Consider the following 144,179-nt stretch of genomic DNA (forward strand, 5'->3'; position numbering starts at 1 on the left):
TCTGCTGCCTTGGAACTATTCGCACAACAGACCGCTACTGACAAGAATATTTCATTATTGGTGCTGTCAATTTCAATAAATCTATTGGATAATTAAAAAGAAATTGCCACGGTCTCTTCGTTGTTTAAATGTTTTTACTGTTTTTGTTTTGTTGTATATATTTATATGTTATTAAAGTTTTATATTCCTACTACTTTGTTGGAGTGCTATATATTTTTAATGTGACACATAATTGTAAAAACTTTGATGTACAAAGAGTCATTCCTGGAATCTTCCGCTTCAGGCTTGGTCCCCTCCCCAATCACAATACAGGATGGTTTTCAGATAGTAGGAACACGTGTGGTGTGACGGATCTCATCGAGTGTGGGCCTTGATCTACTATAACTCCTTTGAAGAGGGGTGATTCTTTACAGCTGGGGCCATAAACTACATCTGCAGGGCTAGCTGATAGCCTGGACAATCGGACACAGAGAAAGAGGAGTGTCAGAGGGTGCGGTAGTGAATAGGGCGAAAGGGAGGTGTCGGGCGGGCACAGAGTGTGATTCTCAGGGAAGAGCAGCGCAGATGGAGGGAGGTTTATTGCCCATGCATAAGACAGAGAGCGGTGGTGACCAGTGCCTGGGGGAGATGCTTACGAGGGTGAGGAGCCATGCTACGAATCGACAGCGTGCAGAGAGTGGGTCTGGTCAAGACATCTAAAATGGCTGCCGTGCACGACAAAAGTGTGGCATTTCAAAAAAGGCAAGATGGCGCAGACAATGTTTTTCAACACTTCCTCATTTCCTTCGAATCGAACGTTAACAGACGTTGGGGCATATTACCAAAGTTAAGCGATATTTATCGCTAACGATGCTTACCAACCAATTTTTTACCACTAAGCATCGTCAGAAATTATCGAAGATAAACCTTACTATTATCAAGGTTTATCGCAAATGCGATAATAAACGGCCGCAATGCATGAATATCGCTAAAAACTCAGCGATATTCATGCATTACCAAGCTAATACTCTTAGCCATGTTATCCACCTCCCATTGGATAACATGGCTAAGAACTGCTCAGGGCAGGTGTTACTTTTTGGAGATATTCGCGCTTAGCGCGAATATCTCCAAAAGTTGGTAATAGGAGATAGATATCTTGCATGTTGTAATGCAAGTTATTGTGGTATATGGAACTCATACCATAATCTCTCAGGAAAGCAGAAACTGATCCTTTTGGGACCGCCTAAAAAGGCCTAGGGGGTGAGGAGTACTCTACTTTGCCCCCTTTTCACGTTCCGAACTATTTTATTTTACTCTCTTCTGTAATTACACAAAATAGCAGCGATAAGATGCATCGGAGACACACAGTGAGAGAAAGGAGGCCGGAGATGAAGAAGACATGTCAAATACACATTGGAGATAATATAGTGGCAGAAGGGAAGTAAATATGAGTAAACTTACCATGTAACATAAAAATGTTGCACTCTATACTATAAGTCTCATTTTATACTACAATCACTTCGCTACAACCTCATAAATTAAAAATAAAAATGAATAATGTCTCAAACAATTTTTGATTTCTAAATATAAATTTATTCTTCAGAATTTTCTAAATTTGAAAGAACTAGTAACATGTCCTCATCAGCAATGTCCTCATTAAAAGTCTCCAATGATGATTCTTGTAACTCTATGGTCTCCAAACACTCGATAAATTCGCCATCAAGAGATTGATCAAAAAAATCATTCAAGTCATCTCCTCCTTCTGACAATATTTCATTATTGGTGCTGTCAATTTCAATCAATGTAGTGGAATCATTCAAGTCATCTCCTCGTGACAATATTTCATTATTGATGCTCTCAATTTCAATCAATGTAGTGGAATCATTCAAGTCATCTCCTCCTTGTGACAATATTTCATTATTGGTGCTGTCCATTTCAATCAATCTAATGGAATCATACAAGCCATCTCCTCCTTGTGACAATATTTCATTATTGGTGCTCTCAATTTCAATCAATGTAGTGGAATCATTCAAGTCATCTCCTTGTGACAATATTTCATTCTTGGTGCTGTCCATTTCAATCAATCTAATGGAATCATACAAGTCATGTCCTCCTTGTGACAATATTTCATTATTGGTGCTCTCAATTTCAATCAATGTGTTGGACAATTCAAAAGAAATTGCCACGGTCTCTTCATTGTGAGCCATTTTATTTTGAAATTGCTTGCTGTAAATTGCAGAAAAAAATAATCACTTTCATTTATCGTCTTTAGTAATACATAATATAAAACTAACTTTATCAAGTATTTAGTATAACAGAAGGACTGCAAATAAATAACAGAAAACATTTTTCAAATTATCTTCAAGTGTACAACATAGTTCCCCATACAAATTAACAACTCACCTTTTTAAAAGTAGCAGAAGTGTTAGTACTGTGTAAATCAAACACCAGAAATTCACCACCAAAAATTCCTCACAAATGTACCTCAGACAGTAGTATCACAAAATGGCTGTGGTTTCCTCTCATTTGACATATATACATAACCAATTAACTTTCATCACACACAAATACAAAACCAAAGTAACATTTTAATTGGTTCTAAATTTCAACACTTTCAAATGTGTTTTCCCCATGCAATTTTCCATAGGACATTTACATACGTCTACAGCCTGAATGGCTGAACGGAATTACACCAAACTTGGCAAAATGGTACATCAAACCTAAGAGGTCAGGAAGGATCTACTATGCCCCCTTATGGTCATTTCCCCCTTCGCTTTGGCCTCCTCTTGTCTCTCAATCCTACCGAGGGACAAGATGGCGGCCGCTACGGACTGTTTGGAATGTTGACAGACGCCGGAGAACCAATCAGCTTCGCAAAGCTCCGTAACGCGAAAAGTACGCGAAGCGGAGCGCTGTTACAGATATATATCTTTTTTTCAACGTTAATTTCTCAAAATCCACTGGAGCACATATATTGAGACCTAGCAAAGGCACATCGGGCTACCAGTCCCTAATATTTTGCCACGTTTCGTGCAAATCCATTCAGCCGTTCGATTATTATTATTTTGTTGTTTTTTTGCCCCGCGGGGCCCTTTTAAAACCTCCACATCAAACCTAGGGGGTCAGCGAGGATCTACTATGCCCCCTTATAGTTATTTCCCCCTTTGTTTTGACCTCCTCTTGTCTCTCGATCCTACCGAGAGACAAGATGGCGGCCGCTACGGACTGTTTGGAATGTTGACAGACGCCGGAGAACCAATCAGCTTCGCTTCACAAAGCTCCGTTGCGCGAAAAGTCCGCGAACCAGAGCGCTGCCCGGTCCGCTGTTACAGATATATATCTTTTTTTAAACGTTAATTTCTCAAAATCCACTGGAGCACATATATTGAGACCTACAAAAGGCACATCGGGCTACCAGTCCCTACAATTTTGCCAAGTTTCGTGCAAATCCATTCAGCCGTTCGGGCTAAAAGTGAGGCCAACCGCCCTATGGAAAACTCAATGTTAAAAACACGTTTTGGGACCCCCCTTTTTTCTCGGCCCCCCCTTGACGAACCCCCCCCCAAATTTTCAAGGGCTGCTCAGAAACAAAATGTGCTATTTTCCTGAAAATTTCAGCCAATTCCGTCCACAAACGCCAAAGTTATTAGACATAGAATTTTCAAAAAACCCATAGAGAAAAAATCCTAACTATATATACCTACTGGCGACCGCCAGTAGGTAATATATATATATATATATATATATATATATTCACTGAAAAAACCATAGGTTATAGACCATATATAGTTAGGAATTAGCATTTACAAAACCTTGAAAATTCACTGAAAAAACCATAGGTTATACACCATATATAGTTAGGAATTAGCATTTAAAAAACCTTATTTTACTCACACAAAACCATTGAAATTCCATATATAGTTAGTTGCACTAACTATATATCGCGCACCCGCAATCCACTGCTGATCATGTCACATATTACATCATTCATGACATGGTCAGTGACATCACTGATGACATCACTGATGACATCTCAAATGACATCACTGATGAGATCACTGATGACATCTCATTTGACATCAATGACCACATCACTGATGATATCATTCATGTGACAATACAATGCATCTCCTCACGTTTTAATATAACCTCTGTTTTACCCAGTGTTAAATACAGAGTATAATTTTTGAAACCATTGACACACCAATACTAGTTACTACATACGTACTCACTGATTCCTACGTCTACACACACATTCACTCATTCACCCATACAATCATTCATACATACAATCACTCATCTTTACAACACTATCATATGCACTCATACACCTATACAGACACTTACACTCTGCCACTCATCCATGGAGTTACTCACACACCTAGTCAGTCCTGTAAAGAATCAATCACACTTCCATTTTCTTGTCTATACAGTTAAACATAGAGCACCTTACATTTTCAAACATATACTAACACATACTTACTTTCTTATACAATCATTGATACAAGTACACATTGATCTGCACAGAGTCACACACCTCCCAGCCAGCCACACACACACTCAGTCTCCTATACAAATACTTGGACAATCAATCAATAACCCATATAGTTAATCATATAGCTACTGATCAACACATGCAGCAGTTTACAGAACAACAGACATAATGATGCACAAATTAAGACAGTTTAGTCACTAACCCATGCACTCAGTGAGACACATTTAATCACTCACTCATACATTCAGTCATGCACCTACTAAATCCTTCGTCCAGACACTTATACATCTACTCATTCTTCAATATGTAAAACATATTTAAACTTTACAGAAACACACAGTCACTGGATGATGTCATCAGTGATCTCATCAGTGATGTCATTTGAGATGTCATCAGTGATGTCATCAGTGATGTCACTGACCATGTCATGAATGATGTAATATGTGACATGATCAGCAGTGGATTGCGGGTGCGCGATATATAGTTAGTTCAACTAACTATATATGGAATTTCAATGGTTTTGTGTGAGTAAAATAAGGTTTTTTAAATGCTAATTCCTAACTATATATGGTGTATAACCTATGGTTTTTTCAGTGAATTTTCAAGGTTTTGTAAATGCTAATTCCTAACTATATATGGTCTATAACCTATGGTTTTTTCAGTGAATTTCAATGGTTTTTTAATAGCAAATATCATAAGCTGTCGAATGTCAAGTACGTGGTAAGTAAAAACATTTTCGTGTTTATGCACACTGATCTGCTTTGAATGCTGCCCCCCACCCCTCATTTCTATTAGGAGTACTCTCTCTTTGCAGATAGTGAAGGGTAGTTAACGCAGCCCTTTGCCCCCTTTGTAATCCGTCGTGCCTGCTTCTCTCTCCATTTGATTGATTGTTCTCTTTGGTTCATTCTCTATTTACAAACAAGCACAGAGTCGCAATACTCTGTTTAGTCTTTGCAGATAGCGAAAAATCGTGTAAAAAAACAAAAGGAATCGAGCAAAATCAGTAGGCCACTAATGGGATCTCTTTTTGACCTCGCTAAAATAGAAACATTAGGAACAACCTGTTGAAAATAGCAATGCGTATGTATATAAGCGGCGTTCATTTGTGTTCACAGTATCCTGTTAACAGAAACTTTACCATGAAACAACCTGGAAAGAAAAAAATAGGAAAACGAAAATCAGTAGGCCACTGATGAACATGAACTTTTATTAAACAACGAACAAAGAAACGATAACATAACGTAATGATAAAACCTATTAATGTCCTAGAAACAAGAAAACGTTAAAATATGCCAGTGGTGAGAGACCAGAAAAACAGTAAGAGAAACCAAATCACCCCTCGCTGTCCCACCGCCTGCCACGCCCAAAAAATCGATAGACTAGGGAAAATGCAAGTCAGTAGAACATCCACCCCCACTCTGGAAACTTCCAAGGTGGGGCAGGGTTCCGGCTACGCCCAGCCGGGAGCAGCCCATATAAGGCAGGTCCTGCTGCCACGCCTCGGCCAGGAGATCCTAACGTAGGGTGTAGCCGGAGGAGAGGCCGAGGCCAGCGGGACCCGGCCAGGGGATTGCCTTTACAACGCTGAACAGTTGCAGGGGGGGGAATGTCTCCTCGACCCTCCCCTCTCTCTCCCAGTCCGGCCGCGGTGGCCCTTGAGAGTTGCAGGTAGTCCCGCCACATGCTCTTCCTGTCCGACCACCAACGGTCGGGGGGCCGAGGCCGACGGGATCCGGCTGCAGCCGATAAACCAAGAAACCCGTTCATGGGGCCAGAGCCAGGGGCGTCCGGCCGACATCCACCGGAAGCCCGGCCCGAAGGCGGACGGGACACTTCTTTCTTTTATAATGGCTGCGACAACACTGGAGGGGGATGTCTTGCACATGCCTCCGACCCCCCCCCCCCTCGTCCTCATCGCCTGGTCCGGCCATAACAAATCTCAAGCGAGACGCCGTGGGGTGCACTGGGAGGGAGAGACGGTGCGAACAGGCCTCTCCCGCCTCCCCAGGTGGAGGCTTCCCAGCTGCACCCTCAGCGCTCCAGGCGCCCGGAAAAGGGTTCTTCCACTGTGGCCATGCTGCAACGTCTCGCCCGGCAGGGTGGAGCCCGTCCGCTCATGTGACCCCGCGATCGCCGGTAGCTGCCGAACTCTCAAAATGGCGGTCGACCTGGCAAGAGCGGGCCCAGCATAAAGAAATGGCCCGGTCACTGGTTGACTCCACCACCGTAGTCCTCCACGACCTTGAAGATTCTAGAGGAGCCGCGGGAGTCTCCGACCCCCGATGGGGAATGACTGCCATGATCGCCCGTGGAGTGACGAAACTGTATCCGCGCGACGTCGGCGCTCCCATGCTGGCGCCAGCCTCACTTTGAATTACTAGAATCCTGCAGACCTCACTTCCGGTGAAAGCACAGTGTGACCCGGTAGGAAAAATTATTGCACCCCCTCCCCTTTTTGACTGATAGTTCAAACCACCGATCCTTTCCTTTGCCCTTTTAACGGAACTTTGGACTGCCTCCCCCTCTTTTACATTTTCTAGAGAAAACAAAACATTAACCACTACATTAGCATAGCAGTTGACACCAGAACTGTTTTCAAATTGAAAACCAACAACATCTTCAACAGAATCCTTTTTGTTTCTGCTGTGACCCTGCTACAGCACAGGCATTGTCCCCAGCAGTAATTCTGCAATGCCGGTAAGAATAGCTGTGGTGCCTACTGGACTCACTCACCCCCGCGGCGCCCCACGCCATTTTTTGCTGGGCGGCAACTTACAAGACATCACTTTCGTGCCATCTAGATTTCAGCGCGTTCTGCTGCCTTGGAACTATTCGCACAACAGACCGCTACTGACAAGAATATTTCATTATTGGTGCTGTCAATTTCAATAAATCTATTGGATAATTCAAAAGAAATTGCCACGGTCTCTTCGTTGTTTAAATGTTTTTACTGTTTTTGTTTTCTTGTATATATTTATATGTTATTAAAGTTTTATATTCCTACTACTTTGTTGGAGTGCTATATATTTTTAATGTGACACATAATTGTAAAAACTTTGATGTACAAAGAGTCATTCCTGGAATCTTCCGCTTCAGGCTCGGTCCCCTCCCCAATCACAATACAGGATGGTTTTCAGATAGTAGGAACACGTGTGGTGTGACGGATCTCATCTGGTGTGGGCCTTGATCTACTATAACTCCTTTGAAGAGGGGTGATACTTTACAGCTGGGGCCATAAACTACATCTGCAGGGCTAGCTGATAGCCTGGACAATCGGACACAGAGAAAGAGGAGTGTCAGAGGGTGCGGTAGTGAATAGGGCGAAAGGGAGGTGTCGGGCGGGCACTGAGTGTGATTCTCAGGGAAGAGCAGCGCAGATGGGGGGAGGTTTATTGCCCATGCATAAGACAGAGAGCGGTGGTGACCAGTGCCTGGGGAAGATGCTTGCGTGGGTGAGGAGCCATGCTACGAATCGACAGCGTGCAGAGAGTGGGTCTGGTCAAGACATCTAAAATGGCTGCCGTGCACGACAAAAGTGTGGCATTTCAAAAAAGGCAAGATGGCGCAGACAATGTTTTTCAACACTTCCTCATTTCCTTCGAATCGAACGTTAACAGACGTTGGGGCATATTACCAAAGTTAAGCGATATTTATCGCTAACGATGCTTACCAACCAATTTTTTACCACTAAGCATCGTCAGAAATTATCGAAGATAAACCTTGCTATTATCAAGGTTTATCGCAAATGCGATAATAAATGGCCGCAATGCATGAATATCGCTAAAAACTCAGCGATATTCATGCATTACCAAGCTAATGCTCTTAGCCATGTTATCCACCTCCCATTGGATAACATGGCTAAGAACTGCTCAGGGCAGGTGTTACTTTTTGGAGATATTCGCGCTTAGCGCGAATATCTCCAAAAGTTGGTAATAGGAGATAGATATCTTGCATGTTGTAATGCAAGTTATTGTGGTATATGGAACTCATACCATAATCTCTCAGGAAAGCAGAAACTGATCCTTTTGGGACCGCCTAAAAAGGCCTAGGGGGTGAGGAGTACTCTACTTTGCCCCCTTTTCACGTTCCGAACTATTTTATTTTACTCTCTTCTGTAATTACACAAAATAGCAGCGATAAGATGCATCGGAGACACACAGTGAGAGAAAGGAGGCCGGAGATGAAGAAGAGATGTCAAATACACATTGGAGATAATATAGTGGCAGAAGGGAAGTAATTATGAGTAAACTTACCATGTAACATAAAAATGTTGCACTCTATACTATAAGTCTCATTTTATACTACAATCACTTCGCTACAACCTCATAAATTAAAAATAAAAATGAATAATGTCTCAAACAATTTTTGATTTCTAAATATAAATTTATTCTTCAGAATTTTCTAAATTTGAAAGAACTAGTAACATGTCCTCATCAGCAATGTCCTCATTAAAAGTCTCCAATGATGATTCTTGTAACTCTATGGTCTCCAAACACTCGATAAATTCGCCATCAAGAGATTGATCAAAAAAATCATTCAAGTCATCTCCTCCTTGTGACAATATTTCATTATTGGTGCTGTCAATTTCAATCAATGTAGTGGAATCATTCAAGTCATCTCCTCGTGACAATATTTCATTATTGGTGCTCTCAATTTCAATCAATGTAGTGGAATCATTCAAGTCATCTCCTCCTTGTGACAATATTTCATTATTGGTGCTGTCCATTTCAATCAATCTAATGGAATCATACAAGTCATCTCCTCCTTGTGACAATATTTCATTATTGGTGCTCTCAATTTCAATCAATGTAGTGGAATCATTCAAGTCATCTCCTTGTGACAATATTTCATTCTTGGTGCTGTCCATTTCAATCAATCTAATGGAATCATACAAGTCATGTCCTCCTTGTGACAATATTTCATTATTGGTGCTCTCAATTTCAATCAATGTAGTGGACAATTCAAAAGAAATTGCCACGGTCTCTTCATTGTGAGCCATTTTATTTTGAAATTGCTTGCTGTAAATTGCAGAAAAAAATAATCACTTTCATTTATCGTTTTTAGTAATACATAATATAAAACTAACTTTATCAAGTATTTAGTATAACAGGACTGCAAATAAATAACAGAAAACATTTTTCAAATTATCTTCAAGTGTACAACATAGTTCCCCTTACAAATTAACAACTCACCTTTTTAAAAGTAGCAGAAGTGTTAGTACTGTGTAAATCAAACACCAGAAATTCACCACCAAAAATTCCTCACAAATGTACCTCAGACAGTAGTATCACAAAATGGCTGTGGTTTCCTCTCATTTGACATATATACATAACCAATTAACTTTCATCACACACAAATACAAAACAAAAGTAACATTTTAATTGGTTCTAAATTTCAACACTTTCAAATGTGTTTTCCCCATGCAATTTTCCATAGGACATTTACATACGTCTACAGCCTGAATGGCTGAACGGAATTACACCAAACTTGGCAAAATGGTACATCAAACCTAAGAGGTCAGGAAGGATCTACTATGCCCCCTTATGGTCATTTCCCCCTTCGCTTTGGCCTCCTCTTGTCTCTCAATCCTACCGAGAGACAAGATGGCGGCCGCTACGGACTGTTTGGAATGTTGACAGACGCCGGAGAACCAATCAGCTTCGCAAAGCTCCGTAACGTGAAAAGTACGCGAAGCGGAGCGCTGTTACAGATATATATCTTTTTTTTAACGTTAATTTCTCAAAATCCACTGGAGCACATATATTGAGACCTAGCAAAGGCACATCGGGCTACCAGTCCCTAATATTTTGCCAAGTTTCGTGCAAATCCATTCAGCCGTTCGATTATTATTATTTTGTTTTTTTTTTGCCCCGCGGGGCCCTTTTAAAACCTCCACATCAAACGTAGGGGGTCAGCGAGGATCTACTATTCCCCCTTATGGTCATTTGCCCCTTCGCTTTGGCCTCCTCTTGTCTCTCGATCCTACCGAGAGACAAGATGGCGGCCGCTACGGACTGTTTGGAATGTTGACAGACGCCGGAGAACCAATCAGCTTCGCTTCACAAAGCTCCGTTGCGCGAAAAGTACGCGTCCTGGAGCGCTGCCCGGTCCGCTGTTACAGATATATATCTTTTTTTAAATGTTAATTTCTCAAAATCCACTGTAGCACATATATTGAGACCTACAAAAGGCAGATCGGGCTACCAGTCCCTACAATTTTGCCAAGTTTCGTGCAAATCCATTCAGCCGTTCGGGCTAAAAGTGAGGCCAACCGCCCTATGGAAAACTCAATGTTAAAAACACGTTTTGGGACCCCCCTTTTTTCTCAGCCCCCCCTTGACGAACCCCCCCCAAATTTTCAAGGGCTGCTCAGAAACAAAATGTGCCATTTTCCTGAAAATTTCAGCCAATTCCGTCCACAAACGCCAAAGTTATTAGACATAGAATTTTCAAAAAACCCATAGAGAAAAAATCCTAACTATATATACCTACTGGCGACCGCCAGTAGGTAATATATATATATATATATTCACTGAAAAAACCATAGGTTATAGACCATATATAGTTAGGAATTAGCATTTAAAAAACCTTATTTTACTCACACAAAACCATTGAAATTCCATATATAGTTAGTTGCACTAACTATATATTGCGCACCCGCAATCCACTGCTGATGATGTCACATATTACATCATTCATGACATGGTCAGTGACATCACTGATGACATCACTGATGACATCTCAAATGACATCACTGATGACATCACTGATGACAACATCCAGTGACTATGTTTCTGTAAAGTTAAAATATGTCTTACATATTGAAGAATGAGTGGATGTATAAGTGTCTGGACGAAGGATTTAGTAGGTGCATGACTGAATGTATGAGTGAGTGATTAAATGTGTCTCACTGAGTGCATGGGTTAGTGACTAAACTGTCTTAATTTGTGCATCATTATGTCTGTTGTTCTGTAAACTGCTGCATGTGTTGATCAGTAGCTATATGAGTAACTATATGGGTTATTGATTGATTGCCCAAGTATTTGCATGGGAGACTGAGTGTGTGTGTGGCTGGATGGGAGGTGTGTGACTCTGTACAGATCAATGTGTACTTGTATCAATGATTGTATAAGAGAGTAAGTATGTGTTAGTATATGGTTGAAAACGTAAGGTGCTCTATGTTTAACTGTATAGAGTAGAAAATGGAAGTGTGATTGATTCTTTACAGGACTGACTAGGTGTGTGAGTAACTCCATGGATGAGTGGCAGAGTGTGAGTGTCTGTATAGGTGTATGAGTGCATATGATTGTGTTGTAAACATGAGTGATTGTATGTATGAATGATTGTATGGGTGAATGAGTGAATGTGTGTGTAGACGTAGGAATCAGTGAGTACGTATGTAGTAACTAGTATTGGTGTGTCAATGGTTTCAAAAATTATACTCTGTTTTTAACACTGGGTGAAACAGAGGTTATATTAAAATGTGAGGAGATGCATTGTATTGTCACATGAATGATATCATCAGTGATGTGGTCATTGATGTCAAATGAGATGTCATCAGTGATGTCATCAGTGATGTCATTTGAGATGTCATCAGTGATGTCATCAGTGATGTCACTGACCATGTCATGAATGATGTAATATGTGACATCATCAGCAGTGGATTGCGGGTGCGCAATATATAGTTAGTGCAACTAACTATATATGGAATTTCAATGGTTTTGTGTGAGTAAAATAAGGTTTTTTAAATGCTAATTCCTAACTATATATGGTCTATAACCTATGGTTTTTTCAGTGAATTTTCAAGGTTTTGTAAATGCTAATTCCTAACTATATATGGTCTATAACCTATGGTTTTTTCAGTGAATTTCAATGGTTTTTTAATAGCAAATATCATAAGCTGTCGAATGTCAAGTACGTGGTAAGAATTTTTTTTTTCGTGTTTATGCACACTGATCTGCTTTGATTGCTGCCCCCCACCCCTCATTTCTATTAGGAGTACTCTCTCTTTGCAGATAGTGAAGGGTAGTTAATGCAGCCCTTTCCCCCTTTGTAATCCGTCGTGCCTGCTTCTCTCTCCATTTGATTGATTGTTCTCTTTGGTTCATTCTCTATTTACAAACAAGCACAGAGTCGCAATACTCTGTTTAGTCTTTGCAGATAGCGAAAAATCGTGTAAAAAAACAAAAGGAATCGAGCAAAATCAGTAGGCCACTAATGGGATCTCTTTTGACCTCGCTAAAATAGAAACATTAGGAACAACCTGTTGAAAATAGCAATGCGTATGTATATAAGCGGCGTTCATTTGTGTTCACAGTACCCCTTGTTGATTGTTTCAATCGAGCATTGAATTGTTCGAAGTTAATTCTCTTAACGATCTTCTCTACCTGCAAACGAGGAAGAATAGGAATATTCTATCTCCCTTTGCAGATAGTGAAGGGTAGGTAACGCAAGCCTTTAACACGTCGTACCTATTTCATTCCTCATTGATTGATTGATTGTCCGAACATTGACTGTTTGGGAATTAGTTCTTTTTGGAGGTATTCCCTGTTTGCAAATAAACGTAGGAAAATCTTTGCAAGTAGTGAAAGGGTACGTAATGCGGACCGTTCTCCCCCGTTGTAATCTGTCATGCCTATCTACTCCCCACTGATTGATGCACCTTTTTCACCCGGACCATTTACTAGAGATACGTCATCTGGCCCGACCAGAGAGCACCCCTAGTGAAAAGGACATATGCAATAATAACGAAGTGATCACTGTATCCTGTTAACAGAAACTTTACCATGAAACAACCTGGAAAGAAAAAAATAGGAAAACGAAAATCAGTAGGCCACTGATGAACATGAACTTTTATTAAACAACGAACAAAGAAACGATAACATAACGTAATGATAAAACCTATTAATGTCCTAGAAACAAGAAAACGTTAAAATATGCCAGTGGTGAGAGACCAGAAAAACAGTAAGAGAAACCAAATCACCCCTCGCTGTCCCACCGCCTGCCACGCCAAAAAAATCGATAGACTAGGGAAAATGCAAGTCAGTAGAACATCCACCCCCACTCTGGAAACTTCCAAGGTGGGGCAGGGTTCCGGCTACGCCCAGCCGGGAGCAGCCCATATAAGGCAGGTTCTGCTGCCACGCCTCGGCCAGGAGATCCTAACGTAGGGTGTAGCCGGAGGAGAGGCCGAGACCAGCGGGACCCGGCCAGGGGATTGCCTTTACAACGCTGAACAGTTGCAGGGGGGGGGAATGTCTCCTCGACCCTCCCCTCTCTCTCCCAGTCCGGCCGCGGTGGCCCTTGAGAGTTGCAGGTAGTCCCGCCACATGCTCTTCCGGTCCGACCACCAACGGTCGGGGGGCCGAGGCCGACGGGATCCGGCTGCAGCCGATAAACCAAGAAACCCGTTCATGGGGCCAGAGCCAGGGGCGTCCGGCCGACATCCACCGGAAGCCCGGCCCGAAGACGGACGGGACACTTCTTTCTTTTATAATGGCTGCGACAACACTGGAGGGGGATGTCTTGCACATGCCTCCGACCCCCCCTCGTCCTCATCGCCTGGTCCGGCCATAACAAATCTCAAGCGAGACGCCGTGGGGTGCACTGGGAGGGAGAGACGGTGCGAACAGGCCTCTCCCGCCTCCCCAGGTGGAGGCTTCCCAGCTGCACCCTCAGCGCTCCAGGCGGTGGCATCCTAACAACTACAGTGCTGCACAGTTTCGGAACGACCTAGATAACGGTTCTTCCACTGTGGCCATGCTGCAACGTCTCGCCCGGCAGGGTGGAGCCCGTCCGCTCATGTGACCCCGCGATCGCCGGTAGCTGCCGAACTCTCAAAATGGCGGTCGACCTGGCAAGAGCGGGCCCAACATAAAGAAATGGCCCGGTCACTGGTTGACTCCACCACCGTAGTCCTCCACGACCTTGAAGATTCTAGAGGAGCCGCGGGAGTCTCCGACCCCCGATGGGGAATGACTGCCATGATCGCCCGTGGAGTGACGAAACTGTATCCGCGGGACGTCGGCGCTCCCATGCTGGCGCCAGCCTCACTTTGAATTACTACAATCCTGCAGACCTCACTTCCGGTGAAAGCACAGTGTGACCCGGTAGGAAAAATTATTGCACCCCCTCCCCTTTTTGACTGATAGTTCAAACCACCGATCCTTTCCTTTGCCCTTTTAACGGAACTTTGGACTGCCTCCCCCTCTTTTACATTTTCTAGAGAAAACAAAACATTAACCACTACATTAGCATAGCAGTTGACACCAGAACTGTTTTCAAATTGAAAACCAACAACATCTTCAACAGAATCCTTTTTGTTTCTGCTGTGACCCTGCTACAGCACAGGCATTGTCCCCAGCAGTAATTCTGCAATGCCGGTAAGAATAGCTGTGGTGCCTACTGGACTCACTCACCCCCGCGGCGCCCCACGCCGTTTTTTGCTGGGCGGCAACTTACTAGACATCACTTTCGTGCCATCTAGATTTCAGCGCGTTCTGCTGCCTTGGAACTATTCGCACAACAGACCGCTACTGACAAGAATATTTCATTATTGGTGCTGTCAATTTCAATAAATCTATTGGATAATTAAAAAGAAATTGCCACGGTCTCTTCGTTGTTTAAATGTTTTTACTGTTTTTGTTTTGTTGTATATATTTATATGTTATTAAAGTTTTATATTCCTACTACTTTGTTGGAGTGCTATATATTTTTAATGTGACACATAATTGTAAAAACTTTGATGTACAAAGAGTCATTCCTGGAATCTTCCGCTTCAGGCTCGGTCCTCTCCCCAATCACAATACAGGATGGTTTTCAGATAGTAGGAACGCGTGTGCTGTGACGGATCACATCGGGTGTGGGCCTTGATCTACTATAACTCCTTTGAAGAGGGGTGATTCTTTACAGCTGGGGCCATAAACTACATCTGCAGGGCTAGCTGATAGCCTAGGACCGGCCTGGACATTCGGACACAGAGGAAGAGGAGTGTCAGAGGGTGCGGTAGTGAATAGGGCGAAAGGGAGGTGTCGGGCGGGCACAGAGTGTGATTCTCAGGGAAGAGCAGCGCAGATGGGGGAAGGTTTATTGCCCATGCATAAGACAGAGAGCGGTGGTGACCAGTGCCTGGGGGAGATGCTTACGAGGGTGAGGAGCCATGCTACGAATCGACAGCGTGCAGAGAGTGGGTCTGGTCAAGACATCTAAAATGGCTGCCGTGCACGACAAAAGTGTGGCATTTCAAAAAAGGCAAGATGGCGCAGACAATGTTTTTCAACACTTCCTCATTTCCTTCGAATCGAACGTTAACAGACGTTGGGGCATATTACCAAAGTTAAGCGATATTTATCGCTAACGATGCTTACCAACCAATTTTTTACCACTAAGCATCGTCAGAAATTATCGAAGATAAACCTTACTATTATCAAGGTTTATCGCAAATGCGATAATAAACGGCCGCAATGCATGAATATCGCTAAAAACTCAGCGATATTCATGCATTACCGAGCTAATACTCTTAGCCATGTTATCCACCTCCCATTGGATAACATGGCTAAGAACTGCTCAGGGCAGGTGTTACTTTTTGGAGATATTCGCGCTTAGCGCGAATATCTCCAAAAGTTGGTAATAGGAGATAGATATCTTGCATGTTGTAATGCAAGTTATTGTGGTATATGGAACTCATACCATAATCTCTCAGGAAAGCAGAAACTGATCCTTTTCGGACCGCCTAAAAAGGCCTAGGGGGTGAGGAGTACTCTACTTTGCCCCCTTTTCACGTTCCGAACTATTTTATTTTACTCTCTTCTGTAATTACACAAAATACCAGCGATAAGATGCATCGGAGACACACAGTGAGAGAAAGGAGGCCGGAGATGAAGAAGACATGTCAAATACACATTGGAGATAATATAGTGGCAGAAGGGAAGTAAATATGAGTAAACTTACCATGTAACATAAAAATGTTGCACTCTATACTATAAGTCTCATTTTATACTACAATCACTTCGCTACAACCTCATAAATTAAAAATAAAAATAAATAATGTCTCAAACAATTTTTGATTTCTAAATATAAATTTATTCTTCAGAATTTTCTAAATTTGAAACAACTAGTAACATGTCCTCATCAGTAATTTCCTCTTCAATCATCTCATCTGGAATCTCCTCATTAAAAGTCTGCAATGATGATTCTTGTAACTCTATGGTCTCCAAACACTCGATAAATTCGCCATCAAGAGATTGATCAAAAAAATCATTCAAGTCATCTCCTCCTTCTGACAATATTTCATTATTGGTGCTGTCAATTTCAATCAATGTAGTGGAATCATTCAAGTCATCTCCTCGTGACAATATTTCATTATTGGTGCTCTCAATTTCAATCAATGTAGTGGAATCATTCAAGTCATCTCCTCCTTGTGACAATATTTCATTATTGGTGCTGTCCATTTCAATCAATCTAATGGAATCATACAAGCCATCTCCTCCTTGTGACAATATTTCATTATTGGTGCTCTCAATTTCAATCAATGTAGTGGAATCATTCAAGTCATCTCCTTGTGACAATATTTCATTCTTGGTGCTGTCCATTTCAATCAATCTAATGGAATCATACAAGTCATGTCCTCCTTGTGACAATATTTCATTATTGGTGCTCTCAATTTCAATCAATGTAGTGGACAATTCAAAAGAAATTGCCACGGTCTCTTCATTGTGAGCCATTTTATTTTGAAATTGCTTGCTGTAAATTGCAGAAAAAAATAATCACTTTCATTTATCGTTTTTAGTAATACATAATATAAAACTAACTTCATCAAGTATTTAGTATAACAGAAGGACAGCAAATAAATAACAGAAAACATTTTTCAAATTATCTTCAAGTGTACAACATAGTTCCCCTTACAAATTAACAACTCACCTTTTTAAAAGTAGCAGAAGTGTTAGTACTGTGTAAATCAAACACCAGAAATTCACCACCAAAAATTCCTCACAAATGTACCTCAGACAGTAGTATCACAAAATGGCTGTGGTTTCCTCTCATTTGACATATATACATAACCAATTAACTTTCATCACACACAAATACAAAACCAAAGTAACATTTTAATTGGTTCTAAATTTCAACACTTTCAAATGTGTTTTCCCCATGCAATTTTCCATAGGACATTTACATACGTCTACAGCCTGAATGGCTGAACGGAATTACACCAAACTTGGCAAAATGGTACATCAAACCTAAGAGGTCAGGAAGGATCTACTATGCCCCCTTATGGTCATTTCCCCCTTCGCTTTGGCCTCCTCTTGTCTCTCAATCCTACCGAGGGACAAGATGGCGGCCGCTACGGACTGTTTGGAATGTTGACAGACGCCGGAGAACCAATCAGCTTCGCAAAGCTCCGTAACGCGAAAAGTACGCGAAGCGGAGCGCTTTTACAGATATATATCTTTTTTTCAACGTTAATTTCTCAAAATCCACTGGAGCACATATATTGAGACCTAGCAAAGGCACATCGGGCTACCAGTCCCTAATATTTTGCCAAGTTTCGTGCAAATCCATTCAGCCGTTCGATTATTATTATTTTGGTTTTTTTTTGCCCCGCGGGGCCCTTTTAAAACCTCCACATCAAACCTAGGGGGTCAGCGAGGATCTACTATGCCCCCTTATAGTTATTTCCCCCTTTGTTTTGACCTCCTCTTGTCTCTCGATCCTACCGAGAGACAAGATGGCGGCCGCTACGGACTGTTTGGAATGTTGACAGACGCCGGAGAACCAATCAGCTTCGCTTCACAAAGCTCCGTTGCGCGAAAAGTCCGCGAACCAGAGCGCTAACCGGTCCGCTGTTACAGATATATATCTTTTTTTAAACGTTAATTTCTCAAAATCCACTGGAGCACATATATTGAGACCTACAAAAGGCACATCGGGCTACCAGTCCCTACAATTTTGCCAAGTTTCGTGCAAATCCATTCAGCCGTTCGGGCTAAAAGTGAGGCCAACCGCCCTATGGAAAACTCAATGTTAAAAACACGTTTTGGGACCCCCCTTTTTTCTCGGCCCCCACTGGACGAACCCCCCCCAAATTTTCAAGGGCTGCTCAGAAACAAAATGTGCCATTTTCCTGAAATTTTCAGCCAATTCCGTCCACAAACGCCAAAGTTATTAGACATAGAATTTTCAAAAAACCCATAGAGAAAAAATCCTAACTATATATACCTACTGGCGACCGCCAGTAGGTAATATATATATATATATCCAGCAAAGCGCTGTTCTAGTTATCTTCAAAAACAACAAGCTGCAGCCCATTGCATTTCTTTACTGAAGTTTTATTCGGTTCAATCACCCAATGCATTTCGCTGCGTCGGCTGCTTGATCACAGGTACAGGTGCAAATTAGATCAAGAAAGTTATATTGGCAAGTTACACCATGTGATACTTTTCACAACAATTGAAGACAGACTTTGAAACCATAAAAGTGCTTGTATAATGGTGCATAGTTTCTTATAATCGATTGTCATAGATAAACAAAAGAATACCCATATTTAAGTCTAAGACATGTGTCACGATTGCTTATTTTGAAACGCCTGTCATTTGATACACAACTTGTAATGAACTGTACACACGAATATTGCAAGTGCAATATCGTCACTCTGTTGTAAAAACCTATAAATTATCCCAAGTGGGTACAAATAATAAATGTTAAAGCCCAAAATGGGCTATTCTTTGTAAATACAGTTGGAGATTCAAACCCCCGTTTTTCAATATTTAACAAAAGAGGTTTGCGATTACCATGCTCCTGACACTTGAGCCACGGAAACATTATACGTGTCATGAGGCACAATCCTTTGTGCATTTAACAATGTTCACAGCCCAACTGGGCATTCAGTCAATTTCATAACACAATTAGTATTGGACTTTTTAGTCACATATTTATGCCTCATAGTTCATTGTCACTTTTGCCGGGCTCATAAACATAGTCCGCCCAAGTGGGCTCAACCAAATTCATATTCGATTAGTAACTTGCAGGCTAACACAACTCATAATAGTCGGTATTAAGTCATACTAACTTGATCACACCCAAGTTGGCTATTGCTCAACCTAACTCTCAATTATTTATTTACATTTCAAGTATCTAAAACAAAATTGATATACAAAATTATAATTTGGCTCTTTAACTTTTCTTGGTATTCTTACGTCCAGTTGAAGGAGCTTTAATATAGCCTTATAACACAAGTGACGCTATACACATATTCTATGTACCGCAACAGTACATTAGAACCCCCATGCCATCGACAGACTCCAAGATGGTCGCCAGACTGTGCCAATAGCCATGGAACCTCTGTGATTTACTCCACACTGGAAGTGCTCTCCAGAGGACACGCCCCAACCTAAGCACACACCCCCACTAAGGAGTTCGCTCTTGGATTCTTACTTATGGCCACGCTAACACAAGGATGCCACTAACGGTCCAGGGACGGACAGCGTGGGTAGGTCTGACGAAGGAGACTCCAGGAGACTCAAGTAAGTTTTGGGCCTACGCGCTCAGTAGTTAGGAGAGGATTGACTCACCTGTTACCGAGCCACCATTGAGTAAAAGAGGCCTATTGATCCGGGGACTGGCTGGGGGCGCGTTGTCCCGGTCACCGCCGGCGGCGGATGAACAGCACACCTGGGGGTCGATTCCGATCCGGTAAAAAGTGCTCCGAATCGTCGTACGGAGCATTTTTTTCCGTACGAATCGTACCCGTAACCGTCTCCGTACGAACGACGTAGTACGATCCACACCCGATGCAGCTATCCGAACAAATCGTACCAGGGACCGTACGAATGAAATTCCCGTACGAATCGCCCTCGGAAGTCGCTGTACGTGACGTTCATACGTTTCGCAGCTGCTTTTTACGACCCGGCAAGTACGATCCGTGTTGTGTACGCTCCGTATGATCCTTTTTCTACTGGAGCTGGAAACTGTCGTACAGTCAGAGTTCGCCCCGAAACAGGTACGGAACGGCCCCCCCGGGTACGGCGCGTACCCCCCATGATCACAAGGGTACGTGGCGTACCCCTGCGATCATGAGGGTACGCGCCGTACACCCAGCGTACATGGGGTACGTGCCGTACCCCATGTACGCTGGGTGTACGGCACATACCCCCCATGTACGCTGGGAGTACGGCATGTACCCCTTTATGATCACAGGGGTACGGCGCGTACCCCTGCGATCATGGGGGGTACGCGCCGTACTGTGTGTAGGTGATCGTGCGCTTCTCCGTACGAATCGACGTGTACCGTACGAATCGCGTCCCGGTCGGCCGATCAGGATCGGAATCGTCCGGTCGTATGGCGTACGTACGAGTCGTATGGAAACGGCTCCGGATACGATTCGTAGGGACGGGGATTTTACCGGATCGGAATCGACCCCCTGGTGTGTGCGACCGTCGGCCACGGCTGGCCGTGGCTAGCACAGTCCTCCCCTGGTTGCCGGGAGACTTTCGAACTCCTGCTCATAGCATTAGCGAGGGAGCGGATTCCCTAACAATTGTCTATAATTTCTTCACCAACGTAGGGCACCTACTATTGAGGCGCCTGCATTACCTGTCTGCCCCTGTTGAGGTCCCTCTCACCAAGAAGAGTGGTGAGTCATGAAGTGCTACGAGCCACCAGGGCAGGGTTGTTTTTAATTTCCTCACACTGAGTGGGAACATAACAGCATGATTGAGAGTAGTGATTTTGGAGGTTGGCTGAGAGAGAGTTTTTAATGTTTTCATTGTTATAGACTACAAATTGTCTCACATTGTTTGTGTCACATTGAGGAGGTGTGGACCACTTGGGAAACAAATGTATTCAACAGTGAGTCACTTTTAAGACAGCGCTCTAATAGTTGAGTATACCGTTTTTCTCCACATTCCTTGTCTCCACAGGTACTTTTTAAACAACTACATGACTTCCCTGACTTGTAGTAACTACTGATTGGTAGCATATCATTAGAAGCACCATTCAGTGTAGATATTACACAACACCTTCACAGTTTTTACACCCTTTTCGGTCCTAAAGAATTGCCACTGTATATTTTTAACCAACATGGCAAGAAACATGTTGACCCAGATAGTAGAGCAGTATAGCAACTGATCACCCTTGCCAGAGGGAACTGCCACTCTATAATTCTATATTTTTAGCTAGGTGGATTACCAGCCAGAATAAATATTTGTACTTGGAATATCCAACCTTTCTTTTTTAACCATTCACGCACTCACTGCACCACCTAGTATCTACACACACATGGGCCACACACCCCCACTTCATCATACGGCAAAGGAACAGAAGATCTCTGATAGAGAGCCCCTTCGCGGATGCCCGTTGGACATTGCAGCGCCGGTCCAACGAGGAGCAGGTCCAGATGATGAAGCATGACACCTAGCTTGCTGGGTGTGTGAGGACTCTAGTTCCGCAAAAGCGGGATCCCCCATCCCACTTCCGCTTTTCCTTTCCTACCCCCCACCACCACCCTCAATACTGATCGGTGGTCGGTTACCTTTCCAGAGGAACAGCTCCCCTTCGCTTTGTTGAGCAGTATTCTTCAATAGACCATTGAGCATCGAAAATTAAAAACAAAGAATGTCATAATTAAAATCTCTTAATAACAGTGATGATAATAAGCACACCCCAATTGACGGAAGAAAGTGAAGGTAAAGAAATACTCTAATGACAAAAATATATGAGCAGGTGATACAACTAAGAAACGAAGAACATGGCATAAAGGGTCGCCTCAAGTCAGGCTAAGCAATCCATGGATCCACAAAGAGGATACAAAGATAAACATGAACTAAACCTAGAAGTTAGCTGAACAGAATCGTTTCTTTTTTGTATAATAGTTCCTAGTGTAGGTCTAAAATCAGGTGAGCATTAATAATGATATGCATATATTTATATAGACACTGTAAAACAGATTTTGTGCTAGAAAAAAACTACCAATATGAAAGATCAAAGTACTCCCTTTTCTGTGTATACTAAAAGTAAATAAAGAAAATATGTTGTACAAGAGCAGCACACATTCTAGGAGACTGAGTAGAATGAAAAAATATTTGTACTCTGTATACAGTTATTTACTGATAAGAATTAAAGAGCCATATAATAAACATGCTCAACAGGGCTCAAAACACAAAGCAACGGGGCATAGTGCAATGGACAATCATGCAACCAATGTAATTCTGGGGTTACATTTGAAAGCATTCTCCCAGGGTGTGATGTAATTAAGGCTCTCGTTCTGAGACTCAAACAGAAAAATCCAAAGCCCTTCTCTCTTCTTAGGAAGAGCAGTGTCATTGCTTCGTCTATATTCTACATTTTTTTCAATGAACGTCTATCGGAGATCCTTCTCAGAGTGATTTATTTCTGACCAATGTTGAACAAGGGATGCAGAAACTCTGTGATTGTGGATATTAGATTTGTGCTCTCCTATTCTCGTTCTGCACTCTCGTTCAGTTTCTCCCATGTATCCAAGTCCACATGCGAATAGGATGATATATACAATGTTTGAGGTCCTACAATTGGTCATGCCTCTCAGTCTAATAGTTTTTTCTCCAATGGTTGCAATACTATGGCATTCTCACAGGCGTGGCACGTGCCACATTTGTGATGTCCCTTGACTGGATGTGTCTTAGTAATCGACTTTTGGCAAAAGCGTTCCCTCTCTCTCAATTTGGCATTCACCTAAAAGTTATGCAGGTTTTTATTTTTCTTAGTTAGGCAAGTTTGACATCATCTTTGTTAATGTTCAAGAGGTGCCACTGAGAGTTAATTGCTTATCTGATCTTCTGATCAAGATTAGAGTACCATGTGACACAGACTAACTTGCCTTCTATCTGTTAATTTTTGGTCTCAAACATGCTGTCTCTGTTGCAATATCTAGCTCTTTTGAAAGAATCTTGAAAAAAATGTTGGGGATACTCTCCTAATAAAAGTTTAGGTTTAAAAACTTTGGCATGCCTCAAAAATTCCTCAATACTAGTGCAAATTCTCTGTGGTGGTAACACTTGACTAAAGGGAATTCACTGTTTTTGACAGCGAGGATGGAAGCTACTGAAGTGAAGGAGCATATTCCTAGATGTAGGTTTAGTATATAAGGAAACTTGACGTTTTTGACTACAATATTCTATCTATATGTCAAGGAATTCCACCTTCTCTGTGCTAGTTTTCACAGCAAATTTCAGATGGATATCACATAGGTTGATCCATTGACAAAATTAGTTTAGATCATCCTTGTTTCTGCACCACGTGAAAAAGATGTCATCAATGAAACTGGACCAGTGGGTATGTTCTCATCAAATGGGGCAATTTCCTTATAGATATACTTGGTTGCAAAGCTACCCATATATAAATTCGCTATACTAGGGACACATGCTGCTCCCAAACTCACTTCCTTGGTATGCTGGTAAGCCTAGCCATAAAATTTTAAAAAAACGATTTCATTAGGAACTATCTCCAAACATGGCTGGATGAAGCCATGGTTAGAATTGTTGTTGTCCTTTTGCAGAGTCTCGAAAATAACCTTAAGGGCCATTTGTGTATAGTGCTTCTATGTCCATAGTTACCAGAAATAATTTTTGGGCATTAAAGGACAAGCCTTGTATCTTAGAAATAAGATGACCTGTATATTTGACATAGGACAGAAGTTTATTTATAAAAGGTTTAGTTGACACGTCAATGTATTTAGAAAAGGGTTCTTGGGGATGCTCCTATGGTGGAAATAAAAGGGTGCAAATGTAGGTTAATAGTGTCTTTATATGTTTTAAGAATCCCAGAGATGACTGGTATGGGAGTATTGTTTGGTGTAAGGAATTCTGCTTCCTTTTTACAAATAACACCTTCCAGCACTGCCCATTCCACAATGGCATTTTTTTTTCTTATTTTAGCCTCATTACATGATCTCCTCTGATCTTTCTATAGTGTTCAGGTATCCTAAACATTTCTTTAATTTTGGTTTTATATTCCTGTGTGTTAAAGATAATTGACTTGGTCACATAGTGTGATAATAATAGTACTGTTGTCCCTCAACAAATTAAGGGCAAGATATTCCTGTTGTGACATTATGGGCGGGGGGGGACATATCTATGTACTTGCATAATTTTAGAAATAACTGCCTTTTCGAAGATGTCCACTTCCGGTTCTATCTGATGTAAACTTGGAATAAAGTTAGAAGGTGGGTTTCAGACCAGACTTGTTCTCTTCAGTCATGGATTTATGGGTCATTAATTTATTTTGTCTAATCCGTCGAAAGAAGGCATACAGCTCTTTTATCAATTCAAATCTACAAATGGAGGAGGATTGGACTAGGCTAATCTCCTATGTCAAAAGATCCTCTGCCACAAAATCAATATTTTCTACAGAGACAGGTATGACAGGTATGGTGATTAGTTTCTCCAACATGTTGGCTCCTGGTTTGTAGATATTCCTGAGGCAGGTCTGGATCCTGGAAGCCCCACCTGGGTTGGTTCAAAAATCTGGTGCAATAGTTCCTCCTTCTGTTCCCTAAAAGAAAGATATTGCTTCTATTGCCATGCAAATCAAACTGATTTGAGGAGTCTTCTCCCTCTGAGTCATTTGTATCCTAAAAAGTAATAATAGTTTCACTTGTCTACGTCTGTTGCTCCGATTGAATAGGGCCTTCTCTGGGAACACACATAATGGAAAATGTATGTGTATGTATACACATACATTTTTACAAAGTGACGCGTTGACCTACCAGTCCGTTGTACTGTTCTTTGGAATGTCTTCACTCACATGAGGAAACCAACAGCAGAAGTGGGCTCAACCACAGGCACCTGCTGTGTCATATGTGGGCAGAATAAGCATATGCTTGACCGTGCAACTTAACAATGGATAAAAATGGTTGCCTGAAAATTCTCTGTACATAAGTATGTTAAGGTCTATATATTTTTATTAAAATGAAAAGTCCTTGGATCTTGGCTTTTTTCCTTCCCGACGTATGTATACACTCTGTAGCACACCTCATTTTAAACATAGACAAGTATTACAAATGCCTATGAGACTGGCATCCTTTTGGCTTTGTAATTATTTATGTTATGTCATGGTTTTTGTACAAAATTATTGTTGTGGGAAGCTGCTGGACACTCACCACTATTACAAATTTTGTGATAAAAGGTCTCCAAAAGTATACATTGTCATGGGAGTCCCTGGCACCGGAGGGAACTTCTTTGATGGTGGATGTGCTCCATGGTAAAGAGCAGAGTGGTTGTCCCTCACAATGGCATTAGACAGTAGCTATAATTTCTGTAAAATCAAAAGGTCTTGGCTAGCTTCAGACCAATAAATAAAGGAGACCATACCACTTTTGTTGTTTTATCTCTAACATGGCTCCCTCTTGAAGCACGCAGAATGTATAATTGAATGAGTGTTACTTAGAGAGACCTGAAGCTAAAACCTCACCTACTCAGACCAGAAATTGAGTAATATAGGGGGTCCTTGAATTGTGAGAAGCCAGAAGTCTGTCTGATGGGAAGCGCATAACTGAAGATGAAGTGCACCCCACACAAGCCTTCTATGAACACCCTTCATGGACTACTTGCTGAGAAAGCATTGAGATACCTAGTGACCATACAAGCACCTTTATTTCTTTACAAACATATGGGGGATTCCTACCCCTCCACCAATGGTGATTTACAGATGAAACTCTGCCACATTCTGTTTACATTAAATGTAAATTGTTTTTGTTTCTTATAACTCTGTATTATATTGAAACATGTTGCTCCTCAAAGTCTGCAAATCCTACTGACTCCAGCAGGGACTAAAAGTTGAAAACAAAGAGAGGGGAAAGCATGTTTTAGTTATCTGAGATTGTCATGTTAAATGGCAGGATATTCAAATGAGTTTCTTGTCATCTGTTCTCGCCCAGTCCTCTGTTCAGTAGTCTCTTCAATGGTCATTGTGGCCCTCTGCTACCTCTCCAGTTTCAATGAAATCAAAATGGCTAAACATTTCTTTTTCTATTTACAGAATGAAAGCTGATCTAGCAACTTTGTTTGTCTGCACACTCCTGCTTGGGGTGGATTTAGCAGTGACAGGTAATATAAATATCCATTATTATACACTATTGAGTTTATTTGCAATGTACAAAGCTGCATTTTCATTGTTATCTTCATATTTTATTTCCCTTGTCACAAGCCCATTGTCGAAGTCCTTGGGCACTTGCATCTCTGTTGGACTTTCTCTCCGCAGTACTCTCTAGGAAGCACCCGGTTCCTCTCCTAGACACTAGAAGGCTAGATTTCTGTTGCTCTTCGGAACATAAGATTATTCAGCAGCATGTTCTAAAAGTATTGTACTACGGCATATTGAGGTCACGAATATCGAGATACATTATTATCCTGTACAGAATATTGAGGGACAAAATAAGGTAAGTGGTTATGGAGGAGGTATAGATTAACTATTCCTAACTCCATATCTATAGACCTTAAAGATATATATATATATATATCATTTAGCTACATATATGTGGACTTACCTATGGAAAATCTATACTTACTTACCTTTCAATATTTTGTCCTTCAGTATTGTGTGTGCAACACTTGGTGCCATCGAGATTCCTAAGTCAATATTTTTGGGAAAACGTTTACATCACAGATTGTACTCCGCAATGCAAACACAACGCGGTCATTAAAATGACCGCGTTGTCACAACACACTACCATTACAATGCAAGTCGTTACAACAACTTGCACTAGATGGTACTCTAGGATAAGGAATAGTACGAATTACACTTTCCCTAGAGTTGCACACACTGGAGTTGGAATAGTAAATCATAATATTCCTAAGTCCAGCGCACCATCTAGCACAAGTCGTTGTAATGACTTGCGTTGTAATGGTAGTGCATTGTGACAACGCGGTCGTTGTAACTACCGTGTTGTGTTTGCATCGCGGAGTAAAATTCGCAATGCAAAGAGACCTTCTGAACGACTCTGTAAAAACATGGCCTCGCCACTATTAAACTTTATCAGACACAGAGATAGTAAGCAAGACATTATTTGATGCAAGGATGCATGAGATGGATCTCAGAGAATGAGTTAAAAAGATTAAGGACCTGATTTAGGGTTCAGCAGAGAGGGTACTCTGTTGCAGCAGCAATGGAGTACCCTCTCCACTAAATTAAACTCATTTAGAGTCAGGCAGAACTTAAGTATCTCACCAATTTGATTTTAAAGTTTTATATAGAGCGAACGTGACCCAGGCAGGTATCAGAGCGCTTTACAATTAGGATAGGTATTACATGAATATGCATAAAATAACAAGATAGGAGTGTGTCACAAATAAGGTAGGGCAGATATAGGCCATGGAGAGGAATATTCGATAATGTTCGATACATAAATGAGAAGGGCAGGTGAATGCTGGTATTCAAAGGTGTCCAACAATCTAGTGGTCAAACAGGGGGCATTCAATAAGCAGTGGGGCAAGGGGAGTGTTATGGTAAAAACTTGTACGTTAGGATTTTTTTCATTCCTTTTTGAAGGTAGCAGTGGAAGAAATTTCAATCGGACTTATGGTGGAAGAGAGTTCCAAATCTTTGGGGCGCCATCAGAGAAGGCCCTGTGACTCATTCTCCTTTTGTGGAATATCTGTGGTTTTAGGAGCAATGAACTTGTACTTCTTGGCTGTCTGCATACTCCAGATAGTTCTAATTTTTGAGTCAGATAAGTGGGAGTCTTGAGATGTAGGGCTTTGTGGATCATGCAGGCTATCTTTAGCTGCATTCTAGATTCATATGGCAGCCAGTTTAGAGATTTGAGGGCTGGGTAGATGTTTGTGTTTCTTTGGTACCTGTGATCAGTCTAGATGCTGCATTAATAGAGTCTCTTATTGGGGCCAACTTATATTTGGGAAGTCTACAGAGTATGGAGCTTCCATAGTCTAGCCTAGGCAGTATCAGAGCTTGAACCACCATCTTGAAGTCCTCCTATAGAAGGAATGTTTTAGGTTCATTAGTGTGTTCATCTGGTGTGTAGAACCCTTGCTTAAATTGCTAATGTTCAAGTAATTAGCAAGTGTGATTCCGAAAGAGTTTGCAGAATCGGTAAAGTGGGGAGTGCAGCTGAAGGCCATAAGATGTTTCAGCCAGTGTTGGATCTTAGGGGTGTTATTAGGCGGAATGATGACAAGGAATTCTGCTTTGAAGGTGTTGAGGTGGTTGTCAGTTAGCCAGTTTTGAGTATCCATAAGGGAAGAGTTGAGTGAGATGAAGTCTTCAGGGAGGTGATTTTCAGATAAAGTTGAGTGTCATCTACATACATATGGAAGAGAATGTTCACGGAGTTCAGAGCTTTTGCCACAGGTTCTAGGAATATATTCAAGAGTATCGGTGATTGTGAAAATGTCTATGGAACCCTCATAGAAACTGAGGTGGTCTGGGATTGGGATTGATTTACCTTTCCTTCCTGTGATCTATTATGGAGGAAGGAAGTAAACCAAGGCAATACCTTGACCTGAAAAGCCCATCTTGTTTTCAAGGATAGATAAGAGATTGTCGTGGTTAACAGTGTCAAAAGCTGAAGAAAGTTCAAGGAGAATCAGGAGGCATGCTTCATTTTGGTCTAGCATTTTTAAGATGCCATCCATAATGTGAGTGAGAGCAGATTCCATGCTGTTGCTTCTTCAAAATCCGGACTGATGTTGGTCCAGAAGTTAGAAATACTCCATGTGTGCACAAAGTTGCATCTGCATGCATTTTTCCAGCAGTTTAGCCAGCGTGGATATAGGGCGGAAATTATTGAGATCAGATCTGACTGCATTGGGGTTTTTTTAGAATAGGAGAGACCTACTCTACTTTTAGGCAGTCGGGGATGGTGCCTTGCGACAGTGAGGCGTTGACAATCTCAGTCTATGGGGAGGATGGTATCCTTGATGTCTTTGAAGATGGGTGGTGGTAGTGGGTCAATAAAATTATTAGATTGGTTGATCACACGCAGAGTGTTAAATATGTCTCTTTTGCTGAGGGGAGTAAAGGAGATTCAAGAGGCGTCATTCTTGGTGCAAATACCAGAGGGAATGGTCTGCTCATGGTGAGCTGGAGGAGCAGCCCTCCCGGATGTTGGGACAATAGCCCTCTTTGCTTCCAGGTCGATAGAGATGCTTTTTGTTTTCTCTGTGAAGAAGGCTGCCACCTCGTCACATGATAGAAGGCTTTTACCAAGCTCAGAGCTGTTGGGTGTCTTGCACGATTGTTGTTTAATAATTTGAAACAGTTTCTTGGGGTAATTTTTTGGTTTGATTGAGCGGGGTTAAGATGAATTCTGCCTTTGCAGTTTTGATTTTTTTTGTTATAAGTGTTCCTAACAGATCTAAGGGGAATTAGTGGTTCAGTGGAGGATTCTGATTCTCCAGGATCTTTCAGCTACCCATAGGTTACTGCATTCAGCATTTAGGTTGTCGTTGAACCAAGGTTTGTAGATTTTGAAGGAGGCACTTTTTTGTTGTAGAGGGGTTACTTTGTCCAGGACACCAGCTATCTTGGTATTATAGAAATCCATGAGGACATGAACATCAGACATGTTCGATTGAGGAGTCAAGGCCTTTCTACAGTGTGTTGCTAAATCAATAGAGTTTATATTCCTAAGGTTCCTTTTCCACTGCTTCGTTTTCTTGGGTTGGATCCTCTTCAGGGACACCTCCTTGGTAATTAGGAAGAAGATGCTGTAATGGTCAGACCAATCACAAGGGATAATGGCATCTATTCAGATGGTGTTTCCTTTGTAGATGATGTGGTCCAGAGTTTCACCCTTGTTATGGGTCAGACTCTCGCAATATTGTGTCAGCTCGTGCTTCAATAGGAAGGATTTTAGACAGTTTACAGCTTGATCATTTGGGTTAGACCAGTGAAGGTCGAAATCTTCCAGGAAGATTTGGGAAACTAGTATGTTATAATTGGAAGAGATGATTTCCATTAATTTTTCAATGAAGAAAAAATTGTCTCCAGGGGGTGGTAGAATGGGTGTAATTTGCATACTGGGCAGTGGTTGCTAGAGATGTTGATGCATAGGCACTCACTGGAGGCCAGAGTGGAAGTATCAGAATGTGAGATCAATTCAGTGTATTCAGGCTAATCCTCCACCACGTTTTATAAATTTGTTCAATTAAATTATATCATGGCTAGGTGGGACTAGAAGGTCGAGGATAGGGGTGGACAAGCTATTTAGCCAGGTTTCGAGGAGGATGATGATATCCAGCTCATTGTTTTGAATGAGGTCAAAGATATTGGCTGCATGTTTACTCGCTGATCTGCAGTTGAGTAGTACTCATTACAATTGGAGTGGTGCATGGGTGGTCGGCATCTGAAAGATGTTCACTCGCTTGAGGTTGTCATTGTTTATAACTCGGAGGTTATGGGAGGGTTTCCTGTTCTGTGTGGCATGGATGGCTTGGATTAAGCCCAGAGGGGCCTTGCATTATGCCAGAGGGGATGTGTTGGTGTTTAATGGGAGGGCATAAGAGAGGAGAAGAACATCAATATCACTGTTCGATAGCTTGGTCTTCATTCTTCTGTGGTAGGAGGGGGCATTGGGGAGTGGTAAAGTTTTTGAGGTAAGGTGAGAGGGACTCATGTCTAAGACAGGGGTTATGCCTGTGAGGGCAGGTTCCTTAGTGCTCATAGCATTCTGAGCAGGGGAAGGTGATCGATAGAGAGGGCTTTCAGTTCATGAAATTCATCCGTGAGTAGGCGGAGGTTGAGAGAGATCTCTTCAAGGCGTGCAGTCAAGTCTGAGAGTTGGATATAGGATAGTGGTTGGGTGGATAGTTCTGCCAGAGATGTGATGTCTCGAGGGAGATCTGGTGAGTCAAATGCAGCAATGGAGAGGTCAGGGCGAGCCACTGATTCAATGATATCTTGTGTAGTACCAGATTGCATGGAGAGAGGATAGGGCAGTGGTGGGGTAAGCTACATAGAAAGGATAAGAGGTGAGTGAAGGGTGGTGGGATGGAATGGATTACAAAGAAACCATGGAGGGCAAGAGCCTGGAGCCTGGTTGAGATGGTGGCATGTTTGGTAGTATTGTGCAAAAGGAGATCATCAGGAAAGAGAATGGGCAGCGGAGAGTGAGGGGATAACCTGCCACTGGGATCGTGGTGTGACAGCTTAGTGATCAGGGAAGTATATGTCAATGTAGAGCCATTAGCCACCTGAGTCAATGGTCAAGTGGAGCGTGAGGGGTCTGGCAAAACTAAATCAGGGGATTGAGAGGATCCGATATCACATAGGCCATGAGGAGAGTTATAAGGGGTTGAGGACCTCCCAGTTGCAGTGGTGGGTGTGAGAGAGTGATATTGTGTGTTGTAGGATGTATTAAGCCGGAAAGATTAGACTTGGAGATCGCTGCTTTTTGAGAATAGGCAAAATATTATCCATCTTAGATAAATTGTCATTGGATGCTTCAATTAGTATAATAACATTATTGTAGAGGGTGATGGTAGCATACGCATTGAAAAAGGACAAGGGCGAGGCTGAAAGATTGAGGCCATGCGGGGTTTTCCTGGTACCCGATATACAAAGCATGGAGTGGAAGACAGACCTCCAACGAGCTCATTTTCTGGAGTTGAAGATGAGGTCATTAGAAATTTTACCCTTGTTGACACAAAAGTTAACATCTGAGAGTAATGTTCCGGGGTAGGTTTGGAGTAATTGGTGTTTGTGTTTTTTAGCCGCATTTTTGGAGAGGTTATGTGGGTAAATAACAGTGGAGGAGTTGGGTCCTGTGGGGACAGGACGTATATCCATTATATGAGAGGTCAAGGTGAGACCCTGTGAGGGCGGGAGCAAAATTACAGGATCCTATTGTTTTTTGGAGGTTGTTTTATAAAGAAAAGACCAACTGGCGATGGACCTAGGTGCCAGACTAAACTGCTAGAGGTATGTAAGGGGTCAGAGAGAGACAATCAGGCCGGTAAGAACAGAGGCCGAGCCCCTTTTTTGTAAGGCAGGTCATCGGGATGAACAAGATGACAGGACCTGAAAGTTTTCCTCTTAGATGTATTAGATTGCAATTAGGATAGAGACAGAGCCTAGTCTGGCTGATCCTTGGGATGAGTCAGATGATAAGAACTACAGGTTTTCCTCATAAGAGTATTAGAATGCACATAGAGTAATCCCGCCTTCCTTTTAATGCCAGTGAAAGATGAACCAGGTCCTCTTTTAATTTCGATGACTACCTGTGCCGATTCTCATGAGACTGTTCCCTATGGGCTGGTAACGGTGGCCATCTTGATGAGTGTTTCAAAGCAAATAGAAAGGAAAGAAGGTAAAATTTACTCCAGGCAAAGACTGATTTTCCAGCTGCTGTTATAAAGCTGACTGGAGCCAAGCCCTCCCGCCATTGTCACTGGGCGCTGATATTTAGTGTGCACACTGAGTGAATTAATGCATATAAGATTTATAGAGCGCTAACTTAGCCCAAGGGCATCAAGGCACTAACCGCAGAGCAATATGCAGGCAGAAAAAGACACACATGGACAAAAATCCGAGGGAACAACGTGGTCTTTAAAAAATTTCAAAAAGATTGTGTGATTGTTGTCCCAAAATTTCCTCAGGGAGGGAGTTCCACAATTTGGCTGCAGCAATTGAAAAGGCTCTCCCACCCCATCTCATCCTTTTAAACCTGGAAACAGTAAGGGGATGTTTGTTAGCTGACCTGAGATTCCTAGTGGGAACATAATGGTGAAATAAAGCTTTAATGCAATCAGGACCCATGCCATAGTATGCATTGGGAGTGAGGCAGAGGGTTTTGAACATAATTCTGAGGTACATAGGGAGCAATGCAGAGCAAGAAGAGAAGCTGAGACTGAATGGTGTTTCGGCAAGTCCATCACCAGCCTGGCAGAGGCATTCTGCAGCAGCTGCAGGCACCGCAACTGTACCTTGTTAATGCGCAAATAAATAAAGGGCATTACAATAATCCAATCTGGACAATATTAGAGCAATGAAAATTTGTTTGCGTGATGCCAGTGAAAGAAACTCCGAGATCTTCCTTATAAGCCTTATTAGCCCGAAAAAGGTAGCCACCGTCCTGCTAATCTGCATATTCAAGGACAGGGAATAGTCCACCAAAACTCCCAATTTTTTTCCATGGCAGATGGGGCCTGGGCAAGTGCCCAGAGAGTCAGGCCATCACTCCCTGGACTAAATGTCCAACTTGTCCCCAAACATAAAAACATCTGGCTTCTCGCCATTCAGTTTCAGATAGTTTTGCACCATCCAGGATGAGACTGCTTGCATGCAATTTTTTAAATTGCAAGCGGCTCAACGGATGTTATGAGTGACGGACACCATGATCTGCGTGTCATCCACATAGTACAACACGTCCAAACCAAAAGATTTCACCACCTTTGCCAGCGGGGCAACAAAAATATTAAAAAAACGTAGGGCTCAGCGAAGAGCCCTGAGGCACACCTCAGAAAAGGGGAGTTGTATCTGAATAGAAATTGCCCAATTTCACTTTGTGAGTCCACTCACTAGGAAAGAAGCGAGAAGCCCTAATGCCGAGCCCCCAATACCCATCTCTCTGAGACGCTCCACAAATATCAATGCGGATAGGGTATCAAAAGCTGCGGTGAGATCAAGTAAAATTTGTAAGGTGGTGTGACCTGCATCCACCTGTGTACGAATGTTATCAAACACCGCAGTGAGTACAGTGACAACTTCCAAACCCATGTTGAGAACCATCAAGAATTCAGGTAAGATTCTAAAATGTTTGCCGGAACCGGCAAGAGGGAAATGGGACGGTAATTTTTCAGTTTCATCGGATCCAAAGAGGGCATTTTTAAAAGTGGCCTAACTACTGCCGCCTTCCAGGCCAGGGGATATTGCCCCTCCGAGATGGCTACATTTAGGACAGTGGTAAAATGCGGAAAAATAGCAACTTTGGCACTTTTTAGGACCTTCAAGGGACAGGGGTCCATAGGAGATCCAGACCTAATTACTGTTAATAAGTGGTCTGTAATCTCTGGAGACAAACTCAGAAAGGAAAGTAAACTAGGTGTTGCATTCTTGCTAGAAATTTCCATTGGATAAAATACAGGCTGGGCATCTAAGTCCTTATTTAAGTTTAAGACTTCCAACCTGGCATATATATCTGAAATCTTAGTGCAAAAGAAAGCTGAGAGCCTATCGCAGAGCTCCTGTGAAAACTCCACGGGGTCAATAACCAAGGAAGAGATACGGGAATTAACAATGCTAAAGAGTTCTCTGGAGGATTTAATTGACTCTGAATTTTTTACATAGAACCTTCCCTTTTCCTCTAGGATAGCTGCTTTGTATACTTTCGAGCATTGTTTATGTAGTCCTCTACCTGAGGGTGCTATGTCAATGTGCCATAGTCTTTCCTGCCTCCTACACTCCTGTCTCAACTCACGCAGTCTGACAGAGAACCAAGGTGCAGAAGGCCTTTTCCTTGCTAAATAAGGATATTTTATGGGAGCTAAGGTGTCCATACCTGCTACTAACTTTTTAGATAGCTCGTCTGCAGCTAAGATAGTGCTTAAGTGACCTGGAAGCTGAAAATTTGTGAGAGCGTTAGAAACGGCCTCATTACTAATCAAATTAAGATTCTGCTTATCAGCCACTTTCCTATTTTCAGGTTGCATATTCCAAGATGCCAGGACCCTTAAACTAACGGGAATGGCAAAGTGGTCTTACCAAACTAGCGTGAGGGGCTCTCCCACCCTAATACGATGATCGTTAGAGAAAATCCCATCTAGGGTGAGGCCTGCCGCATGAGTGGTGGATGTGACCAGTTGTGAAAAGCCACAACAATTCATACTATCCAACAGGGTTTGTGTGTCATGATTTGTTCTTTCTAGGTAGGGCTTCAGAAGATTACAAACATCCTGACTAAAGGATGCCCTTGGGCCGGGTTGAGGATAACTGAGAACACCAGAAAAGCTTTCTGTAGGATGCGTGTAAATAGAGAAATATAAAGCTTGGTACTGGTCGAGAGGTGAGGTGAGTAGTTCACAGTGACAGGTAAAAATATCCCTGAACAAAATACCCAGTCCCCCCCTGGTCGTCCTACTATGTCCAATCTAGTAAGACAGTATCGAAAAGGGATAGCCTCTACAAGGTCGGGACCTGAACAGTCATTAGCCCAGGTTTCAGTTACAAACACCCAGTCCGGTTTTCGTTCAATGACCAAATATATGTAATATTGGCTCCGGTGCTCTGGTGAGCACTAGGTTGAGGGAGATATGGGAAGGCTGGATAGGACCCCCAGCAGCTGGGCTAATCAAAAGCCATGGACTATGGGTGGAGATGAGTTTAGCCGGTGGCAGTGGCTGACTCTATCCGCTGACGCTTGTGTACATAGCATGCACTGTAAGCGCTGAATCAATAGCGTTTATAAAACTTGGCGACTACTGCTAATTTTATTTGTTCAGTGTATTGCTGTGTTAATTTTAAAAACTGCGCCTCACCTGTTGGCTGACATTACTTGTTTGGGTACTTTGACTGTGTAACTCCCGCCCCGGTCCGCCGCGTCCATCTTGGGCGTTTGTTGCGGAGGGTGGAGGAGGAGCCCAACACTTCCGGGCTCAGGGCTGCACGATCAGCGCTCTAGTCGCGCTGTACTCTACATATATAAATACCCCGCTTTAGTGCACTCGCGTTGTGGAGATGAGTTTAGCCGCTGGCAGTGGCTGACTCTATCCGCTGACGCTTGTGTACATAGCATGCACTGTAAGCGCTGAATCAATAGCGTTTTTAAAACTTGGCGACTACTGCTAATTTTATTTGTTCAGTGTATTGCTGTGTTAATTTTAAAAACTGCGCCTCACCTGTTGGCTGACATTACTTGTTTGGGTACTTTGACTGTGTAACTCCCGCCCCGGTCCGCCGCGTCCATCTTGGGCGTTTGTTGCGGAGGGTGGAGGAGGAGCCCAACACTTCCGGGCTCAGGGCTGCAAGATCAGCGCTCTAGTCGCGCTGTACTCTACATATATAAATACCCCGCTTTAGTGCACTCGCGTTGTGGAGATGAGTTTAGCCGGTGGCAGTGGCTGACTCTATCCGCTGACGCTTGTGTACATAGCATGCACTGTAAGCGCTGAATCAATAGCGTTTTTAAAACTTGGCGACTACTGCTAATTTTATCTGTTCAGTGTATTGCTGTGTTAATTTTAAAAACTGCGCCTCACCTGTTGGCTGACATTACTTGTTTGGGTACTTTGACTGTGTAACTCCCGCCCCGGTCCGCCGCGTCCATCTTGGGCGTTTGTTGCGGAGGGTGGAGGAGGAGCCCAACACTTCCGGGCTCAGGGCTGCAAGATCAGCGCTCTAGTCGCCCCTACCCCTCCCATAAATGTGCGGAGGACCGCGACCGCGCAGCGGGCGCGCCGGAAGCGCGCCGAAGTCGAGCCAAAGTCCAGCCCGTCTGCGCCCGTCCGCGACAGGACGGGGCGCGGGGCTAAGGCCTTCGGTCTCATGTCTTCCCCTATGCTAAAGTATGATAGAAAGGAGTTGCTAGCTCTCTGTCCCGAGGTCTCCCTAAACTGCAAGCACTCTATGGAGGCGCTATCATTACATGACTGTCTTCTGTGCTCATTTAAGCCCTTCAATCCATCTATGAAGGCTCCCGCTAATAGGCAGACTAAGGCAGGACTGATAAACTGCCGCTCTCTCAGTAAACATAGTACTCAAATCTACCACCTACTTGAGGACGAGGAATTTGATATTATGTTTTTCACCGAGACGTGGCTGGGAGAATTTTCTGATCCCGACATCATAGAGGCCATGCCCCCTGGCTATTCCCTTGCTAGACTGGATAGGAAGGATGGCAGGGGAGGGGGGATTGCTATTGCTACTAGAACTCCTATGCAATGCTCCCTATTGCCCTTGACTATTGATCACTGTGAAGCCGGTGCTTTCACTATCAGCATAGGACCTCAAACCTCCCTCTCAGGCATTCTTGTGTACAGACCCCCTGGCAGGATGTACGATTTTATTGCTAGCCTGATGGAGGTCACTGCTCACCAAGCGATTAGGAAAAAGAGATTTCTTGTGCTTGGCGATATGAATGCTCACTTCGATGATCCCTTGGATATGGAAGCGAGGGACATCAGGTCCAATCTCCACTCCCTACAGCTGGATCTCATCAATCATGACCCCACTCACAGACTTGGGCACCTCTTAGACCCCATCTTTGGAAACCACTCTGGAGTACAATCCTCCACTCCGATTCCGGTCCCCTGGTCCGATCATTCCATCATTCCTTTTTTCATTCAGATATCAGAGGCTGACTCTAAAAAAGACTCTGAGCAGCGGTACCAGCGGCAGAAATGGAAACTTTTTTCGCAGGCTACTTTTAACGAACTACTCACAATAGGAGGACCTTTAGGAGGCACTGACTGTGAAACCGCCTACAGTCACCTGCAAAGCCGCATTCTAGGAGCTCTTGACAAAACTGCTCCTATTCGCACTGAGAGAAACTCCAAAAACGCGAGAAAGACCACTCAGTGGTATACTCCTGAACTTCAAACATCTAAATCTGCTTGTAAAAAGTTGGAACGTGAATGGCGTGTTAACTTCTGCCCTGTGATTAAAGGACAATATAAAAAAATGCAAAGGGAGTATTATAAAGAAATACGTATCTCCAAAGCCGCCCATTATAAAAATCGTATTGGTGAGGCAGAGAACTCTTCTAAGGAGCTCTTTAAAATCTTTAAAGAGATCTCTGTACTCTCAAATGATAATATGTCCTCTAATGACTCGGTGGAAACCTGCAATAATATTGCTAAGTATTTTTCAGGGAAAATCACGGACATCTATGCCAACTTCTCTGGCAACCTGACCGCTAGCCATGATCTCAGGGAAAGCAGAGAGGCCAGTCCTACGGAGTCATGTCTGCACAGCTTTTTGGTTCCCCCTTCTGAAATATTGGTAAATGTCTGTAAAAGTGTCAAATCTGGCTCCCCTCGTGACCCGGCCCCTCCGAAAGTACTCACTGCCAGCCTAGAAGTACTGGAGCCCTATTTTAGACACATTATCCAACTATCTTTTTCTTCGGCCTCTCTTCCGGGAGACTGGAAGAAAGCAATAGTTTTGCCAATTAAAAAGAAACCCAATGTAAGCCAGGACATACTGGAGAACTTACGACCTATCTCCCTCCTACCTTACCTTGCGAAAGTGATCGAAAAACTAGCCAACACACAACTCATGGATCACTTAGAATCTAATAAAGCATTTCACAGCTCCCAATCTGGTTTCCGGAAGAATTACTCTACTGAGACTGCCCTCCTGAGAGCGACCGAAACTCTGCGGATTGGAGCAGATGAAGGTAACACAATGGCACTTATTATGCTGGACCTCAGCGCTGCGTTTGACACTGTGGCACATTCCATCTTGCTACAGTGTCTGAGCAGAGCAGGGGTCACCAAGGCGGCATTGGGATGGCTTAAAGCTTTCCTCTCTGACCGCAGTTTTCAGGTTCAGAGATGCATGTTTCTCTCAAACAGCATAGCCTTAGAACAGGGGGTGCCTCAGGGCTCTGCCCTGAGCCCCACCCTGTTCAACCTTTATATGGCTCCGTTGGCAGATGTGGTCCATTCGTACGGCATAAAATTAGTATCTTATGCCGACGATACTCAACTGCTCATCTCCCTATCTCAGACACCCACTTTAGCAGCGGCCAACTTTAAAACCTGCATGCAGGAGCTTGCAGGCTGGATGAACCAACATTGCCTGAAGCTCAATGGCTCAAAAACTGAGGTTTTAGTGATAGGGGGTAATGATGCTAGCTGGACTCAGGAATGGTGGCCTCCTTGTCTGGGCCCTCTACCTATCCCATGCAAGGAGGCTAAGAACCTGGGGGTCTGGGTTGATCCCAAACTCTCTTTTGAGAGTCACGTTGACAAAATAGTAGGGAAATGCTTTGGGGTAATGAAGACCTTAAACCGTACTCTGGACCTTCTGCCTTTAGAGGCCAGACGCACCATGACCCAAGCATTAGTCACCTCCCGCATTGACTACGCTAACGTGCTGCTACTGGGGACAACTGAAAAGAACATAAGAAGGCTCCAGGTGCTTCAAAACACGGCAGCACGGCTAGTTCTCAGACTCCCCAAAAGAACGGCATCCAAACCTACTCTGGCTGCCCTTCACTGGCTTCCTATAAAAAAAAGGATCCTATTTAAAGCACTTCTAATTTGCTATAGGATAACCTCGTTGAAAGCCCCTGAATATCTGAAGGATCTAGCCATCCCTTACCAGCCCTACAGAGCACTTCGCTCTATGGGCATGGGTCTTCTTAAAGTTCCTCGTATAAAGAAGGCCAGAATGGGAGGCCGCTCCTTTCGGGTGTTAGCAGCCAACCAATGGAACATCCTCCCAATTGAAATTAGGTTAGCCAAGACTGAAACAATTTTTAGGAAACTTTTAAAAACACATCTGTTCACCCTTTAGGCCGGTCGCTCCTCTTCTGTTACTCTCTCCACAGCGCGGGGATACGCCGGGATGGCGTCACCAGGCGCTCTACAAACTCCTTTATTATTATTATTATTATGCTGGCAGACCCAAACGGAGCCTGGCGTTGATGAGACACCTTTTTCTGGTGTGAAGGCGGCAGGTTCCCAAAACTGCAGGTCAGGTTGTGAGACCCTCATGCTTAGATATGCAAGGCAATGATCCCAGAACCAGTGCAGTGGTCTCCAAGCAATCCCTACAAATGTGAGCCTTTCCGTAGCCGATTCCAAGAGGGATGGCACAAGAGAAACGGGCTCACCCCCCTACTGGGCGTAACTGGTCACACTAGATCATTGATCTCACCTGAAACGAGTACACCAACAAAACTGAGGTTCCAGTCATAAGGAGAGTCAGGCAGGATGCCAGAACTGCTGCTAAGCTACATCCCGGAGCAGCTGGATCCCTCCAGGCAGGCTGGTGAGGGCTCAACTGCAATGGAGACTACTCTGTCTGTGTGGCTAAAATACTCCTTAGATGATCACTGGCATAAGGGCCATCGGAGATTTGGCCATTTGTCAGCCTGCTCTATTTACAGTAGGCAGACAAATGCCCAGTTTTTCCTTTCATACATCACCATCCAAAACGTGGCAGTCAGTGAAAATAAAAAGATTTTGTTGACCCCAACACCATGGGAAATGGGACAATTGCTGCTTTTTTTTCAAATACAAAATCACACTTTAATGGCAATGTCATATTTTCATTGACAGAAAATCACCTCTAAATTATGTATAAAACATGCTTGATGGCCTTAAGAATAACATATGCCCCAGTGCATAAACCTTTGTCTCACTGTGGTCAAGACCAGGGTCCCCTGAGTGGCTCAGATGAGGAAGTATATCAGTTTGAGTTCTTGTAACATTACAAAGAATGTGTGAATAACCAACGTGACTCGGGTAGGTGCGGCTGTATTATCTGGACAATACAGTCAATTTATTAGTTATAGCTTAGCTAAATAAATGTAGAAATTACGTGAGACACAAAACACATCTGTTCAAAACCAAACCGGAGCAGACATATTCCTTACACTACAGACAAAGCTTCCATCCAAACAATACCAACAGTTATCTGCATCTTGAATCCACTGCAGGGTTGTATCATAAATGTTGCATGAAAGACTTGGAGTAACTTGGTTATCCTTTGTGTGGGTTTTGCTCATGTTTTTCACAACCTTTCCTTAGTCTGCCACACACTGTAGTAATGACATCTCTGTACCTGGGGAAGTCTAAATATGAGAGGTAATACTTCTTGCCCATTGGAACTGTCAGACTGCAGGTGATGCAGGTGGACCTACTTATTACACCCCTGTGACAACAGCAGGGAAGGGCATTACTTTGGGCTTCAAATTTATTTGAAATCCATTAGGAATCAATACTCAAAAATATCTAAGCAGACATCCATCCCAAGACGTACTCAACAGGCTAAACATCAATAACCGCGAAAAAAAAAATCCTGAGAATTGGAAATTTGAATATAATACCCTAGATATCCTAACAAACACAACAGGATTTACAACTCCCAGGGACAAGAGGTCATTAAAATTAGTCATCTAAATATAACATCCTACATATACTAAACAAACACAACAGGCTTTGCAACAACACACTGGGACTGGAGGCCACTCAGACTGAGCAATTTAACTAAAATTATCTGGAAATATCAGACACACACAGCAGGGTTTTCAACAATTCCTGGAGACCAAAGGCCACCCAGACTCTGTAATTTAAAAATAGTAACTTAGATATCCTAGACAAAAACAGCAGGCTTAATAGAAACATCCAAGAATCAGGTGTCACTAAGAATCAGAGATCAACTAAATAAGCCCTTAAAATTCCAACACCGACTCTTCAACTCCAGGCACACTACACAAGCAATAAATCACAGAGCGCCTCATTACGATGGAGGTAGTAGGAAAGGAATCCGAATGGCATTCCGACTGGCTTCCAATGGGCTCTGGGAGCCTGCCCACCGTCGGAATGCAGCTAGTAATCCCAAGGGTGGGTCTTTCTGTCCTTGGGGTTACGATGTTGGGTTTCGGCAGCCATACCATGCTGGCCTTTATGACACAGAAAGGCTGACGGAACACAAATTTAGTGGGCCCCAGCAGGGCCCCCTTGGGTCTTCGGTCTCCGGTTGGAGGCCGAGGGGGCAGCTATGGTGCCCGCTGCTGATCCGTGCACCCCTTCAGGGATGAACTGCACCTCCTATTTTACTATGGGAGCAAGTATAAATGCTCCCATTATAAAGAATAGGCATGCAACCGAAAAGTACTCAGTCTTATCCTAATTCGTTCATTGGGACCGGATTCGTTCCAATGACTGAGACGTTGTCAAGCAGAAGAAACTCCGCCAGACATCGTAATAGTCCCCTAAGTATCATTTAACTTTCTATATGCCTCCTTATTGTAATCACTTTAATTCACTAGAACAATACAGCCCCCCTTGTCTGCATCACGTATGATAAGTGAGCTTTTTTTTGCTACACTAGAGAGGGGAAGTCTTTATTTCTTGGATAAATTGCTTTTACAAAACGTGTTAAGGGCTGTAAGAGCATTAGCTTCCAAGCAGTGCAGATCTTTAGTCATTTGTTGAAGGAAAATATCAATACTTGTCAAATGCGCACGATGAGGATTCAATTTACGGTGTACATGTAATCCACTATCAGAAGTGTAGTCTTGTTTAATGCAAACAATGGCGGTTTGAAAGAACATGTCAGACGCCAAAGTCATGAGGATATGGTTTCAAGGGCAAAACATGGGTAAGCTACTGATACATAATTTTTGATTTGGTAAAGCATAAGCTTGAAGAAGGCGTATGCTCACACATGTGTATATTGCTACAGAATTGAAACATATATTGGCTATTTGAACTTTCCCAATCTTACGATTGCGTGTGTGTATATGCTGCTACAGAATGAATACATATATGGGAAATTTGAACTTTCCTTACTGTCCGTGGAATATGAGCTGCGGATGTAGAGGATTTATACTGTTGTTGATGGAGACCCCTCTTGTTTGGTATATACATAGATATGGTAAAAGAAGCACTATCTATGTGAATCCCAAATCACCACTAGGAATAGAATGCGATAACAACCAATGCACCTATAGATAGTATAACCCAAACAGAATTCAGGGAAAGAAATCTATAAATAATATGTTAAATGTGTGAATTCCTGTCACTATGCACACCGTTTAATCCCCATGTAGCTTAAGATAATTGGCCTTGCATGTAACATAGAGGTATGTGTACATAAACTCATACGACTTCCCCACAACTTTTTAGTTTTTTCATCCCGGATAAGACTGGTAGCAGACAGTGTGCTTTTTGGCAAAGGGACAGCTAAATTACTTTCTGTTGTTAAGACCAGAGAAAATCGTGTGTCTGCTGTAGTAAGATCAATTACGAATGATTTGAGATTTGAGCTATATGCTTTAATTGTGCATATCTGTTGACACTAGAGCAAATCTTGGGAGAGTTCCAATAAGCTGAAAGTGCAGACAATTTTAGAATCACTGTTGAGTTATAGAAAGTGGGTGGCAAAACTGAAGGTGGCTCTTATCCTTAGGTTTCACATGATCCATAGATGTAAATTGTGTCCTTACAGGGGACAACTGATGAACATTTATCTTTTCAAAATATAGAAGATTAATACATTATTTCTTATAGGGTAAGTGAATGAGATTTGTCAGCTGATATGGAAACAATATTGTATATAAGTTCTGAGGTGTGGTATTTTATGCACTTCGTCACTTTCTGTTCCTTTTTGGAAAACCTTTTTGGTTAAGGTCACCGTGGCCATCAAATATGGTGCATTGGTAGGCAAGGTGGGCATGCAGATAACTGGAACTTTTTTCTGACTATTTGTATAAATATAGTAATGATTTGAGAGAAATTATTACTTTAACTGTTTGTTGGTGATGTTGCGCAGAAAAAGAATTATGTGACAATGTTTAATAAAGTGATCCTTTCTTTATTTCTCTTACCCTTTATTGAGAATAATTGGTAATGTTTTGATAGGAAATCTGACAAGAAAAAATAGGATAATCATAAAAGAAATGAGTCAATTTGTAAATGAATTATAATGTGTACCACAATGTCAACAACTGTCTCTGATGGTACAAATGTGTATATAGATTAAATGTAAAGTTGTAAGATTTAATAAGTAATTTAAGTTATTTGTGTAGCCCTGAAGAAGCCCATAACTAGGCAAAATGTGTTGGCTGAGAGGAAAATGTTTTTCTTGACTTGAATGTGCTTGAATATAGAATTGTAATATTCAAGGAAATTATGTCTCAATTCATCTATTTTTGAACAAGCAAGATTTGGTGTTTGATTTTTGCTTTAAAGTTTCCTCCCTGTTGTGTGTTTGAAGAAACTTGTATATTGTATTGTTTAGATTGGTAGGGCCCCCTAGCTGCCATTACATGTTCATCTTCTAAATCAACCTGAGATAATCAGTAATAACAAAGTTCAATTATATAAAATGTCAGTTGACCTGCAACTTATATTATTCATGTATGTTTCAAAGTCCTGAAGAAATAATAAACCAGATGGTGCACTCATTGATTTGATGCAGTTTGACAGAACTGAACTATGTATACAGTTTAGCATGCTGTCCTCCTATCATGCCTGCTTTGCATATGGGTAGACAATGTACAGGGGGGGGCAGTTATAATGATAACTTGGACTGGAGAGTGCACTGCTGTCTGAGACTAGGCCTGGGTGGTGAACTCCGCATTGCTCGCAGAGTTTGTGGAATATTACGCACTCCGCATTACACGGAGATCGTGGAGTTCTCCTAAAATCCACTTCACGCAGCAGAGCGGAGTTTTTTCCTCGCTTGCTTTAAACAATGCAAAGTTGGCGAGCGCGAGCGAGGAAATCAACTTCCAAGCAAGATTTTTCCTCATTCACGATCGTCAACATCAAGTTGGCGAGGGGGAGCGTGGAAAATAAACCTCCCGGCGAGATTTCTCAATGCGGAGGAGTCAGGTTTTTGCAAGTAGTCGTGTATGCTCGCGACTGCTCACATTGAGAAACTGCCTGTTCCCGTTGAGAAAGCTGCCGCTATATTAAAAATCTACTCGAATGCCAGAAAAGGAAAGCATGCACTGTGCATGGTGCCGTTCGAGATCATCGCACAGTGCGGACAAGCATCCAGCACTGTGCAATCACCGTGAACAGCATTTGTCTATCAAACTCTCCGGTTCGCAGAGATCCGTGTAGTTCAGCAGAGTTTTTTGACCACTTCGCAGAGTTTCGTGTAGAGCAACTCCGTTAACTCCGCCCAGGGAGTCTCAACTAGTGATCACAAGTGTTTGTCTGTGATTAATCAGATTCTTAAATGCGTGAGTTTATTCCTCATTAGTTCATTTTACTTTTTTGACTGTTTATAACATGTAAATTTTACATAGTTGATTTGAACATAAACATAAGGAAAAATGTTTTCAAAACATAACAATATTACATCAACACAGTTAAAATGTAATAAAAAAATTGACATGAAATTTATTTGAGCCCAATGCTTTTCGGGATGGTGGTCCCTTTGTCAGGGGTGAAACCTGTGAAGAAACAAATAATTGAGGATGGAAAGGGAATATGCACAAAGCGGTTACTACGCAGCAAACAATTGATGAGTTTTAAAGTAAATGATTGTGATAGTGTTAAAGCACAAAGAGTGAAAATTATGGACTGCTAAGCATCCTGTGCATGTTAAGTGCTCAAGTGACACTGACTGTGTGATGTCATATCCAGGAAAATGTAAATGCTGGTAGAAGGTGACTATAGTCCATGCTTCTATGCACATTAATTCCGTCATGCATTTCTGCGGTGTGAATATAAGGAGTGTGGAGCCCCGCCACTATGAGAGTGCGCTACTAGTTATGTTTGAATACCTTTATCTGTGCCAAAGTAAACCGAGAAGATACAACATCGCTGACCATATGTCGCACAGAACGTAATATCTGTGGAAGAAAGAAGGACTTGTGTTGATTTTTTAATAACCTACATACCTTTAGAAATTAACGGTGACAACAAGATATTATACTTGTACAACTCAACAATACGGCACACTCTTGCTCGGCTGCTCTTGGAAACTGACACCCCACGTTTGTCAAAACTGAAGTGAAAGGCATTTCAATAAGACGCGGTTGGTATTCTAATTGAAAAATGTTACAGGAATGGGAGTAACACCAATGTAGACTCAGTCATCAGTCTCAACACTAAAATGGACACAAGACTACCCTAGCTGTGTGCTTTCTGTTGTTACTTGACATGCAGCAAGACACTTCCTTAAAATCACCATATCTCGAGAACGCGTGTGAAACAGAATTCACTGACAAACTTTGGGCACCATCTTAGAGTATGTCCACTTCAGATCAGCGCTAGAAAACTCGCTGTTAAAAATGTGTGAATCCAAATATACAATATATTTAAGGACGTGGTCACACCCGTGAAAACATGTGGTATAACATTATCACAGTAGCTAAAAAAGAAAACACTCTGCTACATGTGAAAATCTGCAATAATCACTCTAAGACGTAACGTGTCTTGTCCGTATACTGAGATATCCATACTCAAATACCACCCAACGTCATTTCTATGAGTGTAAAATGCTCCATGTTCAAGAATGTTGCAACTTGTGTCAAAATCAATTACTTAAGCATAATTTAAGGTCATGACTAGAGTAAAGGAATATGCCCAAACGCGGTGTAATCTAGGGATGCAGAAAGTGTTGGTTGCGAGCATATCTACAATGTACACGATTTCGAAGTTTCAAGTGTGTTAACAGCATATATCAGATATAGATTTGAAACACAAAGCCAGCAAGTTTTTTAGAACACATTACAATTCTAACATAGCATCTGTATACTGTACATAGTCACGTGTGGCTCTCCAAAAAACCAGTTGCCGTTAAGAACCATAACTAAACGGTTTGTGTGTGTGTTCAAAGTATGTTTCTCAGTAGTTAAAGCGTGTGTTAACATTGTTTGGTGTTGGATGCAGGTTTTACATCTAATTAAAGAAAACATGACATCTAAAATGTATCATTGAGCCTGCAGGGCATTAGGGAATTCACCCACAGTTTCTCTGTGTAGATGTCTTTTTGTCTTGTCTACACCGCTTGTCATGGCTACATTTTCAATGATTGGAACTTCAGTCGAGTGATTGTGTGCCGACATTGCTGCTAATGCATAGCTAGACTTGAGGTAGTATTTTTGTTCCTGATTTGCTCTTGTGCTCCTTCAGATGTATTTTATTTTTTCTTTTGATCTTTCCAATGTAAATCTGACAGCAGGGACAAATAATGGAATAAACCATGTTAGTGGAATTGCAGTCGGTAGAATCATAGAGTTTAATACGTTCACCTGTTCTGGGGTGTACAAGGATATCACCCTCAAAAACAGTATTGAAATGAATGCAATTTAAACAGTTTCTCATGCCAGCAGTTTTCCTTGTGGTTTTCCTGGTTTTCACTGATGATAATATTTCTTTAAAGTTGCATGATTTTGTGTGAGCGAATAAAGGTCTGTCTTTAAAAACCCCATGAAAATCTGGTTCTTCTGTCAATAATTCCTGTTGATTATAGATTATCTTTTCTATTTTGTAAGAAACGGTGGAGTATCGAGATACAAAAAGCACGCGATTGGTTGTATTTCTGTTTTCTTTTTTATAGTGCTCTTTCTCTCTGTCATGGGACATGGGACTCTGCATGTTTGGTCAAATTATTCACGATAGAGGGTGAAAACTATCAGACATGCTGTATTGCGATCCCTGGTTTTCTTGTAGATCTTTGTGGTGATTTTTTGTATATATTACCAGCCATACTTCTAGGAAAGCTGTACCAGATCAGCTGATGTTGCATGTGAACTGTATTCTTTGATCTTTTTTGTTGAGTATCCTGATTTTCTCTACTAGTGCTTCCTTGGTATTGTTCCAAATAAGACAAATGTTATCTATGTCACTATAAGCGGTGATTGCCGCCTGTTTGTGTCGCCTGAACTCGCCGGACCCCCACCTCTTCCCAGCATCCGGACCTCTTCTGATCGTTGAGGCGATCCTCGCCCATGCCCCTGGGGCACTGCTGCCTTCTCCCGGGTGCTCGCCTCCCGCTCCGCTCAACCCCAACCTCGTTGATCCTACCTGAGGTCTCGGGGACCTCTCACCTCAAGGCGCCCCCAGCAGCTTTCTGGCTCCTTTCACCACGCGGGCTGAGCGGCTGCGAGGCACACAAAAGAACTGTTTCGGCTGCCGAGCTGAAGCCCCTTATTAACTCTCGAGCACTGCATCACTGTGTATCTGCGACGCGCAGCAATTTGACACTCCTCAGCTGCTGTACCACTGCATATTTCACCTAAGGCAGCCTCTACAACCTCGTGCGCCCAGACCCACCCAAATTTAAAAAATAATAATAATATACAAAATATTCTTAAGCTATTTAATAAAAACAGTCTCAACCCTACAAAATGGATGCAAAATGGCGACCCCTGGACAGGGCCCATAGAAAGGGAACTGCTCCCCTAGAAAAACAAGGTCCCCAAACTAGACCTCAACCAAGCTTGTTCTCAATCAGCCACAATTAAAAGAGGACTACCCAATTTCCAGCATACAGAAACTGAAAGAGGACCGCGCAACCACTAGCTTCGGAAACAGAAAAAGGACTGCTCACCCCTATAATCTTAGGGCGGCCATCTTGTAGTGGCACTGACTGACTGCAGTAACTGTAAAGAGGACTACGCAACCACTAGCTACTGAAACAGATACAGGACTGCTCACTCCTTCAACCTTGGGCCGGCCATCTTGAAGTGGCACTGACTGCCTTCCTCTTTTTAACAACCAAGACAAGCCGTTACACCCACTCAAGCACCGCTATATTTATGGCCATGTCCACTAGGTCTGTCGCTCACTGACTCCCAGGTCCCCACAAATGTACCCACTTGAAGCCAACATGGTGGGCCCTGGCCTAACTGCCTCTGAGTCAATCTCTTACACCTTGGTCTACCCTCCAAACCTCTCAAAAGGCACCCCAAAACCCTGATCTCCGACCTTCGCTTCTGTGGGGACATAGGCCTCATCACTAATGACCTCGTTTTCTACTCCAGCAGAACACCCGCTTGGCGCAATACATTTTCTACACTCCTTAATGTGCGCTCTTCTAGGATCATCCCATATGGCACCAAGCTCACAATAGTACCATCAGCAACCCTTCAAGGTGCCCTCACAATCACCCTCTATAAGAGCGGCATTGTACTGGTCCAAGCCTCAACAAAAAATCTTGAAAAATTCTCAGATCTGTTCATCACTCTCCGTATCCATGTCTCCGGGACGCTAAACAACTCACGGCCCAACCTTACTTCAACACCCCTGCCCAACATGGAACACAGCAACCCCCTCACTACTCCTACCAACCTTCTTAAAATCTCGGATCGGAGACCCGTAATCCCACCTGCCCATGATCCCCAACCCAACTTGGAACACCTCAACCCCCTCAGTAATCCGTCCAACCCCCCTAACAACCCAGCCCTGAGACCCTTGATTCCACTCGTCCTCGATCGCCAAATGGATTCCATGGCTTCCATCTCAGCACACCTCTTACACTTCAAGCCTCCCAAAACCACCCCGAGCGAAACAAACCCTGGACCCTTGGTCTCTTTCAGCCATGCTCCCCGCTCGGACGCTAAGACCACTACGTCATCTCCATCTTGTCATGTGGCAAATCAAGCCAGCCCCACCAACACCCAAATCATCCTCTCCACGACCCCCAGGTCAGTCCTCCCTTACCCTACAACCACCCCCTCTTCAGTGACTCCCTTTTCCATGGCACCCAACACAGCCCACCTTTGCCCCCCTCCCCCCCTACCCAGCGACGCCCGCCGCTGCTGGTCATGCCAGCCCCACTAACACCTGGCCTCCAACCCCCTCCTCCTCAGTGACTATTCCTGTAGCAGGTCATGCTAGCCCCGCCAAAACTATAGCCACCCCATCCACGGCACCTAACACAGCCCACCCCTGTCCCCCACCCCCCCTCCAGTGACTCCCACTGCAGCAGGCCATGCCAACCCCGCTAACACTCAAGCCACCCCCCCAAGACCCATTGCACATCCTCCCTCACCCTCAAACCCCCCCCATCTGCAGCGATCCACTCTCTGCACTCCAGAGCTTTCAAAATAATTCAGAGCTTCCATTCCTCCATCCTCGATCTGACTTACTTCCTCCACCTCGCCGAACTCTCTCTCTCAAACTTCATGCCTCAGCTGTCATCCCTCCTATCCCAGAGATTCCCAAATGCCCTCTACCGACAGCCTTGAGACATCTCCGCCCCCGCAAGCACACTAGCTGCCTATCTGATGAGGAAACCCTTGACCTCGCCCTCTCCCACAACCTTTCCCTCTCCATAACTAACTCACAAGACCTCACTGAAAAGGAAATCTAGGACATTCTCAATGACCATAATACAGCCACTACCCCTCTGTGCCTACCTGTCGTGAGTGCCGCTTACCCCGTCAGCACGGTCGCTATTGACCCTTACAGATCAGCCCCACCCCGCAATAGAAGGGCGATCACAAATAACCTTGCTCCCGTACCCTTGTCCATCCCGACCTCTGCTACTACCCACCTCCCTGATCTGCCTGGGCTCTTAATAAACTGCCGTTCCGCAGTGAAGCATGCAGCAGATGTCGCTGCTCTCATCCTGAACAACAACGCAGACGTAGCCATTCTTACAGAGTCATGGCCTAATGATGCTTCATCCCCATGCCTCCATCTCGTAATCCCCCCCAACTTTAACATTACCAGACTAGACAGACCACAAAACAAAAAAGGTGGCGGAATCGCCTGCATCCATCACTCTAACCTCCTTGTCACAGAACTTCAAACAGATTCCACTGGTTCCTGCGAATACCTAGCCCTCTCAGTCTGTAGTAACACTACCCACCTATGTAACCTACATATTTTTTACCACCCCCCAGGCACTAACGAATCCTTCACTGACTACCTCATGGAAGTCATCACGACCAAGTACTCCCCCAACACTAAAGACATTTTCCTCGGCGACTTCAACCTGCACTGGAACGACCCCAAGGACCCTCATGTCAACACCATCAAAGACCTCATGACTGATCTTGCCCTGACCCAAGTTTGCCCCCTCCCAACCCACTCGAAAGGGGCCACTCTAGACTGGATCATTTCCAAGGAGACAACCGTCAAACTCATATCGATCAACCCTTGCGACTGGTCAGACCACCATGCTATCACCTTCCTGCTACCTGGCACACGGAGGTCATGGACACCACAACCGGTGCTCCCTAAACGCTGGGCAAGAGACACTAAAATCCTCGACCTCAATGAACTTGAGACTTGCTGCAAAACCGACCTCCCCCCCACCACATCACCTCGGTCAGTGACCTAAATGATCATTACTCTGCTACAGTGTTGAACATCTTGGATGACCTAGCCCCCCTTAAACTAAAAAGAACTCAAGCCAAAGCTAGAAACCCATGGTTCACTGGTTCCCTCAACGATGAGAGGAGATCCCTCCGACAAACCGAAATAATCTGGAGACAGCACCCCTTTGCTGATCACCTAAAACTTCTTCGCCAGGCCAGAAATACTTACAACAAGAACATCATCACCTCTAAAAAGGAGTTTTTCAGATTGGAATTAGGAAATGCCCAGAACAGACCTTGCAAACTCTTTGAGATTGTCAAACTGCAATCGAACAAACTGTCCAAAACAACGAAAGAAACCCCCAAGTCTCTCATCTCCTCTGAGGAGTTCTCCTCGTTTTTTGCAAACAAACTCAAAGCCCTAGATATCGAACTCAAGACCGCCTCACTACCCCCTCCGAACCTGGACCTTCCTATGTCTCTCCCCGTGCCACCATGTTCCACACCGAAGAATCTAGCACACTGGTCCGAATTCACACCCTATTATTAAGACGCTGTCGCCAAAATCCTCTCAACCCTGAACCCTATCAACCATTTCAACGACCCGCTCCCCTCGAACTGTCTCGCGTCTGTTGCCAAATCTATTATTTAAAGCTGGACTGCGATAATCAACGCCTCTCTCCAACAGGGATCAATACCGGCCTCACTGAAAGCTGGCCAAGTCCTCCCCATTCTGAAAAAGCCGTCTTTGGACCCAGCCTCCCCAGACAACTTTAGACCAATCTCCAACATTCCTCTCTTGGCCAAAGTACTGGAAAAGTGTGTCCAAACAAAACTAAGCCACCACATCAACATCTTCTATCTACTCGACGACTGCCAATCCGGTTTCAGACCGGGCCACAGTACTGAAACCACCCTGCTCCACATTATCGATGATGCTCTTCTAGCCCTTGACCAAGACAAAACCTGTCTCCTGATCCTCCTCGATCTATCCTCCGCCTTCGACACGGTCAACCACGAGATGCTACTCGAACGCCTTAAACTGAGAATGGGATTAGATGGTATAGTCCTCGACTGGTTTAGCTCCAATCTTCAAAACCGATCCCAGAGATTCTTAATCAACGGCGAACTATCTGCCCCCTCCATGGTCACGGCGGGAGTCCCGCAAGGATCAACTTTGTCTCTACCCTCTTCAATCTCTATCTTGAACCCCTTGCCGAAGTCCTTCGCACTGCAAATATCTCCTTTCATATGTACGCTGATGACACTCAGATCTACATAAAAATCTCTTCCCTTGCAGAGATCCTCACCTTGAACGAGGCCCTGAAGCTGACCGTCAGATGGCTATCCTCAAACCAACTTAAACTCAATGCTAAGAAAACTGAGTTCCTTTTAATCTCCCCGCCCAAGAACAACCCTGAGAACCAGACATGGATTAAAGCCATCATTGCCTTAAACTGTTCTCCAACCATTGTGGATTCAGCCAAATCTCTGGGAATTACCTTAGACCACAACTTGAACATGCGAGACCATGTCAACGCAATAGCAAAATCTGCCAGATTCCACTTGAGCTACCTATGGAAATTGAAACCCTTTCTGGACGCTCCTGACCTAAAACTTGCAGTCCAATCATTAGTTATTTCTCGACTGGAATATGGTTGCTCCACCCTCTCTGGCTTACCTAGGATCTCGCTAGCTCCCTTAAAAGCCTGCCTCAATGCAGCCGGCAGACTACTTACAGGCTCGAGAAAATTCGATCACATCACTCCTCACTTGAAAGCTCTGAACTGGCTTCCGTTCGAGGCTAGGATCCACCTCAAACTGGCATGCATCACGCACAAGGCCTCACACTCTAATTCCCCTGTGTATCTTGTACAGAAGCTTGTGATATCTGGAGAAAGCAGAAACTCACGATCGGCTAACACCCTCCTCCTCCAGCCTGCACGCTTTAGGAAAACAAAAACCTACAATCGAGCCTTCGCCGGTTCTGCACCACGAATCTGGAACTCCCTCCCTCCGGACATCAGAACAATCGCCTCCTTTGCACGCTTCAAAAAAGAGGCTAAATCCTTCCTCATGGGTAAATTCCTTGGCTAAACCTGCTCCTCAGCTACCTAAGAGACTATTGCCTCATCCTGCGACCCTGCACAGTACTCTTATGATTTCCTGCCTATTGTATGACTCGTGTCCCTGTAATTTCCCTGATGAATAGCTTCTCTTATCCCAAATGTGCAGTATTTGTTGTAATGTCCTGCCCACCCTATGACCCCGCAATTTCTGTAAGCTCTATGATGTACAGGTTCCTGTGATTTTACTGCACTCTATACTACCCTTTGAATATGTAAAGCGCTCTGATACCCTCACAGGTCAAGTTTGCGCTCTATAAAACCTTAAAATAAATAAATAAATAAAAAAATAAATGTAATGACGAAAAAACACTAATCCAGTCTGCCATGTGGTGTTAGTTAGAATGTGGTCTTCTTCGCCATGAAAGTATTAGCCTATGATGGTGCTCCGGGAAAACTTATTGAGGTTCAGTTTGATTGTAGGTAGAATCGGTCATTCCATTCGAAAATAGCTGTTTTGGAGGCAGAATTGCAAAAGTTCAATGACTAAAGCAATCTGGTTGCGATCTTGCCTGTTCTTTAATAGTGCCCACTTGACTGCTTCTAATCCACACAAGTGTGGTATTGAGGTGTACAGAACCAGCACATTAATGATACAAAAATACCAATTTCCGTTTTGCTTTTATGGTAGTTGAGCGATGTTTTATATCACGTCAGTGGTATAAGCAGTGTCTAACATGTGTAATTATGCTTTATCTTCAGTATGGATGAACGTGGGATGTCAGTATCCAAGAGCAGTCGAGCAGATTTTGTCGTATTGTTGTGATGCTCAGGTATAATAACTTGTTGTCATACTTTCTGAGCAACATATGGTCAGAGTTGTTGTATCTACTCGGTTTGATTTGGCGTGGGTAAAGGTATTCAAACATATTGAGTAGCGCAAGCTCATGGTGATGGGGCTCTTCCCTTCTCAAATTAACACTGCATTAATGCTTGAGGAAGTTAAGGTGCATAGAGGCATGGACTATAGTCACCTCCTCCCAGTCTGCAAAATCCATGGATATGACATCACACAGTCAGTGTTACTTGAGTACCTAATATGCACAGGATGCTTAGCAGTCCATGATTTCCATTCTCTGTGATTTAACACTATCACAACACGTGCTTTGTACTCACCAATTGTGTACTGCCTAGTAAACGCTACGCGCATACTCGCTTTCCATCCTCAATTAACTGTTTCCTCAGAGGTTTTGCCCATGACGAAGGGATCACCATTCCAAAATGCATTGGGCTGAAAGAAATGTATTTTTCATTTTATTGATTACATTGTAACTGTGATGATGTAATATTGTTATGTTTTAAAAACATCTTTCTTAATGTTTATGTTCAAATGAACTATGTAAAATTGACATGTTATACACAGTAAAAACAGTAAAATTAACTGAGGAATAAACTCACATATGTAAGAATCTGTTTCTAAGTCTTTACATAATCTATCAATGTATAATTGTTTACAATATCTGTGCAATTATACCAACCATAAAAAATATTACATGTAATTAATTGACATACAATTAATTACTTAGTGGAAATTATCATAATTATTGCATTGTAAACTTTTAAAAATCATATGTTTGAACAGGCCACTGCAATGTCTTATTTATCGATATCGCTTTGTCGATTTTTGCCCCGCCTTATCTAGTTACCACGTTTAGCCCCAATAGGCAATATAATCCATGATTTCCATCATGAATATCTACAAAACAAATACAATTTGATATTATGTTTGTAGTGACTGACATCATATTTCACCCTTATTAATCCATCCTTGATCTGCAAAGTCATTCCAGCTCAAGGCATCTATTGTATAGCATCTGTCAGGAACTGTCCGGGACTATGCGGGGAACACAGTCAGGGACTTGGACAAGGACTGGGAACTGGGTAGAGGACGTACACAGAAAGGAGGAGTACAGTGCTGCCCAGGATCATACAGGGAGTCAGAGGAGAAAAAGGGATCCAAAGGGGAAGCCTGTAAAAGTGAACAAGATGGGTAAGACTCAGAAAGGAAGGGCACTCACAAGGAAATTTAGCATTCAGACTAATTACACCCAGGACGGACGTGCAAGACATATATATAATACAACATTAACAATAAAGGGGGGTGTGGAGTAAAGCACTCAGGAGCTCCACATGGTAAGACTGAAGCTCAGTAAGTTTCTTACCCGCAATTGCTGTTACAGATACTGACTGCAAATACCCACATGTAGGATATGCATGCAAAGGCAGGGTCTGTGGAGCTTATACCTATAGTGATGTTATAAATGTAACTCAAAGACAAAACTCACAGTGAACAAGAAACACCACCTAGGTAGTCAGCTGAGCCCACGGATCCTGGCGATCAAACAGGAACGCGCAAGGCAGTAACAGCAAAGGGGTAGAACTAAATACAAGCACAATAGACAAGGAGATAGCAAGGAGGAGTGCTTAACAGGAAAGGAAGGAAATTACAGGGCACACTTGGCAGAAAGCAGGTAACAAACATACAAGGTAAAAGAAGTAAGACAGCAGAATAGAAAGGCAGCAAACTAGAACTGGAACTAAGGAAATGGGAAGCAAGGCAGGGACTGGAAACGGATATACAGAAGGGGAGGCTACAAGGGTATACTAGAATAGTGCAGGTTAAGGAATCATGAAAACAAAGTAGCATAGAAGGCAGTGCTGGGGCAGGAACAAGAAGTGAGCTAAGGCTCAGGAGTCAAGGCAGCACTGCAGACAGTGCTGGTTCAGGAACAGGAAAATTACTAGAGCTCAGGAGTCAAGGTAGCACTGCAGGCAATACTCGGTCAAGGAAACAGGACATAGCTGCAGCACAGGAAACAAGGAGTCAAGAGAGCACTGCAAGCAGTGCAAATTAGGAACAAGAAATAGCTTAGCCCAGGAACAAAGAATAACTATAGCTCAGGAACTCAGGAAACAAGGTAGCACTACAGGCAGTGCTAATTCAGGTGCAAGGAATGGCTATAGCTCAGGAAACACTGGAAACAAGAATAGCAAAAGCTCAGGGAACTCAGGAAACAAGGATTGGTCTCACCGGTAAACAGCTACACTGACCAACCTTTGCCTGACGGGAGCTGGGGCTTAAAAGAGCTCACAGTACTCACATGAAGCTGGTGTGAGAAGGCTAGCAGCAGCCAGCCACAGGTGAGCTGAATTCCTCCACCCATCCTTGGCCTGCAGGGGTGGAGACAAAGCAGTGAGCAGGGAATTCTGGGTAATGGAGTTTCAGGCATGAGTAGGCTGGCTTTAAGTCTAAGCAGGCTTGCTTGCACAAAACCCGGCATGGATTGGGAATTGATGTCAATTCTCAAATAGTGTCAAAATGGCTGGAAGTCAAGATATGCATGCAGGGGAGTGTCAGGAAGCATATTAGAACACTGGAGAGTCCCACAGCTTAGCCCCCTTGTGGTGGACACGAGAACACAGGGAGCGAATCGTGACAGTACTCCCCCTCCAAAGACCGTCTCCTGGAGTCTGGAACTGGATCTAAAGCCTTTGCTCCTAAGAATTACGTCAATTCCCATCATAGATTCAGGGCACGCTATCAGAGGACTGAAGGTAAATTGTGATGTTCTGGAGAGTTGGATAATACTCTGTAAATTAACAGCAGTATTGAAGGTGGAACTGGAAGAGTCCAAATCCAGTGACAAGGGCTTAGAAGCCTGCATTAAATGTGTTTGAAGTCCTGATGATGACAGGCTAGACTAGCACTCTGACAACAAAGGCTGATTGACTGTAGGGTCAAAAGCAGATAACGGATTGGCAGGAGGCACAGAGCTCAAAGATAAACTGGCTGAAAATGAAGGCGGTGATAGGAAGCAGACCTGAAGTTCTGGTCCCGGAAGAAAACATGCTAAAGATACACATGTAGGAGACTTAGGAAGCAGGTATGCAGGAGACCCAGGCCCTGGAGGCTTAAAAGTTGAGAGTTTTGTCTATGGTGCTGGAGGTTCAGTCTCTGAATGCATATGTATTGAGACCTTTGAAGGCTGGAAAACAGGAAGCACAGGGTCAAAACGTTCGCACAGTAGAGGCTCAAGTCCAGAAGGCAGGGAGCCTGGTAGCTCTGCTGCAGAAGGCAGGGAGCCTGGAAGCTCTGGTGCAGAAGGCAGGGAGCCTGGAAGCTCTGGTGCAGAAGGCAGGGAGCATGGAAGTTCTGGTGCAGGAGGCAGGGAGTCTGAAAGCTCTGCTGCAGAAGGCAGGGAGCCTGGAAGCTCTGGTGCAGAATGAAGGGAGCCTGGAAGCTCTGGTGCAGAAGGCAGGGAGCCTGGAAGCTCTGGTGCAGAAGGCAGGGAGCCTGGAAGCTCTGCTGCAGAAGGCAGGGAGCCTGGAAGCTCTGGTGCAGAAGGCAGGGAGCCTGAAAGCTCTGGTGCAGAAGGCAGGGAGCCTGGAAGCTCTGGTGCAGGAGGCAGGGAGCATGGAAGTTCTGGTGCAGGAGGCAGGGAGTCTGAAAGCTCTGGTGCAGAATGAAGGGAGCCTGGAAGCTCTGGTGAAGAATGCAGGGAGCCTGGAAGCTCTGGTGCAGAAGGCAGGGAGCCTGGAAGCTCTGGTGCAGAAGGCAGGGAGCCTGGAAGCTCTGCTGCAGAAGGCAGGGAGCCTGGAAGCTCTGGTGCAGAAGGCAGGGAGCCTGGAAGCTCTGCTGCAGAAGGCAGGGAGCCTGGAACCTCTGGTGCACAAGGCAGGGAGCCTGGAAGCTCTGGTGCAGAAGGCAGGGAGCCTGAAAGCTCTGGTGCAGAAGGCAGGGAGCCTGGAAGCTCTGGTGCAGGAGGCAGGGAGCCTGGAAGCTCTGGTGCAGGAGGCAGGGAGCCTGGAAGCTCTGGTGCAGGAGGCAGCAGGCCTGCAGGTTCTGGTGCTGGAGGCAGCAGGCCTGCAGGTTCTGGTGCTGGAGGCAGCAGGCCTGCAGGATCTGGCCCCGGAAGAAAACATACTAAAGATACACATGCAGGAGACTTAGGAAGCAGGTATGCAGGAGACCCATTCCCTGGAGGCTTACATGTTAAGAGTTTTGTCTCTGGTGCTGGAGGTTCAGTCTCTGAATGTATATGTATTGAGACCTCTGAAGGCTGGGAAACTGGAAGCACAGGGTCAAAACGTTGGCACAGTAGAGGCTCAAGTCAAGAAGGCAGGGAGCCTGGAAGCTCTGGTGCAGAATGCAGGGAGCCTGGCAGCTCTGGTGCAAGAGGCAGCAGGCCTACAGGATCTGGCTCTGGAGGCAGCAGTCCGGCTGGGGACTTGGGCTCTGGAGGCAGCAGGCCGGCTGAGGACTCGAGCTCTGGAGGCAGCAGGCCGGCTGAGGACTCGGGCTCTGGAGGAAGGTAGTTTGGAGGCCCCGGTACTGATGGCAGGAAGGCTGCAGGTTCCGGCTCAGATAGCAGGTAGGCTGCAGGCTTGGGCTCAGATGCCAAGCAAACCGAGGATTCTGGAGACTCTGAAAGACGACAAGCTGATGGCATAGGGGCACAAGGATGATAGGCTTTAAATTCTGGAAAGGGCGGTAGCCCTTGAACAGTAGCTTCCTTGTTGTCTGTAGTGAAATCTTCACAGTTGCTTTGCACATTAAAACACACTGAAGTTCTTTCTTCAGGATGGCTCAGAATGGTGCTTGTCTTAGCATCTGTGATGATCAGACTCCCTTTACCATTTGGCAGTTCACATGTCTTAGTCAGAGGAAACAAGTAAGAGATCACTTGGTCTTTGGAAATGTTCTCATTTTCTTCTGCATTAGAAGGTGGTACAGGTGCATCAGAGCATACAGTACTATAATTTCCTGACTTTTCAATATGTGGTGTGCTTGAAGGCAAAACAGCAAAGAAGGGGTCAGGATTCTGTTCCTTTTCAGCAAGGAGGTTGACTTTTGTCACAGCCGTTAAATCAAGAGCATGGTCTGAGTCACAGGACATTGTCACATCAGGGATTATGTGGGGCACTGGTTCATACTTTGTCTGTATGTTACTGGCCTGTCTATGGGTTATCTCTGAGATTGAACTGGCCTTACCCGAAAAGGAAATCAAGGAGATGTTTTGGGTTTTGCCTCAAATTTGGGGTTCCTCAAAACTGGAGGGACACATCTCAGATGTAGCACCTAGATGTAATTTAGCACTAGAAGACAAAACAGAGGAGTTAAAAAATTCAGGATTCTAACAAATACTTTGCTTAACTGCACTTTGAGACATGTTACTATGGCTGTCCTGAGTGGAATCTGAGTGATTAGCCACAGGATTATTTACACAATTACTAGACCAGCTCTGAGGGGACCGCAAAAGAGCACGCAAGGTTTCATTCTCCATTTCTAAGGAGGCTAACATATAAGCTGAAAAGTAGATTCCCACTTGAACTCTGGGTTATAATTTTTTAACAGAGTCTGAATCATTTTCTTCTCCATTTGTAATTCCAAAATCTTTGCTTCAAATATATCCTGTGAAGATTGAAGATCTTTTTCTACATGGACAGCGGTAGACTTTGAAACTTCACAACAATCAACAGAACTAAACGTTGGATTTTGTTTAAACTTGCTACTCGTGGTCTGTGTTTTAATAGGTCTTCTCTCTCTTTTGACATACTGATCACAGTTTACTTTGAAAGTAGTATTTAACAAGGTTCCTCTAGTATTCGGTGTTGTGATCTGTACTGGACTAACAGACTGGGTAACATCATCTGATTGGAAAACAGAGGTTATGAAATGAATCTGCTCTTTCTTTGGCTGCTGTGTGGTTAAGCATGCTTTAACTGGGGTCATTGAACTACGAGTTTGGTAAGATGCTGATAAATACGGTGTCTGGAAATTATTGTGAGAAGTTGGCCTAGTATATGCTGCTCACTAGTTCTAGTGAACACCTTGTACCATGCCAAGCAACCCTTATGATGATTGGTTGTAAGTCAACCTTATAGACCAGCTATCCTAGAGGTAGCATGGACAAAGCAGTCTTAGGCTAAACTCTTTAAAGGCATGTGAAGCAAGCTGTTTTACCATATACAATCCCCTTGAATACCAAATGAAAGGACACCACACAGATATATATTGAAAATATATATATTTATTTACTACAAATATCCCCTATACTCTTTATGAGCACAGAAGCAAATGCATTAAAACAAAACACAGTCTAAATACACAAAAGTTGCACAATATGGATGAGGCCAGGGGCCACTCAAACCATATACTAAAATAGTGGTATAAGTATCACTAATCGAAAATGAAGTAGGCCTAGGGCCTGGGGAATCGCTGGAGCTGTTCGGGACTATCACTGATTAAGTCGGGAAAGGCCCGCGGGACTCGGGTGCAGCGCTTAAAGCACACGCATACACCAATGCAAAGTCAATGGTGCGTAAAAGTTACAAAGTTACTGTTTTGGGAGTCTTCCGACTGGACTAGAATTTCCAAACTTTATACTAAGGCACTAGAAGTGTGTACCAGCACAGGAGCACCGGCGTTCATGCGTTACCTCACCCACAGGAAGCGAGTGCATAGGTGCCAAAGTGTGTCAGGTTTCGTCACGCAGTTCGATGGTGCCTGGAAATGAAGATGCTGCAGGCGTCCAGGAGGGAAGTGTCCAGTGTGATCCAAGAGTGGATCAAAGATGTGAAGACCTGAAAGCAGAGGGGACAATGTTCAAAAGTCACTAGCCAGTGACTGGCGAGGAACCAGGAGGGAACCAGGCGATGTCGGGTGCAAACAGGCCATGAGGTGCAGCTTGTCTCTGCAGCCACGTGGACACAAAGAGGTCAAGGATGTCCAGGAGTCGATCACAAGCTGTCCCGCACAGGCTCTAGCTGATGGCAGTGTCAGAAACTTGATTGGAGCAAACAGGCCTTGGCTAATGCAAGCCACGCAGGATGTGAAGAAAGCTTATTTCTCGGACCAGCAAGGTCAGAAAGACTGCTCCTTTTTACAGGAGCGAGAGCCATTCCAGAGCAACCAGACTAGTGGTGTAGATCATAGATTTTGTCGCCAAGATGGCCACCAGCCAATGGGCTAGCGACTGGGATGACGCGTCGAGTGGCAAAGTGCAAAAGGGACCCACGCAGATTGTGGAGAGGCTGGGGGCTGATCTTTGGTGCAGATGCTGCTCCGTGATGGGGCTTCTCAAACCCCAAAGCACAGCGTTGAGGAATCCTTGGGTGCTGCGCAGTCAGCTTCTCGGGGGTCTTTCAAGATGGCCGGACCCACGTCTCTCAATGCCTCCACGGGTCTCTTCTTTTCAGGGACTGTGGATCGGGCTGCGAGATGTCTGGGAATCTAGGTCTTGTCGGGCTCTGGGCTCGGGCTCCGGCGGGAGGTGGCGGCAAAGCAGATGTTGAGTTGCTGGTTGGTGCCTGTATTCACAGGGTGGTCACTCCTTGGCCACAAGGGAGATTCTCTTCAGTCTTCTGTGCAGCAGAATGTCGAAGTCCAGTTTTCTTCTTAGTTTCAAGTCAAGTTCAGGATGATCTAAAGTCTTGGGACACAGCTCCTACTCTTATTCCAAATCTAGGGGCCGGATTACCTGCTAGGTCCCTCCTCTGGGTGGGACCAGGAAGGGGGGTGGTTACACCTCCTTTCCTTTGTCCAGCATCGTACCAGGGCTGGGTCTGGCGAGCCCCAGCATCGGTTTGAACTGGCTTATGCACAGGGACACCTTGTGTGCCCCAGGCATGTCTCATTCTATTCAGCCCTGTCCTACCCAATACACTAAATCCTGTCTGGGGTGGTGCTAGCACCTCCCAAGGCAGGAAACCCTTTGTCCAAGCCTCCCTCGCTGGAAGGACTCCCAGCAGCAGGAGGTCAGACTTGTGTCTGTGGTGGCAGCATCCATTTTGTGATGCTGAGGCTCATGTTTAACTTTACCCGGGTTTCAGGTTATGTACATGTCGTGATAAAAAATAAATAAATAAATAAATAAATAAAATAAAATGAAAGCATACCTATCAGGGAGATTAAATATAGTGCCCTGGCATCAACGAGCACCAACAAGGGAACTCAAATAAGGAGAACTATGATTAAACAACCAATGTCCAATGCAATTGATAGTTGGAAATAATAGCGTTATGCAAGTAGATAAGAAAAAAACAGACCTGTATAAATAAAAGTTAAAAAGCCTTCGCTGCAATAAATAAAAGTTGAAAAGCCTGTGTTGCATTAAATGAAACTGGACTAAATAGAGGTAACAAACGTTAAAACCCACAAGAGACTGAAGTTTTTTAAATTTACTGTTCTGGCCCTTTAGGAATAATAGTCAGTTTAGTATGGAACATAAACTAAGATATCTGCTTATTTTTCCCTGTGACTATCCAGGCTCAATAAATACCAACTGATTTTAAACAGAAACCACAGGAATCTTTGGAATTTGGGTTTATCCCATATACAGAGGTGAGTGAATTTTCTAGCCTGAATACAGTGGAGTAAGTATTCGATGAAAGCAGATAGAAAACAGGCCAGTCCTACCAACATTTTTAATGTGTTATAATCCAGTAAATAATAGTAGGGAATATGCAAACTTCTGAACAAACTGCCCCAATGAGTTACACCAGTTACAGAATCAAGATATATTTTTACACCCTTGATCAGTTTACCTTCCCCTTTTTTCTTTCCTCCTTTTTCTATTTAAGTATGGTGTAAAGTCTAAACATGTGACTATCTGTATTTGCCAAACAGTTTTGTTAATTAAACATGTGATTATCTGTATTTACCAAATAGATATGAAAATTATATATGATGTATAATCTTAGACTGATGCCAAGATTTACTACAGAAAATGTCGTCTTAGACTGTGGTCAAGACCCGTTTTTTGTCTAACTTCAGCGGAAAAATAATTGATTTAATCACTAAACCTGGGTAAGTAAAACCAGAAAAAGAAGTTTAATTGAATAAAGGAAAAAAATGCATCCAATTAACACATTGTACTATATGTTCTGAAAAGCTAAAAATGCTTTGTTCTTTCTAGAAAATTTGGCTGCAAAAAATATTGTCCTGATGAAGACACTACGATGTGTCGAAACGCGTTGACAGACAAGACAGACAACAGCCTCACTAATACAATCTGGGACGACAATATTGTTCCTCGAGTATTATTATTAGAACAAATGTTTTAAAAAAAAATAATAATAAGAATTTTTTATTGTATCAAATTATCATGTACATGTGATTTATGTGTTTAATCTTTTTTTATCAATATAATTATAAAATATATTGTTCATATCAGTACAGTCCTTTGTGTTATTGTTTGTGTATAATCTGTTCTTTTGAATAGCCAGTGTTTGTCCTTGTACTTTTGGCCTGGGTTTATACCTTTGCATTGAATTATTTTCCCTGACCCAGGAACTTTATCCCAACCAGGGGGTCCTTGATACACTACACAATTATGCACAGGGACACCTTGTGTGCCCCAGGCATGTCTCATTCTATTCAGCCCTGTCCTACCCAATACACAAAATCCTGTCTGGGGTGGTGCTAGCACCTCCCAAGGCAGGAAACCCTTTGTCCAAGCCTCCCTCGCTGGAAGGACTCCCAGCAGCAGGAGGTCAGACTTGTGTCTGTGGTGGCAGCATCCATTTTGTGATGCTGAGGCTCATGTTTAACTCTACCCGGGTTTCAGGTTATGTACATGTCGTGTCCCTCTAGAAGGGTGGAATGCTACCCCCGTCGCCAGAACTGGCGAGGGGGTAGTATCCCAATTCGTATGACACCTTACTCGACATGGTTTGATAAAGCCAAACCAAAGATAGCATTGAACCGCAAGGTTCATAATGCACTTAAGAGTATATGGTATGGCAGTATCATGGAACAGCTAAAGAACGCGGTTCCGAAAGCTGCAGACAGGCTCAGCTCATGCTAGAGCACCATCTCACATATTTCCAAGCACTCTTCCTGCAGGATTGATGAGGCCTTCCATAGGAGTGGCTGATAGGAACATATGTGTCCATTTTAAGTTAGGTATAGATATACTATACCTAAGTAAGGGGTGATTACACCGACTTACCCCAGCTGAGTGATCAGCCAGTTGTGTCAAATATGGAGGCCAGGCCAGAGGTGGCATAATACATGCTGCAGCCCCTGGTAGGCCTTGGAAACACCTATGCCCTGGGTACCTGGGGTACACTGTTACAGGGCCCAATAAGGTGAACCAGGTCCAATTCGTAATGCACCTAGTGTGCATTGGCAATAATTTAGAGAGAGAACAACAGGGTGTGAGTCTGATTAGCAGGCCCACAGCCACATTAAGTCATAAACCAGTGAAGCAAAAACCAAAAATTTGGGGTGACCATAGGATAGCAGACCCTACTCTCCTACACAACCCCCCCCCAAACACAGTGACATTAGACTAACCTTGACCAGTTGTGTCTTCATATTCTAAGTGGAAGTACCTTGAGAGACCATCTGCATTACCATGGTCAGTCCCTGGGCGGTGCTCCACTGTAAAGTCCATACCCTGTAGGGAAATGGACCACCTGAGTAGTTTGGGGTTTTCACCCGTCATCTGATTAAGCCTCAAGAGGGGCTTATGGTCGGTCTGATTCTTGAAGTGAGTCCCAAATAAGTATGGTTTCAGCTTCTTCAGGGCCCACACCACAGCAAAGGCCTCCCTCTCAATGGCTGACCAACGTTTCTCTCTGGGGGTCAGCCTTCTGCTAATAAAAGCAATGGGCTGGTCTTGACCATCTTCATTAAGTTGTGAAAGCACAGCTCCCACTCCCAACTCAGAAGCATCTGTTTGGACAATGAACTCTCTTGAGTAGTCAGGACTCTTCAGGATAGGTGCAGAGCACATGGCCTTCTTCAGGTTGTCAAATGCCTTTTGACAGCTTACTGTCCACTGAACCTTTTTGGCCATCTTCTTGGATGTCAGATCATTAAGAGGAGTCACAATGGACCCATAGTTCTTAACAAACTTCCTGTAGTACCCAGTCAGGCCGAAGAAAGATCTGACCTGAGTCTGGGTGGTTGGAGGGGACCAGTCCTTTATGGTCTGGATCTTACTCTCCAGTGGTTGAACTTGGCCTCCACCTACAAGGTGGCCCAAGTATACAACTTTACTCTGCCCTATCTGGCACTTTGTGGCCTTGATAGTGAGGCCTGCCTTTTGCAGCGCCTCTAGCACTTCCTTCAGGTGGACCAGGTGATCCTCCCAGGTGGAGCTGAAGACAGCAATATCATCCAAATAAGCTGCGCAAAAATCATCCAACCCAGCAAGGACTTGATTCACCAACCTTTGGAAGGTGTCAGGTGCATTTTTCAAACCAAAGGGCATCACCACAAACTGGTAATGGCCTCCTGGGGTAGAAAAAGCAGTTTTGGCTTCGGATTCCTCAGCTAATCTGATTTGCCAATAGCCACCTGTCAAATCAAATGTGCTCAAATATTTGGCAGAAGCCAATTTGTCTATGAGCTCATCTGCCCTTGGAATAGGGTGTGCATCTGTCCTGGTGACAGCACTGAGTCCTCTGTGAACCACACAGAACCTCATCTCTCTCTTTCCATCTTTGGTGTGAGGTGTGGGGACCAGAACCACTGGGCTAGCCCAGGGGCTCTCTGAAGGCTCAATAACACCTAATTCCAGCATCTTTTGCACCGCAGTCTTTATACAGTCCCTGACGTGGTCAGGTTGCCTGTAAAATCTTGTTTTTCACAGGAAGACTGTCACCAGTGTCCACCACGTAGGTACACCAGTTAGTCTGACTGGGTGTCAAGGAGAATATATGTCTATATGACTGTAAAATGTGTCTGCAGTCATTTTGCTGATGTTCAGTGAGGCTGCCATCTAAGGCCACACCATCAACTGAGCCATCCTCAGGGTTCTGAGTCAGCAGGTCCGGGAGAGGGTCACTATCTTCCTCCTGCCCCTCATCTGTAGCCATGAGCAAGCCCATGTATGCCCTGTCAACATATGCCTTCAATCTGTTAAAATGGAGCACCCTGTGGGGGGCTCCTGGGAGTTCCTAGGTCCACCAAGTAGGTAACCTCTCCCTTCTTTTCAATGATAGTATGGGGCCCAGACCATTTGTCTTGGAGTGCTGCTGGGGCCACTGGCTCCAACACCCATACTTTCTGTCCAGGCTGGTACTCAATCAAGACAGCCTTTTGGTCATGCCAAGCTTTCTGTAATTCTCGGCTGGCCTCAAGGTTTTTGGAGGCCTTCTCCATATACTCAGCCATCCTGGAGCGGAGACCAAGTACATAGTCCACTATGTCTTGCTAGGGCTTTCTGAGAGGTAACTCCCATCCTTCCCTTACTAAACACAGGGGTCCTCTTACAGGGTGCCCAAACAACAATTCAAAGGGGCTGAAGCCAACCCCCTTTTGTGGGACCTCTCTGTAAGCAAACAGAAGGCAGGGTAGAAGGATATCCCATCTTCGCCTGAGCTTTTCAGGTAACCCTTTGATCATACCCTTTAGGGTTTTGTTGAACCTTTCAACAAGCCCATTACATTGTGGATGATAAGGAGTGGTGAACTTGTAGTTGACACCACATTCCTTCCACATAGCTGTTAAGTATCCTGACATCAAGTTGGCACCTCTATCAGATACTACCTCCTTAGGAAACCCCACTCTGGAGAAAACTTCAAGTAAGGCCCTGGCCACAACAGGAGCTGTTGTGGTCCTAAGGGGAATTGCCTCTGGGTACCTGGTGGCATGATCCACCACCATAAGTATGAATCTGTGCCCAGATGCTGTAGGGGGATCCATTGGACCTACAATATCAATCCCCACTCTTTCAAAGGGGACCCCCACCACAGGTAGTGGTATCAGGGGGGCCTTTGTTGTTCCACCTGCTTTGCCACTGGCTTGGAAGGTTACACAGGATCGACAAAACTCCTTTGTATCATCAGACATGTGAGGCCAGTTGAAGTGAGGGACAAGCCTGCCCAAGTCTTGTTCTGGCCTAGGTGTCCTGCTAAGGGAATATCATGGGACAAGGTTAGAAGGAAGCCCCTAAATTGCAGAGGTATAACCAACCTCCTGGTTGCACCAGGCTTGGGGTCTCTACCCTCTGAATAAAGGAGCCCATCATCCCAATACACTTTATGGGTACCTTGAGCATTCCCAGCAGCCTCAGCAGCAGCCTGCTGTCTGAGGGGTTCAAGAGAAGGACAGGTTAACTGAGCCTGCCCCAAGTCTGCCCTAGAAGGTCCCCCTGTCCCCAGAAACTCAACCTGATCAGGTTCAAGCTCTTCAGGAACAGTTCCTTCAGGGGTCTCCAGATCATCTTCCTGGGAAGGCCGATCCTCACTTGTAGGCAGGGGGGAAGGCACAGCCTTTACCCTCCTGTTCTTCTTCTTGGTAGGTGCTTGGTCCATTGTTCCAGGATCCAAGACCTGTGGTTCAGAGAGGCACTTTCTTTTTGGCCTGTGACCTGGTCACAGCAAGGACATGTGATGATATCCCTAACATCTCTGCATGAGTCCTGTACTCTACTTCTGACCATGGAGAGCTCTCCAGGTCATTGCCCAACAAACATTCAACTGGGAGATCTGCACTAACCACAACTCTTTTTAGGCCAGTTACCCCTCCCCAGGAGAAATTAACAATTGCCACACTATGTGTAGTAGTGACATTGCTGGCATTGGTCACCAGGTAATTATCACCTGGTATGTATTGTCCAGAGTCCACAAAGCTAGGTGTCACCATGGTGACACTGGCACTTGTGTCCCTGTATGCTTGAGCCACTTTTTCATTAATCAATGGTGTCTGCCTGTACTTGCCCAGATTACTGGGGCTGACAGGAGTGGACAAATCTATGTCCACATCACAAATTGAAACCTTTTAAAGAGAAAATGTACATCTCTGGAACATAAATGGAGAATAGGCAAGTCAGACGACACCAGAAACATTTATAAACAAGCACTCGTACTCTACAATAAAGCAATTAAGAAGGCAAAAAAGGAGTATTTTACACGTAGAATCACTGAGAATAAAAATTCCTCAAAGGAACTTTTTAGAATTGTTGGGGAATTATGTAACCCAACAAATCTTTCAGTAAAACTTACTCCATCACAAGAGAACTGCAATAAACTAAATGATTTTTTCTGTGCGAAAATTGATATCATCTATGCCTCTTTTCCTAATTGTAGGCTAGAAACCATCGAGCGCAGTGTACCAACCACAACTCAAGTTATCTGTTCAAGTTTTGGCCCTTTTTCAGAAGCCGAGGTAGGCAGAGTCATGCTCGAAGTTAAGTCAGGATCCCCACTAGATCCATGTCCGCACCACATTTTTTCTCAGCTAACACCTATAATTTGCCCTGCTGTAACGAAAGCACTTAATCTTTCCTTATGCTCCGCTACATTTCCAAGATCTTGGAAGCAGGCCCTAGTCACCCCACTAGTAAAAAAGGCAGGATTAGATGTAAACAACCCTGCCAACTATCGACCAATATCCCAGTTACCTTACCTCTCAAAAGTGCTGGAGAAACTGGTCAATAGACGGCTATCCACTTATTTGGAAGCCAATGAACTGTTGGATGTCTCTCAGACAGGTTTCAGGGCGAACAACAGTACTGAAACAACACTTTTGGCGGTGACGGATACTATCAGGGCCCAGGTGAATCATGGTAAGACAGTCGTCCTGATACTCTTGGATTTATTGGCGGCTTTTGATACCGTACCACACGACCAACTACTGAAAGCCCTGGAAGCGAAAGGTATTCGAGACAAGGCATTGGGATGGCTACAATCCTTTTTGGCGGATCGAACACAATCAGTGTGTCTGGGTGATTTTATTTCTCCCCCGCGAAACATTAAATATGGGGTTCCTCAGGGTTCTTCATTAAGCCCAACCTTGTTTAATGTATTTGTTTCCTCATTGGCAGCCATTGGAAGAAAGTGGGGTGTTGAAATGTGTTCTTATGCTGACGACACCCAGCTGATGGTCACCATTGATGAGAAAGATGATCCTAAAACTCGACTACTAAACTGCCTGACTGAACTGGCCAATTGGATGCAAGAGCACTGTCTGAGATTAAATGCAGACAAGTCAGAAATCCTCCTGTTTGGCAAAAATCCCCAGCTCTGGGACAACAGCTGGTGGCCAAGTAACCTGGGCTTGCCCCCAAATCCCACCATAAAAGCGAAAAACTTGGGTGTGGTATTGGACAGTGCTCTGTCCATGAAATCACATGTCTCCACTGTCTGTGGCAGAGGATTTGCATTATTGAAAATGCTCAGACGAGTCTTCCCCTGGATTCCGACTGAGTGTAGGAAGACCCTGGTCCAGTCGCTGCTGATAAGCAGACTGGACTACGGCAACTCTCTGTTTGTTGGAATGGCAGACTATCTCTTCTCCAAACTGCAGATAGTGCAAAATGCCGCGGCAAAGGCTGTATGCAATAGGAAGAGATATGATTCAGCAAAAAGTTGCCTGCGAGAGCTACATTGGCTCCCAATGCGACAAAGACCCAACTTCAAACTACTGTGTATCACACACAAGGTACTTTACAATACAGGCCCTACTATTCTTCACAATAAAGTCAAATTCCATAGACCATCAAGGAACCTTCGTTCCAGAACTTTAGGAAGAGCAAACACTACCCGCGTGAAGACTGTTAGGATGGGAGAGCGGGCTTTCTCTCATCTAGCTGCAACCAAATGGAATGAACTACCTTCCAGTCTCAGACTGACAGACTGTCTCCTATCATTTAGGAAACAATTAAAGACACTACTCTTCCCTAAACTAGAGTAATTAGTAATCAGTGCGGTTATCGTACCTCTCAGCACCAAACCTCAGCGCCGTGATATCCTACCCAGGATGATTGTTAGCGCTTTATAAATAAATTAAATAAATAAATTAAATAAATAAATAAATAAATAAATAAATCAGAACAGCCTGTGTAGGGGTTCTGACTAGGCCAGACTCTCCCTCACTTCCCAAGGTGATACCTACTACCCCCTTAGTTTGTGGACCAACACTGCTGACTGTACTATTGAGTGCAGGTGCCTTAGGGGCTGCAGTGTTGGGGGCTCCACCCTTTTTACACTCACTGGTCCAGTGAGAGGTGTTTTTACAAGTACTACCCCAGGGTTTCCTTTGACCTTCTTTCTTCTTCTTCTTGGAAGTTTGGGACCCACCCTCGGTATTAGTTTGGGGCCCTGTTGAAGACTTCTGACCTTTAGCTTTCTGCTCCCCACCCTTCTGGGCTGCCTTCTTTTGATCACCACCCTGCTTCTGGTTCTGGTTCTTTTGCTTAACCCTGGTTCTAACCCATTTGTCTGCCCTCTTTCCCAATTCTTGGGGAGAGGTCAGATCTGAGTCAATCAGGTGTTGATGCAACTGCTGGTTCTGACAATTATTTAAAATGTGTTCTCTCATAAGTAAATTGTACAATCCTTCATAGTCTGTAACCTTACTTCCCAGCAACCAGCCCTCCAGAGCCTTAGTGGCACATTCAACAAATTCAGACCAGTCCTGAGTCTGTGTCTTCTGGGTTTCTCTGACCATTAACCTGTACTGTTCAGTGGTTAAGCCTAACCCATCTATCAGAGCACTCTTCAGGACCAGGTAGTTTCTAGAATCCCCATCACTAACAGTGATGAGTCTGTCTCGGTCTGTCTGTCTGTCTTGTCTATTGCAAGGGGTCCAGTGAGCTCAGAGTTCAGATATCTAGGGATCTATATTGTGAAAGAGCTGGAAAAAATTCCCCAGTTAAATCTAAACAGAGTGACCAGAGAAATAGATTGTCTTTTCAGTAGATGGAGGAACCGTCCATTAACCATCTATGGGAAAATTAACCTTGTGAAGATGGTCATTCTCCCCAAGCTCTCCTATCTATTTTCCACTATACCTCTAACCTTTCCAAAAAAGAGTATCAGCAAGGTGCAGAGCAAGAGAGGAAGCTTCATATGGGGGGATAAAGGAGTACGACTAACTTGGAAAAAGCTCAGATGAAGACTAATTAAAGGAGGATGGCTCTTCCTGACATCAGCCTGTATGCAGTAGCATTCCAGTATAAGAGCATTCAGATGCTACTTGTGAAACCCGATGGGTCCGCCTGGGGTAGATTGCTGGGAGAAATGGTGAGAGTCGAAGGGGGAGGAGGAGGCGAGGCTTTCTTGTATAAGTTTGGGTCCCCCAGATTCTTCAAGCGGGTTCGGCTGAAGGTCCTGAGAGCTGCTCTGGTGTTGTGGCACAGGGCGAGGCTCAGTTGGCGGATAGGCTATTACCGAATACTTTTTCATAATATAGATGTTTATTCAATGGTCTGTTATAACAGTTCCCACGGAATGTCATTGTTCAAACCCATAGTATCACTATGTAGTTTGAAGACCCAGTGTTGCTCCTTCTTAAATGGAAATTTTGATATGTCCGGAAAGTGAGGAGGAACAAATGGTTGTTCTAGAACTGTCCACATTAAGTCGTCTGCTTTGTGTTGCTTTTCTAGAAAGTGGATCGGCAGTCTGGTGGTTTATTTCTTGCACTGAATTGTGCTTTTATGTATCTGAATATGCTTTTTAACCTTACTGGTCGTCATCCCACCTGTATAAGGACACAATCCTTGCGGTACATGCTCTGTATGTCCACAGATGAAACACACAACAGAAGTAGATATAAGTACTGCCAAATCCTGGCGGCAAATAAAACATACTAACTGCAACAGTGAAAAGTAATTTACCGTATCAGTTGCCCATGCCAATTGAAATATGTCGGGATGATGACCTGTAAGATTAAACAGCGTATTCTGGAAAATAAAAGCACGATTCGGTGCAAGAAACAATCCAACAAACTCGCAAACACTTTCTAGAAATACAACAGAGAGCAGACAACTTAAAGTGGACAGTTCTTGAGCAACCATTTGTTCCTCCTCACATTGTGGACATATCAACATTTCTATTTAAGAAGGAGCAACGCTGGGACTTTAAGCTAGATAGTGATACTATGGGTTTGAACTATGACATTCCATGGACACTGGTATAACAGATCATTGAATAAACATTTATATTATGAAAAGGTATTTGGTATACAGCAACCAAGATCTAGTGTGAGTCAGATATGTGAACAATTATGAATTTAACAATCTCGCTCTCCATCTCAATTGATTGATGAATGAAAGCACTTTGTTTGGATGTATACTGTATAAACAAAACCATTTCGCAGAACGAAGGTGAAAGGTATGGAAAACCACATTACCCATGGTCCTCCAGGATAATTGTTGTTTTGCGATGAGGTGCTGACAACGATTTGGTACACCGAATTTTGAACTACTGTTGTACTTTTTAAACTGGTAACTGTGCAATGATACACTAATCAAGGCCACAAAATCAGCGCAGTCACTAGTTTGCACTCTTACAGAAAGAGAAAAGTACATTTCCTATGAGACTTCCCCTTATTGTAGTTCAATAATGCAACATCTACACCGGTTTGGTGAATTGTAGCTTTGCAATGAATGGTGTCGATAATGTATTAGGACATCACATTGTCACACTGCGCACTGTGCAATGAAACACTCGGAATGCGACAAGTTTAGTACAGTCAAAGTGGTACTTCACCAAACTTTACTCAGTGAACACTACATTTCCCAACAGATCTCACGATATTGTGGTCTACTCATGTGGTGTCAATGGAGGTATGTGAGACTACATTTCCCATCATTCCTCACTGAATGGTGACTCGTTCAAGTTGCGACAAAATTAGTGAAGCTAGCTGCATCCACTTCTACAGTTAAACAAAGTTTAAATAGCGGGCGCACTCTCCTGCCAGTTATCTCTTGGGACAGCCAGAAGACGGTCCGGGTTACCGACGGAGAGGTAAGTCAGGGATAAATCTCTAAAAAATCTCCAGAACAGTCGATGGCCCGTAGTTAAGAACGATGACTGTTTTCCTGGACTCGCCCTATCCTACACAAAAATGCTGTATCCAGAGCGATGAATGGGTGGGAGATACTAGTATCTCATTAAATTGCTAGGTACATGTTTGTGGCAAGATGGGCACATTACTATTATTACTATTCTTGTGGTCTTTTGCCTGAGATTGCTACAGCGGTCTTTGGTCCCCGCAATATGTAAATTAACTAGGGCAGTGGATAGGGCATAATACTAATCATAGAATCAGATGCGCTACCTTCACCCTTCATCTATCTGTCAGATTCAGACTTCTTGTGGGTTGATTTTATATGGGGGGGAAACTGATTGATGGTATATTCAAATAGTTCCATGAATCTGTTTCACAGATTCATGTTCCAATAGTTCCTCAGAGCGGTGTCTCATGCCCTGAGATGCTGCTAGGAATGGTGAGGACTTCCCCGGTATATGAACTGGTAAGAAAATTAACTTTAAACATATCTTGAATGCTCAAAAGATTAAGAAATGATAGGAACATATATGGTGAAATAGATTCTTTAGTGATACAGCATTGTTTTGAGCACATACCGATATGATTGAAGTATTAACATGGAATAGAATGTCACTGTGATTATTTTTTCCCAGGTGACAAGACAAATCATGTAGATTCTTCGTATTGAAGACCACAGGTAGTTGAAGGTTGTAACATTCCACCTACATGTTATTACTGTATTTTGATTTTATTTCAAACAAACCTTTTTGCAGTAGCGTTATAATCTAACTCCTGAGGAAGGCCAAGATCGGATTACGATCGTCATGGCGGAAACATGTAGACCCTCTTTCTAGACCAACACGTTCACAAATTCATTCAGATCGCGTTTACACTTTTTTTTATTGCTTGACGCCAAGCTGTGACAAGTGGGACACAAAACCACTATGACTCGATGTTATGCTGAAAGGGTGAGTTGTTTATTCGACCCAGTAAATACAGGAAATAAGCTTTCAGAAAACTTTAGGTTAATACAATGAAACAATGAAGAAGCTCTCAAGTAAGTTTCCTTTGAAACAGTCTCTGTTAATTTCTTCACTAGGCTCTGGATTGGCCAGTGGAAGACAAATGTCCTTAGAAAGGATTTAAGTCAACAGCTTGCTTCAGCGTTGTCTTTTCTTTGTTTATATGTCTGTATTTAATCATTCCAAGAGGTTTTGACTTATATTGTCCTTCCTTTTCTAGTTCCAGAAGAGAGTCCTTTGGGTGACTTTGCAATGCCCCTCGGAAGGAGAAAACAAAAGAAACCAGGTAAGGAACTTGGTTGTCATTAATTGACCAATACTCGGTGTGCCTTCAAATCACCTATGCTGGGAAGGGAAATCGAGGCCAATGTGGAAGGGAGAAAGGGAGGTGTAGGTTATGGGCATCTATCGGCTGTGAACATTAATGTTTCAACTGGGAGGGGGGGGAGAAAGTGTGAGGCTGATTAAAACCATGCTTATTAGGAAGAGAGGTGAGCATCTGACAAGATGAGTGCTGGCCGCTTATTCTTTGCCCCTACCTTCCCCGTCTATTCCCACCCCGTTTACCAAAAATACGCACCCCTATCTTGCTCAGCCCCGTTTCGCCTGAAACGTGGCAGGGTATTGTCACAGTGAAAAGGCTCTCTTCCGCTGTTTCAGCCCTTGGGCATCTCTGCAGGCACCCCACCGACCGGGATCTCCAACTGGATGTGGTGTTGGCTAAATTCGGTCCCCGGGTCACCCAGGTATACTTGTCTCCTACAGGCCAGATAAATCTTCAAGGATATTGGGCCCACCAGCTGCGACTGTGTAAGTATGTGGGTTAAGGTTCTTTCTGAGGACTTCCCTGTGTCGCCTCCTTTACTGTCTCCGCGTCTTCTCATGGATTTTCCTGCAATTTCCTCTCTTCCGTCTTCCCCGGTTGAAAAAACGCTCAATCATCGCTGATTGGACGTAGCAATGACGTAGGGGGCATGTGAGTGCCAACCCTGCTCCCTACCCTGGAACTAGATGTGCCTTGGTTTCCTGGTCGTGAGTGGACCTCTTCCATCTCAGTGTCGGTGCTCGGCTACTGTAATGAAGGAGAAGGGGTAGGTAAGTGGAATATATGCCAGGGAAATGTTTATCCATCGTCTAGGTCCTGTTCTCCTTCACACCTGCCCCTCTCTCCTTCACACAAGCAAGAACCATTGAATATATTTTTTGGGTTGGGTAGTCAATTTTAATGTCACTTTAATACCTTTGTTGGCACTGCAAACACTTCACCCCACATACATTTTTTACATGCTTCAGAGATCTTAGGAGATCAGACCAAGTAACCCTCTTGAAAACATCTGTGAGCTCCTCCCTCATAGTGACGGTGTTGCAGAACTTGGTTGCACTACGAATTGCAACAAAGAGGAGATCCCAGATGAGGAAGCATGCCACCTTAGTGGGTGATGGGATTCCGTCCTCTTAAATAGGACTCCTTCCATGTTCTCACACTTTAATTATATCAGTATAATTTGTACTTTCGAATTGCTCCTTGTAGCAGTATTATAGACTCGCAAATTTCAAATGTTTATTATAGTATTTAAGTGGGGATTGTGTCCGCGCAGGTCTTTAAACTTTTCCCTGAGACCCTCTATTACCTGGTGTGTTGTTTTGATATGAGCAGCTATAACTTTGTGTCTTTTAATGACTGTCACGTTTTCTATTGACAGGCTAATTAGACTCTACCAACTCACAATTCTCTAGAACCTGACAATGGCTAACTTGACAGGCCTAGCATTTGATGATGATGTAGCCCACGCTATACTAACTAATACTCCTAGTATTATCGACTCAGTACAAAATCCCATGATTAATAATGGGGATGATTGGTCAAAACTCTTAAAAAAATCACCCACACGTACATTGATTCACGGAGCTACCATGACCGAGCATCTTCGTAACTCCTACATTGGTAGTATATATGTATATATTTATATCTGCTAGTAACTTTCCTGTGCTGGCTTAACTGTTAGTAGTAGATTGAATTTGTTGCTCTGCGAAAGATTGCCCCAACTGTGTGCTGTATGCTCTAAAAGGATAGTCTCTATATTTGGTTCTTTCTGCACTCCTGAATGACTCGTAATACTCAAAACTCACTGTCTTAACAAACGTTGAAGAAGAACTTTAACAATAGCTCACAAAATGTCTTTGTAGAACTGAATTGGGCTATGCTTACAATTGGCAGTTCACTGAATGCAACAACACACCAGGTAATAGAGGTTCTTAGGGAAAAGTTTAAAGACCGGCGCGGACACAATCCCTCACTTCAATACTATTATAAACATGTGAAATCCACTGGTCTATGATACTCCTACAAGGAGCGATTTGAAAGCAAAAATTATGCTGACACTAATATAGTTTGAGAACATGGAAGGAGTCCTATTTAAGAGGACTGAATAACATCACCTTCCGAGGTGGAATACTTCATCATCTGGGATCTCCTCTTAGTTGCAATTCCTAGTGCAACCAAGGGCTGCAACCCCCTCACTATGAGGGAGGAGCTTACGGATATATTCAAGAGGGACAGTTGATCTGATCTTCTGAGATATCTGAAGCATGTAAAAAATGACGTGGGATGAAGTGTTTGTAGTGCCAACAAAGGTATTAAAGTGACATTAAAATTGACTACCAACCAAAAAAATATATTTAATGGTTATCGCTTGGTGTCAAGAATAAAAAACATTGCAAACGCTATCTGAATGAATTTGCGAACACGTTGGTCGATAGAGGGTCCACATGTTGCAGCCATGACGATCGAACTACGATCTTGGCCTTCCTCAGGACCTAGATGATAATGCTTCTGCAAAAAAAGTGAGAGTGAAACAAAATAAAAATACATTAATAACAGGTAGGTGGAATGTTACAACCTACAATCACCTGTGGTCTTCATTGCAAAGAATCTACAGCATTTGTCTTATCACCTGGGAAAAAATAAACTCAGTGACATTCTATTGAATGTTAATACCTCAACCATATTAGTATGTACTCAAATTAATGTTGTATCCCTAAAGGAAGTAGTTCACCATATATTAGGAAGCGGATTGCTTTCTATGTGCCGCGGAGGGTGTTACGATCTGCCGATTTGGCTAAATTGGAGGTGCCCCCGGCTAAGCGTGTTCGGATGGGAGAACGATCCTTTCAATTTGCGGCAGCCCGATGTTGGAACGAGCTCCCTCTCCCTCTACGCAAAGCTACGAACCTCCTGGCTTTCAGGAAAGAGCTGAAGACTCTGCTCTTTTCTGTGTAATTTTGTGACAATTGTGCTGCTTCCCTTTGTGTTTGTAGATCTCAGGTCTCTTTGCCAAAGCGCCGGGACGCCCCTCGGAGCAGCCGTGCGCTCTAAAAGTACGGCCTTAACATAACATAACATAACATAACCATGTATGTTCCTAAAATTTCTTAATCATTTGTGCATTAAAGTTAATTTAAAAGTTCATTTTCTTACCCATTCGTATATGGGCAAAGTCATCACCACTCCTGGCAGCAGCTCAGGGCGTGAGGCACCGCTCTTTGGGGAGTAAAAAATCTGGATTCATGGAACTGTTTGAATATACCATCAATCAGTTTACCCCCAATTTAAAATCAACTCACAAGAAGTCTGAATCTGACAGATAGATGAAGGGTGAAGAAAGGGCATCTGCTTCAATAGAAAATGCCCGTTTGTTTACAGTATTATGCCCTATTGACTGCCCTAGTTAATTTACATATTGCGGGAACCAAAGACCGCTGTAGAAGTCTCAGGCAAAAGAGCAGAAGAATAGTAATAATAATAATGTGTCTATCTTGCCACAAACATGTACCAAGCAATTTAATGAGATACTGGTATCTTCACACACATTCTTTGCCCTGGATACAGCGTGTCGGTCTAGTACGGGGTGAGCAAAGGAAAACAGTTGTCGTTCTTAACTACGGGCCCTGACAGTTCTAGAGATTTTTTTGAGATTTTTCCCTCACTTACCTCTCTGTCTGCACAACGCACCGTCTTCTGGCTGTCCCCAGCAGTAACCGGCAGGAGAGTGCATGCGATATTTAAACTCTCTTTAACCATAGAAGTGAATGGAGATGGCTTCACTAATATTGTTGATTCTTGACCGCGTCACCGCACAGTGAAGAATGATGGGAACTGTAGTCTCACATACCTCCGTAGACACCACATCAATAGACTTCAATATCGTCAAGGCTCATGTCAAATGTAGTGTTCACTGAGTAAAGTCTGGTGAAGTACCCCTGTGACTGTACTAAACTCGTGGCATCCTGAGCGTGTCATTGCGCAGAGAGCAGTGCGACAATGTGGTGTCCTAATACATTATCAACACCATTCATTGGAAAGCTACATTTACCAAACCAGTGTAGTCGGCGCATCATTGGACTACAATAAGGTGAAGACTGATAGGAAATGTATTTTTCCCTTTCAGAAAGAGTGCAAAACATTGACTGCATTGATTTAGTGGCTTCTATTAGGTATCACCGCGCAGTTACCAGCTTAGAAACTAGAACAGTAGAGAAAAATTTGGTGTCCTAAATCTTTGTCTATATCTCTTCGCAAAACAACAATCATCCTGGAAGATCATAGGTAATGTAGTTTTCCATACCTTTTACCTTCATTCTGTGAAATGGTTTTGTTTATACAGTATACATCCAAACAAAGTGCCTTTATTCATGAATCAATTCAGATGGAGAGCAAGATTGTTAGATCCATAATTGTTCACATATGTGACTCGCACTAGATATTGGTTGCTGTATACCATATACCTTTTCATAATATAGATGTTTATTCAATGATCTGTTATAACAGTGTCCACGGAATGTCATCGTTCAAACCCATAGTTTCATTATCTAGTCTGAAGACCCAGTGTTGCTCCTTCTTAAATAGAAATTTTGATATGGCCTCAATGTGAGGAGGAACAAATGGTTGTTCTAGAACTGTCCACATTACGTCGTCAGCTTTGTTTTGTTTTTCTAGAAAGTGGTTCGTCAGTCGGGTGGATTGTTTCTTGCACCGAATCGTGCTTTTATGTTCCAGAATACGCTGTTTAACCTTTCAGTTCGTCATCCCATGCCCATGTCAATTTAAATATATAAAAATTGCCAGGAAAAGATACCGGAAGGCATTATCTACGGCTAGAGTTGAGCACGAAACACAATTTTGGACCGACCTAAAAGAGGCGAGCTACAGGAAAGACTCTAAGGGCTTTTGGGATCTGGTGAGACTGAAGACCAAACCCGATGCCTCCCTCTTGACTTGTAACATTACTGGGGAGGTGTGGTTTGCTCATTTCTTCCAGCTTTATTTCCAAACTGGGTGTTCTACGTCCAACCCCACGATCCAACTGCCTGGTGTTCGCTCCCACTTCAACAGCACAGTTTACATCGAGGCTGATCCTTTTTCAATCAAGGAAGTTGAGGGGGCAATTAAATGTCTGGTTCCGAATAAGGCTGCGGGGCCCGACGGTATCCCAGGCGACTTATTAAGGACTAATACACGAGAATGGAGCAGTCTAATTGCCGCACTTCTGAATGCTGCTCTGGAGGGTGGAGCATTCCCGGACTCATGGAAGGGAGCGGAGGCCGTCCCTATTTATAAAAAAGGGTCTTGGGACGACCCCGCAAAGTATCGCCCAATCAGCTTGCTTGATTCCACGCAGAAGATAGCGGGTAGAGTAGTCCTAGGAAGGATCCAGCAGTGGATGGAGGACAATAATATCCTTTCGGACTACCAGGCGGGGTTTAGATCAGGCACTGGCACAATTGAGCAAACATTTCGGCTCTTAATGATCCTTTGGAATGTGGTCGTCCAGAGTAAAAGCAGCTTGTACCTTGCGTTTATAGATCTACGCACTGCATTTGACTTAGTTCTACGAGACCAACTGTGGCGTGTACTGGACGCAATGGGCATTCCTCAGTACTTACTACATATGCTCATCCAATTACATGAGGATAATTTTGCTCAGATCAGGTGGGGAGACCAGGGCCAAAAAACACCTTGCATCCCTGTGAATAGGGGAGTCCGCCAGGGCTGTGTGCTTGCCCCCACTCTATTTTCCCTATATGTCAATGGAGTGGTGGAGCATCTTCTTAAACATCCTGCTGACGCACCCTCCCTGGCTGGTAGGAAAATTCCTACTCTCCTCTTCGCAGACGACACCCTCCTGATCTCAAAAACACCAGCAGGTCTGCAACGCCTCCTTACCAGCTTTAAGGACTTCTGTGATGCAAGGGGTCTATCTATAAATGTTACCAAAACCAAGTTCCTGGTAATGAATGCCCGGAAGAAATCTGTCACTCCACCATCTTTGGATTCTGTTCCACTTGAAAGGGTAAAGGAGTTTGACTATTTGGGCATTCGTCTAAGTGATACAATGAGCTGGCAACCCCACCAACAAAAGGCATCACTGGGCCATAAGAAGGTGGTAGGGGCACTCATGAAAGAACAACGGGCCTCAGTTCTCAAACCCATCGGTCCTGTTTTGGACATCTACAGGGCAAGGGGAGTGAGTGCAGTCCTTTATGGATCCGCATTATGGAGCTTTCAGAACACAGACCTTTTGACCAGAGTGGAAAACAAATTTCACATAGACCTTATGGGATTGCCGCACAGCACTCCTGCCCTCCCAATCCTTCTAGACGCAGGTACTCGCCCAATAGGTGACCAGGCAAGGTTGCGCCCCCTTCTCCTATGGGCACGCATCTGGAGGGTACCCTAATTGTCTAGTTATGCTGATGGGCTAAAGGAACTGCTCTTAACCCCAGGTTGGTCCAAGATCCGCTGGCTTAAGGAAGTTAAGCGTCTTCTTACAGAATTGGGCCTTGAGGATGCGTGGGCAAATAGATCTGACCCGCCTAAACAGACACTTAAGACGCTGTATTGGTCATGGGTGACGAATGCCAGGAATTGTAATCCCACCCTCTGTAGAACCTCTGTTGAATTTCTTTTGTTCAAAGATGTCCCTTACTATGAACCATATCTGGACCAAATTAGCAAATCTTGGGACAGGGCACATTACATCAAATTTAGGTTGGGTCTATTGCCAGTGGGTAGACTGATTGCCAGCTGGAGGTTATCATCGCATTTATCTTTATATTGTCCTTTTTGCACCAGCAGGCCAGAGTCTGTGCCCCACCTACTTTTTGAGTGCCCAGCCTATATTGCCCCGCGCAGCACCTGGCTAAAACCTTTGTGTAGGAGTCTCGGAACCAGATCTCACCTTGAGGCTCTACGCATTTTAAGATCTGACCCCCGGCCCTTGTTTGCTTTCTGTCTAGCTAAATTCCTGGCTTGGGCCTGGCGGATCAGATCTCTTAAGCTATTAGTAGTATACCACTAGTAAATTGCATACCCTGTTCTACTGCCCATATCGGTTGCATGTAAATCATGAAATGAAATGTTTTTATATTGTACTTATTCTTTTTTTTTAAATATATACATGTGTGTTTGTAATGCTTTTTAAGATATGTGCAAAATATCGAAATAAAGCTTGTTTCTACTACTAAATATGTCGGGATGATGACCTGTAGGGTTAAACAGTGTATTCTAGAACATAAAAGCACCATTCGGTGCAAGAAACAATCCACCAGACTAACAAACCACTTTCTAGAAAAACAACACAGAGCAGACAAGTTAATGTGGACAGTTCTAGAACACCCCTTTGTTCCTCCTCAGATTGCGGAAATATCAAAATGTCAATTTAAGAAAGAGCAACGCTGGGTCTTTAAAGTAGATAGTGATACTATGGCTTTGAACAATGACATTCCGTGGACACTGTTATAACATATCATTAAATAAACATCTATATTATGAGAAGGTATTTGGTATACAGCGACCAAGATCTAGTGTGAGTCAGATATGTGAACAATTATGGATCTAACAATCTTGCTCTCCATCTGAATTGATTGACGAACAAAGGCACTTTGTTTGGATGTATACTGTATAAACAAAAACATTTCGAAGAACGAATGTGAAAGTTATGGAAAACCACATGATCCTCCAGGATAATTGTAGTTTTGCGAAGAGGTGTCAACAACAATTTGGGACATCAAATTTTGAAATACTGTTGTAGTTTACTACGCAATGATACACTAATCGAGGCCACAAAATCAGCGTATCACTGTTTTGCACTATTTCAGAAAGGGAAAACTACATTTCCTATGAGTCTTCGCCTTATTGTAGTTCAATATTGTGGCATCATCCCGGTTTGGTGAAGTGTAGCTTTGCAATGAATGGTGATGATAATGTATTAGGACACCAAATCGTCGCACTACTCTACGCAATGACGTGCTCAGAATGCCACGAGTTTAGAACAGTCAAAGTGGTACTTTACCGGACTTTACTCAGTGAACACTTCATTTCCCATGAGCCTTCACTGCATGGTGATGCGTTCAAGAACCAATGGAATTAGTAAAGCCAGCTGCATCCACTATAGTTAAAAAAAGTTCAAATAGCGTTGGCACTCTCCTGCCGGTTACCACTTGGGACAGCCAGAAGACGGTCCGCGGTACCGATTGAGAGATAAGTCAGGGAAAAAATCTCTAAAAAGTTTCTAGAACATTTGATGGCTGGTAGTTAAGAACAAGGACTATTTTCCTGTGTCCGCCCCATCCTAGACCAATACGTTGTATCCAGCGTGATGGATGGGTGGGAAGATAACAGTATCTCATTAAATTGCTTGGTACATGTTTATGGCAAGTTTTGCCTGAGATTCCTACAGTGGTTGTTGGTCCCCACAATATGTAAATTAACTAGGACAGTCAATAGGGCATAATACCCTAAAAAGATGGACATTTTCTATAGAATAAGATGTGCTATCTTCACCCTTCATCTATCTGTCATCTATCTGTCAGTTTCAGATTTCTTGTGAGTTGATTTTAAATGGGGGGTAAACTGATTGATGGTATATTCAAACAGTTCCATGAATCCAGATTTTTTACTACCCACAGAGCGGTGTATCACGCCCTGAGCTGCTACCAGGAGTGGTGCAGACTTCGCCTGTATATGAACGAGTAAGAAAATGAACTTTAAAAATACCTTGAATAGCACACATGATTAAGAAATGATAGGAACATATATGGTGAAATAGTTTCTTCAGTGATACAACATTGTTGTGAGTACATATTGATATAATTGAGGTATTAACATGGAATAGATTGTCACTGTGTTTATGTTTTTCCAGGTGACAAGACAAATCCTGTAGATTTTCGGCATTGAAGACCACAGGTGATTGTAGGTTGTAACGTTCCACCTACATGTTCTTACTGTATTTTGATTTTGTTGCAGACACACTTTTTTGAAGTAGCATTATCATCTAGGTCCTGAGGAAGGCCAATATCGGATTACGATCGATCGTCATGAATGAAACATGTAGACCCTCTTTCCAGACCAACACATTTGCAAATTCATTCATATCACGTTTGCACAGTTTTTTATTGCTTGACACCAAGCTGTGACAAGCGGGACACAAAACCACAATGACTCGATGTTATGCTGAAAAGTTGTGTTGTTTATTTGACCCAGTAAATAAATGAAATAAGCTTCCTGGAAACTTTAGAGTAATAGAATGAAACAATGAAGAAGCTCTTGGTAAGTTTCCTTTGAAACAGTCTCTGTTAAATGCTTCACTAGGCTCTATATTGGACAGTGGAACAAAGGTGTTCTTAGAAAGGCTTTAAGTCAACAACTTGCTTCACAGTTGTCTTTGTTTGTATGTCTGTATTTATTCATTTCAAGAGTCCTTTGACTTACAATGTCCTTCCTTTTCTAGTTCCAGAAGAGAGTCCTTTGGGTGACTCCGTAATGCCCCTCAGAAGGGGAAAACAAAAGAAACCAGGTAAGGAACTTGCTTGTCCTTAATTGAACAATACCCGGTGCACCCCAAATCACCTGTGCTGGTAAGGGAAATCGAGACCAGTATGGAAGGGAGAAAGGGAGGTGTAGGGTATGGGCCTCTGTAGGGAGTGAACATTAATGTTTCAACAGGGAGAGGGGGGAAGAAAGTGTGATGCTGTTTTATCCGAGCTTGTTAGGAAGAGAGGTGAACATCCAACAAAACAAGTGCTGGCCACTTATCCAGTGCCCCTACCTTCCCCGTCTATTCCCACCCTGTTTACCAAAAATATGCCCCCCATACCTGCCTCAGCCACGTTTCTCCTGAAATGTGGCAGGGCGTTGTTGTGGTGAAAGGGCTCCCTTCCGCTGCGTCAGCTCTCGGGCGTCTATGCAGGCTCACCGTCAGCCGGATCTCTAGTTGGATGTGGTGTCGGCTGTATTTGTTCCCAGGGTCACCCAGGTATACTTGTCTCCTGCAGCCGGTTAAATCCTCGAGGATTTTGGGCCACCCAGCTGCGACTGAGGAAGTTTGTTGGTCGTTGTTCTTTCTGAGGACTTCCCTGTATCACCTCCTGTACTGTCTCCGCATCTTCTCCCAGATTTTCCTGTAATTACGTCTTCCCCGGTTGAAAAAGCCCTCCCTCATTGCTGATTGCACATATCGATGACGTAGGAGGCATGTGAGCGCCAACCCTGCTCCCTACCCCAGAACTAGATGTGCCTTGGTTTCCTGGTCGTGAGTGTAACTCTTGCATCTCAGCGTCGGTGCTCGGCTACAGAAATGAAGGAGACAGGGCAGGTAATTGGAATACATGCCAGGGAAATGTTTGTCCATCGTCTAGGTCGTGTTCCCCTTCACACATGCCTGTCTCACCTTTACACAAGCACTAACAATTAAATAGATTTTTTCAGTGGGTAGTCAATTTTAATGTCACTTTAATACCTTTATTGGCACTGCAAACACTTCACCCCACACACGTTTTTTACATGCTTCAGAGATCTTAGAGGATCAGACCAACTAACCCTCTTGAAAACATCTGTGAGCTCGTCCCTCAGAGGAGATCCCAGATGATGAAGCATGCCACCTCTGTGGGTGATGGGATTCTGTCCTCTTAAATAGGACTCCTTCCATGTTCGCACACTATATTTGTGTCAGTAACATTTGTACTTTCGAATTGCTCCTTGTAGGAGTATTATAGACCTGTGAATTTCATATGTTTATAATAGTATTTAAGAGGGTATTGTGTCTGCGCAGGTCTTTAAACTTTTCCCTTAGACCCTCTATTACCTGGTGTGTTGTTTTGAAATGAGCAGCTACGGCTGCGGGTCTTTTTATGATTGTCACGTTATCTATTGACATTCTAATTGAGCTCTACCAACTCTCAGTTCTCTAGAACCTGACAAAGACTGACTTGACAGGGCTAGCATTTGATGACGTTGTAGACCGCGCTATACTAACTAATGCGCTTAGAGTTATCGACTCAGTACAAAATCCCTTGATTAATAATGGGGATGATTGGTCCAAACTCTTGGTCTTAAAAAAATCACACTCAGGTACCGCAATTCATGGAGCTACCAGGACCGAGTATCTTCGTGGCAATTGTACTCCTACTGGGTTAATTGTCACAAATACTCCTAGACTCTTTTTGCAAGATAAAACATTCCTAATGGATTGGTAATTGATAGCATGGCGGTGTATGTGAGATTAGTTAATTTTAATTATCAGCACAGCCAAGCCCATTGCTGAAACCATTTTTATCAAAATACAGACACTAGAAGGACAGATTAACACAACCTTGTCAACTAGTGTATATAAGAAGAACCTAGAGGAAAACAACAAAACGAATATGGAAAATAAGGATAATATCCTCCTGACAAAGATCGAGAAATTTAAGAAAGACCTGCAACGTTTCTCTTTTGAAAGGTATATCCATACACAACTGAAAATTATGTGCCACCGGAATACAACAAGAAGGGAAGACGATATGGCTCCAATTACTCCTCCTCCTGCTCAGATGGCTGGTCTAGTGACTCAGACTCAGCAGGCCAAAGTGGACAGCAAAGCAGGGGTCAAGGCCACAGCAACAGATGACAATGGAGGAATACACCAAGAGGTCAACAACAACCCCAGTGGTGGCCACCAGCTCCAATGATTTTTCAGAACATGCCATTCCATCCGCAAATGTTACCGTACAGCCCACAGCCTCAATTCTACCTGAATTAGCCTTTTTTAGGCCAGTGCCGAGGACTGTCCCGCGGACAGAAGAGAGCAGAGCAGGGGCTGGTACATTGGAGTCCACCTCCATTACCTCAGAGCATGCGCAGTGCAAAGAAAACACCTCCAACAACAACCAGGGACCAGCACAGAAAGGATAACCTGGTGGTCAATTTGAGTGATCATAAATTGTCTATTGATGAACAAACGGTACTCAATAGAAGACCAGGATTCACCCCTACTAATAATGGGGTCCTATTCCTCATTCAGTGTGAGCTGGCTCATTTCTTTAGAAAGAGTCACCTCCACTTCTTCTTTAAAAATAAAGATGGAGACAGCACTTTCTATGACACTGAAGACACCAACAGTGGCCTTAAATCTTGGTCTACCTATAGGCCATGAGTCATTTGGTTCCAAATCAAGTACTGACTTTTGAAAAAGCAGTTAAACATGAAATTTCAATGATCAATACAGCATCAAATTGCCAATATCAGAACCTTCCACAGAAGGAGAAGAAAGCACTTGGAACGCTCACAAAGAATGCATCAATAATGATCAAACCAGCTGATAAGGGCGGTGGGATAGTCATAATGAATATCTCTGACTATCACACCAAGTTCCTTAGAGAACTCACAGATATAGTGTTTTATCGACAACTAACAATTGATCCAATGGACAGACTAAGCAGGGGAAATGGCAAACTCATAGAAGAAGCCAAGATTGAAGGCTGGGTGACTGCACAAGAGGATAGTTTTCTAGTAACTCCACATCCGGTGATGCCTTATTTTTATGCTTTACCAAAGATCCATAAAGCACAAATGCCAGCACCAAGGAGGCCCATTATCTTGGGAATAAACTCTCTGTTGGAACCATTATACGTCTTTGTGGATCCTGTTTTTGAGACCACTGGTTAAAGAAATGCCCACGTAGCTTCAAGATACAAAGGACATCCTAGGATTGCTTCCTGAGATAGAATTTGATGTTTCAACTGATTTCCTTGTCTCTTTTGACGTCAAATTATTGTACACATGCATCCCCCAACATGAGACCTTGGGTGCCATAAGATCACTACTGGACAACAGACAAATGGAGACTATTACACCTGTCCACTTCATCATGGAATGTGCCAGGTTAGCTATAACTGAGAATTTCTTCTAATTTGAAGGTAAAATGAACCTACAAACACCGGGAACTACAATGGGTAGCATTTTCACCCCCAGTCTAGCTAACCTGCATGTTCACGTTTTTGAACAACAGCACATACTGACAGCTGACAACCTTTTCCATGAACTGATTATTTTATGGAAACCATTTATTGATGATATTTTTGTTGTCTGGAAGGGTGATGCCAACACCATCAATACTTTCCACATCTGGCTAAACACAAGAAATGAATTTCTTAACCTCGCGGTGGAGTACAGTAAATACAACTTGCCGTTCCAGGATCTTTGGATTTTTCCGTCGTCTATGGGCTTAGGAAGTGGACACTATACTAAACCCATGTCAAGAAATTCTCTACTGACATTCAAAAGTTTTCACCCTAAGTCCCTACGCATGAACTTACTATTCAGTCATTTCATCCAGATTCATAGGAATTGCTCTTCGAAAGAAAGTTATGAACACCATGCCAGCATCCTGTCTCAAAAACCACAGGAGAGACACTATCCAAAAAGACTGACACAGCTGTGTAATAAACATGATTCAAATAACAACCGTGAAGCACTGGTAGAGCTCCCTGTAACAAAACCACCTATGCCCAGATAAACCTGTGTGAACACCTACAGTACTCTATCAACGAAGATTCAGAAAAGCATATGCAAACAATTGCACATTCTAACTGGGGGAAAAGTGGCATTCCAGTTACCCTTGTTTTCTTTCAACAGAAGTTCCAATTTACGGGACTGTCTAGTACACACTAGACCTAGAGTGGAAACATCTAAGCGGCAAGAAAGCCTATGGAATCTACTGCCTGTACAAGGACACCATCCTTGCGGTACATGCTCTGTATGTCCACAAATGAAACACACATCAGAAGTAGATATAGGTACTGCCAAACCTTGGAGGCAAATAAAATATACTAACTGCAACAGTGAAAAAATAATTTACCTGCCCATGCCAATTAAAATATTTCAGCATGACGACCCGTAAGGTTAAACAGAGTATTCTGGAGCATAAAAGCACGGTTCGACGCAACAAACAATCCACCAAACTGACAAACTACTTTCTAGAAAAGCAACACAAAGCAGAAAACTTAATGTGAACAGTTCTAGAACAACCATTTGTTCCTCCTCACATTGCGGACATATCAAAATTTCTATTTAAGAAGGAGCAACACTGTGTCATCAAACTGCATAGTAATAATATGGGTTTCAAAAATGACATTCCGTGGACACTGTTATAACAGATCATTGAATAAACATCTATATTATGAAAAGGTATTTTGTATACAGCTCCCAAGATCTAGTGCGAGTCAGATATGTGAACAATTTTGGAACTAACAATCTTGCTCTCCTTCTGATTTGATTCATAATTAAAGGCTGGATGCATACTGAATAAACAAAACCATTTCGCAGAATGAAGGTGAAAGGTATGGAACACCACATTACCCATGATCCTCCAGATTAATTGTAGTTTTGCGAAGAGGTGTCAACAACGATTTGGGACACCAAATATTACACTACTGTAACTGCACGAAGATACACTAATCGAGGCCACAAAATCAGCGCAGTCACTGTTTTGCTCTCTTTCAGAAAGGGAAAACTACATTTCTTATTAGTCTACGCTTTATTATAGTTCTATATTGTGGCATCTACACTGGTTCGGTGAATTGTAGCTGTGCAATGAATTTTGTCGATAATGTATTAGGACACCACATTGTTGCACTGCTCTCTGCGCAATGACACGCTCAGAATGTCATGAGTTTAGTACAGTCAAAGTGGTACTTCACCAGACTTTACTCAGTGAACACTACATTTCCCATGAGCCTTCACGATATTGTAGTCTATTGATGCGGTGTCTACGGAGGTACTTAAGACTACATTTTCCATCATTCCTCACTGCGCGGTGACGGGCTCATGACGCAACAAATTTAGTGCAGCCAGTCGCATCCACTTCTATCGTTAAATATAGTTTAAATAGCGCGCGCACTCTCCTGCCGGTTACCGCTTGGGACAGCCATCAGACGGACAGGGGTACCGATGGAGAAGTAAGTCAAGGAAAAATCTCTAAAACAGTTGTGGGCCTGTAGTTAAGAATGAGGACTGTTTTCCTGGGCTTGTCCCGTCCTAGACCAACACACTGTGTTCAGCGCGATGGATGGGTGGGAAGAAACCAGTATCTCAGTAAATTGCTTGGTACATGTTTGTGGCAAGATGGGCACATTACTATTATCACTATTCTTGTGCTCTTTTGCCTGAGATTGCTACAGTGGTCGTTGGTCCCCGCAATATGTAAATTAACTAGGGCATAATACCATAAAAAAGGGAATTTTCAATAGAATGAGATGCGCTATCTTCACCTTTCATCCATCTGTCAGATTCAGACTTCTTGTGAGTTTATTTTAAATGGGGTTAAACTCATTGATGGTATAGTCAAACAGTTCCATGAATCCAGATTTTTTCCTCCGCACAGTGTTGTCTCACGCTCTGAGCTGCTGCCAGGAGTGGTGAGGACTTTGCCCGTATATGAACGGGTAAGAAAATGAACTTTAAAAATATCTTGAATGCACAAATAATTAAGAAATGATAGGAACATATATGGTGAAATAGTTCCTTTAGTGATACAACATTGTTTTGAGTACATACTGACATGATTGAGGTATTAACATGGAATAGAATGTCACTGTGTTTATTTTTTCTCAGGCGACAAGACAAATCCTGTAGATTCTTCGCAATGATGACCACTATGTTCCTGCCAGTATAATTTTTGCTTTCAAATTGTTCCTTGTATGAGTATTATGGACCTGCGGATTTCATATGTTTATAAAAGTTCACTGAATGCGGCAGAGATAATGAGCAACAGAATATTCCCCACAAAATACCTGAACTCTCCAGCGAGGGGTCTCGGGGAAAAACTACCTGACTGCCGACCTCTCGTAATGATACTAAGTCAGTCTATGAACAAGTGGAACAAGCGCTGCTCCACACTGGAACTCCTGAAAGAAAAAATTAATGTGTAGATTCCAAATGCTGTTTACCCTACCAGATAGACGGTTGAAGAGCGCAGCGCGCTGGGAGCGGGAGCGCAATAACGGTAATGCTTCTCTTCAACAAAAACAACCAGAATGCTAACCTTTAACTCAATAGGCGTCCACGATATTGGATTTCCTCTGAGAGCGGCTGCAGTAAAGAAAGACACAATATTACCATTCACCTCACCACCTACATAAGAGCCACATTAGTCTACTAGCAGGACTGCTCAAAATAAACAATCCTCTTCCCCCATGGTGGTAGCACTTGTCGCTTCGAGACTTGATTATTGTAACGCCTTGTACACCGGCATGAATAAGAGCCTGATACAGCGTCTTCAGACTGCCCAAAATGCGGCAGCCAAATTTGTTCTGGATGCTCCTAGATTAGCTTCAGCAACGGCAGCCAGGAAGGCCTTACACTGGCTTCCTATTGAATCGAAGATCATCTTTAAAACGCTCTGCCTGACCTACGGTGCACTCTCCGGTAAGGGTGCGGGGGGTGTCAAGAAATTGCTGCTACCCTATGTACCGGGCAGAGACTTACGCTTCTCCTCAAGGAGAATGCTGGTGGTACCTCGCTTCTGTAGGAGTAAATGGGGAGGTAGGGCTTTCTCTTCAATTGCCCCTAAGTTATGGAATACCCTTCCTTGTGAAATTAAATCTCAGTCTTCCGGTTTGCTGTTTCGGAAGGCACTGAAAACATGGCTGTTTGCAAGGGCATACCCGTAGTTACTGTTGATTTGTTTTCATGGATTTGCTGTTAGGCGCCTTGATGCCTTCGGGCTTAGTTGCGCGTTACAAGATTCTTTTCATTTCATTTCATTATATTTCCATGGCAGGGTCATTGGGATTCATTCTCTGGGGAAAACAGAGGAAAATCCTTATTCAGAATCTATTGATTTTGCTGGAACTCTGGAATATATGGAATTTTGTTTCACATGTTTTGCTGCACCGTTGGAGCTATGGGCATATTCATATGGAACATCTCATCATTTTACATATTTTGCACAGAAGCTGGTAGGCCTGGTGCTACAGACTGCAACTCTACCATATTTGAACTGGATTCTGTCTACCTGCCCGCTTCCAGTGGTCAATTTTACTGCAGAAATAACAAGCAGTGCTGTTGTTCAGCCAATCAATATTAACATTATTAATTACTCCCCTTACGCGACATTGCACATGCACTATTTCATTTTCTATCCTCACTCCTTGCATCAAATGCACTCCTGTATTCCAGAATTGGTAAACAACTTAAAATCCATATCAGAATCTATCATCTGATTACTGAAATTTGTGTGAAACTGATTTGTCTGGGCAGCCATCAGCTTCTTCTTGATCTTTTTCTGCTTCACATCAAACCAATCAATACTATCCTTAGCATACTTCAGGAGCTCATCAATACCCTTAGTTTCCTTGCACATTACACTCTGCTGAATATGCAAACTAAGCTCAGAACCCAACCTCATAACGAAGGCAGACACAAAACAACTAGCCTCTCATATTAAGCATGCACTGTTCTCAAAATCTTTGACTGATTAATTTTGTTCTCTGGCACTTTCTTTTTCAAATGCTCTATCACTGCACTGTACTTGTCAGCAATCAACTCAGATGGAGCATTATCAGCCACGGACCTAGCTGGTTCTTTGGTTGGTTAGGCAACAGCAACCTTACATTCAGTCCATAAATCACTAGGAAAAACAATCTCAAACACTGCATACAAATCAGTCTGAAGCACTTTCCTGTGTTTTGTTAGTCTATGAACTTCCTTGCATTATTTCTCTGGTTCTTCTTGCAATTCTGGAAAATTTGTTGTAAAAGTATAAATAACACTTCTCGTCCAAGGCATATGTACATAACTCTCTTCATGTACTTTCCTCAGTGGAAATTCTGAAACTGCCACTAACTCTGAATCACTAACTGACTCCTATAATTTATTTTCTGCCTCTGAAGTTTTCTTTTCAGTAATAATCTTCTTCTTCCACCTTCCCGCCAGTCCAATATCAACCAGATCCTTAATGTGGGCTTGTTAAATTATTAAGTCCAGGTGTTCTATTTTATCATCGGTCAAATTCATTTTGCAATGTCTCTATACATTTCTAATTTTACTGATATCAACCTCCCCCTCATTTGCTGGTTACTCAAGCCTATCATATGCCTAATTCATGCACCTTGCTGGTCTTTGTTTAAGTACCACTTTTCATCCATAATTTCTTTCATTGTCATCAACTTATTTGTGTGAATTGATCTCTGCAATATTTTTCCAAAATCATTCTATAAAAGCCAAATATTAATATCTCTTTTTCAGAGTATAAGTAGTAACGGCAATAGACCTTTCACATGAAACTGAAGAGAAAACAGAAGATTCTCTGCTAGTACTCAATTAAAATGCCAATGTATTACTTGTGAGGCACTCACTGATTCACACGAAAATGCACGTGGCGTCAATCACTGTGCTTGTACACTCATACCCTCTTCAGTTACTCCCATATCAAGTGCAACAGAACTCTGCTCCAGTCTTGGGATCCCATCAGTGTATGGAGGAGGTCTAGAATTCAAAAGATCATTTTAAAAAGTAATCCTCCTCATCTGCATCTCGTTTTCGGTTAAGCTTTTCTATTTCTCCATCATTGGTCTTCTTTTTGTCTGCTGTCTCTTTGACTATTGTGGGACAAACTCTCCCTCCCTGTATCATTTCCTCTATTCAGCATCTCTCATGATAATACCACTAGCCTCCCAGCTACTATCTAAATAAACCCTTCCCCTGCTTCTTAATTTTCTTTCTTTCCTTCTCTTTAGCCATTGTCTCCCATGTATTTAATGCTTCAAACTGTGTACGTCTAGGTAACGACTTTCTATCATTCATGGGATTCCTCAATAAACTGTATAATGTAAAAGGTACCTTCTGAAGGAAACTGTAAGTCATTTTCATGCCGGTCACTCATCCTGGTTAACACATAAAAAACAATACTCATCATCATTCTCCCTCGCTAGGTGATTAGGATTTTTCAACATAGCATCCCTTATTCTCACTCAAAATAATTCAGAAGGAAAATGAGACAAGGTAGGATACAACAGCCATTCACAGTGTGGCTATGCCAAAGTTCAGCCAATCGCAGCACAACTCTGACAGCAAGAAAGCAACAGCAACATGTTTCTGTGGTGACATCTCACAAATCCTCAGCTAACTAACCGTGAATCAATCAATCCATCATTGCACTTGTAAAGCACACTACTTACCCGTGAGGGACTCAAGGCGCTGGGGGGAGGGGAATGCTGCTACTGCTTGAAAAGTCAGTTATTGAGGAGACTTCTGAAGGTCAGCAGGTCTTGGGTCAGCCGTAGGTGGATGGGAGGGCGTTCCAAGTCTTTACGGTGAGGTGGGGGACGATCTGCCGCCGGAGGTTGCTCTTCGGATGAGGAGAACTGTGGTGAGGGTGAGGTCGGTGGAGAGTAGCTGGCAGGTAGGGGTGTAGAAGCTTAGTCGTTCATTGAGGTCCGCTGGTCCGCTGCTGTGGAGTGCTTTGTGTGCGTGAGAGAGGAGCTTGAAGGTTATCCTCTTGCTGACGGGGAGCCAGTGCAGGTCTCTCAGGTGGGGTGCCATGTAGCTGCGGTGAAGGATGTCGAGGATCAGGTGTGCAGAGGCATTCTGGATGCGTTGAAGCCTTTTCAGGATTTTGCCAAGGTTCCTGCGTAGAGTGTGTTTCTGTAGTCCAACATGCTGCTCACGAGGGCCTTTGTGACCGTTCTTCTCATTTGGGTGGGGATCCACTTGTAGATAGATCTTGCGTAGCATGCGGAGGGTGTTGAAGCAGGAGGAAGAGACGGTGTTGACCTGGTTAGTCATGGAGAGGGTGGAGTCGAGGATGATCCCTAGGTTGCATGCATGGTTGCTGGGTGTTGGAGCTGTTCCCAGTGTGGTCGGCTACCAGGGTTCGTCCCAGGCCGAAGGGGTGGGTCCGAGGCAGAGGACCTCTGTCTTGTCCGAGTACAACTTCAGTCGACTGTTCCTCATCCATTTGGCTACGGCCTTCATTCCTTCATGGAGGTTGATTTTGGTGGTGTGGGGGGTTCCTTGGTGAGGGTGAGAATCAGTTGAGTTTAGTCAGCGTAGGAGATGATGTTGAGGTCGTGTAGTTGGGTGACGTGGGTGTTGAACAGCGTTGGGCTGAGGGATGAGCCCCAGGGTACGCTGCAGATGATCTTGGTGGCTTTGGAGCAGAAGGAGGGGAGGCGGATGCTCTGTGTTCTGCTAGAGAGGAAGGAGGTGGTCTAGTCCAGGGCCTTCTTTTGGACCGGCGTCGTGGAGGCGTGTTCATATTGTGAGAAGGCAGACTAAGTAGAAGGCGGCTGACAGGTCCAGGAGGATGAGGGCTTCAGTTTCTCCATTGTCTAACAGGGTTCTGATGTCATCGGTGGTGCGCCGAGGGTAGTTTTGGTGCTGTGGTTGCTGCGGAACCCGGACTGGGACTGGGATGGGTCAAGCGTGTGGCCAGCGAAGTGGGTGGGTGTTGTGATGAGTCTGAGGTTGGCGAGGTTGGCGGTCAGGGTTGTGGAGTTGGTATTGTTGTTGTTCTCCAGGTGGAAGTTCAGGTCCCTGAGGAGGATGTAGTCCATGGAGGCAATGGTGTGAATGCTGACGCAGTCGGCGATGTAGTCGCTTAACTGTGGTCAGGGTCCGGGGGGTCTGTAGACGAGGGTTCCTCTGAGGGTGGTGTTGGGGTCGGTGTGGATCTGGAAGTGCAGGAGTTTGGTGGTGCTGAGCATGTAATCCGTGTAGATCGAGACTCTGGGAGTGTTCCTGTGGATGATGGTGATTCCTCCTCCTATTCTGTTGGTGCGGTCCCTGCGGGTGATCTTGTAGTCGTCCAGGAAGGCTATAGCAATGTCGGGTGCCAAGGAGGGGTTCATCCAGGTCTCTTTCAGGAATGGAACGTCTGGGGAGGTTGAGTTGAGTAGGACCCAGAGTTCAACAGCATGTTTGCGGGCGGAGCGGGTGTTGGGAAGGATGTAACTGAGGTGGTTGTGATCTTTCCTGGTTGATGGGTTGTTGGGCTGGATGCTGTTAAAGCTCAAGTTCCAGCAGGAGAAGGACCCTAGGGTACTCTTTGTGGCGGCCATGTAGCAGGTACGTGCTCATTGAGTGTTGAGTGCGTGGAGGGTGTTGGAGTCGTAGCGGAGACGGGCACTGTGGCAGTCACGGGGGCCAGGGGTTCTGGCTCTGGGCGCGGTTCAGGTGCAGACGGGCGCAGATGGGCGCAGAGAGGCTTGCTTTAGGCACAGCAGTTGCCATTTGAAGGGGAGGGGGAGAGACGATGAGATGGGAGGCGGAAGTGGGGTGGGAAGGGAGGGGTCAGGGATAGCAGCGATACCAGCGGGAAGCAGAATGGGAACACAAAGAGAAGAAAATTACAGTGGCAGTCAGGTAGAATACATTAAGAATAAATAAAACCAGAACCAGAACAGAGGCAAAATAGCAGGAACTTTGTACAGGAGGGCTGGCTGGGTATGAGGTGGCACAGAGCCCCGTTCAGCTGCTGGGGAGCTTGAGGGAGGAGTGAGATCCTTCGACCAATGTCTAATGACTCACCACAGAAAACAATTGCACAGGCCATGTCAATGTACACAAATAGAGGAAATAAAAATGTAAATAAGAAAAAAACAGTAAGTTAAAAGAAAACAAATCTTGCAAACAATAAAAATAAAACCAGTACCTCTGTGGCATTTGTCACATTCAATTCACACTAAAGCAGACTCCTCTCCAGTGGCAATCTACTTTTGGCTATTGTATTTACTCGAGTGCACCAAAGGGCAAATGTCCCCAACCTAAATTAGGCACACAAACCACTGAAAAGGAAAACGTGTTAATTTCGAAAAAGGCCCTATCTGTATGTATGTAGTGTCTTGAAAGTCACAGTATGTTTTTGTTGATAAGTTTAACAATAGTATTGTGAGATTTTGGATTTCTGCCAATTTGATAGCCGAACCAACACATAATTAACTAAAACTTCTCTAACGCAAATCACAAATAAGAATAGTACATCAAAATCACAGTAGTCATACATCCAATTGAACCCAGAATCAACATTGCATAATCAAATACCTCACTCACAGCATAACAATCCATCACTCAACATAGACCTCAATATTCAGTACCACACCGGAACACTCTCAGTCTTCAAAATGCCACAATAATCATGTGACTCTATACATTCTTACATTCTGACTTGTTCAGGAGCAGCAACACAAACCAAGAACACAGCAAAATCCACTAGGAAAATCCACTTTGACTGGGGAGCGGGGCAAAAAGGGAAATTTCTAAAGCAGAAAGAATGTGTTCTTAAATTGCAACACTCCTCTGCTACCACAAATGTGTGGGTGTGGGGGACCCTGCAATTTTGACAGCCCAAAATTGTACCTTCACAGAACACCAATAATTTGATGAATTATAGACACTGATAAAACTCAATTTTAAGTGTTAATATGTCCCAGAGGTAAGGCTTCTCCCAATACAGCACAAACATCTGAAAAACAGTAAAAAATGCGAACAGCCTTCTCAAAAACTTTTAGTTGTAGATCAGATGAATTGTTAAAATGATTTATTACAAAAAAATGTAAATGCCGAACAGAATAATAGCCATGAAGGCTGTCAGAAAATATGGCATTACAGAGTAGTGTGCAATTAAAAATATTCTAAGTTCTAAGTGGGCAGCAAAATCAATACAGAAACAGACAGCATCCCTAGAAGCATTAAGGAATGCTCTCTCAGCCCCCAAAAACCGAGTTTTCTTTTTATTATCTTCAAATTGGAAATTAATACAACTACTGAATCATCATAGTATAATAAAATGTGTTGCTTTCTCTGCATATCAGAGCACAACTTGACTAAGTGTCATATTCTTATAGAACCTAAGCACTATCGTGCTACATGAATATTTATTTTGAAAACTCTATACTAATGCCATCCAGAGATGGTGGGAAAAAACTATATCCGGGGAGAGCAGGTTATTATGAATGAATAGTATACAGTGAGCTAATGGAACAACTTTGAATTAAAGTTACAGTTCGGAGACTAGGCGCAGGAGGGTTCATCGAGACCAGGAAGACAAATAACCATGGAAATAAACAAACATGATTCTGCTTGACTGTGTACTTCAGAAATGACAGATATTGAAATGTGCAGGGAAAAGGCATCCATTTTGAACAGTATGACCGCTACGCCTAAATCAAGGCCTACTTAACAAAGGTCTGGTCTATATGTCCTGGAAAATTAGTTTTAAAGACAATAGTACAATATTTGTGCGTACATATGTCATTGAGTGTAAAACCACATTCTGTATTCTGTTTATGCTGCACAAAAATATGAATGCATAATATTTCTAACCACATATCGGAGATAATTACTTATGGACTAAAAAATGTATACTTGAATCCATTGTATAGAGGTTGTGGGAAATGTATCAAAAGTTCACAGTCATTTTGATTATCCTGGGATTTCGAATGTGTCGGCAAAATTAAACAGTCCCACATCATGGCCAGTTTGGATGGAGTTCAATGCACTGCTACTTGAGGCCACTAGAGTTGGTGCAGGTATCTGTGGCAAGTGTTGTGTGCAAAGTATTTAAAGTGTTTCAAGTCTTTCAAGTAAATATTTCCTTCTGAATGGTCACGTTGGTCAATTATGCATGTCTTGCATGCCTTTAATTGTTTGCAGTATTTATGATGTAAAAACCTCTAGCATGGGGGCACTGATTTCTAAACACCCTTGTGTACCTGGTAAATGTATTAATGAATAACTATGCTATTAGATAAACATGTTTTAGCCTGGGTATTATACTAGTGACGTAGCCCCTACAGGCCTCTTCCAACTAAATGAGCTTGTCTACTTTCAGGTGAGAATGTAGCCCTTGGTGGTCGAGCCACCCAATCAAGTATTCTTTTTGGACATTGGAATCTCCTAGGTGATCTGGGACTTGCATTCAACGCAATAGATGGAAATCTGGATTCTGATTATTTGCATGGATCCTGCTCCCGTACACATGATGAGCTTAGTCCCTGGTGGAGGGTGGATTTATTGAGAAAATATAAAGTGGAATCCATTTCTATCACCTCCACAAAGGAGGCATCGGAAAGGCTGAATGGAGCAGAAATTCTCATCGGGAATTCATTGAGGAACCATGGAAATAGCAATGAAAGGTAAAGTTAAAAGTTTGTTTACTTTTAGTTGCCATTTACACATAACAGATGCTTGTTAGTTAGATCTGTGTCGTGATATTTGTATTCCAACGTTTGCAGCTTCAAACCTACTTTCAATGAGAGTAATGTGTGCAGTCTCTAACTTGAAATTAAGTATTTACTTCCCCGATACATAATTTAAATGAATATTATGTGAAAAAAGCAGATCTCATATATTAGACACACTTCAGGCCATCTGTACTTGTTAATGAGCTGTACCCTAATTTTCATGAGTTCAACTAACTATTTCCTTTATTGCATTAATTTTGTTCCATTGAGATCTAGGCTTTGTCACTAGATATGAAGTGGGCTGCTTTATGCCGCTCCACTCACAGATTATATATTTAGCGTTTATGACTGGTGCACTTCTAGATCCTATGCAATTCAGGGAACTGGGCCATATTTTGACAGTTCTATTTCAGGCCAAACATACTTATAAGAATTAGGCACTTACTAAGTGATGCTGTGGCACGTTTACTTGTTCTAAGAGTAAACCTGGCTGAATATGGCCCCCTTTAAACCTATCGATCAGATCAGATCATATTTTATTGTTTCTTATGCTTAAAACGATTTACAATACAATACATTTATAAAAAATAAAAACAAACATTCAAATACGGACAACCCGCCCAAAATAAAATATATATACAAAAAAGCATAAAAATTAATTCCTTTTGTTTTAATTGTACCCATATTTAAGTCGTCACAGATTTACATTCCCACCTCCTAATTGCTAAAGTTACAACATGTCCCTGCTTGTCCCACTTGATTTGGTGAAGTGCCCCTAAAACAGAATACATTGACTCCAATAGTGTTCTTATCCCTTTCATATTAAAAGTCTGTGTCAGTAGGTTGTAGGACGTAACCACGCATACTATTACCACGTACGCCTTTACATTGCTGCTCGTACAACACGTGCGTCATCATCACGCTTGCATTTTGCACGATAATTTTTACAACGTACAGGCCTTTACCACGATGATATCATCATTAAGGCATGCTTGGTAAGGGCCTGTAGGTGCTCAATTAACATGCGTGGTAAAGGCATTTCCTTTGTAATGGCATGCGTGACGTTGCGACACACTGGCATGAACTTACCATATTTTTCGTTGTTTCTCCCCATGTGATCCGTTCACAGTGCTAAATAGACACTGTGAACGGACTTACATTTTCTGACGAGACAGAGAGGGCAGTACCGGAGAAAACCTTCTACCGCAGTCCCATGCCCGGCGCTAGTTCCCAACCCATGACCACGACGGCCCTGAACCCTAAGTCTGTCCCTTTGCCTGCCCCTGATCCCTAAAGCCACCACCCCTGCTGAAGTCCCCCGCCCGGCCATGAGCTCCTAACCCATGACCCTTACCATCCATTACAACGAACAGGCCTTTACCGCGGCATATTTGTGGTAAAAGCTTTGTAGTTACGGACATGCCTGGTGAAGGCTTGTTCATTGTAATGTATGCCTGGTAAGGGTCATGCGTGGTTAAGACCGCGCAATAATGGTTGTTTCACCTTTCAGTAGATTCTTACGAATGTTCAATAACTTGGGACATAAACAGATAATGTGTTGAATTGTTTCCCTCTCCATGCTGCAAAGACGACACATGAGGTTTGTTCGTGAGGGGTTTTCCATCAGGTGTCAAACTGACAAAAAGGTAGAGGAGTCTGAAGCATAAGAAAGATGATATTGTCTTTGTGCTGGAGTTGAAATCGAAGTATGATTTTTGTATTGTGCAAGACTCTAGAATATATTTGTAGTTTTTCTCTTACGACACCCTGTAAGAGTATAAGAGGCACCTTGTTATTTGGTTAAAACTTCAAAGTGGCTTTCGTCATTTTGTGCAATTTATGATCTGTGAATTATACTTGGTCAGCATGTCATTAATACAAGGCTCTGCCACTGGTACTTCACTGTGTGATTTTGAAACTTCTTTTTTAATGTTAAATCTTATGGTGTTATGAGTCGCCCCTTGACTGACTATGCAATTGTGGATACAGTTAATTGTAATCCGGACTGCAATCAGCATTAGTCCAAGTTCTCATTTTATTAGACTGTAGTGTAACTTTTCATTAATATATTCCTGATACCACTCATAAACACTGTTTCTACTTTCCTAATGGTTCCTGGAGGCCAACAAGTTTCACCATATCTACAAACTGGAATCAACTTGCCGTTCGATGGCACTCGCACCCTATTTAAATGCAGAGGGGCTTATTTACAAGCCCCTTGTGATGCAGTGGGTTTACCAGCTTGAGTTACTTACAAACTACCATACTCACCTGGGCACATTAACCTACACACATGAGCCAGTAATTTACTGCTGCGATCAATTTAAATATTTCTGAGTGTAATATTCAAGAATAGGACAAATACGTCTTGGTTAAAATCTCATGATGACAGTACCTGGAAAGGGTGGAAACAGAGAGCAGTACACGGACATACTACACAGAAATTATATTTATCTAGAATGGTGTGAGGACCAACCCCTGGCCAAAGAGCTGGACAGGGACCCCTGGGTCAGTCAGGGTCCAAAGGATAAGGACAGTTTCAAGACAGGATAGGTGACCTCTTCCAGATGCAACGCCAGTGTTGCACCCCTCTCTTGCGCTACTCTGTTAGATTGTTCCCCTTCTTCGGAAGTGCCTCCTCGAATATCTTCCGTGTTCCCTTTCTTGAAGATTAGATTCTTCTTCAGCAGTGTCTCCATCTCTTTTCTCTCTCTCTCGAATCTTCTATCAGAGTGCTCGGACAGCGTCTCTGGCCTCTGTGGCATCCGCCGTCATCTGTGTCGGTGAGGTGTCTGTGTCATCTGTGTCCTAACTAACTAAGCCTACCTTAGTTATACTATTATATGAGTATGTACCACCCCCCAATGTTTCAATATTCGTGGAAACCCCTACTTCTGATTGGGCAAGGAGATGGGGAGAGGTCATCACACAATACTAATGTAATGCTATTTTTCTTTAGTTCATTGTTCAATGTTACCGCCCCTTAATTTTTTTTTCCAAGCGTTTTTCCCACCCGCATTTCACAATAGGATCAATACATTGTATACACATTTTGACTTCTTTCGTCTCCTCTTCGGGTCGAGAAGTGTGGTTCCCAAGGGCTTCTTGCTGCAGCAACCTTGGCTGAGTTTCAACTGATTCATCATGGTTCCGGACTGGTTTGGGTGCGCTTGCACACAAGTCAGGTGGGATAGGGATTTCAGTCACCCTTCCAGGCCCAAATACAAACTAATAATAAGGTCAGAGAAAGACACGTTAGATTACAAAAATAAATGAATGCACTGTATACCACTTATTTCTACTCTAATCCCATTAACTTAGTTTAACATTTGCATTAGCAATTTAATAAAATGTGCGAGGTTTATTTTAAGCACAGCTTGTGCATTAGCATGTGGGTTTCAAGAAGCCGTTTTCATAGCTATTGCACAGCTGCAAAGTATTCCCACCAAAGCAAAGGACGTCATACTACATAGATTCAGTAGATGCATGCGCAGAAAATTTCCGTGTTTTCGTCAGCCATTTTAAGTCACTCCGGTTACTTATTAGTAATACACATAGATAAGCTTCCTCTAGATTATGTATATAGAATGGAATGCAATATTAATATTTACGAAACATGTAGGTTACATTATTACACGTTATTCCAGAGGATTGCATCCGAGCAAGTCTCTTTCATACGAAATCTTGCTCCATCAATCCCCTGTCGGATGGCATTTTATGCCATTACTAATTTCAATCACTAAATCAAATGCCAACTTTTGCAATTTTACATTTCAATTTCTTCTTCAACTCTTTCAATTTTTCCCTTCTATTTCTTAAATTGTAAACCTTTGGTTCTTTTATAAATATCTCCTCTAATCTCTTCAAGCTGGATTTCATTATATGTTCTCTTCTGTGCCTTCTCATTCACTTCATACCATTTTAGTTTCCTGTAACATTTGCACCAAAACATTATTGCCAAAACGAATAAGGTTATTCCCATTATTGGCATTATTATTTGACGGATAACTGACATAATATCGAGGGACAAAATATAGACTACTAAAAATATCAATGCCAAAATATCGACAGACAAAATATCGAAATCCTATCTACAAACAGGTAAGTACAAAAATATCAACTCCAAAATATCGTTTAAAAATATATACTTTGTAAAAATATCGAAGTTCTTAAAAATAATATAAAATTAAAAAAATATTAAACATAAATAACTAAAATATACTTAATAATACTTAAATTACCTTAAAATTAATAAATAATTAATTTAAATTATAAAAAAAGATAATACAATTGTATTTGTTAAAACATATATATATATATATATATTAACATAATATTATTAAAAAATATACAATATTATTACCGTAGGATAGCGGGAGTGTAAAAATTACTATTCCTACTCTAGAGAGCGCAACAGTAGGGAAAGCATTGGATAGCGTAGGGGTAAACATTACTATTCCCACTCAGATGAGTGCAACAGTAGGGAAAGTGTTGGATAGTGTAGGGGTAAAAATTACTATTCCCACTCCAGAGAGTGCAACAGTAGGGAAAGCGTTGGATAGCGAAGGGGTAAAAATTACTATTCCCACTCCAGTGAGTGCAACAGTAGGGAAAGCATTGGATTGCGTAGGGGTAAAAATTACTATTCCCACTACAGAGAGTGCAACATTAGGGAAAGCGTTGGATAGCGTAGGGGTAAAAATTACTATTCCCACTACAGAGAGTGCAACATTAGGGAAAGCGTTGGATAGCGTAGGGGTAAAAATTACTATTCCCACTCCAGAGAGTGCAACAGTAGGGAAAGCGATGGATAGCGTAGGGGTAAAAATTACTATTCCCACTCCAGTGAGTGCAACAGTAGGGAAAGCGTCGGATAGCGTAGGGGTAAAAATTACTATTCCCACTCCAGTGAGTGCAACAGTAGGGAAAGTAAATACTTCATATATTATTTAAAAAAAAATATATATATTAATATCTATAAAAAAATGAATTAAAAGTAATTACCAATTTAATATAATATAATAATTAATCAATTAAAAATGCAAATTAAAATTAATTATTACAATTAGTTACCTATTAATACAAATTAATTACAAATTAACGATTAATTACTTAGCAATTAAAAATTTATTAACAATTAATTCAAAATAAATACAAATAAATACATTAAATTAGTTGATTATTTAGAATTAAATTACTTCCCACCCTATTCCCCTATAAACCCACAACCCGCTACAGAAAATAAATTAGTAACATTACCATAAATATCAATTAATCAATTAAATAAAAATAATTGGCAATTACAATTTATTTAATTACCAAATAAAAATGAATTAACAATTAATTCAAAAGAAATACCAATAAATAAATGTACATATTTAAATAATTAAAATTAAATTACTTCCCACCCTATTCCCCTACAATTCCCCTACAAACCCACAACCCACAACCCGCTACAAAATTAAATAACATAAAATTCATTAATTAAAATAAATTATAGCATAAATACACACTTTTCACACATATAATAACATAAAAAACACTATAAAAATGAATATTATTAAACATTCTATAATTTTAATAACCTATATTATATACTTTGATAAATTGACTTTCTACATTTTTTAAAATTCGATATTACATTACTTACCTAAAAATCAATATTTTTGATGACTATATTCTGTCCATTCGATATTTTGTCCATTCTATATTTTGAAATCAATATTTTGTCCATTCGATATTTTGAAGTCAATATTTTGTCTGTTTACCTATTTGACCTATAATATTTTTACCTAGGTTAGAAAACCAACTACCTATGGTGGAAATACTATTTGTTCGTTTTTTCCATACACTGTCAACCTCCAATGTTGTAATATTTTTGATATAGCCTCCAGTTTCAACACTTTTGTCTGGAATATAAGTGCAACAATGTTACTCGTTCAACATTTTACAGACTGCCCTCTTTAGCCAATAATATATCAAGAGAACGACAATTTTGCAAAACCATAGATCTGACCGAAACCAATTCGGTGTTGATTAATAAAAAAATCCTTCAGCAGTGTCAGTTGATAACCGATCAACTACTGTAGAAAATTAAGATTTTTTGTGAATTCAAAACAACTCCAACTAAAGGTATTAATGCAATAAATATATCACCTACTATTTATGAAAAACGAGCTCTTTTGTTTAGTGTTAGTCCGTTATTATCTTTATTGCTTCCAGTGATTCTTTTAACATGATATACTTTAAGGAATACGATTCCAAAATAGCAACTCCTGTACCAATTGTCAGGCAGCTTAAAATAAGCTTTGTTTCCACACACATAATACATTCCAGGAAATACTGCATCTGTTCCACCTTTCAGTCCCCATCCCCAAATTGCTAAGAATTTGTGATCACATTCACTGGAACCAACAAATACATGCTTATACTCTGTTTTTAATCTATGGCGACAGATTTTCCATTTCTTCTCAAGGTCCAGGGACATAGCAGCATGAGTCTTGCCAGTTGCAATTAGGTATTCTCTCTCAGCCCATTTAGGTATCTGAGGTTTTAGTTCAGAGGCCCTAGTTTGGAAATCCTGTCTCATGTGCTCAACTAAATTCAAAAATGTATGTTCTTCTTCATGTAGGGCCAGGCCGGGTCACGGGGGCACGAAGCGCTGCTACAGGTATGATTTCTGCGGATCAGCTAAGGGCTTTGCGCCCTAGTGGCAACGTTAAATGCCCCGTCCTAAAGCCTTCCCTAGCGGGCACACAGGCATGTCCCCACTGTACCTTTGCTCTATCTAATGTTCAGCCTTACCCAGAGGCTACAGAAATTCATAAGTTACCCATCCATTCGCCTGTGCAAAACCCCTGCGATTTTACTTTTTACACCGTAAACTGTAGATCTTTGCCCCAACACAAAGCAGATATTTACCATCTCCTAGATGAAGAAAAACCGTGTGCGTTGTTTTTAACGGAGACCTGGCTGCATGATAGTGCAGGTCCCGATGTAGCTGCCGCACTGCCCCCCAACTACGCTATCGCTAGAGTAGATAGAGAAAGACAGATTGGAGGGGGTATTGCTGTGATTTTTAACAGGAAGTTTATCTGTGACCTGAATGTGGTTAATATCCCTGGATTCAAGGCAGCATTTTTTAAAATTGCACTGAACCCTAACTTCATGTTCTCTGGTTTTTTGATTTACCGCCCTCCTGGAAACAGCAGTGTTTGGGCTGCGAATCTGGTTAATCTCATCTCGCCTTATTTCCTTAATGCCCAAAACTTGACTATATTGGGTGATTTAAATCTCCATTTGGAGGATGCATCAAACAGTATAGCAATGAACCTCCTGGAGGATTTTTCTACTCTGAATATGACACTGCAAAATGAGGGCCCCACTCATAAAGCTGGACATTTGTTGGATCCCATTATATCCAACACTCAGCAGCTAAAATGGCTAAATACTGATCCTATCTGTTGGTCTGACCATTTTTTAACTCGCTTCAGTATTACCCTTAGAGAGCCCAAGCAGTCACGCTCCACACGGCCCCCGATCCGTATGAGAAATTGGAAAAGGCTGGACTTGGCTGAATTGCAGAATGCATTAAAGATATCCCCCCCTGTTTTGGGCTGTGATATGGATAAAAATGCACTAGAAACCCACACTTGGTTGGAGAGAGCAGTTGATATTTGCTTACCTACTTCCAGGTGTAGAGGGAATGTTCACCGTCCACCGGCTCCCTGGTACACTGAAGAACTCAAAATTGAAAAGACTAAGTGCAAGGCACTCGAACGGAAATGGCGCAAACACTACGACCCCTCAAAAAAAGAAATATACCGTAAGGCTAGAAACCTTTATCATTCGGCCTGCACGAGAGCCAAAGCCTGTTATGTAGCAGAGACTATTAACACTGCTACCAACAAAGCACAGACTCTTTTTAACACAGTCAAGGAACTTGCTGGAGCAAATTCTATGGCTGTCGCAAGTCCTCTCACCGCTCAAAAATGTCAAGACCTTGCCACCTACTTTGTGGGAAAGATTGAGACTATTATTGCAAATATCAATCCCCCGGTGAGTGATGGCAGAGAAGTTCCGCCCTCAGTTAGATCAACAGGATACCGGCTTGACTCCTGGCCACCCATCTCCTTGGACACTCTGAAATCCTTGGCTATTTCTATTAAGTCAGGTTCCCCTAGTGACCCTCTCCCTATTAGCATTCTGAGCCAACTTGATGACTCTGCCTTGAGGATCATTTTGGATACTTTAAATGCTTCTATCCACCTGGCAAAAGTCCCAGCGTCCTGGAAGCATGCCATGGTCAGCCCTCTGTTGAAGAAGCCATCTGCAGATCCTGAGGTGCTGGCCAACTACCGCCCCATCTCCCTGTTGCCTGCTTTTTCTAAAATTTTGGAGAAGCACATCCACGGTGTACTTACTACATTCACGGAGAATAACAACTTACTCCATTTCTCCCAGTCGGGTTTCAGGGCTGGTCATTCTACCGAGTCCGCCCTCCTGGGAGTCACCGAGAGGATCAGGGAGCTCTTGGATGAGGGGCAAACGGTTGCGCTTGTCCTGCTTGACTTAAGCGCAGACTGCTTGCCAGGCTGAGTGAGGATGGTGTCGGAGGTACAGCGCTGGACTGGATCGAGTCCTATTTGTGCAACCGGACGTTTCATATCTCGTCCTCTCAGGCCCAGTCAAACACCTTTGTCTCGCCCCACGGCGTGCCTCAGGGCTCAATTTTGAGTCCGCTATTTTTTAACCTGTATCTTCGCCCCCTCGCCGATTTAGCAGAGCGAGTAGGTCTAGAACTCATGACCTATGCGGATGATTCGCAGATTATCTTTTCTCTTACCAACTCAGAGCCTTCATCCCCCTCTGCGCTGAAATTAGGTCTTCACGAAGTCTTCAGCTGGATGTCAACTAACCAGCTGAAGCTCAACGGGGAGAAGACGGAGATCCTTCTCCTTGGTAAAAACAGAGACCTGTGGCAGGATATCCACTGGCCGCCATCTCTGGGCGCTTTTCCTATTTCCTATTTCCTTTTCCGGCAACCCAAGTCAGAAACCTTGGGGTGTGCATTGATGATTCACTGTCAATGAAACAGCAGGTTAATAAAGTGGCTGGCACCTGTTTCACCATCCTTAAATGGCTGCTGAAGATTATCTGGATGCTGCCTGTTGATACCCAGACGACCGTAGTCAACGCACTTATTACATCTAGGCTTGACTACGGTAACATCCTATACCTGGGTTCCAACTTAGCCGTGACCAGGCGGCTTCAGCTAGTCCAGAACTCCGCAGCCAGGCTGCTGTGCAAAATCCCAAGGACAGCAAGGATTTCCAAGCACCTTAAAGACCTACACTGGCTCAGGGTTGAGAACCGGATTCGGTTCAAAGCCTTGACCTACATGTTCAAGATCAGGGCAGGAACCGCTCCAAAATATTTGCAAAATCTAGTCAGGCCCTACTCCCCGGTACGCAATCTTCGCTCTTCAAATGGAGCACATTTTGTGGTCCCTAGATTTAAACTGGCCAGAGTGGGAGGGAAATCATTTTCCCATCTGGGTCCAGTCCTCTGGAACTCCCTTCCTCTAGCCTTACGAAAAGAGGAGAACTTTGCCAGCTTTAAGAAAGGCGCTAAAACCTGGCTTTTCAACAAATAATTATGGTCTTCTGGTTTTCGTTGCTTTCTGCGTTGTTTGGTCTCTTAGTCCTGGCGCCGGGAAACCCTTTGTGGGTATCTGTGCGCACTATAAATGCAAAAAATAAATTAAAAAAAATAAATAAATATGTAACTTACATGATAAATTGTGCTTATGCGCTTCAGCTATATCTGTTTTCATTGTTAGAAAATATTCACCCATGAATTGTGAGTCTCTAGAACTAAGGACTGGGTTCATGCTTTTACGCAGAGGAACTTCAGAAAAACTCACATCTATGTTAAAATAATAATAATGTAATTTTCCAGTTCGATAAAATAAACCATCTTAAAACACTACATGAAATACCATATGTTAAAGGTAAATGATTATATGTCACACCTTCTGCTCCTGATGTTCACAATTATATACACACGTAACAATCGATAACTTCCATAGTTTCTACATAATGTACTAATATGTTTGCAAAAACCTTTAAATCTGTATCACTTTTATTCACAGTGTAATGGGGATCTGTCTCATCTGGTGCTTCTAAATCTTCTCTGTCCTGTTTAAGGTTAGCCACTCTTTCACGTGTATTAGTGCTGTTCTGTTTGTTTGTAACCATTAAATAGGGAATGGCTATTGTTAGTGTTATCCATATTGTGAGCACAAAAAATATGCTACATATACATATTCTACAACATTTCTTTACAACTGTTTTGTTGCGGTTATCCAGCAACTCTATCGTCAGTCATTTTGGGTTAAAAAAAAAATCTCCCTTCTTTAGAAATTTTGTACCAGATATAACCTAGGTAGTTGTCTTTTTTTCAACTTGGTCTCACTTCTTTGTCAATTTGTTCAGCATTTAATTCTTTATCACTTTCTCCACTTATTTCTAGATTCTCAAAATGTTTAAGAATTACGTATGTCCATTCAGGACCCTTGAATTCATTATTCAGTCGTTTCAATCTTGGACTTCTTCTTCTAGGCTTTTCGTTGGATGGTTCAGATTGGCTGGATACTTCATTTACTTAGTCAGGTTCTTCATTTATAGTTGTAAGGCGGTATTTCAGTGTTAATACCACTAGGCCAATTATCACCTTTCCTGACTCTTTTAGCTTGCATTGTGCTTTCAATTTCTTCGAGAGTTCTTTTATTTTTATATATTTGTGGCACAGTTTAGTTATTTCTGTCTTCAGATTTCCTCTCTATCTGACCTTGTCCAGGGCTTATCACCTCAGCCATTTCTGCCTGGATGTGTTCTTCTTCCCTAATCTGACCCTGTTCAGGATTCGTTTTAAATTGTTCTTCTTCTTCCTGAACTTGTTTTTCTTTTCCTAACTGACTGCTCAGGTCTTTCATATTTCTTGACTTTCTTCTCCCTGGCCGTGTTCTCTAAGACCTATCTGTCCCTCCTCAGATTTGATGATGGGGTTGTTATTTTCTTCGGTATGAGTAACTTGTTCTTTCCTTATCTGGGCCTGCTCAGGTTCTTTTACAACTGTATTTTCACTTATATGAGCACGTTCTTCTATTCTTAACTCATCCTCACTCTCGTCCTGTCTTGATAATTGGGTTTGACTTCTTGTTCTTACAATCACTTCAGGTCTATCCACTATTGGGATCCAGTCATCCTCACTAGTGCTAGGTTGCTCTTGATCAGCTACTTCAGGATCTGTTATTTGTAATCCTTCAGCTGCCCACCCATCAACGACCTCAACTGCTCGAGTCAGTTGGGGCTCTACTTCGTCAGGTGCTGGTACTCTTTTTGTATGGCTTGCATGATTCCAATTAGGCAAGCCTGCACATTTTACAGCTGTTGTTGTAACCAATATAACCTGATGTGGTTTTCCCCACCTTGGTTCTATGCACGATTTTCAAGTGTGATTCTTCACAACTACCCAGTCACCAGGATTCAGATCATGCGCTTGGTTTGGCTCCCTGGCAACTGCGTCTTCCCCAACCTGGTGAGAGATAGAACGCACTTGGTCAGCCAACTCTTTGCAATAATCCAGTACCAAATCATAAGATATATTCAACAGCTTGTGTCCTGGTATGCATGCTTGCCATATTGCCCTTCCCATGAGCATTTCATGGGGACTAAACCAGTATTTTTATCTGGGATACTTTTGAGTCCCATCAGGACAAGAGGTAAAGCATCAGGCCACTCTAGTGGGGCGGATGGTGCCATTCAATTGTTGTCACTCAAGAAACCTCTGAGCGGTATGCGCAAGCCAGTTTTTGTCCAATTCTAAATGCGTCACGAACAGGTAACTGAATGAAATCAATTTGAAGCCATACAATTGGACCTTCTGCTTTTCCAATTCTTCCCGTCTAACTATTGTTTATCTACCTGGATTCAGTTGTTGACATGTTAAGCATCTCTGGCAAAGACTCTCTGCGACATTCCGGAACCTTGCATTGAGCCAATCTTCTTCGGAAAAGTCTGATCATAGCATCTCTGACTATGTGGGTGTCTCAATGATACATTCTAGCCATTGATGCAAGCGTACAGTCTGGCATCACTGGTCTTCCATCTAAATAGACCCACACACCATCTTCAGCTCTTCTTTGACAACCTATTTTCTCCCACTCCTCCTTTTCTCTTGTGTCTACTTCATATTGTAGGTCTTTTATGCCTTCCCATGCTCCTATACCCCCAAGTAGCATAATTTGGCAACTGAATCCACATGTCTCAATTTTCTTATTTAATGGTATTTTGTATTTAGCACAGTGTTGGGCAACGTGGTCAGCATATTGATTACCGGCTGCCACTCGATCATCTCCTGACTGGTGAGCAGCACACTTGACCACTGCCACTTCTTTTGGCAATTGAATTGCTTCAATCAATTCTTTCACAAAATCTAAATTTTTAATGGGGGATCCTGAAGAAGTCCTGAAATCCCTCTGCATCCACAGCTGGCCAAAGTCGTGCGCAACCACATTAACCATACTGACTATCAGTGTAAATGGTTGTTTACAATTTTTCCCAATTTTACACGCTTTCATTAAAGCTATTAATTTGGCTAATTGTGCAGACTTAACTGTTGGTAAATAGGATGCTTTGACTATTCTAGCCAATGTACACACATCAAAAGCAGCGCTCAATCCTCCATCTTCATGGTGAATACACTAGCAATCTACAAAGAGCTCATGTTCTGTATCTTTTAAGGGTTCTTCCTGTATGTCTGGACCGGGTTTAGTACTGAGTTCAGTAACGTTGAGACATTCATATTCAACTTCATCTTTCAGCTCTTCCTGGTATGGATCTGGTAACAAGGTAGCTGCGTTTAGAACAGTACACCTCACGTTCTCAGCCCCCAGTATAATTCGCTCATATTTGGTCAATCTACTAGGAGTAAGATACTGAGTTTGTATTCTTGTCAAAAGAATTATTCCAGACTCATGCACGTTGAAGCTACAGCTTTTAGATAACCTGGCAATGCAGATGCCAAGCGGTCCAAAGTAGCAGAAAAATATGCCACAGAATGTCGCATTAGGCCATGTCTCTGGGCTAGGACTGAGAGTGCACAATTATCTCTCTCATAGCAGAATAATGCAAAGTCTTTTGAAAATTCTGGCTTACCAAGGGCAGGTGCTTCACACAAACATTTTTGTAACTTTAAGAAAGCTGTCATGCTTTTATCACACTACTTGAACTTTTGCTTGTTTCTTGGTCATTTGTATCAAAGGTGTGGCCAGTAATAAAAATCCTCAAATCCATTCCCTGCAATAACCTACGACTCCAAGAAACATCCTTATTTCTTTTTGAGTTTGTGGTAATCGCATTTGTCTTATTATGTTTATTCTTTCAGAGGCACTTTCCTAACTCCTCTTTCTATTTGTCCCAAATATTTGACTGAATTTCTGCAAAACTGTAATTTCTCTGGTGACACTCTGTGTCCACCTTTAGCCAGATGCTTTAGCAAAGCAATTGAATCAGTAACACAGCCACTTCAGATTTTCGACGCGACCAATAAGTCGTCAATATATTGCACCGAGACTGTCTGGGCAACACCAGAGATTTAATACATCTTTTCAAATTTGGTTAAAAATGTTAGGACTTTCAGTGTACCCTTGAAGAACATGATTCCAAACATAAACACACTCCTCATATTTAAAATAAAATAAAAATTGACTATCAGGATGCAAATGAATGGAGAAAAAAGTATGCCATAAATCAATTACGGTAAACCCATCCTGCTGTCCATGGTATCTAGTATAGGATTACTGCTGGATTTGGCACTACAGGGCAACATGGTATGACAATCCTATTAATCTTTCTCAGATCTTGAACCACCCTATATTTCCAGTTTGTTTTCTTTATACCAATTATGGATGAGTTACAAGGACTACTCATTATTTTTCTCAGAATGCCTTGCTCAACCAAACGATCAATTTCTGCTGCAACACCAGCTTTAATTTCCAGACTCATTTTGTATTGTTGAGTATTTCGATAAACTGCACCTTCTTTCTCAGTTACTTTTACTGGAGCTACATTTGCCATTAATCCTACTTCTTTTCCTCACACTCCAGGATTTACAGTAGTTTTGACCTCATCTGGTAGCTCGTCTTTTGTCATCATGGAAAACATTTCCTTCACCTCTGATCCTTTCTTGACTAACATGATTTTGTAGACTCTGTCTTCATCGGGGGTCTGAATTGCAACACCATCCAGTGATCAGAATATTGTGCAATTCATTTTGCAAAATAAATCCCTTCCTAGTAAGTTTACAGGACTTGAGACACACACCACGATCTTATGCATACATACCTGCATTCATTTTGTAATTGGGGTCCTAATTTGCTTATTAGAAACGCCCACTACTTGGATTGCTTCTTCCGAGAGGGGTAGGTCTGGGATGGCTGCTATTCTCACAGTAGAATGGGTAACACCAGTGTCCAACAAGAAGTTGATGTCATGCCCTTCAACCTTACCATCTATATATGAACCTCACTGATCAACCGGCAAGGATGCGCCAAATAGCACTCCTCCTCCTCCCCTCTTAGACACCGTCATTGCATATCATTGTCAAAATAGGAAGTCATTGTATATCATTGTCAAAATAGGAATCCTGCAAAAGAAAATGTGGTGATGCAAAAATGTTCTTACCACGTCCTTCCTGGAATCTGGTGTCCAAACTGTACTTGGCTTGATTCACAACATTTGGCATGGGGGCACGTGGCAATTGACTCTGTAGATTAACAACCTGATGCTGTTGTCTTATTAACACCTCATTCTGCATCTGTGGATTACAATTTTGATTTTTGGTGTTATTATTATGTATAATTTTACACTCATTTTTCCAATGCCCCAATTTCCCTTACCCGTGACAGGGAAACCTTTTCTTTGCCTCTTCTCTGCCCAATCGTCCTCTTCATTTACCCCCACTACTTTATCCTTGGCCTTGCTCTTTTCCTTGGTTTTCTGCCTCATTATTTATCTGGAGTTCTTGCTGTTCTTCTAATTTAACTTGGGACCACATTAGCTTTTCTTCTAAATTCCTTTGTCTGTTATCGATTTCATCTCCACAGTACTTTGCTTACTTGAGGATTTCATCTATGGGTTCCGCTTGCCAGTACAACATGGCCTGCTTAATCATTTATGATATGTCCAACCTTAATCCAGACATAAATCGATACACACAATGTGTCATGTCTTTGTCTCCAATAATCTCAAACCCACTATACTGCTTGAACACCTGTAAACGGCGTTCGTAGTAGGCATGTACTGACCCTTCTTTTTCTTGGGTGCTTCTGTCTATTTCATCCAATCAGTTTCTTTTGGGGGAATCTTCCCTTTCAGGAAAGTAATTACCTGGTGATATTTTGTCATCACTTCTTCTGACGGGGCTCCTGTTTTTTCACCTCTCAGGTACTCATCATTGGGCCAATCTATCAAAATTTTACATTCTGTCCTCAAATTGTGAGGTCGAACTATGTCAAATAGACCAGCCAACTCCTTCAACAACACTTTTGAAACCTTTACAAACCTTTCAACTTGCCTGTACCATTCCACAGTTTTTTTTCATAACCATGGGAAAATATTAGTAAAAGAGAAAATATCTTGTCGGGTCCATGGGACATGTACATAAACTCCTCCGGAAACTTCTCTCATTGGGCACAGTCTTTCAACCTTTTCTGTTTCTGTCATTAAATATTCATATAACTCTTTTATCTGTAATTTCCTTTCTGACACATTCATGTTTTCTGAATCCTTGTCAGAAAATTCTGCTCTATATGGTTTCTCCAAATACTTTGGATTTCCCTATGTCAATTCACATTTATGAGAACAAATTAATTAATTTTTCATTTAATATTTTTGTATTTCGGGTGCTGCATCTGCATATAAATAACAACTCTTGCTCACTAAAGGTTTTGAATTTATCCACTCCAACATTCATCTCTTACAATTCAACTCCTTATTTAAATTTATCTCATAATTTTGGTCGTGGTTTTGATCTATCTATTTCTTGTGCCCATCTTGCTATTTCTTCTGTGGTTACATTGTGGCACTTTTTGTTCCTGTAGATGTCTCAATTCGTACTTCTCTCGAACAACCTGGTGTGACATTTCTGGGTGAATCATTTATTTGCCCTCTTATTGGCAAATCCATTAATGAAATTACCAATTCACATTCACTGGCTTGATCATCATTTATTATATTTTCTTTTCTGAGTTGCATGATTGGTGTAGTAATGACAGGTGTTTGGGACAATTTAGCTTATCTCCATTTAATGGAACAACAGGACCTATAGTCACTGGTATCGTTAGTGTTTCAGGATTTGTGTTCAGCTGGATTATTTTCTGAATTAATCCACTTCTATTTGTATACATCGCTTCCTTTTCTCTTTCTAGAAGTACCCTTTCCAGTGTAGTCTTGTGTACAACCTGCAGAACTAAAGGTGTTTTCAGAATCAGTGCACTTGGGGTAGTTCTATTTAACTCTTCTTGGTAAGGTGGAGGATTTTTCATAAAAATATCTTAAAATCGCAACTACCTGTCATTAAATGTTTTGTTTTCTCTGTACATTTACTTCCTGTCTGTTCTTCTGTGATTATTACAGGATATAATCCTTCCACCACCATGGTTTCTCCCCATTGTTTCATCTGAATATCTTGAGTTTCTCGAGGAAATTTGGGATGAAATTTACTCAGTTTCCCTATTAATTTGTGATCTATCACGCTCAAATGTTTGAGTCTCCCATTCTTCTAAAGCTTCGTACTGGGTCAATCTAGGTCTTGGTTCTAACTCATTCATGCTAGTTTGTAAATTATGTAAAATTGACCCATTCAATATTCCGACCTCAGGAAATCCTAATATTCCATCATCTCTTTTTATATTCTATCCAATTTTCTAACCATACACAGATATGATAGCCTCTCTTCATCGACATGTATGATGCAGGCGTTTTAGGGGGAGGAATACAAATTCCTTCTCTGGTTTTAATGGGTTTATCCTTTTTAAAATAATTTTAAATTTTCTGCATAAATGACATTTTTCTCTTTTCTCCGTACATTTTATGTTAATTTCCTTTAACATACTGTTTGTGGGCAAACCCTATAAATCCTCTATCTAGATGAGTCCCTATTATTGTCTGGTTGTGTCTCCACATACAAATCCCACTGTCTATATTATTATCAGGGCTTCTATTTTGATGACTAATCAAATGTCCTCTTTTACTCTAATGCTTCTCAAATACCAGAGCGTCTTCTATTCTTGTTACCAATCAACTTCTGTTTTGCTTATTTGCTTAACCAATGTTTGCAAAGCTTTTTAGTGACGTCAGTATCGCTCCTCTCTACTGACCCTTCCTTTACAAATTCACATCAACTACACGCCCTCAAGTCGGTGACCTGGTCCGTGAGAAGGTGGAGAGCAAGACGGAGTTTGGACCCTCTTATCATGCACCTGTTCCAGTGCTTGGCTTGCAGGGTACAAGAACAGTCATTTTACCTCCACTTCCTGGTCACAAGTATAACAGGTACATCTCCATTGACAATGTCAAACTACAACGAGTGGCCAATTCTTCTCAGTATGACTCCAGCGGTCTCTTGTCCAGCAATGCTAAGAAATTCTGTTTTGGCTCTGGCAAATACAAACAGGCCTGCCATTGACATTGAGATGCATACAGTTACTAATCCTTTATTGACTCCACTGCCTGATGGTCCCCATGAAGATACTGAGTATACCTATCCCACAGATGTGTCGTAGCCTGGTGTGCAAAAGAGTGTAGTTGGCCAGTCACGCTTTTTATTTGACACTAACTCTACAACCCTGACTGCCCCATCGAAAATTTCTATTTTTGCTGTTTGGTTTAAAAGACATTTTTTAATTCCCCCTTGGACTTACATTTGGCTGGTGCTCATCTCTATTTTTTTGTTCATGTCAATTCGGATTTGTGGTTGTCTTTTTTTTCTAGTGAACAGACATTATCTCACAGTAACATATGCAATTAGATTAATTGATGGAACTTTGGAAACCCACTCCTCATCACACATCATGAAGAGGGACCAACCTTTTGGTAATATTGTTGCCTTGGCCGGTGTTAGATGGGATTGTATGGGATGCTGTAAAATTTCAAATTCATGGCCCTACAGAGGTGATTAATGTCCCCACTGTACTTCGTGTTTCTATGGGGGATGTTGTGAAACAAAATATACTCTCTGATAATTTGGGATGTCCAAGCTATTGAGGCTCTTTTTTCGGATTTGGAATATCATGCTGCTTTTGAGGCTGAAGATTTTTACTTAGACTCAGCAAAATATGGAGAGTTATTTTGTTACCAGCACTATGGTAATAATTTCCTGCATAAAGCAAATACATTTAGAAATGTTGTTAATTATACACAATGAGAACATTGCCCAGCTCCCATTGAAGGTAGTTTGAAAATCCTATTGAAAACAGTACACATTTTACAGATTTCAGTGAATCCAATCTTGAACCATTTTATTTCAAAATATCTGCTAAATCCACTTTCAAAGTCAGACTTACACACACAAAATTACTGTATTCAAAGTCCTTTTATGGATGAATTAGCTAGAGGGGGCTATGAGCTGTGGAAAGATACAATTGACCTTAAATCTGTTGGTGCTCTAAAAGCTGGCAAGTGCAGGGCACTGAAGCTTTGTATCATGCATGGGTTATCCTGAACAACATGTTGTTTTTGCATTCTACTATTTTTCAAACCACTTGTTTTGGATTGGCTACTTCTAAAACAAATGAATGTCCCTAGCATTCCTGATCTAGGTGCTTATCCTACCTGGGAAAATCACACAGATATGTCCCTTTATGACTTTCAGTCACTAATTACTAATGCATCCTTCAATATGTTCAACTTAGATCCCCAAGGATGGTTATTATGGCAAAAAACTTCAGATCCATGAAAACATCATCTTCTGGGTCTTAGATCAGGCTATACACAGGTTAGGGCGGACCCCCGTTTTGAAACCTCCCATTCCGTTACTACCTAACTGGCTTAAACATTCCACCTTAGCATCAGCTTTTGTTAAGGGCCCTGTTGGAGGCAGGTCCAAGAGATTGGTATATGCTATTTACAATGAATTTATCTCAAATTGAAACTGTTTCTAGATTGAGGGCCATTGATCAAGCTAATTTGGAAAAAGTGGTGGTTGTCATTGATAATAGCATTAATACTCTTTCTTCCAGAATGTACACGTTAGATAATATAGTTTCATCTGTTGTGGATATTGTACAGAATAACATGTCTGTTTTATACCATGGTCAAAATCAATTGCGTTCTATAATGCAGTTTGCATGGACTTTAAAAACATTGAAGGATGGGAAAATTCCCTGGGACTACATGAATGCACGATCTTTGTTTTTATCATTTAATCTGACTGATAAACATCACTTTATGTCCATGAAGGATGCTATATTCAATTTTGCATATTGAGAAGTTGGAACCTTTACCATTTTCTGTGGCCGAATCAAACTCAGCTGTGTGACTTATTCATGGGTTCATCATGCTACCTTTTCCTTTGTTTAAGTTCAGTTCGTCTTAGGCGATATGAACCATTGGGTAGTGCTTTTCTCCATGAAGTTTGGTCACTCCCATTCACAGACCTGATCACTCACTAGTTTGCAAGAATATACAATTGCATGGCACGTGCAATGTTCACAAACCAAATTTAGCTTCCATTTTAAAGGGTAATCCTGTGCCAGCTATTACAATAACTTTCACAACTAGGTAACGGTAGTTATTTACTTTTAAATAATGAAGCGTGTTGCAAAATGCTAGCAGGGATTCCGTACATTATAACTGTCTCCCAAAGTGTAGTTTGTTCTAAAAATTAGCTTTTACGGCCCACTTAGGAGACTCGACATATCCATCTGGCCTTCCATACCAACCTTAAAAGCAGAGTCCAACAAGATGAGCAGAATAAGGGTTCTATTGTCTCAAAACGAAGTCGCCCTAACTTCCTTTTGTGAAACATTTGTCCTACACATAGCTAACACCCGCACTGAGGTGCATGCGCTTTTGAATTATGATCTCCCCCATCATTTCAGTGCTCTGATTCACACTGCAATTGTTCAAAGTTGTGGGCTCCGGCCTTTTGACCCCAATATTTGGTGAGATAGCAGCATTATTTCATTATATTTTTCCCAGCATCTTCGGCGGGCTTCCATTAATCCTCGCTTTGGCGGCTGGTGTGCAGCTGTTGAGTTGTTTGCTCCGCAATGGCTGCACAAACTGTGTCAGATGACAGCCTTCCCCGGATGCTCCAACTACGCAACCGGATGCTTTAATACTATGGAACACTATCTTTGGCCACTTTGAGTGTAGCCTATGCATTGTCCTTCAGCTTCTCATACTTTACTTGCATGCAACCTTTTTAAATTGCCTAGATTGTTCATTTGAATGGGCCCTGGATTTGTGCCTCTCGAAACACAGCGGCTCCTGCACCGGATTATGATCGACTAATGAGTCTCTTAGTGGCGCATGAGTTGGACTGTTCTGGTATTGGGATTATGGCCTGTGACGCTGCTCATGGAATCATAGGTAATTGGGATATATGTGCAGCGGCCCATGACTTACTGGCAAAAAGTTATCTCAAAGAACACGCAAGTTGCCCTCAGATGGTGCTATAGGCTCCGCCGATCCAAGAACATGTATGTCCATTTACTTTATTAAATTGGATGTCTGAATCCTTTACTGATGATTTCAATGACTTCCTCTGGGAGGCTGTACCAACATAGTGTGCCGACGACAGGGGACGGGACGGGCATCCCCCCTGTGACCTGCATCCCGGATAATGGGTAAGCGAAAACTCCAAACATCTGTTAATGGGGGTACAATCAAGGCAAAAGTGGCGCGAAAAACCCCTACATCATCTAACATTATGTCGTTCCTGACCACAGCTGTTGGTAAGCTGAATCAGGAAATTGCAGACAAAGAGCGCGAACTTGGCTTGGATCCCATACCATCGGGTAGTCAAATTTTGCCTATTTCGTCTAGACACCCAACTCCCCTGAACCCGGTAATTGTGATTGAAAAAGCACCCATTACTAGGTCACCAGACACAAACATAGACAATATACTGGTACAAGAAGGTGCGGAGGGTGAAGTGATCGATTGCCAAATTGTACACCCTTCACCTGACTGCACCCAGGAACCTGAGCCTGAATTCCTAAGCAGCAAGCCTATTAACAAGCAATGGACACAAGGTGCACAGCGATTTAAGCAACAAAACACCCCATTAAGTGCCCTAGAATCATCAATCAAGGAGATGGTGGAGAAGGTCCTGGTTGACAAACTTGAAGGGGTACTTATACAAATCTCCACAGATATTATTGAAACCTTAAGAGAATGTGTTTCCGATATTTTAAATAAATGTGACAGGATTAATAAATTTGTAACCTCTTTTGAGAAAGATCATCGGTGCCCACCACCCAACATAATCCCACACTCCCTTACTAACCCACAGAGGCAATCCCAATCCCCTATGGAGCAGGGAAATATCGTACCAGTCAACTCTCAGGCTCCACCTGCACCATTACAAGGGTTAATTGTTCATAGAATGGAGCAAATGGACGGTAAAGATAGCACAAAGTTGCACACTGCACCCAAACCCTGCCCACCACAGATACTGGGCCACCCCTCTAATCAAGAGGGACTCATCACAACAGGGTCTAGAAGACCTCGTCCAAGGCCACCAGTTCACCTTCCACCAGAAGCTACACCTTTTGTCGCAATCTTGGTGAACATTCCAGTCTTAAAACCTGGGGAAACTGAGTCAAACGACTCAGTACTGGACAATATAAAAACATGGTGCAATGCAAACTGTACTGGCCCTAACAATATTTCTGAATACATCCAAACAGGCAGACGTGTGGATTGGGTGGGATATACTAAGAAGAAATTCTCTGGGGATTGCCTAATTGTTAATTTTAACCGACCCCATGAGGCATCCCGTCTATTTTGGGATGCAACTGAGATTAGAGAGGGTAGAATAAGAGCAGTACCCTTAGGTTTTTTCTACCCCCCACCTGTACTCCCAAAAATGCTCCCTGAAAGGGCAAGTCTGATTGCTCCTCTAACCAAAACTCACCGTATTAACCCTTGGGCAACACAAACATTTGGTATGTCACCTAAATCCCATGCAAACCAGGGCCGTGAATGGAGTAATGGTTTGGAGCTATCAAATATGTTTTCAGTATTATCAAATTTGGAGGAAATTGACTGACTAGCCCCCGTTGACTGTGCTACTGACCCATTGTCTACAGCTAAGGATAGCAATGCAAGGGGTTCTATAGTTAACATAATGAGTTGGAACATTGCAGGACTCCGCTCTAAAAGGGAAGATATTAACTGGTTGAATATATTGAAAAAGTATGACGTGATAGCGTTGCAGGAGACATGGGATATGGATTGTGATTTTTGGATAGATGGTTATATATCCTATTTTCTTGCTGCACAACCATCAAATTCTGGTCGAAACAAAGGAGGTTTACAATTTTTAATCTCAGTTAAAATGAACGGAACTGTGAAAGTAATAAACACTCGATCTCAAAACTTTCTAGCCTTGGAAGTTACACTTGCTAATCATTCCAAATGCATCTACATTAATTTCTATAACGCTATCCAAGGCACTGGTGATATCGAAAACCTCATTTCTTTGAATAATTTTCTGTGTAATTTTAAAGAGAGTCAAACCGCGCCGTTATATTTTATCTTGTTAGGTGATTTTAATGTACATCTCTGTCAACAAAACTGTCATTTCTTAGATAATGTGAATCTAGATATGTCCCAACTCCCACATTTTGAACATTCTGTCAAAGGGTCGAGCCTAGAAGATTTGCTTCTTGAAAATGAACTCTATGAACCAGAGTTTTTTGACAGTAAAGAAAGGGTCCCAACCTATAGAGCCAGGGATTGCAACAGTGTTATTGATTATATTTTTATTTCACCAGTTATGTTGCAGAGTGTTACTTTTTACAATGCTATACATACCGCACATAGTGATCATAACCCGGTTGTGCTGATTATGGAGGATAATATTTTATCAATGTTCAATAAAAACCCAGAAGTAGCTATCGCTGTTGATATCGCAGTAAAGGATCAAGGGAGACGGGTGAAATGGAGCAAAGTTATACCTGAAGAGTTCCTATACTCCCTTAACGAGAAAGTGGGCAGCGATATGAATGTTTGTAGAGATCCAGCGAGATTCAAAGGGAATATCATTGGGTCTTTTGAAACCATCTGTCGTCAGGTGTCAGATGACCTAAAGTGTAAACCCACTAATAGAGAGAGAAAGGCTGAGGGGTGGTTCAATAATGCATGCTCCAAATCACATCGAGCACTCCGTAAAGCATTGAAAAGGGTACCCCGGGATAGAGCAGAGGTGGCGAGGCTTAGAAAACAATACAATCAGGATATCCTAGCTAGGAAAAAGGAAATCAAGAAACAGGCGTGGGATAATCTATATGAAAAAGCTACCCTGAGGGACAGCGCAAAGTTCTGGACCATTGTTAACACGCCCTTGTTCAATGGGAAAGAAAATGCGCCATCGGAGCTAAATATCCCTGAGAAGGATTGGCTGGACCATTTCCAAAAAATTTATGGCAGCAACATCGATTTTGGACCTTCTAATCTAACATCGATTGACACTCAAGCCCCCCTTCAAAGCTTTACTATCAAAGAGGTACAGAGTGCTATTGAGGGCATGTCATCCCAAAAGGCCCCCGGGCCAGATGGCGTACCCGCTGATATGTACAAAATAAACTCAGCTATGTGGTCAGTTGTTCTTACGAATGTCTTCAATGTAGTTGGTATAGATAAAAGAAGACCTCCAACTACCTGGTCACAGGCTGTCATCATCCCCATATTCAAGAAGGGTCAAAGGGGGGACCCTAGATGCTACAGACCTATATCCTTGCTAGATTCCTCATTTAAAATCCTGGGTAAAATAATACTAGAGAGAATCTCAGCTTGGACTACTGATAAAAACATCTTGTGTGATGCACAGTATGGGTTTAGATCTGCCAGAGGCACAGAAGATCAATGCCTCAATTTGCACCTTATACTGAGCAAATACACCGTAGCTTCAAGGGGAATGATGTACTTGGCCTTTATGGATTTGTCCACAGCTTTTGATCTAGTTAATAGATCAAAGCTGTGGACAATTCTCCTAGAAATGGGACTGGATCGGGCACTTGTGGATTTTCTAGCGCGACTCCACAGTGACTTAAAGGCAACCATCCGTATGACCCAAGAAGGGAACTGCACCTCTTTTTTTAAATCGGGAAGGGGAGTGCGCCAAGGGTGCATCTTGGCGCCTATGCTTTTTTCCCTGTATATTAACTCTCTTGGTGAGTCGCTAAAAACTGCCTCTGCAGATGTGCCCTGCATGGGTGGAGCCGTGACGCCGGTACTTCTATATGCCGACGACACGGTGCTGATGTCAAGGACCCCGAGGGGTCTTCAGCATCTACTTAACACCTTTGGGGCATTTATGCAAGACCTGGACCTGGTGATTAATGCAGGAAAGTCGCATGTCATGGCTGTGGGCAACTCTAAACGTAATATCAGAACCCTGACCTGTAATGGTGCCGCACTTAGTAAAGTTAAAACCTTTACATATCTAGGTGTGGTGTTCGATGCAAAAGGGACATGGGCACCACAAATCCAGAACAAGACCGCAGCAGTAAAAAGATCATCTGCAGCTATATTGGGGTTCGCCAAACGTCTTGGCGGCAAACCACCAGAGGCTATATTATCCATATACAAAGCTAAAACCATAGCAATAGCAAGATATGGAGCCTCTATTTGGGGATATAAGAACACAACCCAAATCCAAAGGGCAGAGAACATATTTCTGCGAACTGTTCTGGGCTTATCAAAATCCACACCTGCTCACTCAGTCCATTTGGAACTAGGGATGGGTTACATTGAAGATATGTTGTCCCTTGCACCTCTAGGGGCATGGATTAAAACTTGGCTTAACCCTAATTTAATATTGAACCACACGATCATTAAAGACTGTATGAGGCGGGATCGTGTGGCTGAAATTGAGTGGCTTTCATATATTAAGAAAATAGCACAATATCTGGGCCGCCCTGATTTATATACCAACCCTGAAGGCCTACAAAAAGAAGACATTAGTTGGGTAAAACTGGAATATATAAAGAAAAGAGAAGCTGATAGAGAAACTCGCGAGATTATGAAGCCAACCGTGAGGTCACATTTTTTGACAATAACATCTTTAGCTATCGAACCATATCTGGCGGTAGTAAATAAACCTTTCCATCGGTGGCTTCTCACTAAATTCCGCTTTGATCAGTCTCACTTCCTGTTGGGTGAATACAATAAATGGTGTAAACCGCATGAGAACGCCCCCTGTAAGTGTGACGACTTTTCAGACCAGGACTCTCTTCATTTCCTTTTTTTTTGTCCTTTTTATAGTATTGCAAGAGACAAATATATTAAGCCCATATTGAATGATCATAAGTTTACCCAAGTGAAACCTGCCTTTCTGTTTTTACAATTAATGGAAACACCCCTAATCATGTTTGGGGTAGCAAATTTTCTCACTATGTCCATCAGGTCTCGTCAAAATAGAGCGAAGCTACTGGTAAATTGTCCTAGCCTTTGTTAAAAACTGTACGTCCTGTTGGGGCAGCACTGTAAATGATTGTATAATAGGTTTGTAAATATCATTGTAAATAGATCATCGAATATATTCCTATTACAAACCGTATAAGTGCAATGAAATTCTGTAGTAAACCACAGACAGTGCAATAGGAGGACAAATATTTTAACATTTTAAATTATTTAATTCTTGTAAATATGAAATTTGTAAATATGAAACTTGGTTTTGTATATAATGTGTTTTGTTTTTAAGTTATATACACAAAAATTTTTTTCTTTATACTCCAATAATCAACTATGAATGTATAGCATACTTGTGTGATTTTAATTTAATCGAATAAAGTGATTTTCACTCTGACTCTGACTAGTGTGCCGATAAATTGAAGGATTAAATTGGCAATTGTCCATCTTCAACGTATACTAACTCAGGTATAATTTTACTATATTTTGCTCCAGAATGGGCTGTATACCCCCCTGCTTGGTCTTTCTTATTTATTTATTTTTCACCGCACAACTTCGAACTTTTCACTATTGTTGGAATTGGGGGTCTCTAGTTGGCACAGGTAGGTACTTGTGACAAATAGGGACCCTCTCCTCTAATCAGAGTAAGGGGGTATACTCCTAAAATAACCCCTGCTCACCCCCTTGGTAGCTTGGCACAAGCAACAAGGCTTTATCTCAGAGGCGTTGTAAGTTAAGCATTTGTGGGCACATACAGTAACGAAGTGACAAGACTACAAATGGACACCACACAAGGTTTTGTATAAAAAAAGTATATTTTATATAGAGTTACAACAAGACCAATAAACAACAAAAATAATCCACAAATACTATTAGAATTCAAGAGTTCTGGTTAAAAAGGCTTTAAATCCGGGTTCTGTGTGAGTCTGTAGCCCTGTCCAGCTACAGCGTTGTTGAAATAACACAGAGTCTAACAAATCCAGCGGATCGCGTTGGTCCGGGCCCACTCAAATGTTGACAGAATAAGTCAGAGTGCCTTTTACTTGATGCGGCCGGCATGGATGTGCAAGTCGGTTCTGGTTTTCATTGCGGTGCAGAAAAGAAAGCGTTGCAGGAGAGTCGGTCACAGCTCCCTGCCTCTGTAGCCACTGAAACAGCATTTCCAGCAACAATTCACAAAGGCTGGTGAAGTCTACAGGTCCTGAGACTTCAGTAGGGGGCAAGCTCTCTTTAAAGCCCTTGGAGATATTTGCACAAGTTGAAAGTAAAGTACACAAAGTCCTTTCTCCTCTCTTTGGCAGTCAGGCAACCACTGCAGGCCAATCCCCCAAGTAGCACTTCAGCTTGGGAATAGTCTCTCCTCAGTTTCTTCAGGTTCCTCTCCTCATCAGAGGTTGTGTCTTATTAGTCAAGAAGTGATCTAATTTCTTGGGATCAGGGTCCTAATATTCTCTGAGGGGAGAGGGACCTGTGCCCAGTCCAAACCAGTTCTGCAGCACCCTGTATACCAGACTTCTCCTTTCCTTTCACAGCGCAGGGCAGGCACATCAGACGCCCCACAGAAGGTGGAGCCAGCATTGTGGAAGGCAAGTAAAGTCCTCGAGCGCTTTGTCGACAGTATTCCTTCTCTTCTTTCAGTATGCAGGGCAGAGACATCAGCTGCACCCCAGGAGGTGGAGCCAGCATTGTAGAGGGAAGGCCTGGCCCTATTCAGGTCCCAGGTGCAACTCATCCCTCCTAACTAGATGCAGATCTCTCAATTCACCACTGGGCTGCCCCAGCCTGTCTCGTGGAACCCCTCAGCCCTGTCACTCACAAATCCCAGACAAAGGAATACTCAACCTCGCAGAGACAGGCTTGAAAGGTTAGGCAAGCAAATACCTACCTTCTAGAAGTGGTATTTGCAAACACAGAATGTTAAAACCCACTTTACTGAAAGATGTGTTTCAGCATTCTGAGTCCAGGCATACTAAACTCGAATTTCTACCATGTTCTCTGAGTCAGTTGGGATTATAAAATGTAATAACTCTACCAGCCCATTCCGGCCTATGGATCTCAGGTAGCCTTGCAATAGGGAAAAAAGAAAATGGCTGTAATTCACTATTAGGACATGCCACACACATCAGGGCTTGTCCTACCTTATACTTACAATGCACCCTGCCCGTGGGTGACGCACGGGCTGACCCAGGCTCAGCAACTTTAGGCTCACTATACAGGAGACCATTCTCCCAGTAGACCCAATGTGATCCAGACTGATCACCTGCTGCCTGGCTTGCAGCCTGTTGCCACAAGCCCACAACAGGAGGACACTCTCTCTGCTCCTTGCAAAATTCTTCCCTGGAGGTGCCTCCTTCTTGCTGCCGATGGGTCAGCTCAGGCAGGTTCCCCAGTTCAGCTACCTGTTTCCTGGTAGGCTCTAGGGCATACCCTCGGGCTCTACCTCCTCCTAGGCCGTGGAAACTTTGGGGGCCAGTTTCCGTCAACCCTCGCCTCTTCTCTCTAAGGCAGGTTCCTGGGCCTCCCTCTCAGGCTCCAGGTCCTCTTGGGCACCCTTACTGTGCTCCATTGACCGGGTGGTCACACACGCCCAGTCAGGCAGATCCACCATCCTCAGTTGAGTATTCTTCTCCACCTTCTCCCAAGGGGAGCTCTCCAAATCGTTTCCCAAAAAACAGTCAACAGGCATGGCAGTCCTCACAGCTACCTGAAGAGTACCAGAGACCCCACCACTGAAAGGGAACCTGAGCCATGGGACAATGGCTCTCTGTGTTGTTGGTGTTAACAACTCGGCAACATGCATGAGGGACAACCTGCTCTTGAGACACCAGGTGACACCTGACAGCTGTCACAATGGCCCCTGTATCTCTAAGAGCCTCCACCTTGTGGCCATTGATGGTCACCCACTGCCCATATTTCTTAGTGTTCCTGGGCAGTTGGTTCTCTTGGACCACCTCACAGTCTCCTAAAGAGGCAAGGGACATTTCTACGGGACCCCACCCACCATGGACATGAATCTCCTCCCCAAAGGCTACACTTGCCATCTGCCGGGGCGGAGCACTAGTGGGTGCTGTTTTTCCAAATTGGCGGCACCTGGAATCACTCGCCTTGTGACCCAGGTCCCCACATTTGTAACATCTCAGGGGTCCCTGTGGAACAGGATTAACTGTCGGGACCCCTTGCTTTCTCTCAGGGGAAGGCTGGGAACCTTTATATTGGTTCCCTTAGGAATTACTTTAGGGCTCTCTGTGGAACTCCTTATGTTTACCCTTGTCCCACCCACTCTTCTACTGGTAACTCTGCCCACCTTTGGCTGAGTCTCTCACGTGACCCTTGTGGACCCTGGTACTGACCCAGCGGTCCGCCTCCTCAGCAAGCTTCCTAGGGTTAGTCAGCTAGCTGTCAATGAGGTGCTGACGCAGCTCTGGAAACCACTTATCAGACAAGTGCTTCCATGCAATTAAATCCAAGAAACCTTGAAAATATTTAACTTTGCTGCCCTTCACCCAGCCATCCAATGCTCTGCAAAAGAAAGTGACTTATTCTACCCAGGTACTATTTTCTATCTTCTTGCACTTCCTGAACATCTGCTTATAGAGCTCAGGGGTCAAACCATATCTAGGCATGAGTGCTTCTTTCATGTGGCTATCGGAATTATGGACTTCAGAAGGCAAGTCCAGCAGTGTGTCCCGCCCCTCACTAAGGAACCTTCCACACAACCCCGCTCCCCAATCTCTCTTAGGGACCCACTGGGAACACATGGCTACCTCATAGGCTCCAAACCACTGCCCAATATCAAAATTAAAAAAAAAACTCTTTTACCACATCTTTGAGGATATGCACTCGACCTTCCACAGGCACTGACGGTGTGCTGCCACCAGAGAGAGTAATCTCTAGGCTCCTGGCTTTCAAATCCAACTCCCTAAAAACTTTGTCATGTCCCACTGCAATCTCTTTTCCTCTAGAGCCATTTTCTTGCTTTCTAGCTCCAGTTGCCCATTCAATTTGAGCTTGGCCATCTCCATTTCATGTATCTTGTTTTCTTTCCTGTCTGCCAACTCTTCTGGGGACAGACCTCGGGCAGAAACACTGCTACCCACTGGACAGGGTGCACCCCTACTTGAAAGACCCAGTGGTCCACCAAGCTGCTGTTCTGCATCCTCATACTCCACCAGATCTCCAGGGGCATTCCTTGCATCTATCCAGGCCCGCAGTGCCTTGTGGTACTGCTCCTTTATGGAGATTCCGGTCAGAGGAATTTAAACATTTTGCAGAAGCTCCTGAGCTGCTTGTTGGTGTAGCTTTCTGTTTTCTCTTCCTCCCAATCACAGTCAGCAGATGCAATGGATGCTGCTTTTTCCACGATGAATGAGTCAGGCATTTTTTTTTGCAAAAATGGAGATCCCGGGCAAAAACAAGTATCAGAAGTACGTGGTTGCGTTATGTTCTGCACTCACTAAGTAGTGTTCACAAATCACTGTATATGAGTCACAAATGCAAGTCCAAAATCCCTCCGCTGACCAACAATGTTAGAATCGGGGTCTCTAGTTGGCACAGGTAGGTACTTGTGACTAATAGGGACCCTCTCCTCTAGTCAGAGTAAGGGGGGTACACTCCTAAAATAACCCCTGCTCACCCCCTTGGTAGCTTGGCACGAGCAGCAAGGCTTTATCTCACAGGTGTTGTAAGTTAAGCATTGTGGACAAATACAGTAACTAAGTGACAACACTACAAATGGACACCACACAAGATTTTATATAAAAAATAAGTATATTTTATACAGAGTTACCACAAGACCAATAAACGACAAAAATAATCAACAATACTATTAGAATTCAAGAGTTCTGGTTAAAAAAGCTATGAGTTTGGGTTCTGTGCGAGTCGGTAGCCCTGTCCGGCTACAGCGTTGTTGAAATAACACAGAGTTTAACAAATCCAGCGGACCGTGTCGGTACGGGCCCACTCAAATGTCAACACACTTAGTCACAGAGAGTTGACAGCTCTCTCAACTTCGCATACCAGGCAACCGTACTTTCAGCAACCTGTTACGGACTGATGTGAATGCTTTGTAAATGTATCCCTCTCCTTCCCTCTCAGGTGAGAAGGATAATAGTCCAAGCACTCATATTATGGATTACGGGAATGTTTTGTACCTTGGAGCTCCCCAGGCTACAATAAATAAACTGCAGGTAACCCAGAACTGTGCTGCACGAATGCTTCTTCAGACCCCACGATAGCATTCGGCAAGACCGGCACTGGGAAAGCTACACTGGCTTTCGATCTCAGCAAGGGTACAGTTTAAAGCTATGTGTTTAGCATATAAGGCCATATAAAAGACTGGTCCACCGATCATGCACCCACTAATAACCCCTTACCTTCTGCATAGAACTTTACGTTCTAGTTCTTTACACCTGGCAACCATCAAGAAAATAAGGAAGGTGAGATGGGGCGGCCGCTGCTTCTCATTTACTTCTGCAAAGCTGTGGAACCCCCTTCCCCAGGCCATGCGGGGGAACAACAATCATTTGGTCTTCCGTAGACATTTAAAAACACTCCTGTTTGGAATGCTTGTCTAGCTTTGTGGGCCGGCCTCATTCTGTCCTTCTTTCCTCAGCGCTAAGAGGCCTCCGGGTAGTTAAGCGCTGTATAAATACTTTTTCATTCATTCATTCATTCACAGTACCTTTTACTTGATGCGGCCAGCACGGACGTGCGAGCCAGTTCAAATGATCGTTGCAGTGCAGAAAAGAAAGCGTTGCAGGATGCGTTGTCCCTCACTGCAGTGCAGGCAGCGGCACGTTGACAGAGTTGGTGGATCCTAGGCGTGCGTTGCAGGGCAAGACAGTGCTTTGATGCAGTGCTTGCAGCTTGCGGCGCGGCAAGAGAGCCGGAGTTCGGGAGCTGGCATCGATCAGTCCGGATAGCGGTGTGAGTTGAGCGGTGCGTCGTGAAGCATGCGAGGCGGTACCCAACTCTGCTGCATTCACAGGACTCAAAGTCAGCAGCAGTGACCGCGTTGGTCAGACCAGTACGAGTTGGTGAAGCGAGGCGTTGAATGTCGCGGTGTCCACAGGTTACGGTGCAGGCAACGGCTCGGTGACGGCGTCAGGACGGAGTCGGAGAGCTCAAAGCTTGCGTTGTTCAAGGCTGACGTTGGTCGATGAGGTGCCTATAGGACATCGGGCCAGTCGTGAGAGTCGGTAACAGCTCCCTGCGTCTATAGCCACTGAAACAGCATTTTCAGCAGCAATTCGCAAAGGCTGGTGAAGTCTACTGGTCCTGAGACTTTGGTCAGGGGGCAAGCTCTCTTCCAAGCCCTTGGAGATCTTTTCACAAGTTGAAAGTAAAGTACACAAAATTCTTTCTCCTCTCGTTGGCAGTCAGGCAACCACTGCAGGCCAATCTCCCAAGCAGCACTTCAGCTTGGGAATAGTCTCTCCTCAGTTTCTTCAGGTTGCTTTCCTCAGCAGAGGTTTTGTCTTGTAAGTCCAGAAGTGATCTAATTTCTTGGGATCATGGTCCCAATATTTATACCCCAAAATCATTTGTTTTCTTAGGAGAGAGTGGTCTGCGCCCAGTCCAAACCAGTTCTGAAGCACTCTGTTTACCAGACTTCCCCTTTCCTTTCACAGCGCAGGGCATGCACATCAGATGCCCCACAGGAGGTGCAGCCAGCATTGTGGAAGGCTAGTACAGTCCTGGAGCACTTTGTTGACAGTCTTCCTTCTCTTCTTTCAGTGTGCAGGGCAGAGACATCAGCTGCACCCCAGGAGGGGGAGCCAGCATTGTAGAGGGAAGGCCTGGCCCTATTCAGGTCCCAGGTGCAACTCCTCCCTCCTAACTAGATGCAGATCTCTCAATTCACCACTGGAATCCCTCAGCCCTGTCACTCACAAATCCCAGACAAAGGAATACTCAACTTCGCAGAGGCAGGCTTGAAAGTTTAGGCAAGCAATTACCTACTTTCTAAAAGTGGTATTTGCAAACACAGAATGTTAAAACCCACTTTACTAAAGGATGTATTTTATCATACTACACTCGAATTTCTACTATGTTCTCTGAGTCAGTTAGGATTATAAAATGTAATAACTTTAACAGTCCATTCTGGCCTATGGAGAACAGGTAGCCTTGCAATAGTAAAATACGAAAATGGCTGTAATTCTAATTTTAGGACATGCCACACACATCAGGGCGTGTCCTACCGTATACTTACAATGCATCCTGCCCTTAGGCCTACTATAGGGGTGTCTGATACGAAGAAAAGGGAAGGTTCAGGGACTGGCAAGTGGGTGCACTTGCCCAGTCAGCATGACAGTATCAGACTGTATGCAGACTCTGCAATGGCAGACCTTAGACACATTTTCCAAGGCCGCTTCTGTGGGTGCAACAACCAGTGCTGCAAGCCCACTAGCAGCATTTGGATTTACACGCCCTGGGCACACTACGTGCACTGTACTAGGGTCTGACAAGTAAACCAAATAGTCAATCATGGAATCACAAATGAATACATTAATTTACAATGGGGAGCACTCGCACTGTGGCACTGGACAGCAGTGGCACAATGCCCAAAGCATCTAACACCAGCAAAAACACATGAGGCAACAGCAAAAATGGAAGGGAGACCCACACCAATGGGGCCAGATCTAACAACTATCAATTATTCGGTTTGGCAAAATATGAACTTGGTTCTGTCTCACTCGCACTTGAACTCTGTGTTCCTCTATTGCTTACCTATTTTGTTTGTGGTCCGATCAAGGGAGGGTGTTGTGAAGACAGGGTTCTGCCTGCACACATTGCTATGTTAGCATAAGCGTTTTAGAAGTTAAACGCCATCTTCCCACTTTGTCACTTTTGCAAACAACCCGACAAGTAACTGTTATTATAAGTAAAACTGCTTGCTTGCTTTTTCTTCACATGAGAATGGTCTGTTTTTCACATCCCTAGACTTACACAGCGACCCTAGTCCGAACACTGTGTGCAGAAGCCTTCAAGGTCAAATAACAATGTATGCTGTTGAATTCAGGTTGATCTGCCCACGCTCTTGACACAACAAGTAAACAGCCACAAATATCTGAAACTCTGTTGCCTTTAATATTGCATTGCATGCCTGATACTGACACTTGGAGAAAACCTTTCCATCTACTCTGAGCGTTGCTGATCCTGTGATTTGATTCACATAAGCTGATCTTGGAGGTATGGGGTTCCCCATTCAAACCTAGAGACCTCCTATTATTATAAAACTAGCTTCTAGCCAGGGGAGGGTGGTACACAAGGTACTATAGGATCTGTTTCCACTATCATTATAATATGATTTCTCCCTCTGTGTTTTATAGAATTATAACAATGCTGATGGTTTCATTTCTAATCATTTTTCTGCTTACGTTAGCCAAAATACTGTATCTTAGAGCACATAGTTAAAATAAACATTTTAAACTTTTCCGTGTCTCTGTTTACTCATGTTGTGGACTGATATGAGAATAAAGACGAAAGAGTGTTCTTGATTCCCACCATTCCTAAGAGTAACCTAAGTCGATTGTTCTGGGTTGTCTAATCATTGGTAGCTTCACTGTAGTAAGGAGAACGAATGAGACACTGATGCTAGATGGATAGGGGTTCTGGGTACTGAGGTGAGTTGTTTGGTACACCACAATTCACTGAGGTCCTGGTTTCCTGAGCATAGTTCTGTGCATGAGCAGAATCCCTGCAACACAGTCTCTTTTCCCTCTCTCTCGAATCTTCTATCAGAGTGCTCTGACAGCGTCTCTGACATCCGTGGCATCCGCCGTCATCTGCGTCTGTGATGGGTCTGTGACGAGTTTGTGTCACCTGTGTTCTAACTGACTAAGCCCACCTTTGTTATACTATTCTATGCATATGTACCACCCCCCAATGTTTAAATGTTCGTGAAAACCCCTACACCTGATTGGGCAAGGAGATCGGGAGAGGTCATCACAGCACACTAATGTAATGTTTCTTTTCTTTAGTTAAATGTTCAATATTCCCCTTCCTTAATTTACTTTCCCAAGCATTATTCTCACCAGTATTTTACATTAGGTTTAGTACATTGTATATAGATTTTGACTTCTTTCTTACCCTCTTCGGGTCGAGAGGTGGGGTTCCCAAGCGCTTTGTGCTGGAGTGACCTTGGCTAAGTTTCAACTGATTCATCATGGTTCTGGACGGTTAGGGTGCGCTTGCGGACAAGTCAGGTGGGATAGGAATTTCAGTCACCCTTCTTGGCCCAAATACAAACTAATAATAAGGTCAGAGAAAGACATGTTAGAATACAAAAATAAATTAATGCACTGTATACCACTTATTTCTACTCTAATCCCATTAACCTATTTTAACTTTTGCAGTAGCAATTTAATAAAACGTGCATGGTTTAGTTTAAGCATAGCTTGTGCATTAGCATGTGAGTTTCAAGTGGCCGTTTTCCTACCTATTTCGCAGCTGCAAAGTTTTCCCACCAACATGAAGGACGTCATACTACATGGATGCAGTAGACGCATGCGCAGAAAATTCCCGCATTTTCGGCAGCCATTTTAAGTCACTCGGGTTACTTGTTAGTAATACACATAGGCAAGCTTCCCCTAGATTCTGTATATTAAATGTAATGCAATATTAATATTTACGAAACATGTTGTTTACAGTATTACATGTTATTCGAGAGGATTGCATTCAAGCAAGTCTCTTTCATACGAAACCTTGCTCCATCACTTGCGCCGCCCGTAAGTCACTTTTTTCCCTACATTAAGTGACGCAATGGTGGCAGAACGGCCTCCTAAATAAGCCCCTTGTACCATCGGTGCATAATTTTTTGTTATGCCCGGGTGGAGTAGGAGACTGCACCATATTCACCAGGCAGCACTAAACCACTTTTTGGCTTAATGCTGCGTTGTAAATATTGTTCCCTTTGAAGCAGTTTTCTGCGTTAAAGGGGCGTGCAATGAGTGTTGCTGGGGGCGTTCCCAGCAGCATCCATGGCTTTTTGACACAGTACCACATTTATGAGAACTCCCAACTCTGAGGCAGCGCCACAAACGTGACTTCCTTCACAAAAACTATTATCCCTGCAACATGGCTTGTTCCAAAGGTGGCGTTTGGCGCACAGCAGCCCATTGTGCGCTAGCGCTGGGGAAAAGGATAGGAATGCAATAGTGACAACACATTCCTAACCTTTTCTTTTGCCATAGGGCATGGCAGCGGCAAGGTTTGCAGCACTGACCTCTGGCAAAACTCATACATGAGGCCTAAGGTTTTTTTATCGCTCCAGAGATTAAACTCAATTTTTGCAGCAGGTATTCCATATGAGCCTGCCAGTTTGATTTATTGTCCCAAGGTATGAATAAATGGACACCTGCTCAGTTTCATCTGTGCCAAACAACAGGTTCAAAACATGACTGTCATGTTGTTGATGTTAATCTGTAGGTCATGTTGTCCATGTTATAGGCATGTAGCCTGGTGATCTGGGTTTGGACGCCGCAATGCAGTAGTTGATAAAATGACTAAGCCCTTGGCGTATGCTCAGAATTAATTTGGTGTTTGTTAGTTTATGGCCATCCTACCTAACTAGTTGCATCACCTCTGCAAGATCTGAAATATATAAGCTAAGCACTAGAGGGGCTTGAATGCAGACTTGTTTTCCTTAGCCTATTGTAGGTGTAGATTTACAGTGTCATTCCTCTACCTTGGGAAAGTCCCACTCTCAGCCACGTGCCATTGTAGAGATCAATAATGAGATTTGGTAGATTGTTCTTAATCCAGTTTAGCACTTAGTGGCTGATTAGGATGGCGGGCAGACATACCGCCTGACAGGCTGTCAGCGGTCATGACATAGGCATTATGATGCGTCTGCCACCATGACGGTTGCAATGCCTATAATTTGCCTTGCGGTGGGTGCTGATGTATGCAGCACCCGTCGCAATGCAAAAAAGGGACACCTGACATATCCCTGCACTACATGGCAGGCACCATGTGGTACCTTCCACATGGTTCAGGGATATGTAGGGGGGCACCATAGGTACCACCACCTCCCCCTGTATTTTTCAGTGGATTTCTAAGGTTGTTTAAATGCTAGTTTAGCTTGTGACCGGAACCTGTCTGCTGCGTGACATGAGCACACGCTAGGACAGCAGAGGCCTCGCTCTCAGTGATATTGGAAGCGGTTGTCAGTGTTTGCATGCACTCCAACGTGATTGGATGTTTTATTGTTTGTGAGGCGGGCACAGTATTCACTTGGTCAAAGAACTCAAGAGTTCTAGTACTGAAAATATTAATGGACTAGTTGGATCAGCATGCCTTATTGTACACGCTCACATTTGCGGGAGTCCATATTGAAAAGAGTCAGCTGTTCTTACTCCTGTTGCCTGCCTCCATATTGTCAGTGATCAAGGGCTTGCATGAGCTTGAAACGTATTTGGCGCTTGTACTGCATGCGCTCTGCTAACCTCACTGCCGCCTGCTGAGTGCTGTGCAGCAGTAACCCCGCAGTGTATGGCTTCTCTCTGGGGGCAAACTACTTTTTCTGCATATTTATATATATATATATATATATATTCACTGAAAAAACCATAGGTTATAGACCATATATAGTTAGGAATTAGCATTTAAAAAACCTTATTTTACTCACACAAAACCAATGAAATTCCATATATAGTTAGTTGTACTAACTATATATCACGCACCCGCAATCCACTGCTGATGATGTCACATATTACATCATTCATGACATGGTCAGTGACATCACTGATGACATCACTGATGACATCTCAAATGACATCACTGATGACATCACAGATGACAACATCCAGTGACTGTATTTTTCTGTAAAGTTAAAATATGTCTTACATATTTAAGAATGAGTGGATGTATAAGTGTCTGGATGAAGGATTTAGTAGGTGCATGACTGACTGTATGAGTGAGTGGTTAAATGTGTCTCACTGAGTGCATGGGTTAGTGACTAAACTGTCTTAATTTGTGCATCATTATGTCTGTTGTTCTGTAAACTGCTGCATGTGTTGATCAGTAGCTATATGAGTAACTATATGGGTTATTGATTGGTTGCCCAAGCATTAGTATGGGAGACTGAGTGTGTGTGTGGGTGGCTGGGAGGTGTATGACTCTGTGCATAGATGTATGGGTTCAGAAGTGCATGTGGAAACAGCTGTATGGGCGGTTGACTGTGTGCATGACTGTATTGGTGAGTGAATGGATATCTCAGTGCTACATGTCAAAGTAAGTACATATGTAAAATACAGTACATGTGAGAGTTGACATATATAAATAACTGTGCATAAGAGCCAGTGAATGTGTGAGTGGCTGTATGGATCATTGTGCTCTTGTATCCAGGATTGTATAAGTGAGTAAATATGTTTTAGTATATGTTTGAATAAGTAAGGTGTGTATAACTGTTTAGTTGTGAAAATGGAGCTGTGATTGATTCTTTGCATGACTGACTAGGTGTGTAAGTAACTCCATGGATGAGTGACAGTCTGTGAGTGTCTGTTTACACTGAGTGTATCTAAGGTTATATTAGAGTCTGAAGAGGTTCATCGTATTATCACATGAATGATGTCATCAGTGATGTGATCAGTAATGTCAAATGAGATGTCATCAGTGATGTCATCAGTGATGTCATTTGAGATGTCATCAGTGATGTCATCAGTGATGTAATTAGAGATGTCATCAGTGATGTCATCAGTGATGTCATTTGAGATGTCATCAGTGATGTCATCAGTGATGTCACTGACCATGTCATGAATGATGTAATATGTGACATCATCAGCAGTGGATTGCGGGTGCGTGATATATAGTTAGTACAACTAACTATATATGGAATTTCATTGGTTTTGTGTGAGTAAAATAAGGTTTTTTAAATGCTAATTCCTAACTATATATGGTCTATAACCTATGGTTTTTTCAGTGAATTTTCAAGGTTTTGTAAATGCTAATTCCTAACTATATATGGTTTATAACCTATGGTTTTTTCAGTGAATTTCAATGGTTTTTTAATAGCAAATATCTATAGCTGTAAAATGTATTCTTATTTAAATCCAAAAATATATTTTATATGTTTATTAATAATTTTTTTTAAATATTTTTTTTGTTTCGCTCCCGGTCCGCGAACCGGGAAGCTTCCCGTTAGCTCAATTTGATGCCGCGACCCGGTCCGCGAACCGGTAAAAAATCAACATAGTGACGGTATCGCGTTGCCGCGTAATGCGTCTTATGACGTACTGCGTTAGCGCACCCGGAAGTGCCCCGGGGCGCGGACCGAGGCGCGAAACGCAGCTCCCCGGAAGCGATCCGCGGCGCGCCGCGAAAGCGCGACGTATCGCGTTGCCGCGTAATGCGTCTTGTGACGTACCGCGTTAGCGCACCCGGAAGTGTCCCGGGGCGCGGACCGAGGCGCGAAGCTTAGCGACCCGGAAGCTAACCGGGGCGCGTTCCGCAGCGCGTAACATGAGCGTGAGAGGTCATGTGACTTGTTAATAAAACTTTTCATTGGTTCATTTCACTTTTGGTTTCATAATGATGTAAGGCTAGGTCAGGTGACCTAAAAATAACACTTTTCATTGGTTGAGAAGTATTGTTTTTCCCAAATGATGAAAACCCCTCCTTCTTTCCTCACTCTGACTTTCATCATTGTGAGAGGAAGACCTATTTTGCTTGTTGGAAAATGGCTTCATTGGTAGCTTCAGCTGGTGGACCCCCACCACCACCACCACCTCCTCATGGGAAGAGAGGACCACCTCCCCAGGTCCTGACCAACACTGAGGAGGAAGAGGAAGAAATGGATGAGGAGGGAGAAGAACCACAGTTCTTAGAAGAGGTGCCCCGGGTTTCCAGAAAGAAAGCCAGTTTCATCTGGCAGTTTTATTCGATCCCTCGTGGCCAAAAAAAAGTCAATGCGAGGTATGTCACCTGCCTCATATGCAAAGAACAATTGTCCAGAGGGACGGACAAGAAATATAGTTACGGAAATCACACAATGCACAGGCACATGACAAGGAAGCATCCGCTCAATTACAGCCGGGCGGAAATAAGGGATTTACCGGACAATCCAAGACCAACTCCTGTGGCCAGACCAAGAATACAAATTTCATTAACACCAGAAGAGGCACGGGAAACTGTGCCAAATATTCAAGAAAATTTTGGGCACATGATTCACTCTTGTATGCACTGTCGTGCATTGTTAGCTTGTGGCAACATGAGCATAAATGCTATAAACCTAGCATATGAACACCATAATTGCCTAACCACCCCCAGTAATTTTTTTTTGCTCCTGTTGAGCTCTTTTCAATGCCTGTTTTTTGTTGTTTCCCCCCCCCCAAAAAAAAACCAAAAAAAATATAAAATCGTTCCAAAAATACAAAAAAAACAAAAAATGTTCAAAAAATAAAAAAAAATATAAAACAACAAAAATATTAAAAAAAAAGTTCTTTTCAGAACTACCTTCCCTTTCAAAAAAAATTGCTAGAATGTTTAGCTCTCTGGCAAGCTCTATTTCTTTTGGTTCGCTCCCCGGTTAGCTTCCCGGTACGCGGACCGGGAGCTAACCCAAAAAATGTAAAAAAAAAAAAAAGTGTAAGTATAAGGAAAGTAAACAGAGAGTGATGTTAAAAGAAAGACAGCTATAGGGAGTAAAGAAGAGATACTGTTTAATAGATCTATTTCCCGAAGAAAAGACGGAAGAGGGTATAATTGTGAAAAACAAAATAGATAACGAAGTGAAAGAAAAAAAAAGAGAGTATAACATTAACAAAGAAGAGTTTCTTGGAGAATGTGAGTGAATGTTCAAAATAAGATTAAAACATGAGGAATAACAGAGAGAAAAAATAGAAAACAGAAAACAAAAAATAACAGAAAAAGATTAATTGAAACAGCAAAGAAATGTAAGTAACATAGAGCCATATCATCAACATAGGCAATAAAAGTTTTGCAGCTTTTATTGGCAGAAATGTGTCGCTAAAGCTGCTTTTGCGGCAGAAAACTGCCGCTAAAACCACTTTTTAACCAGTTTTCTGCCAATAAAACGAGCAATAATTTTATTGGCTGTGTTCATAATATTCCCCTTAGTGTGCTTCAACTACACAGAGAAAGCATTATGAACAAGTAGTGATAGAGTGATCAGTCAAAGACACTAAGAGTAATAGAGACGGAGTGAGTGAACAAGAGTGAGGAACTATGAGAAGAGAGGGACTGAGAAAAAGAGTGGAAGGAGTTGAGTAAGTAGGTAATAGAGAAAGGAATGAGGGAAGTACCAAAGGCAGGAAACTGAGGGTTAAAGAAATGAAGCAGTGGAACTAATAGTAGTTAAATGTGATAGAAATGTAACGAAAAGAGTACAAAATATTTACCTTATAATTGTCGTTAAATTACTCACTTTTTGTTTTTATACTTTCAATCTGTGAAAGAGAGAACAAACATTTGAAAAATATTAAAACATGTATTTAAAAATTACAAAAGACAAGGGAAAAGATTGAAGGACAAACAGTTTTTCAACAACTTTGACACTTACAGAAGCTTCTGCTTCTCCAGGCCCCCTACACAGTCCTAAAGATATACATTTTAAACTAACAGTATCTTGATGCAGATGAAGTGAGGCCTATCTTAAAACATGGTGCATCTTTTGCATTGCTGTTGTTTCAGAAAAGTGTTGCAAGACACTAAAATTTTAAATAATTGCTTCAGGATGCCAATAAGATGTCTCCTATCCAGAGGTTTGTTTGAGGTGAGGCCTTCTCAGGGTTGCAGATGAGATTTACACTTGTTGAACAGTACAGAGGAGATAATATATGTGAAGGTCTACCAATGAAGTGAGTCATGTCCACTGCACTCTTGAACAAAGTCCAAACCTCCTATGTTTCCCTGGACAGACCTAAACTTGATCTGCACAATGTGATTCGTAATGATAGGAAACACAGGTGATGTAATTGAAATACGTGCAATTTATTTTGCTCATTTCACAATCACATCACTTGTGTTTCCTTTGCTTAGGTATCTCATTGTGCAGATGTAGTCTAGCATATGAAAGAATACGCAGAAGTGCAGCACTGCATGCAACAACTTTGACACTTACAGAAGCCTCACCTTCTCCATGCCTCCTACACAGTTCTACATATACATCATAAATGCAAACAGTACAGAATTAATTATACATGTTAAATGGTTTATTTTTGCTGTTCTCAGAATGTATCAAAATTCACTAAAAACAGTGACTTGAAGGTATTCATCATACAACAGCGGGGAAAAAAAAACACAATCAAAATGATTGTGTTTAAAAAACCCATACAACATAAGAAATCAGAATTCAGAACTCCTTAAAGTTAACTTACTTTCCATGACGTCAAAGGATGTCCTATGAACAGCTTACACTCTTTTGTGCTGTTATTACTTTCAGCCCGCCACTTTCTGAAAGAAAATCTCCATTGTTTTTAAAAACATGTTACATGCAATAAATAACTTCTTGCTCTCTACCACAAGTTTCCACAAGGCCAAATCTTGTCAGACCCATTTATAACTCTTGGATTTCTTGTAAGCCAATCCCGTCATTTGGCATTTCCGCAACTTTCAGAATTAAAATGTTGAAGATCATTTTCACAATCCTGGAATAGTAATATCTTCCCCTTCTTGCTCAGTCATGTTCTACATTTCCTATGACACTGATACTGCTTACTATGAAGCAGACTTACACTACCTCTATGACTACTACAATTATTTAATTCTCTACATCACTTTTAATCACAAAGCAATGTAAAACAGTAGACAGCATTGCAGACTTACATTCCCTCTACTCCATGTTTTGATTGGCTGCTTCAATTAGCTTATAAAAAGAAACAGTTTTTCTGAACTCATTCAAAGTGCACGTATTTCTCCATGACGTCCAGTCTTATTGTTAGAAGTTATGTCTCTGAACTACACTTATCCTCAAGGCCAAATTGTGTAGGAGCCATTAGAACTTCTTGAAATTCCACAGAGCACATCCCGAGATTATTTCCCTAAAATTTTGGTTTTAAAAACACCAGGTAAGAGTTTTTAAGGTTATACGGCAATTTTTTTTTGAAAATTAAAATAGAATCATTGCAGAATGACCAGCCATTTCTAGACTTTAAATAAGCTGTGTAATGTCCTGATGTTATTGAAGGGCCGTCATGATATATAATTGCTGCAGTTACAAAAGTCCTTCCTGATATTGACAACTGCGAAGCTACAAAATTTTTAATTAAAGTTGTCAATTTTGTTCCATCAGGCCTACATCGTTGGAACATTAAAATGACATACTGGCCATATGTTCGTATAAATAATGTGGACATCATTTCAGATTTACATTGGCTACACTCCATGTTGTGATCAGCTGCTTTTACTAGCTTATTAAAGGAGACTGATTTACTGTCTGGCAAAGTTAAATATATAAATCTTTCTGAGTCTACACTAGTAGTACTTGATACCATACAGTTCTCGCAGTCATGCTGCCATTGATAAGAAAGCCCAAACAGCTGATCTACATCTACACCTTCAGCATGTAATACATCAAGCATATACATTAAAAACTCCTGACAATCTTGCTGAATATTTTGAGAGAATTGTGTTTGGCCTGAACATCTGTCTAACAGATTTCGAATTTCAGACACACTTTCTATGTTTCTTCTAACAGTGCTACATTTCTCTAACACAGAATTTAACAAACTGCAAAATCTTTGATCAGAATTGACCACAATCTCTTCTTTTACATTTTCTAGAGAAAACAAAACATTAACCACTACATTAGCATAGCAGTTGACACCAGAACTGTTTTCAAACTGAAAACCAACAACATCTTCAACAGAATCCTTTTTCTTACTGCTTGTAATTTTAGGTTCATTGACTTTTTGTCTTTTTGCTACAACCTCCCCAGTATTGGTCACATTTCTTCGTTTCCGGCCTACCACACGTTTCTCAAACAAAGGATACTGAGGCAAATGTGGGGCATACCCTCTTCTTAACCTATTGTATTCCTTAACACAATCTAGATCCGCACAAATGTTTGTGACATCACACTCAATTAAGTACAATCCCGATAAAGTTCTAACTCGTGACAATGCCACATATGCCATACCCTCCTTGAACACAGAACTGCCAATATTCACCAATGCACTGTCTACACTTAAACCTTGCGATTTATGGATTGTCACCGCATATGCCAAGCAAACAGGAAACTGCTTACGGCGAACATATAAGTCTTTTACAAGCAAAAATCTAGCAGAACAACGACCAATTAGCTGTACTTCCTCAATGCCATCAAATTTAATTTTTAAAAATTCAATTCCATCTCTATTTCTGTATTTCACAAAATCAACAACATTACCCATTGATCCATTTACCAGACCTCTTTCAACATGTAAATTCCTTCTTAAAATTATACGGCAGTTCAAGCACACATTCAGAGTCTTTTCAAAACCTGCAGTTTTAGATATACTCTTCTCTAATGAATCCAATTTTGTTTTCAGATTCTCAGACAAAATAATTGTTGATCCCATATGCTCTACTCTGTCAATAGCTTCCAGTTTCACAATCTCTTGCTTTTCTAAATGCAACATTTTGTTGTTAAATTTGGCACATTCTGCAAGAGTTGGCATCAAACATATTCCAGATTTCTTCTCAGTAATTTTCTGAAAAATATTCTCAGGCACAACATCTTGTTCTGGATATAAATTTGACAGTAATCGTGCATGTAAAGCTTCTTTCCCATGCTCGGTCACTTTTCCAATTCTAACATCTTGTAGAATAGTCTTGTAAACTTCATCCTTCGCCTGACGCATATTTTCATGCAGTTCAGCATAATTGAAGTTTAACCATATATTTACGTTGCCAATGCTGCCTAGGCACTTCCTGGTATCTTCATGCGTGAGCATTTTGAACACAGGTTGCCCTTTCACTGGTGTCAGCTGCAGAAGATCTCCGAAAACAATGATGTGTTTGCCACCAAATAACACATCATACTCTGTTTTGAGAACTTCTTGCATTCTCAAATGCACAAAGGCAAGCATGACATTGGAAACCATGCTTACTTCGTCAATGATAAGAAGTTTCATTTTCCTCAAGATTCTTGAAACTTCAAAACAAGCATCTCCAGATAGCTTGTGATATTGTAATTTGTTGTCATGCTCCACTGGCAGCATCAGTAAACGATGTAAAGTAATCCCTTTAATATTATGTGCTGCCAGTCCAGTTGGAGCAGTGACAACACAAGACAGCGATGACTCTGTCCTTTCCTGCAAATAGCATGAAATTGCTTTAATGAGGAAACTTTTTCCAGTTCCCGCTTCTCCACTCACGTACAGTCGGACAGGCTTCAACGACGTACATGAGCACTCTTTCTTATCATGACTTAATCCATGATCAATTTGCATGGTAACTTCGTCATATATTTTCCTCTGCTCAACGTTGAGTTGTCTTTCCAACTCTTCTAAGTTAACCGCATCCTCTTGAGCATGTGCCATGGCTCTTTCCACTTCATTCATAGCAGTGGCAGCTTCATTTTCAATAACAGGTCCTCCTAGTGGATCCTGACTCAATGAAGCAGAACTCTGACTGTCCTGAGAACTGTCTCTGGCAATCTCGGCTGCAATCGTTGCTTCCTGCTCAATTTCCGCATTCAACATTTCTACATATTTGGGAAAAGCAGGACATTCTATGGTCTCCTTGGCGGCATTGAAAGAGTCTTCGTAACAGAGAAAATCTCCAAGCAGTTCCTC

Source organism: Lissotriton helveticus, chromosome 6 (assembly GCF_964261635.1).
Source record: "Lissotriton helveticus chromosome 6, aLisHel1.1, whole genome shotgun sequence".
In the NCBI taxonomy this organism is placed as follows: Eukaryota; Metazoa; Chordata; class Amphibia; order Caudata; family Salamandridae; genus Lissotriton; species Lissotriton helveticus.